The 144,179-nt window shown below is 37.6% G+C and overlaps 1 protein-coding gene and 3 long non-coding RNA genes across 7 annotated transcripts in view; 3 read left to right on the forward strand and 1 right to left on the reverse strand.

Annotated features, from left to right (window-relative positions):
- LOC114065660 overlaps positions 1-2,483 on the forward strand; it is a 9,355-nt gene extending 6,872 nt beyond the window's left edge. The window contains exon 3 of the long non-coding RNA XR_003573019.1: positions 2,382-2,483. This is a non-coding gene — a long non-coding RNA (uncharacterized LOC114065660). The remainder of the gene's footprint in view (positions 1-2,381) is intronic.
- Positions 2,484-34,971: 32,488 nt separating this feature from the next.
- On the forward strand, positions 34,972-38,294 carry LOC114065667. The gene is made up of 3 exons (XR_003573024.1): positions 34,972-35,697; positions 37,232-37,301; positions 37,791-38,294. It is a non-coding gene; the product is annotated as an uncharacterized LOC114065667 (long non-coding RNA).
- A 12,600-nt stretch (positions 38,295-50,894) lies between these two features.
- Positions 50,895-52,238, forward strand: LOC114065671. The gene is made up of 4 exons (XR_003573026.1): positions 50,895-51,028; positions 51,154-51,277; positions 51,461-51,536; positions 52,144-52,238. It is a non-coding gene; the product is annotated as an uncharacterized LOC114065671 (long non-coding RNA).
- Positions 52,239-72,385: 20,147 nt separating this feature from the next.
- Positions 72,386-97,139, reverse strand: SLC35B3 (solute carrier family 35 member B3). Of its 4 annotated transcripts, none has more exons than XR_003573021.1 (11): positions 96,907-96,919; positions 92,381-92,659; positions 90,925-91,046; positions 88,886-89,040; positions 87,332-87,439; positions 85,034-85,131; positions 82,207-82,299; positions 81,703-81,814; positions 78,745-78,814; positions 77,374-77,655; positions 72,386-72,464 (listed from the first exon to the last, which is right to left on the reverse strand). XR_003573021.1 is itself a non-coding variant. In XM_027899720.1 (10 exons), the coding sequence occupies exons 2-10, from the start codon at positions 92,579-92,581 to the stop codon at positions 77,505-77,507; spliced, it is 1,110 nt and encodes a 369-aa protein (XP_027755521.1). In that variant the 5' UTR covers positions 92,582-92,659; positions 97,019-97,139; the 3' UTR covers positions 76,597-77,504. The 4 variants fall into 4 exon arrangements, 2 of the variants coding, with proteins under 2 accessions (XP_027755521.1, XP_027755520.1); XR_003573020.1 differs by having other exon boundaries at positions 72,386-75,817; XM_027899720.1 differs by lacking the exons at positions 72,386-72,464; positions 96,907-96,919 and adding an exon at positions 97,019-97,139 and having other exon boundaries at positions 76,597-77,655.
- Between the last annotated feature and the right edge of the window lie 47,040 nt (positions 97,140-144,179).

Here is a 144,179-nt window from a genome sequence, read left to right on the forward strand (position 1 = left end):
GAAGAGGCATCAGTCATGAATAAAAGGTGCTTTCGGTGATTCTTTCCCATTAATTTTCATTTTTATTGTTTTTTGAATCATATTTTTGGAAAAAAGCATGAACAGTTTTGTCCTGTTTTATTTTGGTTATCTGGATATTTCTATTCTAGCATGCTAAATCTGTTTGAGCTTATTCTGTTCTTTCTTGCTGAGATGAAAACATTAATTGTTAATTGATTGATACAAGTGATATAGCAGCAGTCAATAACATTTCTTTCAGGGATAAGTGGTGACATTAATGAGACTGTATTGATGATCTTCAGCGTTTTCCATAACCCAACAGTGTCAACTCGTTCACCTTTGCATCCTGATCCAAGTTTTCCCATGCTTCCCCAGTTTTCTGACTTTGGTCAATATGTCTCTCCCAAAGGCAATACCATTCAACGTGTGCTAATGGGTACACGAGAGCTTTGGAGATATCAATAGAAGTCTGAAGACTGTATAAGGACTGCTGCTCTCCCACCCACCTATGACGTGCCTGATTGCTCAGAAGTAAACACTTAGACAATATGGTATACTGTGAAGATTAAATAACAAGAGCGGGGAGTATTTATTTTTCCCCATAAAAAATATTTCAGATTTCTAAAAGTCACGCATATTGTGGATAGCAAAACTAGCATGTCTTGGAAAAAATATTAAAGATGGTGCTAGGTGCAGAGCCTGCATTTGGCTGATTCATGGGCAGGTGATTCATATCCTGATTTGAAATATGTATTCTTCTTGCCAGATTTAAAGCATATGAGGGTGGAAAACATGAAGATACAGACACAGAAAATGAGATTCAGTTCTCTTCACTGATCAAGAGTCAAACAATCACAAGCTTAAGTAGAATTACCTCCCTGAAGAACAGCCTCTTTCTGATAAATGCAGCCATGTAACCACTAGGGCATAAATCGTGCAAATTGAAGACTATAATTCAAATATAAATCTTTATAATAAATTCAGTGAAATTTGGAATTGTGTATATGAACATTATTCATATCTATGAATCTTCAAGCACAAATCTTGTTGCATTTTATTCATGTAATAGGGATATACATTTTGCAAAAGTTTCATTCAGTGGATATCGACCTTAATGAAATTGTACTCTGGGAAGTCTATAAAAATTGTTTCATCTCCTTCATATTGGAAAAACCTTAGTAGACCTATTTCTAGTTTTATCTGTTCATGTACACACACAGAGTTCAAGTATCTTATAAATGAAAGGCACAACTACATTACCTTATTAAACTGGCAGAGTAAGGAATAGGCTTGGCTAGTACATATTGGAAGGACAGAGAGGTTACAATGCTGAAAAAAAAAGTCACGGAAGAAATATTGTCCCTTCTAGAAAAGTGTATAACTCTTCTCTCACATCAGCCTACACTGCTTCTGCCATCAGGGAGTTTGTGAAGTAGTGAAGCAGGACAGAAAGCACAGGAAAAGCCTTCCTCTGGGAAGCTTGTACTCAAATCAAATGTGTTGAAAGGACACAGACAGGGATGTCATTCAGGCTGAATAGCCTGACAGAGTTATTTCCAGGCTTATCAGATCATGTTCCACTTGTCTGAATACTCTTGTTTTGCTTCTGTGCATCAACATGAACTCAGCCCCCAGCACCAAAACGAGATTCATTTCCACAGCACAAAGGGTTCAACTGTGCTTTTCAGCCAATTTCCCTCCTACTTCTCTGCCCATCTTTCTCCTGGAATGGATTGGTTCTTCTGCATTCATACTCTGAGTTTATGGTGGTGTAACTATTTTCTGGTCATGGTTTAGGCCACAGAGGCACACACAGTATTACGCAGATATGCAGGAATTTTAATAACAGTATGCAAGGTTGCAGAGACTCCATAGATGTAATAGAAGTTGCTGGCAACGTTTGTAAATAGATTTTACAGATTATTATGTAGTCCCATTCCCTGATCTATTTCTCTGGGACCAGGACTGAAATTCCATGCTTCTGCACATTTTCAAGCACATAATATCAAATATATTGAGGAGAAAAGAGAATCCTGCCAATAAAATATTTCTTTTCCCTCCTTCAGACTGCAGCATGTTGAAGGATTAGCATAGGCCAGGCTTAGATGGGCAGTCGGTTTCTGATTAGGAAAATTTCTGATTAGTTTTCGTGTTAGGGAACAGGAGTACTGAGAGCACTTGGGGGTCAAATTACTGCATTGACAGAGAACACACATTTAGCCCTCACAAAACCTGCAGTGTTTCTCAGCATGGATTAACATGATCTTTGCAATATCATGCCAGTAAAACCCCCAAAATACTGGATTATGCTCTGTCTCATCCCATTTGTGTTCTTTGAATATATATGGTGCTTCAAGGAATCTTCCTTTTGATTTCCCAAGGGATATCCACTGAAGGTTTGATCCTGCAATGCACTGAATACACTGAACATTTAAAGAAGACAGAGGAATTTGAGAGCATAAAGGTATCTCCTGGCTACAGACATGAAGAAATATGTTGCACCAGCTATGTCTTGTGCACTGCTGTGCAAAATCTTTTCAGGACAGCAAGACGAAACAGTGTCACTTCAAAAAAAAAAAAAAAAAAAAAGAAAAAAATCTAGCAAGAAACACACTTCCTGGAGACCTGGAGGGAAATCTTTCCAGATACACCACATTCCTGAATCTGCAAGGAGGATTTGGTTTCACGGCAAGGACTCGCTCAAATCAGAAAACCTTCTGCATTATCACTAGCTGCACCACTCACACCTATTAAGTCCAACAGGAAACATATTTTGCAGATTGGCTCGTAAACTAAGATAACAGAACATATTTAAAATACAGATGTATAGATTTGAGACTACATTTATTGATTCTTGAAGCTTTCAAAACAACATTAATCATGCAAAGAGGCAAAAATATGACATGCCAGTTAAGGAATGGAAGGAAAGGGAAGAGTCTTTTTCACAGAAGAGTCTGTGTCAACATATTTCTGATAGTTAATCAACAATCAAGTAAGTCTAGTGATGGATTGACTATTCCAGGAGGGACTACAGGATATAAAACACTTTTTTCCCCCCAGTTTATAGAAAATGTAGCTTGCTGATTAAAAGAATAAGTGGTTTTGTCTTTTTATATTTTAAAAAACCACTCTGTATTTCCAGTAAAAAATAAAAGTGGTTTCAGTGCTGATTGGAAAATGTACATATAATTTAGCAATAGATTGAAATATATCGTTTGGGGGAAAAAAAAAAGTTAAAGTAGTTCATCCCCAGTATTAAAAGCTTGTTCTATTCTGGGTGAAGACTGGAATTGACTTCAGAGAAGGACTTCAGGGGACTCTAGATTTAGCCCTTAGACCTAACATTACTCTGTGACATCTTGCTATGCTTTATACACCACCAAGCACATGGAAATTGCTACATATCAATACATGAATTTGTTTTTTTATAAGTATCTTTAGCAGAAAGGATTTATTCAAAGGAAAATGCATATTTCATGTGTTCACTTTCCAGATTCCTCATTATTGGTAAAGCTTAATCAGGGGATGAGTTAAAATTCTTACTTATGGCATGGTATGCTGTGCAAATATCTCTCAAATACACAATAATTGTATGTGTATAGGTGTGTGTACACACACACACAAGATATGCAAATAAGTATGCAAGTATAATGTACATATATGTAAGCACATGGAAGTGCATACCCTTAGCAGCAACACAAAGAATCAGTGCATACCGCAATTAAATGAAGTATGTAATTTCTGAGTTAAGATCAAGACCTGGGAAAGGAAGTCTGTGTGCTGGGCTGGCAATCCTCTGGGAAAAAGGCCAGGAGAGTTGATACCTAAAAGGTTCATTCACTGCTTCTTTCTTCTGTGGAAATGCTGAATGAGAAACTCAAGTGCAGCATCTACAAAAGCCTGGCCTGAGAGTGCTCCTGCCTATAAAGGAATGTAATGGGAAAACACCTTCAGCTTTCATGCAAACCCTGCTCCTTCAAACAGTCTTCAACTGCTGGGAAGAAAGATGTGGAGGTCCTGGGATGACTATGATATCTGTCAGCAGAATCCTCTTACTAACTGGATGAAAAACATTTTCTTCTAATGAGAAAACCTGGAAAACAGCGGAAATCCCAGAGGTTTTAAATCTCTGTGGTTATCTTCTTATGTGTTTCCACCGAAGAATGTAGTGGGAGCCAGGGCTATCTGTGCGGACATAGTGTTGCTATCTCTTATTAGACATTATCATTTCTTCCAGATTGGAAGCTTTCCCATACCTGATCAGATTTATTAATGTGTGTTTATAGTACTGCAGTTGTATTTTGATGATTTTGAGACGTATGAGACTGAAAGGGAATGAGATGATATTTCTAGTATAATTTGTTCTGCATAAGGCCTGTTTCCTTTAGTACTGAAGTCCATTCTCTATTTGTGCAGCTACTGGACCAAATCGGCTTGTACCAACAGCCACGCTCTGCTGACAGCTCAAGAAGCTTTGCCAGTTGACACCAGCTAAGAATTAGGCTCCACAATTTTAAGGGAGGGACAAAGACAAGAGAAGTGTTATCGTGTCAGACTATATTTTCAGTTCCATCAGACCAAGTCTAGAATAAGTCCATTTAAAGCAAGGATTTTTTTTTTTAGATTTTCTTTGGTGTAACAGAAAAGAGTTTGTCCCTGAGCATTTATGTCTTTCAAAAAATCTCAGTCAAGCAGAAAACACTTTTTACACAGTCTCTGAGATGCTAATGAAACCCAGAGCAACCCACTGATATGCAAAGTACCTCATTTAATGAATTTAAACACACGCATATGTGTATGTGTATATGTATATATACACACGGTGTAATTGGGAAAAAAACCCAACCTAAGCAAAAGAAAAATCCTCAAGACGAGATACAGTACCCTTTAAGTACAGAGCTGTTTAAAATATCAATCTCCTTATTGTAATTTGATGTGTGAAATTCAGGCACGCATTTACAATTCAGATCCCATTCCTTGGGGATTCCCATTTAGGGCCTGTTCTTATGATTTATTTAGTGCCTTTCTTCACTTACTTACGCTTGAGATCGTTAGGTATAATGCACATATATGCACAGGGATAAAATGTTTATCATCATTACTTCAATGAAGTCATTTGCCATCCTTGACACCCTCTAATGTCCCAAGTGCTTCAACCCACTGGCTCATTTGCCCAGCTTTGCTCTCTCTTCAGTTTTTCATCTCAAATTCTCAATGTGTTCCCTTCATCAATCACAGATGTTTAGTTGGTAGCAGGAGAGAAGACAGCAGAATAATTATCCAAATATAACAAAAGAAGGTCCCCTTTGTGATGCAAGAGGGACAGGGAGGAGGGAGAGGGGGAATACGAGTGTGGATTTCATGCTTCTTTGAAAACATTAATGATGTTTAATGGAAGCCAAAGAACCCACTGGAAGCCATCATGGTCTCACAACTGTGTCCCACATAGCTAAGCCAAGGACATGGTTCCCCCCGAAGTGTCCTCTTTCTGCTCTGCCTCTCATTGCCCCAGGTTGCCAGCATTTCACCACCACTGATGTTTGCAGTCAGGAACCACTTTGAATGTACCCTTTTGGGTCCATTTTTCAAAAAACTAGGATCCAAATCACTGTACACTGACTACATTCAGCTAATTGGCCCTTGCCTTCGATGACATCCATGGAGTGGGGATGAACAAATCGAAGATGAAAGGGTGTGCTGGGGTGGGGGCAGGGGGAAGTTAGCATGGCCTGGGGCACAGTGTCGTACACAACTGGGGAGAGGCGAGGAGGGTGCAGGGTCCCCAGGTGGCTGTGCACAAGGTGACTTTTTCACTTTCAAAGAAGATTGGTCTTTCACATTTCTCTGCCCCCCTAGTACAGACACCAGCTGCAAGATGGTATTTCTCTGTGACTTGAAAGCAGGAATATACAAAAAGCCTTGCAGAGTCTAATGCTGACAGACCCTAGAGATGTTCATGCTCAGGAAAATGTTTTTTAGGGGTGCTTCAGAGCTCAGTGAAATGGTGGTGGCTGATGTGTGCTAGATCTGGGAAAAGACAGCACTATTTGGTCAAATGCTATATATACCACTGTGGGTTGGCCTAGTTAGAACTCTAGAAAAATGAGATCGATAAAATGATAGCCCAGAGTCGGGATAAAATTAAAATAGAAAATTCTCATGTAGATCACAAAATCAACACAAAACAAGCAAACAAAAACAAAAACAAGCAATCCTCTTGAAACAGAACCAAACACCACAGGATGGAAATGAACAACAATTCACCTTCTTATTTTTCTCAGTGAGTCCATGCAGGGCTTTGGTCGTTTACTCAATCATTAATATTTGACACACTCAAAATTCAGTCAGAATGACAAATGCCAGAAAGGAAAATCAGGGTTTCTGAACGCTACCTGACGTTTCCAAGCCCCAGCAAAATCTTTGTTTTACTTTCAGTGCACCCTTTTCCCTTTTCCTAAATATGAAGAACTAGTGGAGGGGGCTGACATAATCAGGAAAACACGTTACAGAGAAAATTAATGTGGTCTCCATCAGAAACACAGTATCAGTGGTTGCCTTTGATTAAAACAGGAAATTCTGTCTTTGAATGTATCTACTAAGCCACATGACAGAGGCAGATGTCCTACCAGGGAATTCCCAAGCCTTTTGTTCAGTTTTAGGGAAAGAAATGGAAGATGAACTACTGGTATTAGAATCACAGCTAAAATCTATATCTTTACAGAAAACTAAATGTTCTTGATTTTTGGTTTGTTTGTTTGTTTTTTCTTTCTTTTTTTTTGTGGGGGGGGGGCGGGGTGGGGGGGAGTATAAGCCCATATATAACCTGGGATACCTTAATCTCTTCCAGTTTGAAGTATGTGAGCTAGAGGTCACATCAGGTCATTAATGGACCTTCCCCAGTCTTTTGGGAACGTCCCAGTGGACTTCCTCAATCTTTTTTGAATCCATCTAGCATGCTAGTCTCCACAATATCTGATGGTAATGAGTTTTAGAGCTTAATGAGACATTATATAAAAATAAAATAATGGACTTTTCTAGATCTTTGATAGAGATTGGTTATTTCTGCCCATGGGAAAATGCGAAGACTGCAGTTTTTCTTAGTTATTTTTCATGCCAAATCTTAGCATATCAAAACCAAAGTAGAAGAGCCAGTCTTTCGTGGCTCTTTCTCAGAACTATGTGTTGAGACCTTTTTCTGCTTTTTAAAAATGATCACTTCCAGTTTAAGGAACATTCAACATTCACTCACTCATTTTTCCTGCTAAGTGTTTTGTCTGTTTTCTTCTCCTTTCTGAGCCTTCAGGAGGAGATTAGAAAGACTATGCTTGAAGATTATGAAAGAGACAGCTTATCATGGCTGCTTTGACCCTTGCAGGTGAAAGAGGGTTTGAGCCACAACATTAGCAAAATTACCAACCTTAGCAAAAAACAAACATGGTTTTGTTATTTTTTTTTCTTGTCTGAAATATAAAAAACAGTGCACTGTAGCACAAAAATGAAATATAAAGCTATAGAGAAAAAGCAGAAAGTAAAGTCCTTCAAAGGGAGAATAAATCTCCCTCCAAGGGAAATGGATAGAAATGTAAAAATCATACAGGTAGAGTGTCATCTATGGCATCTATTTTTTGTTAATACTCTTTAAAGCAATATTTGGAATGACTGAAGCACTTATCATTATGTTCACCGCGTAATTTGCTATCCTGCGTGTCAGGACTGGTAAGCACCAAATGAATAAAGACATTTCATCAAAACCCACTCAGAATGCTACACATGTCCTGTAAATAAAAGGAATTTCCAAATGTTGGTTTGGTTTTTATCTGGTGCAAAATGTCCATCCTGCAGCATTACTTTATTTTCAAACTGGGACTCACAGTTCATGGCACCTGCTCTGTATCTTTTACTTTCCTGAATGCTTTTCCAAAATTGGGTAGCATGTGTCCAGTGTACTGAAATCATACAAAACCATGACTCACATTTCTTCCTTGTCAGACCCAGACCTTCAGCGTGAAATATGCTGTGTAAATAAGAGGAAGAGGAATAATAACAATAGCTCAGAGAGCATTCCTTATTTGAAGGCTAGGAGGCTCCATTTAGTTTTTCTAAGTGATTGGCTTCACTCTATCCTATTGGTGTAAAACTAATAAAGTAGCCCTGAAAACAGAGCTATTCGGGATGGTATTCATAGTATTACCTTTAATTATTGGCTTCTCCAGCAACTCTGGCATTCATTTAGCTACCTAATTTATGTAATCAGGAGCAGCTTTAGACATAGGCAAAACAAATATTTGAGGCGCTTGGGAGAATATCAGGAGTAGTAGTTTACCCTTGCAAAGCTGGTTACTGGGCAAAGCCAGAGCCCTGGCAATCCTGCTGTATTTGGCTCTTTCTGAGCCGTGGGAGAGCTGGCAGAACACAGAGAGGTGCTGGTGGAGGTGATGGCAGCTGCATTGCTGATGGGCAGGTGCATGTAGTCTCTGCCCAGAGCAGCAGGCAAGGCTTCTTCTATGCTTAAGGTCTTGGCTGGGACTGTAGCAGTGACTTGGCTTTGCTCCCTGGACCTTTCCTGTCCAGGCAGAAATTTTATGTCCCAGGCCCTTCTGTCTTGAAGGAACACCATTTATTTCTGCCAGTTCCTGCTGGAGGCATCTTGAGTCAGTTCTACCAAGTCTATTTCGTACAAGATGCTCCACACCTCAAAAACTTCACAGTCCAAACACAGGAAGTTAAACAGTCAGAAGCTCCAGACACTCAACTGCAGTCCTGTTTTCCGCACTCCTTCTTGTCATAGTATCTTTGCACTGTCTTAATATCACATTTAGGAAGTACCAGGACATTTTCTTTCCATAAATGGCCCTCCCCTATGGTCAGTGAAATATGATCTCTGTGAAACAAGAGAATCTTGGGATTTAGAAGTTACAGCAATAAAACTCCTCTTTTCTAACATGCCAAAAGAATAAATGCAGGCTTGCAGGGCTCCTGGCTGAATCAGGATGTTAATGAGTAGGGAAACAGCAGTGAAGATGATGGCTAACCAATCAATAATGACTGAATTACAGTTTAAAAACTAGATGTGTTAGATAGTTATTAACAGTGTAATTATTCATAAATGTGCCTAATTATTCATAATTATTCAGAAACCTTATTACTTCCCTGATTGTCATAAGTGATCTCCGAGGCCAATTATTATTTGATTATGGCCACAGGACTCTATGTTAGTATTACCTCTTTTGTCCTAGAAAAGTGCAGAGAAAGCAAGTGAAGTGAAATTTGTGGACGACTATCTACAGTGAGTAATCCGTTAAGAACAAGAAGTCTGTGATTTGAAAGCCTCTGTTGTCTTTTGTCTTAGCTCTTTCTCCAGATTTCTTTGAGTCCTTTATTACAGAAGCTGCTGCTGCTACTGCCTAATTAGAGTTTTCTTGTTGTAATTGCTGCATTTGATATCTTAATAGTGTTACAGTGAGTGTGAGGGAGGAAGGGGGAAAGGGGCAGAGGGACTATCAATGCACATGTTTGTAGAGAAACTGAAAGATCCCCAGGCTGTATGACTGAGCCAAAAAGGCCAGGAGCCAAATCCCAGCTAGTTCAGGTATCTTGTAACTCAGGGGGGAGCTCTGTCAAATGCAGATATTGTAGACACTAGCCCCTGACAATAAGAGTGACAGTGTCTTTCCCTTGAAACAAACAGTTGGGCTCGATTAGTCACTTCCACAAAAGCAGGTGAGAAAATTGTATTTAACATTTGCTTAATACACTGATACTTAACAGGAATGTAAACTCAAACCTAACTGCAAGCTTGGTTAAGTGCTGAACCAGATGTACTCTGGGTGCTGATGCAATCAGACCTTATAACCAGAAAATCTGGGATTTTTATCAGAAGACACTGCACTAATCAAACAGGAGCGTCAGCTTCTTTCCACTCTCTTTCCTCCCCTGAAAACATTAGAGCCATTATATTGTGGGGCGGCATTAGTCATGTTAAATTAGCATATAGATGAGTTCTGGGGGTAGGAAGGAGGGGGAGATAGGTTATGATAACCTGATGCTGTAATGCAGAAATCTTTTGCCTTATATACTAGGCTCCACAGTGCCCTGAGCTTGTTGCACAGGGGAAAATGCAGTTTCCCAACAGGGATATCACCAGCTTCTATTGTGTGATTTTACTGACAGTGTTTAATAAGAAAACACACACCCAAGCACTGAAGAATCATGAACCAAGCTCCACAAAATCATCCAATTGTCTTTAAAAATCATGAGATTCATATGTTTTGGGTTTTTTTCCTTCTGGTTGCTGAATCAGAAGGGATAGAAATTTCTTTGCACTGACAGCCAAGGTTGCCCTGTTAATGACTTGAGGGGTTATAAAGAAAAGCATTAGACACTGCAAGTGCTGTCAGGACCATTAGCAGCTCACAACCACTACGGTGTGAAAAGAAGGACTGCCCGGCTGTGTGGTCATTTGAGCATCTCTTGATCTAGAGTGTAGGTGTCATAGTATTGGGTTCAAATGGAAGTACTGTGGTTCCTCTAACTCTTCCCCAGCCTATTATCACAAAGTCTGTCACCAAATACTATCATGCATGTGTATTCGAGTGTTGTCCTCACTTCAGTAGACAAGGCCAGATCCTGATTGTTGTTACACCCTGGAGCTGTTTCACAGGTGGCAGTGGATTCTGGGAAATGATATCACTGTCCTCTGATGGTACTCTCACAGTTGAAGATATGGCAGAAAACTGTTTCGTACTGAGAGAAGGCTACCAAATGTAAGAAATGTAATAGTTTGGCAGCAGTTGAAATGTGTATATATATAGTTCTGGATTTCTTAAACTCCCAGGGGAAGTTTAACAGTGGCATTCCTTCTTTTCATCAGCATATGCGGTATAAAGTTAGGTACTAGTAACGTCCCTCTTTTGCAACATTCTGTATAATTTCTGTGATAGGGAATAAAAACCTGCAGCAGAAATACATTTACAGGGTGCAATCACTTCTGAGCCTCACTTTTTGAAATTAGTGGTTTTGAAATCAGTGAAATTTGGTCTTTTGTGAAGGCTTCAATACATGACACTAGGTCTCAAACAGCACAAGTTGCTGGGCTCAACAGTAACATGAGAGGAATATACTTGATTTTTCAAGGTATCTCTGTGTAGGAATAAGAGTTTTGTGATATGCATGTTTTTGGTCTCTATTCTTGCAAAAAGTACAAAGAAACAGAGTTTCTGTTTTTCTCTAGAATATATAACCAAAAAAAGAACAATACTAGTCTTGAAAAGAAAAATACTAGTCAGACAAAGACTGAAGACTGCTCCCTCCTTCAGAATTATTTATTTCACTGTGAAAGTGAAATTTCTTTAGTTACATTTGCACACCTTTGGTCTTTCCTCATCACAATTGTGATAGCCATTCAATTTCTACAAGTGCTATGGGGAAACCAGTGCTCAGTCTGCACACTGGGGATATTTCCCGGACATTGCAACACAGCTTGACGTAATAGGACAGAACTCTTCGAAAGCTCTTTGACAAGATCTGGCAGAATGAAAATCGGGAATCTTATTTTGAAACAGTTTAATTCAAATCAGATTCTATCATATTACAGGATCCAAGCTTCAGTGAGTCAGATTAGGATGCAGCTTCAGATTTTGCGAATAGGATGGTGTATCTAATAATTTTGTAACATGGACATAAATTAATCTCTTCTCCTGTTCGGCTAATATTACTGCAGCTAAGATCTGCTGCAGGTCTCTGTGGAAAAACAACTCAGTCTAGGCCTACAGATGCAAAGTTAAACTAGCTGCTAATGCCACGAGGCAGTCCAGATCAGAGATTAAAAATGGATTTAACATATGTAAACAGTCCCGATGAACTTTTTTGTCTACTGAATATGTTATTTATTTCTTATCAACTCAGTGAGGAGGATGAATATGTAAAAAACAATTCACATTCAATAATACAGCATAATTGCTAAAGCAGGGAAGAATATCTTACACATACCTTTTTTATTACAGCTACAGCTTTCTGACTTGCAACACAAGCTACCGTGCTATCTTCTGCCTCCCTGACTTTCAGTGAAGTACATTTCGCTTGCATGCTAAAGGATAAGGCTTTGATTATTCTTAACTCACATAGGATGATAGCCCAGTTTTGCTAAACCCTGGTGCCTGAAAAATTAAGAAGGTTCTTCCTTTCCATGAGTCTGAAAAGCCAAGGCTACTTTTCCACAAAGCACAACAAACAGCCATGATGTATCCTATTAAGCAAAGTTAAGCAAAGCCCTAAGCAAACCCTCACAGGCAGTACGAGCTATAACTTTAAATAAAACCCCACAAGAACAACACAATCAAAAAAACACAAGAGAAGAGGGTTGCAAGTGTGTGTTATTTGTTCCCCCTCCCTTTGTGGTTTCAAAGGGTGAAAATGGAAGAATGTGACTGCAGAGCATAATGGGTCAACACTGCAGCTCTGATCGTTGGAGCATACACTCTAAATTTCACGCTACATTAGGTAGATTTTTAAACCTAATCTGCTGCTACGACTGTTTTATTGGTAATTCTGTGAAGGTACAGAGTTCTTGACAACAAGGGGGACATAAGAGAGGTGCTTGGTAATCCACAACTTTGTGACACCTCAATGACCCAGCAGTCCAGCACATTTAGAGCACCTTGGCTCAAGGGTGCACACCATAACAAGCCTCCTTTCAGGTCTTATTCCCCTCTGTTGTGACAGTGAAGGCCATTCATTTAACCAATTACATTTTTTCCTTGGTGTCTGCATAACTGGAATGTATTGATCTAGTAAGAGTGTATTCTGCGCTGAAAGGTTAGGAGATTGGCATAGTTTTAAAAACAGCTCCTGTGCTCAGCCAAATATTGTTTGAGAGATGGAGAAGGATTTGTCTAACTCTGTCACAGAGCTGTTAAAATGCTGCGGGACAGTACTTCTCTCTTTTTTGTTTTTCCAATTTAAATTTCTCCAGTTTAAAACAAACCTTGGCCAGTGATGTAATTGCTGAGCTAGAGAACTGTGCTTTCTTTTTCTGTGCCCAGCTCCACTAGTCTCTCAATATTCCACTAAAAACAGAGCAGGACAACAAAAGCAACTGAAACAGCAGCACGATGACACCATATGCTGAACCAGATTGGTTCTTTGACTACCCCTTCCTGTATCCTGAGATGCACACCCCCACTGCCACCCTTGAATTGGTACTACTGTGTGTTTGATAAATCCATGAAGGGCTTCAAGGAACTAAACCAGCCAAAAACTCTTTACCTTGGTTTGGTATGGCTGATTTTTGATTGGCGTAGCTCTTTGCACTGGCTTTGCAGGATCTGTGCCAGGACCAGTATAAGAGAGAAGGCAGGAATGCGTGGCTGGCAGGGTGAAGAGAAAGACACCCTTAGAGGTGGTGAGGAGGAATTTGGCCTTTGCAGATCCAGAAAGGCCTTCAGCATGAGCTGTGTGGCTCTGTTATGACTCATGCCCTTCTGGTGTTGCCAGGATACATACCTGTTGGTGGTGAGTAAGGTTTACTGTGAGACTGGAGCTTCTGGGTGCTACAAGGGTCAGTTGGAAGTTTGGCAGGTGGCTTCAGCATCAAATATGATATTAGATATCTGAAGGAATAAAATTGTAACATTCATGACTATGTCCACAGCTAAACCAAGACCCAAACCTACCCACAGCAATTAATTTGTCTTCTTTGAGAAGTTAACTGGTGATTCTTTCTAACAAGAGTGGGGAAGGCTGGATTGTTCAATCTACCTTGTTTGGTAGACCATCCATGCAATTTTTAACACATTTTGCAAATGTTCTCTTTCTGTTCTATGCTCATTGTAACTCCAACTGCCATATAATACCATAATTCTTATGGACAAACTTTGATTTACAGTGCTCTTACTTTCTCCTTTTTATTGCAATAATTGTTTTACAGATGTATTACAAATAATCAGGGTCCTGTACATTCCAAACAGTGACACACCGGCCCAGATTGAATAGTCAGGTTGTAATTCAGTCTCCAGGCTGAGAGGTTTGCTACCATACCCAAACCCTTAAGCTATATTCTTCAGTGTGGGACATTAGCAGGATCCCTCGATTGAATTACAGCATTGTATTCCATCTGGGACTCGGTATTGTAGTGTACTTAACATTGTACTACATAGGGAGGCATGAGAGTAATGGAATTTTACAGTAATAAGATTTTTTTTATTAAATGAGAAGTAGGACTATAAGGGACCCAACTATGTGGCATTAGTGGAGTTAGAAATAAAGATCCTGTAAAACATACCTGAAAAATTGGGGGTTTTTGTTTGATTTTATAGATATTTGTTTGATTTTATAAATATTGTAATGTGCTGTCAATGTACAATAAAACCTCTTAGAGCACTAGGGTTTTTCTCAAAATGTAGAACTTGCTATGAAGTTTTAGATGGATTCTTTTCAGAATAATTACAACATATTTGTAGCTGACTTTTGAAATGAGATGTGTGTTGTCCCCCCGCAGTTCAGTAAAGTATTTTGGTACACGTCTCAATTCATCCTTAGGAGCACTAAGCTCATGTACATGTGCATATTTGAAATACTTTACATCAGATATAAAGTAGATGAAGCATATATAAAATATAGGGTATAAATACTTTATATCAGATACTTTAAGGATTTTTCTGAAATCAGTGCTGAAAGTTATTTTTTATTTTTCATTCTTCTTAACAAATCTATATACCAGAGAGATGATGGTGGTATAGCATTGACAAGCAAGTAAGGCAAGTGCTAACATCAGTTCAAAATCTGCTGCTTCTCTGCACTGACTTGGGTTAAACCATATCAAGTAGTTAATACGAAGCAAACTAGAAAAACTCAGATTTTTAAAGGAAGACAAGAAGTCATTAAAAAAAAGGCAAACACAACAGAAATAACTCCCTATCATATATTTTTCTTTTAAATGAATATTTAATGATAAGTTAACCTGCAGTCTGTTATCTTCCTAATAAAGTAAAGGTATTATAATCAATAAAAAAATATTTATTGCCACATTTTATGTTTTAATCAAGGACAAGACCCTTAACATATTCTTTTTTAGCTCCTTGAGATGGTGAATGATTAAGTAAAAACAATAGCTTTTTATGTTAAAAAGAAAATGCTGCGCACTGGTTAGTTAGTTAACACACCGTCCTTTGGAAGTGCAATAAATCTGGGGAATCAGGAGGAAACAGAGATAAGAATCTGAAAGATACAGTGTGCAACTCAAGTTCTGGTTTCACCGTGCTAATATCAGTTTTGTCACTGGCTTCAGGGGCCAGAGTTTTCCCCTTAGTCCTCATGGCAGAAAAAGAGTGTTACAGGATCTTAGAAATCCCTGTGGAAATGCTGGGACTTGAGGTTTCCAGCAACTCGAACTGAAGAAATTGCACATGCAAGCAATGTGGGCTTTATTGGTCAAAATAAAATCTTAATGAGCCCCTAACAAGCAGTGTGACAAATTTCCAATTACTGGTAGCTGTTAAGTGGGCAAAATTAGGTAAGCAGACTACTTGGTCAGTTCAGATTCAAGTCTGCATCCTGCTCTAAGCTAAAATAGGTAATGATTTTCAAGTGGTCCTTATTTCATTTTTCTCCTTCACTGTTGCCACCTTCCTGGTTACTACTCAACTAACCAGTTTTTATCATTTTCTCAAAACCCAAAAAATTTAACCTCCAGGCATGGATGAGGTGTATTTATTCTTCTACTACTACTGCTGCTGTTGCTACTGCTACTACTACTGTTGTTGCTATTAATCATTATATGAAAACATATTTCTGAAAGCAATAAATCCACTTTGACTAATGTTTTGGCAAAAGTATTTAGAAAAACTTGGACTCTGTTTCAGAGAAATACTTTGGATCGAGTTCCTGATCTTCCAGGAAGGATTTAATTGAGAAGGAGCTTAGATATTGCTCTTTGTGGGACTGAGATGCTAAATACCATGACAGACTAAAGAATAAGACAAAGATAAGTATTAGGCTAAAAAGGAAAATATGAGAGACATGATATTAGACATTTTTTATTTTCCTCAGGGAGATTAACAAGAAAGAGTTTGCAAATCTCGCCATCCTGGTGTGTCAGAGTCGCTAGGTAGTGACATTGAAGTCAACAACCAGTTCAGGGAGAATGATTTTTTTCATTTCTAGCTTGGATAAGACAGAGTTGATAATTCTGACTGGTACAGACAGGTATATCCCCTTTTATTTGCCTCTAACTACTTAGACTCTTTGATCAGAATATATTTTCTTAAAACAAACAAACAAAAATCTCAGGTTTGGTCATATCAAAAATGGGCAGAAAACTCTTTACCTGACCCTATGTCGTGCTCAACAACTCCCAAAAATTCCTATATTTCCCAGTTTCCCAGTGAGTGATACAGTGGGAAAAGGACAAGATGCATTGTACCACAAACCTCTTTTACATATGTCTGCATTGACAATTTGTAAGTTTAATTCCTTAAGATTTGTTGTCAAATGCTAATCTGTCCTGTTGTTTCAGAGGATTTCTCTCCCACATAAAGATTTTAAATCTTTCAGGTTAGTATCTCGTTTAATAGATTCTAGAATTAAAATAATGATAAGGCTGAATGATTAGTTAGGACCAACCCAAAGCCAAAGTCAGATTAAACTGGTTTGTACTGCTGAGGAAGTGAAAGAATTTTCTTCCTTTTTTGGTCACACTTCATGTTATTCTTCCAGATCTAAGAAGTGTAGAAAGGGTTACTAAATTATTTGCAGCTGTTTTAATAAATGAACTACACCAGCCCAATAGCACATAACCAACTACAATTGCACATGCTGATATGCATCTATTGCATACACTGATCATATCTGAAATGAGCTTATAACATCCATTAATTATTTATTAACCTTTATAAACTGCTTAAAAGTGGAATGCTAATATCAAGGGCAATCTAGTGGGAACTGGGAATAATTTTTCCCAGCAGATAAATGGTATTTTCAGACTGATCATGTGATAACTCTTTGTCATGAAGAAAAGTATAGAGAGAACCCATGTATTTTTGTACATTCCAGTCATAGCTTCATTTAAAGGTATGGCTCAGTAAGTGTAGCAATTATGTACTTAGATGTGCTGCTGTAGAATTCAAAATTTTATTCATATAAGACCTTTTATAAAAACAATACTTCTTTTCCAGCATGCTATCATGTTTCTAGGACTCTGAATATTCAACACAAAATCAATATAAAAGCTCTATTTTCTCTGAAAAAGCTGTCATTGACAAAAGTTTTCCTCCCCTCCCATCCTCTAGTTTTAAACACACAACTCCTTGTTCGATGCAGTTCCCCTTTAAATAGAATTTCAAGAAACAAAGACAGAGCACTGAAATGCTTCTGAAAATCCTTCCAAAAATTGCATCAGCAATGCAGGAAATCAACTTTCTTTTCTTTATTTCATATTATCAGTTCACAAGCTACTGTAATCAATGCTAGTGACTGCATTAGTATCATGATAGGCTCTGCCTACCACACTGCTGATCTCAAGAGCTACACTTGTGTGATTAGACCCATAGTTCATCTCAGAAGAAGTAAATCTTTAAAGTGTCATCCGTAATTGTTTTGTTAATAGTACTACAGTGAAATTAGTTCTAGCTGGAATTCACTCTTCTGTAGAAAGCTCATGTATGATGTGCACACTCCTTGCTTTTGCATTCAAGCCTGGTGCCAGCTATCTGTGCAGGACTGACAACATCCTTGTTATCATCTAAAGGACAGTCCTCAGCAGTCAATCAAAACCCCAAGGTTGAAAGAAGCTGACATAATGCCCATCAAAGTCTTCTCATTAAAACTGATTTCAGATTGGAAGTTGACTCTCCTTGACCAGAATGGCTCTGTGGATGTTCGTGTAGTGTATGAAGCATTGCTCAGACAGTTGGTAGCCCCAGCAGCAAATTGTGCAACATTCTGTATGTCCAGAGGGTCAGATGAATTCTAGGATGTTCCTTGCATGCCCTCTGAGGCCAAAGTGTTTGGTCTTCAGTTGTTTGTTTTATTAATGAGGGTGATATTTAAGTGTCTGAGAGATATAATTGATAAGGATGACTTCTGCAATAGCTGAAGGCCTCTCAGATTATAAATTCTCACTGCTACAACCTCTCTCACTGTGTATATTTTTCTTTTTCCTTCTTTTTTCCTGATGTCATTCTCACCTCTTTCAAAAATAAGCCTACATTCTTGAGGTCAGTATGAATTGCCAGAGCAGCTTTCTGAAGACTGTACCACACTGCAATGTACAATACTATTTTTTTAGCACATCATATTTACTTACACATTTTAGCACTATTAATCTGTCAACTCTTTCTGATTATGCTTTTTGTTTGTTTGTTTGTTTGTCATAGAAAAGGCATTGTTTTGGTTTTATTTTTTTTTCACTTCTTATTTTGCAGAATCGTTTTTCTTTTAACGAGGTTGAATCGATTATTATTTTGAAAAACAAAGCAGCCTTTTTTTGTTGTTGTTGTTTTGTTTGTTTGTTTGAGAGAGGAGACATTAATAGCAGAACTACACTAATCCTACAATGTACAGAATGGACTTAAGGAATCTCAACCTTCTAAACATCAGTTTAGGAAGTTTCCTTTACTCTTTGCATTACAATGTCTTATTTATAAAGCTGTAGTTCAGCCCTTCAAAGTGTCCTTTTCCCATCTCAAAACTAGAGAATTTGCTTAAATTAGGCAACTTTTGTGCCACCTAGTGGCCCCTCCTCTCTGAGAAATATGTTCCCTTGTCTAAAACTCTGTATGCCTCCGGTCTTTAAGTATGTAGAAAACCTTCAGTAGCAATAAATTGTGAACTAAGGAGTCAAAACTACACACTTTAACTATGAAGATTATCCTCTGATATATTTTCTTGTATTTTTTATTTGACCATTTACCCCTCATCACTGCAGGCACTTATCAATGCCTGGCCTCAGAATTACCACGAATGTGAATCCCCTTATTGTTGGAGTTTATTTCTGAGATGAGATCTTGTCATTTCCATTCACTTTACACTTAGGTATTTTGATGCTCTCAACAGATGAGTCCTCAGTTCACCCTTATTCTTGGGGTTGTTGAAAATGGAACAAATTGCCACCACTTTGTCACTCAGCAGAGCTAAGTCAGTATATAGTAGGAAAGGTGATGAACCTTTTCAAATAGTTATACTGTTAGCTGTACTAGCTGCATTTTTTTGACCCTTGTTGCTTGAAGTCAGTCACCTCCATCTGTATTTGGGCATTAAAACAGCGGCAGAGCTAGCAAGTTCCCAGAGCCTGCAAAGATGGACAGACCCAATTGGCTTCAGAAGGAATTTGAGATGCTGGCAGTGCTAGTCCATCCCACATCTGATCTGAAGATAATTGTGATCCTAAGAATGCATTGTATCCCTGTGGTTCCACTGATGCACTTTAGACACTAAACCCCAGTATTCAGTCTAGCCAGGCTGGCTCCTATTCCAGTAAACTCTTTAGGTGAGGGATGTTAAATATAAGCCTGAGGCTAAGTGCAGAGTACTTTCATAGGCAGCAATGGGCATGAAACAGGGGCTGCCAAGCAGTGAGAAAATCTGCCTTAAGCTGTGCTTGAAAGGTTGTGCACTTCAGTTACATCATCCCATAATGACACTGAGTTTCACAGACCCACTGAGGACCAACATATATGAGAGATCTATTGCTGGATAGGGGCAGGCTGACACTTGCCCATTTACATCACTAGCCAGATTTTCTCCTGCAGTCTGTGTAACAGTGTGATTTGGATACGACTCAAAAATTCAGTAACACTGATTTATTCAGGAAGAACCAGGTTGTGAGTTCTTTTTGTAACTGTCCTTCTGGCATTCACCTGACTGAGTCTGATGAGTGGGACTGCAATGTTTTTTTGAATTAGAAGATCTAACCCTTTCTTCCCCAATCTCCACTGTACCCTGTGATACTCTATTTGAAAAATGACTTAATTATGATGATATTCATTTGCAAAGACCACTGATTTGAGAAATGGCCCAAATAATAAGTGCTGTCAGAATAATTACAAGACTATGAGGCTGGCAGTAGTGATGTTTGCTCTGCTAATTGTACTTAATTTAGTGTGAAGTTTTTCAGTGGCTCCTGTAGCTTTGAGTGCCCTGAGTTGTGGTGCTGCTTTATATACCAGGGGGAGAAGATTATCAGTGAGGTAGCCCAGTGAGAACCATTACTGAAATGATCCTATGTGGCAGAGTCTCCAGTGCTTTTATTACACACAGCCACTAGTGTGGGTAGTTACACTGCCTCAGGCTGTCACATGAAGTGGGTGCTCTGCCTGGAGCTCCTGGGAATACAGGATACTCATGAGGTGCAATGGGGAAGCCAGCAAGCTCCAAACTGCCATTTAGTGCAAGTGTGAAGACTGTATTCTGTTTACTTCCTTGCTTAAGGCCCTAAATTGGCCTTTCTGATGCTGGAAATTTACAACTGTGTTTGCCAGGGTCAGAACTGGATGTCTGTTTGCAGTGGATGCTGATACACAACAATACTGGGACAGCCACATACCTTTAGGCCACTGTGAATCCAAGAATACATTCTCCATTTGTAACTGGGTTGTATGTTTATCTGCTGCATGAGAAATTCTCTCAGGGGAACTCATGGGAGTTCTTCAAAAGGGAAGACCCCATCTGCCAATGACTGATTTTCAGGCTACTTTCCAAGGAACAAGTTAATGGAATAATTTTCTATCTCTTCATGTGCAAGTGTGTATATCACTCCTGCTTTGGTAAATTTTGAGTCTGTTAACCAATATCAGCAGAATTTCATGCAACAATAGAGATATCTGAGAGATTAAGCAACTTTTATGAGAGCAGGTTGCAGGAGAAAGATCCTCCTGATATTTCAGTCAAGACAAAATGCTTAAATCAGACCTTACACCTTCTCAGACTCCAAAATTAAAAGATACAAGTCTATTAACAGTCAATTGTAATGCTCATGAACTTGTTTAAAAATATACATAACTTGGGAGCTATCCTTTTGTCTTTTAAAAGCAGGGTAGAACCATGGTGAGTGTGGCTGAAGTCAGTTCCATGAAATCACTATTTTGATTTAGATCAGTAGAGCTGACAGCAGCTGAATTATGTTTACCTCTCTGCTTCTTCTCCAGGTAGAACAATGGACCCAAGCTAGCCAGGAGTTCAGCAATGTTAAAAGCTTTTAATGGATGGACTCATGACCATCAAGCTCATCTGACATCTGAGTGTGGGCTGGACAAAATCCAGTGTTGTGACATGTGCCAATTTGAAGGCAGTTGTTAAAGAAGCTCCCCTCAAATCGCAAGGTAGGTGACAGGAGCTATTGCACTGGTTAAACCCTCTCGTTTTTGTGTCTTCTGCCTCTTACCTGTTTTGCATTAGTGAGGCTGACAAGACCCATAATAAGATCACCTGCCTGTTGTTTTTCCCCTTCCTCCCCCCTCTAGATAGAGATCAGTGCAGGCAAGGGGAAGAAAGAGGATTGATTTAGATGGACCTAAGAAAAGCATTCTCATCTGAAACCAGGTGTTCCTAATGCCTGACATGAGATTTATTGCAATCTGCATCAGGCAGCCCACGCTGAGCATTCCTGAGTAATTGGTATTCAGTATCCTACCATCTGATGGGCACTGACCTCTCCTTGCAATCTCTCTTAAGCGTCTGAATCTCTTTATTCCATCTTCCATCCCTCAACCTACCTCTTCTGTCATATCCCAGCAGATACTTTATGACATGTTGCCATGCCAGGAAGCCGGTATGAACAATATTACACTGCACCCAGCCTGGGGCTACTGTGAGAAATGGTCAAGCATGTGAAGTTTAAGCTAAATAATATGATCTTAATGAGATCATGTGGGCTACAGATCAAAAGCATCACCAAAAGGTAAAAAGTTCAATCAGCTTTTTCTGTGAGCGATAAGAATGACCACAGCAACTTTCCATTGAGTTCTTTTGCAAGATTACCAGAGGAAAAAGTGGCTCAAAGGGATTGGGCAGAAGAAAATATTTATCTTAAGCAGTTTTGACCTCAAATTAAAGCAGGGAAAATGTTATTTGTTGCTATATAAAATATAACTAAATGTACCTCTGTCAAAGAATGGCAAAGAAGACAAGGTACTTGCCTTCTTCACCCTTGTCTTTACAGACAAGACTAACCTTGAGGAATCCCAGCTTCATCAGACCAGTATGAAAGTTCCAGAGCAAGGATGACCTACCCTCAGTAAAAGAGGGCTGGGTTAGGGATTACTTAAATAAGTGAACATACACGAGTCCTTGGGGCTGTTGGGATGTGCCTACAAAGTGCATTGAGGTCAGCTTCACCTCAGTCCCTGGGAAGGTAAAGTAGTGAATCCTCCTGCAAACCATTTCTCTTCAGAAAGATGTGGAATCTGCATTTACAAAGCAGAAATCATACTTCACCAGCCCGATAGCTTTTTGTGATGAGAGGACCAGCTTGGTGGATGAGGGGAAAGCAGAGGTTGCTGTTTATATTGGCTCTAGTAAGGCTTTTGACACTGTCTCCTATAACACCTTCCTAGACAAATTGCTGAGGTATAACTTACATGAATGAATAGTGGGTGGGATGTAATCCTTTCCCTCTGCTCATTCCTGACCCCACAGATTTGGAGTGTTGGATGCAGCCTGGGGCTTCTCAGTACAAGACAAATTGGAGCAAGTCCAGCACAGGACCACCAGGATGAGCACAGGATTAGAGCATTGTATGAGGAGAGGCTGGGAGGGTTGGGACTGTTCACATTCAAGAAGAGAAGATGCAATGGAATATTATCCAAGGAGATTTGACTGGCTGATCTCTAGAGGCCCCTTCTAACCTCAGTGATTCTCTGATTCTGTGAAAAACATCAATACAAATACTTCTGGTTCCATCTAACAACAGTGAGAAAAGATTAATACATTCTAGGGAAGGTCTAAACAATTATTTAAACTAAAACTCTAAATGAAGAAAATTCAAAAAGTCTCCTTATTAGTCCGTATTTAACATTAAGTTTAACTGTAACTAATTTTTGTAAGAGGAATGTACTGGCTTTTATTTTACCCTGAATACTTTGTTCACTGGCAGCCATGCAGTTATTTACATTGGTGCTGATTAAACAGAAGCCTCACAACTCAAATTTAAGGTAGGAAAGGATTAGTGTTAAGACACAGTGGAATTCATGGGGTCATTTGTCACTTTTGATGATGATTATTTGGGAATAAACCACGGATTTCATTCCTCTCCAGTAGAAATCTGCAGTGAACATTTGGCTACTCTAATGTACAAAGATTTTGCTTTCTGACAGAGAAGCACTCTTGTTCCATGGCCTTTATGAAAGTTTAAAAGAAGTGTTGACTTTTTCCTGTATTTCATGCTGAGGAGGGAAGAAACAAACTTCTCTCTGAGCTGACCTTTGGGAGATGTTTTGTTGCCTGAAGCCCTGTCATTAAACATAGCAGTGAGCACTGATGTTTATGATAGGATGTTAAAAAAGAATCTAGACAATAGGAGCCCCTCTTTACTTTTCTGCTGCACCCTGCTGTCCTAAAAACATATGTACGTTATCCAGGGTCACTTAGTATTTTGTATATGTGCATATATTTTATGCACATAAAAGAATCATATAAATTATATATAAACATTTATAGACATTCTAAAAATCAAAAGGACTGGTACCAAGAAAGAACATGTGCCTGTGGTTTCGGTACTATTTTGCTGGATATTTGTATCACTAAAACTTCAGACTCTTACTTCCCTTTTGCCTTCTATGCATTACAATCAACAGCACAGGGTAAGAAAACAATAGAAAAAAAGTACTTTCTTCTGCCAAATATCTACTGCCTTCATAAGATCACATCTTCTGATTTTTTCTGAACTGTTTTTTTTTCTTTTTCTTTTTTTTTTGGTGCATTTAAGGCCTGAAAGCAGTGACCCTGTTGCTAAGCAACTGCGATGCTTGGGCCTCAGCCCTGGTGGTTGAGAGGAAAAAAGGTCAATTAATGTGGCAGGCCTGTCCTTATCAATATGCTACTGTAGCACCAACTTTTATTTCTTTACAGTAATATATCATAATAAGTTTTGTAGGTCTTTATACTGTGGCTCTCCTTTTGAATAAAAGCATAACTAAGACTTGAGGGTATGTCTGATATAACAGAAAATGTAACCATAAAAAAAGAAACCCAGAATAGAAATCATCTGACTGCTGACTATCCTGCTGTGCTGCCTGAGGCAGTTACACATTTCCATTGAGTTATTTTATGATCAGGCCAGTATGTTATTGAAATATTATCTCTTTAGCCTTTCTCATTCTGATAAGAAATGACAGGCTCTCAGAACAGTAATACACATGGAGAACAAAATATGGAGCTATGGAGAAAATTCAGTAGGGGCAAGGAACAGCAGCTCAAGTATATTCCTATTAAAACTTCCTCACCAGTCTTGTGTTGGATTTTAAACAACTGTCCTTTTTTTATTTCAAAGTTAGCATCAGAAACCTTTACTACCAGTATTATTACTACTGCTGCTGCTGCTGCTACTACTACTACTACTACCACCACTACTACTACTACTACTACTTTCAGTCTGCATTACTGATCATTCATCTTGTCCAAGTGTTATTAGGGTCATAAGAAAACTTAATTTTCCTTATTTTTGACAGTCTTGTCTGCCCAAATGCTGCACTATCAAGACTGATGGTCAGTGCAGATGTCGATGGACAGGGAGTGCCATTTCTTGCCTGCTCTTTGCCTTCAAGCTTATCCTATTGTGTATGACAGCAAAAAACTGTTCTGAGCAAGGTCCAAGTGCTTAATTATGTATTCATTCCAGCAGTAATCTAGGGTTGCATCTAGTTAATGATTGTGGTTTTTGTGAGTGATCCTAATGGGTAAGAGAGCAGAGAAGAGGCTTGGTGAGGACCTTTCTAATGCCTACTAGCAACTCAGTAAACTATCCTGTTCTGCAGAAAATAGGAATCAAAAGCCAGAAAAGGCATCTGATTCCTAATCCTATAGCTACTCCAGAGAGACATCCTCAGAAGGACCATTTTGTTGCTGTCAGATGAAAGAAACTCAAACTGCAATCACTTCATGATTTCAGGTACATAAACATTATCTGGTTAATTACTGTTTATAGATAAGAATAAAACTAAAGGTCTCACTCCCTGTTTTGAAAGCATGGCTATGCCTTTTCTTCCCCACACCTCATGTCTAAGTTAAATAACTTGCTTTCATGAAATTCCATCTGACTTTACATTGATATGAGACTGGACACAAGGCCTACAGTTGTCACCCTGCTTCAGACAGCAGGATATCATATTCTCTCTGTTCTTATACCCCAGGTACCTAATGGCATAAACTGACCTCCAACTAATTTGGAGTGAGGACTCTCAGCTGTTCAGCCCGTTTTCCCTGCAGTTACAGTGCTCATGTGTGTTTTACTTCCTTGTTTTATAGCATTGATGGAGAAGCAGATGTTACCTTCCTCTCTGCAAATGCTATATATAGTGAATCATCTCAGCCTCTCTGTAGAATTTTAACTTAATGGAGTCCTGGCATTTGTGATGAGCTGAGGAACTTAATTTTATAGAACAACCTATTGAACAAGCTGTTCTTGGACATTCCCATCTCAACTAAATGTTAAAAGTATTAAAATTCACATTAGCGCAAGAGGAAATTTTGCATGGGTAATCCTTTAATACAGTGTTTTATGGCTCTATTAGCTGCACAGCAGCTGGTGACATGATGAATTTAATCCATTAAAAAATTCAGTAAGAGGTTTAAAAGTCAGCTTTTAAAAACATAATCTTGCTGCAAGGAAAGAGAACTTCTCCTCAGGGCCAGAGACATGGTGAGTTCACAGTGTGGCAGGTATACGAAATACACCTGCATGACAAGCTTTCATATGCTTATGGTTTCACACCTAGCAGAGAGCTTATGGTGATGAAAAAGAAGTCAGGAGCACACAGGAATTCCTAAGGAGTGCATTTAAGTATCACATTTGTCCAGCTTTCTCTCCATCTCTCTGTATTTTTTTAAATTAAGGGATTTAAATACCGTAGAGTAAAAAGGTTATCTTTCTGCTTCTTATACATGTATTCCATACAAAGATCGTAGCACAGGTCTTTGTTTTACTTCTGTTTGAAGCTTTACTTCTGTTTACTTCTGTTTGAAGATTTACTACCTGCTGAAGCCTGGTAGAACTAGAAATTCCTGTGTTTGCTACATGAAGAAAAACTACAGATTTCTGAAAAGCCCTTTGTTTGTTTTTTTGTTTGTTTTTTTTTCCACACAAACAAACAAACATATTTGAGTGTCAGGTATTTTTTATAAATGTGGATGAGTACACAGTCTTGCTAACCTGGTATTTAGTAGCCTTCTTGAGCAAACTCCTACAGACACATAGATTTAGTAAAAATCTGAGCTTGCATTCATTAGTTTCTCTTAAAGTTTCTTTGCAGATGCAAAGAACTGCCTGAATACATGAATTAAATTCCTACAGGCTTGTAAGCTACAAAGTAAATAAAAAGTACCTAAAAATTAATTGTTATTATTTTAAGATGTGTCATTTTTAGGACATTTTAATTATTTTAGGAACCCTCTTCTAACACTGTTGGTAGTGTTATTATCCTATCTCCTTGCTCCTTGCCAGTCTTTTGGAATTAGCCCTTTATGAAATTAGACTGACTAAAATTAATTTTTTCTTGACTGTGCTCGTTTCAGTCATGATTTCCCCATACAAATATTTCACCAATATCCACTTTTTACTGGATGACTTATTTTACCAGGCACAAATACCTTCTATCTTCCCTTCCCAAACATTCACCTTTACTAGGTTTCCCTGGGGAAGCACTAAATGTCCTTTAAATCAGGACAAGAACATTTCTTCATGCAATCCCTTTGGTGGATTTTATTTATTTTACATCTGATTATCATCTATGATGTACTGTTGCAGATCATAAAACAGTAAAGGACATTTTAAATAAATAATTAATCAGTTGTTTAGCCAATCCAATTACACCAAGCAAGACTCCACAGAACTTTAGTAACATTGCCCTTTAAATTCTTTATCAAGTTTAAGAAAAAGTCCAGGGACGTAAACTGCTTTTCTTTTGTGTATCCTACTCCCTCTTCTCTTCACAGGGGAAGAAATGGTTTAGCTGTGGGTGAGAAAGAACTGTACAGAGACAGTGAACTCAGATTGATTGAAAACAAAACCAAGAAAAACTTTTTTCATTGTATTTGATAGTTGAACTTGATGATCCCTTGTGGGTCACTTCCAACTTGGCATATTCTGGGATTCTCTGGCACTTTTGACCTAATTTTATTTAATTTTTCCCTTATTAGCTTTCTATTTCTTAGTTTTCATTTGAGTGCATACCTTTATTACAGAATGAAATTGATAGAAAGAAACTCCTGAAGAAATTGCATTTAAGGAAAAAAAAAAGAAGGCCGAATAAGAAAGTGTGTTCTAAGTTGAACTAGATAGTTGAGCATATCAACATACTCTGATGTTGTGCAGTAGCTATGCCTATACTCAAAATAAATACATGACTTGCAGTCTGGAAACATCCATAAATGAAATGTGACTGCTACGTGTAGAAATGCAGAGAGATTTATTCATAGAAAGGATTATAGTATTCAACTCCCTTTTTCCTTGTTTATGGGGAATCTTTCATCATGTGCTTTCTGATCACTTGGAAACTGTATTTCAGTAAATAAAGCTCATGTAGATACTCAAGTTTCAAGTGCTGCAGACATCCACTTCATGAAGTCCAAACTGGGGGGGGGGGGTATAGTGTGTGTGTGCATGGCGGCATTATGTGTGTATTAGATCCCATCCTGTCTCTACACTTGTTTTGCATATACTTTTATGACTTTATTTCTCCATTGCTATTGGCTGTCTTCTACTTACTGTCACACCATTTGAAAAGCTGCCCTCAGTGCAGTGAGTTGGGTGGGTCAGTATGGAGAAGTGTCTTTAGTATTAAACAAGACTAACTTGAGTGTGGAAGCTATTAAGGTGATATGTTTAATAATCACAAAACCTGTACTTGACTGTCCTTAACAAAATCCTGAGATTTTGCAAGGGACAAAGATAAAAAAAAAAAAAAAAAGAGAGTGAGATCAAAATTGCAAGCAAAAACCTGTTTAGAAGCATGCACACTCCTAAAGATCTCTGCCATGCTTTTCCTTAAAATCTGTTTCCAGATAAACTAGTGTGAAGGTTACAATACTAGCTGAGAGAACATATTGTCCTTTGTACCCTCAAATACTCTGGTTGTTTAGAATATATCAATTAACAGGGCTTTTTTGTTTGTTGATTACAGTAGAGTGCAATGCAAGTAACATCTCCAAAAGAATGGAATGAACTTCCTTGAGATGAATGTAATTACCACAGAAGTAAAAAATCTAAACTCAAGCTTTACTAAATCACCACATGCAGTGCAATTAGTAAAGAGAGAAATAACTTATTTGCTCTTCTAGAGTCATGAAACTTGTTATAACACACCCTTAACAATACATTATATTTAAAATTGGATGTCAGAGTACCATTTACTGGCAAACTTGATTCCTTTCTGCTTGTTACAGTGTGTATCACAGATGGCTGATTTATAGAAATTCAAATAGCTGACTGTATTTCATACTTTCAGTACCAATGATTTTTAAAATAAGATTTTGATGCAGAGAGCAAAGAATGAAGAAAGATTTAGAACAGCAAGGTTAAGACATTCAAAGAATGATTTACATATATATATATGTGGATATATAATATATATATGCAGACACGTACATACATAAATGCATTTTGGAACTGTGAAAACTTGATAAAACATCAATTAATAAATGTCTACATCACGTCTCTGAAGTAGTCATTGTTACTACATTCACATAAATAACAGGGAAGAGCTTATCAAATGTAAATGGGTGGTTCTTAATGTTTTTATTATTGAGACACACAGTTTAAAATGTTTACTGTGTAGCATGAAAGTATGTGCCCATAGGCAGTTTTTGAAACCATGAATTCTACTTACAATAATAAAGTATTACAACCTTTATTTTGTAACTGGAAACTGTCTGATATGGAGAAGAACATTTTCAAGACTTCTAATACTTCTTATGTGATAATGTCAGTTAACTTTCTTTTAAGTTTAGCTCGTATATTCTTCTGAATTTTTCATTTGAATCATGTTCTAATTTAGCATGACAGATTGCCTGTTTGGCAACTTCATTTTGTGTAAGAAAACAGTAAGAATATTGTGATATAAATTAATGCTACAGTTTCAGCTATCTCTTGCTGTCTTTTAGCCAGTTATTGAAAAACTTTAAGAATACATACTGTCTCTATAAGCTTTGCATAAAAACAAGGTAATGGATTTGATTTGACAGAAGTCATTGACTGAACAATCTGTGTGGACTGCTTTGTGCTTTCAACTTCTCAAGTGGACCAGGAACAAACAAACAAACAAAATATGACTAAATTTGTAATAAAAATACCAAACTGTCTAGAAAAGACAATTTTATTATTATATGTTCCAAAGCAATCTAGTCTTATACAAGAAAACACCTCAGCAATGGGAAGCCTTTATTATCTGCTTCTCTTTTATGACATTATTTTGATATCAATTTATTGCAAGCTATATTTAAAAATGCAACACAGTGCAAAAAGTCACATATAAGAGGAGAAACAAGGCTTAACAGTCACTTAAATGACTATGCTCCTCTTAATTTCATCACCTCAGGTAAGTAGTTAAGCATGTGCAGACATCATATGCAATTTGGTTCAGCTCTTATTGAACTCTATACTGCAGATGACCAAACATGTGAGTTACAGGACAGGGAATATTTTTTTCATTTTCTGCCTTTACAAGCCCTTGGCAAGCAACCCCTATTCCTTCAACACTTTTGGTTGTTTTCCCTAGAACCACCAACTTTCAATACCACTGAGCAGCTACCAGGGGCACAGCCAGCTGCTTGCCTTCATGAAGGACAGACTGACAAGAATATGTTTCTATAATCTGTTTCCTGCTGTTTCACTTCCACATGAGAGGAGAGGTAGTGATAAACGATTTGAATAGTCTTTTTGTCCACGCCCCATCACAAATAACACTACTTACTCAGAATCCTGCAGTCAAACAGCCTGAGCTAGAGTCTGTGGGAGGTAGATGCCAGTTTTGCCATCTGTAAAAAGAGGATGTTAATATTTATCAATACCACAATTTCATAAGGAAGAAAAAACCAGTATTTCAAATGTTTTTAAAAGAAATAAAGAGGCTATAAAAGTATTCATTGCTGCTACTGAATAAACACTCTGAGGTGAGCGTCTTCCATATGTGTTATGTCAAAAACATTTAGCAACAACTTATCTTGGGTAACTGGAAGAGTATAATTTGTAAAGAAGGCATGGAAATACTTAAAATGGCTAGCTAATAGAGGCCCTAAAAACCTGTTTTTCTCTGTGAAAAAGGGCAAACCATCATTGACAGAAAGGATCTTTTAAGTTGGCAAGAAAGGCTGGAAAGGTATTGCAGGAAAATGGGAACCATCCTGGAAACGGTTCAAAAAACAGGATGTGGAATCTCCCACTTGTGAAGGGACAAACAAAGCAAGCACTGAAAAAATGAGAGCTGACATCTGCATCATATGTGAAGAAGACAGAGTGGATAACAAGAACTGACATGTCAGAAGATGCCTTTGTCAAATTGCCAGAAGTTCCAGAGCTAGGGACACCTTGCTGAAGGCAGATGAGGTTGGGAAAGATGAATGTACCATGCCACCTTTCAAAGGTCAAGACTTTGCAACAGCATTGAAGAAGCACTGCCACTGCTGCCACACAATCTAGGTAGAGAAAGAAAGCTTTCATTCCTTCCTGCAACACAAAAATTGAAGGGAAATCTAATAATTAGCCTATTACAGGATAGTCAATCATTTAACTACTGAAAATCAGGGGAGACATATTCTAATCTCATTTCACTTGAGAAATCCTGTTGCCTTTATTGGCAGAATTTGTGCCACTGATGGGAAATCTCTCATTCTGACTTCAAGAGCAGTTGTTCTCTTGCGGCCTGATTCATTAAGTTAATGGGACACTTTCTCTTGAGTCCTCTGAGAATAAGATCCGTGCACTGATAAATCTCAGTAGTTTCGAAAGTTCATCTAATCAAAGATGATCTGAATGTCTTCCATCCAATTACTGTGCCAGAGACAATCAGTTTCATAATACTTCCAGATACTTCTTTTTCAGCTGGGCCCATCAAGCCAGGAAAACCTGTTCCTTGCACTTTGTTATACGTCTGTGTCCTTGCCTATAACTCCTGCCAACCAGAGAGAAAAAGTGCCCAATGGTGGGGAAGGGGAAGAGTAGAACGGTATCCATTACATTAATACAAAGTGGGTTTAAGAGTTTAGGAAAGGTTTGATGTCATTTTGTTTAAATCACTACAACCATTCCTGGATTTTGAACCGCAAAGCGCATAAACCCTTTCCGTGGAAATTCCATATTTTCTTCTTTTCCATGGTATCTTCCAGCTACCCACTTGTCTTGTGCTTCCTCATCAATCTTTCCTCACAGTTTTCACCTTCCTATCCTTCATGGCCACTTGTTTTTCCTAAGGAACTAGTATACGAGGCAGTTTATTCTGTTTGCTAATTTTCTTTCATTATCAGGGATACTGTCTCTTTTGTACACTACCCATGACTGCCAGATTTAGACAGCTACACTTATCTGAGGCACCCTCTCTTGATTGTATAAATGTCAAAGTGATCTTTGCTCGTAATACACAATAATTCATTGTCCTTACATTCCAAACTGATCAAAACACTGCATTTTGCTATGTATTAGTATGAGGTACTCATGTGATATTCAGGAAAGATCTTGCAAAAAAAAGCAGTAGTCCCCATTTTACCAATAGAATTTAAATCAGGAAAACCCACCTGCTTTGTACTTTTTCACTACTGGTGATTAGATTATATTATGTACATGGAAGTGTAGGGGAAAATAGATTAGTTGAAATTGATATATAAGCAGTTTCACTGTAGGAACTCAGTGCAGACTTCATGGTTCTTTGTCATGCTGCCTCTGATTGCTTGTTTTTTTCTGCAGCACTGTGAAGGTCTGATTTTCTTGAGAAGCATTGGAAACTAGGCATTGCACAAAAACAAAGGGAAGGTGCCTAGCCAGTCAGATTTGGCTATTCTGATTGCAAAGTGTTGGCTGAACAAAAGATAAGATAAAAACTATCATACTGCATTGGTCTCCTTCAGCACTGACTGACTGCTAATCTGTCACATTTCAGTGCACCTAATGGAGATGAGAGATGGAGCAGCTAAGCTAGTCTCAATTACAATGGGTAACCTCACTGGGGTCATGTGTTTGGTCTGAGTAATTGTCAGTGCGTTAACAAGGCCTGCATTTAAAGGAAGAGAGAACAAAAGCCAAAATTTATCTGCCTATACTATCCATTCTTACTAGGGACCAACTAAAACGAATGTACCTAATTCCATCAAGGGCATTTCTTCTGTTTAATGAGCACATAGGAAAGAGAGACATTGTTCAAGTACAAGGGTTCAGTTTGCAGCAAGCCACAAATCACATTTCATTTATCAGGCCTACAGATGACAGGATATCATCAAATCCCTGGAGAGTCATATTCATTAAAAAGAAATCTTAAGTAATTACAACAATTAATTGACTTGAAACAGTTTCGGGTGGAGAAGGTTTACATAATTCATTTGCCAGACAAAACAAGCCTTATGAAGTCAGGGCAACATATTTAGAAGCATCCTCCCCTTCCTGTCCTCTTGAAAAGCACAGGATAACACCAAACACCCGGAGACAACTGAAATGGGCAAACAAACAAATGAAAGACAGGAAAAGCACCTGTAACTTCATAAAAGGAATAATGCATCACTGACCTGCTCACATCATTACTTAGAATCCTGAGAATAAAGCATTCTCCCATTTCTCCTTGTTTATTCTAAATAGGCAGAGGATTTCTAAGGATTAATAATGTAATAGCAAATTTTTGAAAATCGGCAAACTTAACTCAGCCTCTGTACAACTCAAACATCATGTATGTGGTGTGGCAAAATCATCCTGAAGTTTTGTCCCGATTGCAAAGTGTGCAGATTTATTTTGTTACTTCCTGTTGACTGATCCTGAATTTATAGGTATCAGAATGCTATTCTTATGCTTGTACCAGCCATGAAAAGAAATATTTCTCAGATGAATCCTATTATACTGTCCAACATTTTCTTCTATTCCCTAGCTTGTGTATCAGTTTTAATTCTTGCTTTATATTAATTTTACAAATTGTGACAGAGGTTTTTCTGTTTATGGGTGTTTGATCTCTAATGCAATATGGTATTAATCCATGAGTAGAACTTCAAGGAATTACAGAATACAGCTATATCACTGAGATTCTCACAGTAACTCCAACCTCTTGAGCTGAGAAAGTTAGCTCTAAGTGCTCGGACACGTTTTTAGTATGTCACCGTTTCCACTGGTGGCACGAAGTTGTATTCCACTTCTCTATACATATATATCAATATCTTTGGGGAAATAAAGAAAAAGAATAGCCATGCTTCACAAAATGTATTTACCAGAATAACAGGCACAGACAAGTAAGTGCCAGAAATACTCTGGGATGTTTATGAAAGCATTTGGATTCAATGGATAGGTATACAACTCATTTATCATATAGTTTCACTTGAAGAACAAGGCAAATATTATTATGAGACTTAAAAACTAGTTTCCTACATCATTAGCTAAGACAAATCTGCAACTCAACCTAAAAATAAGGAAATGCCCGATTCAAATGATTAATGATACACAGAGTCAGAGAACAGGTTGACAAAAATTAGTACCTATTAGACAAGGAAGAATGACATTTCTTTAAAACTTGACAATTAAAGAACTTCTCTGTTCATGAATTTCTGGCCTCTACTATCTGCCTGCTATGTCCTGTCACTAACAGTGATCCTTATCCCTTTTCAAAGCTCTCCCCATGATGTCTGCAGAAAGAGGAAAAAAAAATTCCTCATTTTTGGTAGTGCCATATAGTGAGAGAATAAATAATGAATTTCCCATGTTTTCTGGCTATCTATAATTTCAGAAGATTAATTTCAGATATATTCTAATTTCCAGATATTCTGCATATTTTTCCAGTCATCTTTGCCTTCCTTTGAAGAGGGTAGTTTGAGCAGCCTGCCACAGTGGAAAAGCCCACTCATTAATGAGTTTTAATATTGCATATTTTTCATATGTACAAAAATATAATCTGAAACCCAGTTTTATGGGAATTCCATTCCTCTGATAAAATGCAAGGAGTGCAAGCTATTTTGCTTTTTTTAGCTTGTCAATCAGTTAGTCTCTCTCCATTAAAATAAGGTAACATAGATGGGTCACATTTGCCTCAAATATTTGTATGCTTTGTAGCTTTAATCTGTAATTCATGAAGACAGAGTACAACTTCAGTTGTACTGATAGGACCAAAGGAGGGTTTTGTATATAATTATTGTGTTTCCCTCTGATTCTGACCATAGTAGACAGTGTAAAAAAAGAATAGAATATATAAAAACATTGTACATGTTATTTCTGAACATTTCATAAAAGACTGAGGCAACCAACCCATCACAAATAAGACATTGTCAGTGCAGCAATGATTAATGAGACACTAAGTGCAAGCAGAAAATATTATTTCCTGCCTAAGCATACAATCAGGTTACTCTGCAAATTTTTTTCAGCAGTGCACAGAGTTCACGTGTGCTTACGTCTACACAGCAGAAGGGATGTATTTAAATAGTATAGATAATCCACGTACTAAGTTTCAGACCATTACAAATGCAGACAATCAAAAAATAAAACCTACTAAGCCTTTGATTAGGCAAGCAAACAATGCAAAAATATTACCAACATGAGAAAAACAGAGCTTGATGGCTGATTGCAGATCCTGACCAGTGTCAGAGCTGATTCCTGCCACCATTCCCACTGAGATAGATGCCAACAGCAGGGTGCACCTCAGCACAGGGCCATGCCCTGGCAGATACTGAACTTTTTCCTACCAGAGCCCACTGTTAAAAACTCTACCATGTACCCTCAAACTTTCTCATTTTGTGAGTCTAAATCCAGATACCCCTTGGAGGGGAGAAAAGGCCCAATACTTGTGTTTCCCACTGACCTCCAGGCCTGGGGCTGTGCCCCCACTGTGAGTCCCAGAGACATTCCCAAGGTGGAGACTCACCGAAGGGGGCTGCTGCATTCCTCACAGATCCCTGGGAGACACCTCTTCCCTCAGGCAGGGAACAGGAGCATGGCTTAAGGAGATGTGATGCACTCAGAATATTTGTTCTTACAGATTTATTTCCCCAAGGCAGCCTAAGCCCCCGTGGCAGTAACCTGCATGCCAGGCCTGGCCCCAGGCTCCAGCCACGCGGTGCCCTCACAGTTCTGAGGGGGCTGTTATAGGGACAGAGTCCTGACGGCACTAGTGCCGAAACCAGGGAACTGCACCACTGCACAGTCACCCTGCCATAATATTCTTTGCCTATTTTCTTGAGAAACAATTTAAGCAGGGGGGCTTCAAGCCCCAAGGTTCCAGCTGCTTTCATCTCTGCCTCTTTCCTTACTCCTCAGAGAGCCACCTCTCCCTGCTGCTGGCTCTCCACAGGCCTCCACCCTTGGGAGTGGCGGCTGTTGACAAGGTTCGTGGCAGCAGCCAGGATTTTGGATGGCTTAGGTGGTGGGACAGGGCTGTTTCTCACAGCTCCCACTATACTTTCCCCCTCACGAACATCTGCTGGAGTCTGGGCAGGCTGCAGCTCTCTGATGGAGGGCACTTCTTCACTCCCTGACCCTCTGCCTCACCACTCTCACCAACACAGCCACGAATGCCTGTTGTTATACATCTCCTTGTGAACTTTTTTTTTTTTTTTTTGCTTTCAAATTTCTCTGCAATACCCATGAGATAAAAGGAACATTATTAAAGAACTACACATATGTTTTAAAATGCAGATTGCTTGGTTTTACAAAATACAGAGGAAGTCTTCTAAATGGTCTGATCCAGCCTATTCAGTCACACAGGTGCAAATCAAATGAAATCCAGAGCAGCAAAGACCTTTGCTTTGTCTAATTGGGTATTGCTGGGTGATGCTGCTGGTATTTGCCTACACTGTCTGTGAAAGGGATAAAATCCATTTTGTGTCTGTATAACTGTGTTCATCGTGTACTGTTTGACCTCAGGAGATGCTCCCTCTATAGCCTTCCCTACTTCTTTTTCTTCTCAGTCACATTTAAGGTTTATGAGATGTTAAGACATTCAGAAATTTAAATGAAGGAAACCAGAACAGCACTCTTCTTTGGAGGCTTTAATTAAAAAAACCCCACAAAACAAACACCAAAAACAAAAACAACAACAACAAAAAAACAACAAACAAAAACAAACAAACAAACAACAACAACAACAACAACAACAAAACACCACAAAAAAACCCCAAAAGAAAGTAAAGGCCTGGAACAGGGACAAATTCCTTTCTTGTTAAGGAGACAAAGAGGTTTTAGAAATGTATGTAAGCCAAATAACACAGAAAATTGAAGTAATACAAAAAGAGAAAGAGGAAAAAAACTCCTTGGTATGATTCACCTTTGCCAAGTGTATAACCCTGACAGAAGGGGCAGCTTTTCAGGTGGTGTAAATCATTGTCACTCCATTGACCTCAGTAAAGTTGTTCTATCAGGGGATATGACCCTCTTAGTATTTCTTTCCCAAGGCACAACAGTGATGACTAAAAATGTAGAAAATTACCTAGAGATTTTCACATTTTTAATATTGTGCTTCATTAATCCACAATCCATTGAACTCAATAGGAGATTTTAATTGAAACCATAGGTTTTGGATTGCCATGTTCAAACTAAGCATGAGTCTACAGCCATGTTACAAAACCTAAAAAAATGGTATTTGTAATGGAATTGCTGACAGATCCTTAACCATAGTGGTGCTAGCGGGAGTCACTATAATATTGTAAATAAGGTGAATAGGCTCTTCTTATCTCATTTCACAGCTGAGCAGTGTATTGCCAGATAAATCAAATCAGGGTAAACGGTTTCATCTAATAAACTGGGTCAACATATAATGTATTTTTCAGGTTTGCACTTTCATTGATTCTCATTTGATTTAAGAAGAGATATTTCAGTTTGTGTTTACAACATTTTAAAATACCTCTTTTGTCCCTTCTCTAGAGAACAAGCAAGCAACAGAAAGACTATGCAAGCTGGTAGCATCACAAAAATGTCAAGTTTTCTGCTTTCTGTAAGTTCTGCTTTCCATTATTATGCATCTGGGAGAGAGTAGGGGTAGGGAATGAGGGAGTTACTATCTCATATCTGCATTTTCTCAATAATGTTTTAGTGATGTTTGCTAATGTATCATTCATTAACCATCAGCCACTATAAAAAACATAATCTATCTCACAAAGTGGACATTATTATCGCATTAAATCATTTCACAATATACCTGAACGGTTCCACATGAGGGGCCTGGCCTGACTGAGCTCAAATGCCTTGGGGGCAAACTCTTCAGTAGTAATGAGATACGAGGTCTGTCTGTGATGAATATGATATTACTCGTGTCAGTGGCTGTGGACTGCACCCAGAATATTTCTTCTTACAGTTTTTTTTTTTTTTCCCTATTGCAAAGGAACTCAGGCAAAGCACTATTAACCCAGTAAATGAAGCTCTAAAGATCACAGAGTGTGCCCATTAGTCGACAAGATTGTGACTAATCCAATTTTTCTTGCAGGGAGCAATTCTAATGCTTCTGTAACATCTGGGGATGGCAGGGCCTGCATTACTGATGAAGCTGGGTATTTTTTCTTCTACCTTTTTCTTCATCGAAGAACAATTATTGCACTCACTTATTTCACTGCTTCTCCTCCCTCCCCCGCGTTTTTCCCCTGACTCCTTCTGCCCTGATGACCTCTTTGAAGATGGTTAAAATAATATTACAGGCTGACAGAAGAACTGGAAAGGGTGAGGACTGTGGAGGCTAAAAAAGATACCCCTCGATTTTACAGAAAATGTACTTGTTCAGTACAGAAAAAGTATTAAGTTCCCCCAAAACAAGAAGCAAAAGGACCCAGAGCATTTTATTATCAGTAACCACTAATGGCATGCTGTCTTAAATTGTCCCAGAGCTGGAAGAGAATGTCATGTTGCTTCTACTTACTCTGGTAAAAACATTGTGTGTTTTTGTTTGTGTGGCAACATTATACATCAGTAGAACAGTAAAATACTGCTTTTCTGATATATTTAATACCAATTATGGGATTTTATTCTAATATAAAGTGCCACTAAGGTCAGTGTGGGGCACTTTCATTTAGATTGAACCTCAAAAACCATTTTGCAATACTAAAATAATCTATTAAATTCTGATGGCTAACATACGTAGATTTTACAGGTTGATTTTTCTGTATTCAGAAGCAAATGTTACATTCACCTGTTCAAAGGCGCAAAAAGATGCTAAATACCAGTAGAATTCTGTTCTTATGGGTAGGAAACAATGTAATAAATTAGAAGAAGAATGGATTAAATACGTTTTACTGCCACTTCACTGGCAGTGTTTCAACACGGGAAGAAGTTTATGGGTAGAAAATAAGTCAGGGAATTCTGCATCCAGTTGCTCAGATTTTTGCATGAAGGAAGTTATTGTTGTTCTCGTAAATCAGCTGCAAGCCCATGGATTTTAGTATATTGGTTTTTCATGTTTAATCTCTCTTGTATATCACTAATGCAAAACCATTTTATTGGGTTCCACACTGAGAATTAAAGTTTGTCCAACATTCAGAGCATCTGAGCTAGAACTCTACCTCTCTCAAAAGCTGCTATTTAACTTTTATTATTTTATTATTTTATTACAGTATCTCACACTGTGAATCTCTGCAGGAAATATTCTCTGTTCAGCATCTCACAGTTAGTCTGGATTCTGGAAGCGGAAACACTTTTTTCACAACATATTTTAGTTGTTTATATTTTCTGTTTATAACTGAAACAAGAATACAGAGTTGTACATGAACAAGATAGAAAGATTTCAGACTGCAGCTTTTCTTCTGTTTTGTGGAGTCAAAGGATACAATGAGGATTCCGATAACTGCTAATAACAGTTCTGAAGTGGCTAACAAATTTGTTATGAAATATCTGGAGAATGTCAGCAGGTGACTCAGCAAGAGTCCTTGAAGATCTGGTGCTAATCAATATGAGGAAAAGTCATAAAACTTGTGATAGACTAAGACCAACACTTGCTAGTATTTGTAACAGTATAAATGTGTCAAGCAGGTAGGAAAAGGGTAGCAGATTTGCAGGTATTTTAACCACCTAGATGTTTGGGCCACTAAAGAGAAACATATGTAAATTTAGAGAAATGGAATAAAGTCAGAGATACAGAGAATCAGAGAGAAAGTCAGAGAATCAGACATAGGAGAATTTATTATGTAGAACAGTCAAGACAAAGGAAAGGTTCAAGGCATGAAATATCTTTGATGCTATCAGTCCAGCTGAAATACTAAAACCTGGCAATCCAGACAGTGGCTTTCATCATCAGGAAATGGAAAGAAAAGCAACACAAAGAGGAAATGCCATTACTGCTTTTAAGAAGCTGTAGTTTAGTTTCACAGGGAACAATCATGTTTAATTTGAGGCACTATTTATCATTCAACAAGAAAGCAAATCATGAACTCTGCAGTGTTTTGTTGTGCAGTTAAGGAAGAATGTAGCAAAAATATGCATTTTGTTGCAAATCTGCCTGTCAGAGCTTAGCCTAAATAAATTGGATATATTTTGAATGCTTCTTTAATTACTAGTGTAGACTGGAAAATCTGCTTCTCTGGTTTGAGATTACAGGGATGTTTAAGCTAGGTACTACTAAGATGCATACATTATGTGTAACAAATACTAATAGCTGGAATTATTGAATGAAACCCTCCAAGTCAGCAAAAAACTGCTATTGGACCCACTGAACCAAGATTTTATAGTCAGATTCATTTTGGCATTTGTAACTGAGTCCACCTAATTCTGTTGCTCTTGGACATTCTCCATAACAACTAAAAGAGAATCCACCCAGTGATGTCAGGGGATGATACGCAGAATCACAGTATTGCCATGCCCTTTTCCAGACCAGATTAGCTAGGAACTTGGCCAAATGTGTTTTACATGCCTTTCCTGACAGATGTATGCATGTAGTATTGAAAAAGAGTCTGCAAGACAGAAAACACTTGTGGTTGTGACTGAAGTGATTAAGTATGCAGGTGTTTGTTAGATTAGGCCTTCAAAGTGGATCTTGCCTAACAGCCGTAACTGTTATGGATGTAAGTCATGAATCAAATGGAATTAGTTGATGTATGATAATGTTACACCTCTGTGAGAAGAGAGGTACTTATTTTTGCCTTTGGAGTGATAACAAACACCGTAAATTTTAATGTCAACTTTTGCTATTATCTCAGCAATTTAATTTTATTTAAATAGTTTCCTCTTCTTTTTGTTATTTGTCAAAAGCCACCTTTGCCTTTCTTTTGAATAGCCGAATCTGATAAGCTGTCAGCTGGCTTGTGTGAAACTGCAGCAAAACTGCTGTTGACTTCAGTGATACCAGGTTTTCACTCACAGCTTCCAGAATGGTTTGGACTGACATGCAAATCCAAATTCAGCTGTAAGATGACAGAAAAAGGATTTTTTTCAGCCCACAGATTGCTAAACTGCCCCAAGCAAGCTACCTTCTTACATACAACATGTCTGTAGAAAGGTTTGAGAACTCCTCATTGTGCCTGGGTAATTCCACCAGTGATAGAATCTGACACTAGTCCTTGCAGAAAGTGTTTGTTACAATACATGTAATTGAAAAATCACAGCCTTGAAAGGTGTTTTGGTGGTGGGCTGTCAAAACTTGCCCAGTGGTACAACTCAATAATTGTGAAATGAATGTTTTTCCTCTGATGTTTACCACCATACTTGATCATTGATACCTGATACACTTTTTCTATATCAAAACCAATTGAGTTTTCTCTCTTAAATTCCAAGAGAACTCTTGCAACTCATTTTAATATTGACTCTTAGCCTAATTTTACATTTTACATGTCCAAGCCTTGAAATATTTTCCTGATAGTGAAATTGGAATCAAAATGCACCCACTGCAGAGTCCTGAACGGAACCTAAGGGATCACTGCACTATTAGTTATGTTCATACCTTGAGCTAGTAGATATTGAACTGTATTGGTAGGAAGTTTACTACTAAGAATGTTATTTTAATGCTTCTACAGAAACCACAGTATTTGGAGATAAACTTTGTCCCATCTGTCTAGGTACAAAAGTATTCTCCCCAGGGAAAGTGGTGGAGTCACCATCCCTGGAAGTGTTCAAAAACTGAGCAGATGTGGCACTTGGCCATGTTGTTTAATTGTCACGGTGGAATTCGGTTGGTGGTTGGACTTGATGATCTCAGAGGTCTTTTCCAACCTTAATGATTGCGTGAGCATTGAAAAGGGGGCAGAATGGATTGAAACTTATTCCCAAAATGGTCCTTGGGCAAACGTGATAGCACGTAGCTGGGAATAAAAGCTGGGCAACGATGCGGCTGACTAATTCCATCTGTCACCTTGTAATTCAACTAATATTTGTCAGGTGACTTTGTTAGGGCACCTGTCCTAGAAATAGAGTGCTGCATGGGCAATTGGAGCATTTTAGTCTTTTTTTGAATTGGGTTGATAAAGCATAGCTACAGTTATTGCTACAGGTAAGTGGATGGGCAGAACTGCTGTGCTTCAGACTCATCAGCTTTAAGCAACCCGTTTCAGAAGCCATATTAAACAAAGTACAAAACTAGGATATTTCTCATTTGGCTGCAGTGGGAATCTTTTTTCCCCCACAAAAAATGACATGTATTTTGTTGCCTAATATCACTTCTTCCTTTTCACTTAGAGGCATTGAAAGTTGGAACAGAAGTGACAGGACAGCAGGTGGAAGGGAACATTTATGAAGGGTGTGATCTGGATTTAAAGGCAAATGGATGGTCATTAGCGTAAAGCAGCAGCCCACTTGAAAATGATCATAAAGAAAGAGTATGTAAGGGTATGTAAGAGGAAAGCAGTCAAACTTATGAGATGCAGTTGTGCTAAACTAATGGGAGCTTCATCCCTTTGTTCAGAAATAGCTACAGTTCTCTCAGTGCCATCTCAAAAAATGATTGAGTGAAGTTTGTGCCTGATTCTGACAGGACTAATGGGAACGGAGGCAAGCAACATATTTTTAAATGATAGTACAGTAAGCGGAAGTGGATCTGCTCATGTGGTAATGCTCTATTAATTAAGATCATCAGGAGGCATTAGGAAGGAGAAGTGGAAGAGACGGAAATGTTTAAAAAAATTATTCAAGATATTATTTATGAGCTCTATTTCTAGGACTGAAGCTAGTGTGGTACCTCTCTCAAAAATAAATGATGGAGACTGATGCTGCATAATGGGACAATTTACAAATAGAAATGAAGGAAATGTTTATAATTTTGACCTTAGTGACTCCAGTAAGATCAGTCCTTTACTGGTTTAATATTGTTTCACAGTTTGTGCTGTTAAATCAAAAGGTTATCTATAATGCATCTGGCAATATTAATGCAAAGGATCAGGGGTATTCAACAGACATTTATTCATTATTAATATAGATAATAAAGGATCATTTATGAGGTTACAGATGAGATTTTTATCATCAAAAGCTTAAAAAGGGAAATGTATTTTTGCTCTAGGACAGAGATGAAAAGAGTCAGTAATGGGAAATGTACGAGTCAACACGAAACTGTCAAATTCATTCTTTTCCTGAAGACAGCTAGAATTTGATAGCAATGAATGAAAACCAAAATAAAATTAAACGTTTTTGCTGTAAAATTGCTTTATTGTCAGGGAGAGGCTTTCAGTTGCAGTGTGGGAGGCTCTGTTTTTCTCCTTTAGCAAGGCAGTTGTCAACGTTTTTCCCTCGCATAGCTGTCCTTTTCAATGTTTTTTTTAAAAGATCTAGAGTGGGTGAAAGTATCTGTGTCTCAAGAACTTTGGGGAGCTGTTTGAAATTGAACTTGACAAAAGTGAAATTCAGCTCTAGGGACCCTTCATTGTTGGGTGCAGACATCAGGCTCATACATTTTGTGTTTTAGGTATGGAACTCTATGTGCCATTGCCATCAGTTAGTAGTAGAAGGATGTGCACATGGGAAACAGATGTAACAGCCAGAGTAAAATTTTGGAATTTTTTCCTGTGTCATAATTGCTTCTATTTACAGAGGGAGAACAAATCCCTAGTGCTACTGAGAGTGCGTATGAAGTGGCAGACCTTGTTTCATCGAGCCAGTGGAGATTTCTTAATATCACATAATATATGTTGTGACTGCCCCCTGCATTCTCAAGACTGCAGTCACCTAGTGCAGTATTACCTGTGTAAATGATGAATGCCAGTATATTCAGAGTTAAAGCTAAAACTCTCTCCTCGTTTCACCTATCAGTCTTATCTAGGGCAGTTGCTTGAATCAGCTTCTAGGGTTCTCAGAACATTCAATTATCTTGTTTCCCATATGATCTGCAATACCCAGGGGTGGATTTGGAATTTGATGAAGTTGTTTCTGATCTGAGGGTATGGACTGACCAGTCTGCTTGAGATGACCTCAAATCCTCACTAGGAACAGCGATAGTAGTAAAATAGAAATAGTTGCACTGGAAAATTAATTTCTTTACTTAGACACGGTCTTTGCATTGTCTAGAGTTTGAGGACAATTCTGATAATCCTCATTTGCAATCCCCTTTTCACTTGTTTTCTTTGACCTTTTTCATGTCAGAAAAAGAGTCCACATTGCCTTTTCTGTTTGTGGGATCTAACAAAAATTTAGTAGCTTTTTCTCAGCCTAGCAAACCTAGCAAATGAAATCTGGCAGGCATTATAGAAATGAGCCAAGAACAAATTTGAGTTATGTGATCTTAAGTGTTGGGGTTTTTTTAAGTTTCTGCCTTTCTGCCCATAATCTGAAAAAAAAAAATTCAAGGAGGTGGAAAACCAGCCTTTTTTGAAACTTGATCTAAGAGAGAAAAACCCACAGGGTCATATCTGGATGTGAAAAACTGAATCCCCTTTCCCTCCCTCCATACTGAATAAGATTTGAATGTATTTGAAACTGTGAATAACACTGGAATATAAAATAAATATTTTATAAGAAATCAAGTTAATTTTCCCTGAAGGTGAAGGGGGGAGAATGGCCCCTGGATGGGTTTGAGAACTCAGAATCTTCATCACATGTCAGAATTTGTTGTAAAATGACGTATCACAGGGTGTCAATGAGAAATGGAGCAGAGCATAATGGGAATTTTTGTCAAACTTTCTTTCATTTGTCATTCCAGCCTCTAACTCAACCATGATAACAGGTATGCCCTGACTAATCTAACTGAGCCTTATAAGCTACCTACCCAGCTTCATTTAAACCTTCTATGGATATTACTGTTATTAAAATGACATAGTAGGATTTAATTTGTATGTGTCTCACTCAGCTGCTTTCCTGCAATATCCACTGAACTAAATTATTGGTCTTTGTGGGAAGGCAATTGTAGGGTGACCACTCTTCTGGCTCAGCTGTGGGACCTGTCATCTCTGGTACAATAACCACCTGGGCATAGCAGCATTTTAAGTCCTTCTAGTTGTCTGCTAAATGAAGCTATGTAAAACCTTGTCTAGTAAATCTCAAGTAACATTAGCCTACGTCCCATCACTCAGGTGGACCACAATATTTGGACAGAATTCTCTTGAAACCAGTGTAAAGAACAACCCACACAGAACCACGTATGAGTTTTAGAACATAATACTAAAAGAAAACAAAACCAAATCTGAAGTAGCCTTGCAGAGGCTAAATTTTTACTCATTGTGTGGATTTTTAATCCTTACATAGCTTCCCTGTAAGATTTGCCAAGTTTGGACTTCCTTCAACATAAGACACAGGAGAAGAAGACTGTAAACAAACATTTGGCTGCAGGACAGCCTTGGTATTGCAGGTGAGTTTTTAATTTTTGGTTATCCATCAGAGTTCATATAGAAAATTGAACATTTTGAATAATAAGTCAATTTAGACAATTTGTCAAGTTTCATAAATTCCTTTGCATTTCTCTCCTTGCATCTCTAATAGGCATAGGTTAATATATTACATAAAGTAGTGTTAGTCCCAGGTGCAGAATATTCTGCCAATGAACAGCTACATATCTAATTAAAGAAATCACCTTAGCAACATCTGGAGTCACTCCTGGATTCTGATGGAGACCTGTGAACATGCAATGATGACCTTCAGGCTGCAGAAGCCTTGAGAGGGCATCAGAAAGACAAAGAAGCAAAGCAGCTGGCAAGCTGGAGAACAACATGGGCTAATGTTTTAGCTGGGAAATGCCCTATATTTCAGTCACAAAAGATTATGCCCTATGTGACATGCATTAGAGATGCCAAGGTCTTTTCTGTCAATGAGGCTTCTTAAAATTCATGACAAGTAATCAGAAAGACTTTATATGTGTAGAAAGTGAGGAGAAAGTGATTGATACATCAGACAAATACATACCTGCCCAAGTCATTAACATGAGGGAGGGAGAAAGGATACCATGGTTAATGCACAGAGAAAATGCAGTATATAGAAATATCTCTGAAAGCATTCAGCTAATTAAAGGCCTGAAACAGGAAAGTATTACTCACATGAGTAGTCAAAATGGTAATCAAACCACCACTGTAAGGACAACTCACGAGTAAAGGTTTGCTGTCAAGACCTGAATGAAGTAAACGCGTGAAAAGCCTGCACTGATGATTAAATCCCGTGCTTGTTAAAATGTAATAATTCCAGTGACAAGGAAGAGATTTGATTAGTGTGCTTGGACAGGAAGGCATTATTATGGAGGAGTGATTTATGGTATAGAGAGGCACAAAATTTGCAGATTTTTTTTGTACATGTTCAAACAGAATCCAAGGGTATTTTTTTCACAGATTAAGATGCTGTGCAATTAAAAGCATTCACTGATTTTACTAAAATGAATAGATATTTCTACTGGTTTTTAGTCAAAAATACTTCTTTAATTTGCAAATGTTGGGTTGGTGGTTTAGTCGATTTATTTTACATATTAAACAAAGAGCAAAAGGACTTGTTCTTGAATAATAGAGACTCCAAGTATATAGGTGGTTTAAGATCTATGTCAGAGTTATTCCTAGTTCTTTAGATTCTAAAGAATAACAGTACCTGTTAATTTAGTGTACATTTCATTAAATAGAAAATATCACTGGAAATCTTTCTGCTGATGTGGTAGACTTTTCTCCAAGTCAATAGATCTCTTAGGTCTTCACAGAATACTTTTCTTCTACATTTAAAAGGAAATTAATAAGGATTTACTCTGTTCTGGGATGACTGATAATAAGCAGTAGAGCTACACTACAAGCCTTCTGTGGCTGGCTATACTATGCTCTTGTGGCTTGTGCAGCATGTCATCTTCTCAGCTAACAAAAATTTGTATGCTTCCATACCCTTGAATGTAGTTCTGATGATTACTACCAGGTGAGACTCAGGGTCTGCTGTATTCTTGGAAATTAGCCTCCACTTACTTCTTCCAATAATCCACTAACTTCTTCCCAGTGCTCTTATTCCATAACTGTTTGTTAACAAGAAGTATGAAGCCTTGTAGGGGGGGTCTAGAGGCCTTGGGACACTGCTTCAAAGTACAAATAATGAACATTATTTATATTTAATAGTAATATTGGTAGTAGTAATAATAGTAATAATAATAATAATAATAACAATGCATGTATATGTATAGCCCTATAATTATCCATGAGACTTTATCTTGAGCACTGTGTCCAGTGTTGGTCTTTCCACTACAGGAAGGACATTGTTATGCTGACATGAGTCCAATGGAGGGCCAGTGTGATGGCTGGAGGTGGAAACACAGGATGCATGAGGAGCAGCTGAGGAATGTAGGTCACTTCCCTTGAAAAGAGGCAGTTTCAGGGAAGATTTTTATTGCTGTCTTCTACCACTCAAGAAAACATAAAGATGGTTCATAATGAAAGGATGGTGGGCAGTGGGCCCAAGCTACAATAAGAAAGACTCTGATTAGATATTAGGAAACAAATTTTCACAATGAGAACAGTCAAATATTGGAACACATTGCCAGAGAGGCTGGACACTCTCCATCTTTGATGATATTCCAAACTCCCCAGGCCAAGGCTCTGAGTAGCCAGTTGGACCTGCTTTATGCTAGGGTTAAACCATTTTACCACAAAGGTCCTTTCTAATGCATTGTTGTATGGTTCTCTGCAAGTCTTCATAATCTCAGAAGCAGAGATTTGTTACAACTGAAATTTTCATGCCACTTCCATATATTGCCATGCATTGAAATAAAAACATATGTTCATCTGGTGGGTTTTCATTAGATTCAAGTTCTGTTTAACTATTCTTTACTGGATTTGCCTCTCAACAGTAGTTGATGTTGTAATTCAGTGTTGCTATACATTTTGTGCTGTGCCATAAGCAATAAAGTTTTCAAAGAGTAAATTATTGAGAGTATAAGTTCTGCTTTGCTAACTGCTGTGTATTTTTCTTGTGTTGAACAAAAGTAATTTAAGCAAAATGTAGCATACATACAAGGCTATGCTCTGTATTATACAAAACAAAGCGATGTTGATGTTAAGGCTACGGCTATGGCTTGCATGGAATGAAAATTGAAACCATAGCCAGGTTTGTTCACTTTATCTTCCAATACAGCAACTACTGGGGTATCAAAGGAATTGGAACAAATTCAAAACAAAGGAAAGAGATGTTTTCATCATAATTCTTGCCATAGAATAGAAGCTTGAGGTTTACATGGAGTCCAGGACTGGACAAGCTCATGGAGGAGAGATCTGGTAATGATTTCATAAACTGAAACTACTTCTAACTCTGGAATTCCTAGGGTTGTAAATTTTCAGAAAACTGAAGGACGTTTAAGACTACTATTGTTTTATACTTTATTCTTATACTTCTCCTTATGTGTCTACTATATATTGCCCTCACAAAAAAGGTATTGGATCAGATCATCTTTTGATCTGACTTAATATAGCTGTTCTTTTGGTCTTTTCTCCTTTTCGGATATGTTGAGATAATTTTTTTCTTCTCCCCTGGAGCTCTTGGCTAAAGAATGTCCAGCCCTCTGGGAGCAGTACACGTGCACCTTGCTCATTGCATAGGGCTGCTTAATGTATTCAGGCTCTTCAGAGACTTCAGCTGTCAAAATCTTTCCAGTTCTTGACAGCAGACTTCACTGAGGGTTTACAGAGATTTGAGATTTGATCGAATTTGTGCTAAAGGCATATATCTACTGTGTTCTTCCCACTTTCAAACTTTTGCACTAGAGCATAAAATGTGGGGCATATAATCAACTGCGAGATTCTTTTATTAGAACCAGAAAATCACATTTTCTTTCAAAAAGGTTTAGCTCTTTTTACTTTATAACAATTACTGAGACACAGATGCTTGCTCTGAAAAAAAATATTTCATAGTAATTATTTAATTAATAATTGAAAAATGTGACGAGCAAATGAAAAGTAAGGTTTCATACTGGAAGGTGTTGGGCAGGTTACTATTATGTGTCACTCACATATACCACCACTTTGAGTTATGCTGGCTTCTAAACCAGATAAGTTAACATGAACTTCCAGTGCTCACAGTGTGTAGAACAGTGCAATTTAAATCCCATTAGGTTTAGTAAGCAAGATGCAGAACTGTACTGAGGCACTGAAGAAGATACAGAGGGAGAAAGAATGAAAATAAGAAAAACAGGCTTATAAGCTTGTGCTGTTCGTGACTATCCAATAACTTGAATCATGGTCAGGTTAAGATACATCATATAGAGGTACACACAGATAAACTCCTCTGTTAGTTCTAAACAGTAATTTCTTGGGGTTGGGTTGAGAGAAGTAGAGGAGACTTCATGAACCATCTGAAGCCATTTTTTGGGATGGCTTATACAGGCTATTGAGAGATTGAACACTTTGTTAGCTAGCCCAGAGCCAGCAAATATATATATGACAAATACATATAACCAACAAATAAATATATAACCAGCTTTGCCATGCAGGGTATCAGGTCCGACCAGACAGTCCACAACCCACAGGTTCACACTCCCCCAGCCCACCAACCATGCAACTGGAGGTAGAACAATAGAAAAATTGTTCTGTCACTACACATGGCACGGTGTCATAGGAAACCAGGCTTCGTTACAGCTGCAAACTGTGAAACTTCTTGCTGCTCACACAACGCAGTGGAGTCCTGTAGTCTATGTTTAAATTCCTGTCTTGTTGAGAGGTATTCTACATATATAGCATGTAAAAATGTTAATAGTAAATTTCTCCTAGACCTTTTCTTTGCATTGCCAACCTAGTTTTTGGTGGGAACTATTTCTTAGTGGATATTAATGCAGTGTAGATCACATTATGATTATGATTTCATGTGAGACCTGTATATATATCTCAGAAATAAAAGTAATCTGGTGACTACATGATGTAAGTGATATTTTCTGGGTAAGTGAGAAGAAAGCAAATAAAATATCCAAATCTGATATTATTTATTCAAACATTTTCCGCTGGGAAATATCTCTTGATGTGCAGTCACTGTGGCCTGATCTAGCCTATTTCTTGTGAAATGCTGTTAAAAGAAATGGTGTTTCAATCAGGTTCATGTAGGAAAATGGGTTGAAGAACCCAGCACATGTGAATTCTAATTGTTTATAACAGGAAAAAAAAGTCAGCCTTGTGGAGATAAGAATAATTTCTCTTATTTTAAATTTGGGGTTTTGATTCTCATAACAGATAAAAAAAGTTATTGGGAAAATGGGAAATTCAATGGGAAAAACAGTCATCCAATTAGTTCGGTTCTCTTTTCTTTCTAACTCCAGATCCCAGTGTCCATTTTCAAAGAACCTCATTTTGGTCCATAAACCAAAAAGAATTTGGACATTATACCACATTGTAATAAGTCTTTGTGACAAAGAGGTATTTAAAGCTCAACGAAACGAGAAGGATGTTAAAACTGGTATACCAAACATGTCTGTGTGCATTCCTGAGATGCATAGCTATATATTTTTTATTATTAATACTAATAAAGGCAGGGCACGGGTGCAGCAGGCCTTAGTTTCCGTCTTTGGGGACTTTCATCTTTAATATAGTCTCTTAAAAATACATGCATTGCTACATTTTTCATTACCCTTAATTTTTTCATCAATCACGTTAATTTATACAGGGGGCACTTAATAATAGCTAATTAACACTTATGACTTTTTAAATTAAAAGACCTTTGGAGAGATTACTGATGATTGCGAAAAGGTTTTTCTTCCTCCCATTAAAAAGAGAAAGAAAGAGAGACTGAAGATCTGGCTCGGGCGTATGAGGGGAACTTCTCTCTTGCTTCACTGATCACACAACAAATGAAAACAGCAAAGGCCTGTGCAAAGGCAATACTGCTATTAGCCTACACTCCTGAAAGGTGCCGTTATTTTAACTGATTATTAAGCCGCATATATATTATTCAGAGTGACCTTTAAATAGCTGAAAATTAAATTATAATTTACCGGGGAGATATCTAAACCCATGTAGCTATTATTACCAAAAAAAAAAAAAGACCATGATCTCATACAATGTTCTGAAAATATATTTTTATTATTATCAAATGAAGTGAAGAGAGAAAAAGCATTGAATTTTGACAGTGAGAAGACTCTCATGGATTGAAATAATATTTTTTAATAACCCCCTCTTAATGTAGTGAGAAATGGCCTATGTTTATTTTTTGACTGCAACCACTGTTGAATATATCAGATAGCTGTTTGGATTCACACCACTTTCCTTGTCTAGTAATGACAGTATGATTCCTTCCTTTTAAAAAGAATGTTTCTCAGAATTAAGTATATGTGGTAAACACTTCCACTGTTCTCTAAATCTCAATTATCTGGCCAGAAAACTTCGTTTTCAAGCATCAGTGAGGGCTTTTTGTTGGTTTTGTGGTTGTTATTGTCATTGCTATAGTAATGATTACTATGATAATAATATTTTAAGATGATGATCATGATCACGATTATCATTATTATTATATACCACCAATAGGTGTCTCCGTTTCCTGACAGAGCCCAGAGAAATTCTCAACATCTGTAATACCTGTAAAATCTTACATCAGTCTGCTGATGACAGGAGGAAATCCAGTCTAGAAGGACAATATTCCACACCTGAGGTAATCTCTAACCAACTCCTTTGCAAGTGGCTTCCCTTCAGCTTCCCAGGGGCCTGAGGGAAGGCTGTCTGAGGTGCCCGGTGCTTCCTCCCACATTCACCCAAGGCCATCATGCTTCTGCTCTTTATTGGTGAGTATATATGGCTACCAGTAGCAAATGTTGTTTACGGATATCTTTCCTAGGTAGTATGAAGGCAGGCTCATGCAGTGTAAAAAGACCAACATCTCTCCTGTTTAAGAGGTGCTCACTTCTTTTTAGGTACAGAGCAATGTGCCACCTTGGCAGCAGAATTTTGTAGTCTGCATCTCATTTTAAGGCCTGTGTTTCACAAGGTCTGCCTATCATGAATTTAAATTGCATGGGATGGTTTTCTGCTACTCATCAGACTCAATAAAAATTGAAGCCACAAACATACTGATGATTAAAAAATCCAAATCCATTAATGAAGCTGACTGAACATAATAGTCTCTTATTACTAACCTCCTATGAATTGACTTTGGTATCATTACAGCAGTTAAATACAACTGCACAAGACTTTGTACTCTCAGAGATCATAGAATCATAGAATGCCCTGTGTTGGAAGAGGCCTTACAGATCATCTAGTTCCAACACTCCTGCAGTGAAGAGGTCATTTTCCACTTAGCTAGGTTGCTCAGTGCTCCTTCCGACCTGGCCATGAACACTTTAAGGAATGGGCATTTCTTTTTAGTATCTAATCTAACTACTTTCTTTCGGTTTACAGCCATTCCCCCTTGAACTGTCACTACATGCCCTTGTAAATAATCTCTCTCCATCTTTCTTGTGGGCTCCCTTCAGGTGCTGTAAAGGCCACAATTAGATTAACCTGAAGCCTTTTCTTTTCCAGACTGAACAATCACAATTCTCTTTGCCTTTCATCATAGGAGAGCTGCTCCACCCTTCTAATCAACTTGGTGGCCCTCATATATTGAAGTCCACATGTGAAGTCAGTATACAGCATTGGTAATCGTAAATTAGGAGGAACAATTAAGAAAATAAAAAAATGCAGCTATATGCATGTATATGCATATATACATGTATTGCTCAGCAAAATCAATAAAATAGTCATCTTTTTTAACTGGAAATGCAAGGACAACTGAATTCCAAACTGAAATTGTTTTTTCAGTCAGGATATACCTACTTTTACATTCAACTGAGTGCATTCTCACCACACATGAGACTTGTCCTCTGAAAGAGCACAGTGGAACTGATGAAACTCTTCCAGTGCCCAACCATTCTCTGAGTGAAGAACCTCCCCTGACACAGCCTCAGGCCATTTTCTCGGGTGCTGTCACTGGTCACCACCGAGAAGAAATCAGTGCCTGTCCCTCCTCTGTCCCTCATGAGGAAGTTGTAACTGCAATGAGGTCTCCCCTCAGTCTCCTTCAGAGTGACCTCAGCCACTCCTTGTATGGCTTCCCCTCTAGACTCTTCACTATCTTCATAGAACTCCTTTGGACCATCCAGAAACTTTATATCTTTCTTATACTGCAGAGCCCAAAACCATCACAATATTCAAGGTGAGGCAGTACCAGCGCAGAGCAGAGAGGGAGGATCCCCTCCCTTGTCTGGCTGGTGATGCTTTGCCTGATGCCCCCAGGACAAGGTTGGCCCTCTGGCTGCCAGAGCACTGCTCATTCATATTCAACTTGCCACGGACCAGGACCCCCAGCTCCCTTTCATCAAGGCTGCTCTCCAGACTCTCATCCCCTAGTCTGTACATACATCCAGGGTTGCTCTGTCCCAGGATGAAGAATCCAGTACTCGTCTAACTTCACTTGGTTGATGATTGCCCAGCCATCTAATTTTTAAAAATCTCTTTGTAGCACCTCTCTGCCTTTGAGGGAGACAACAGCTCCTCCCAAAATATTGTTATCTGCAAACTCACTCAGTATAACTTCAAGTCCTGCATCCAAGCTGTTTATGAAGAGAACTGGAATGAAGATGGAGCCCTGCAGAACTCCACGAGTGACCATGATACACGAGGTGATGTCTCAGCTCTCTGCCAGCTCCAAAATGAAGAAAGAAGCCAGCCCACAGGGGTGACAGTTAGGAACACTGAGAGCCTGTTCTCCCCATTCAGTCAAGTTTTCTGCAGTAAAGAAGTACTGAGCCATCAAAAAACGTGGGGAAATTGGTCTCAGATGTCAAGACAGTCTTGGAGTTGGGGCAGCAGGAGTTAACAGCAGTGTTATCAGAGGCAACACTGTGTTATCAGAGGCATGGCTGCGTGATGGAATTTGAAATCCAGTGCTCACTTCTCATCAGAGGAAGGAGGCCAGCCCTTGTCAGGAATCAAAACAGTGTAATAGAAGAAACTCCTCCAAATGGGTAGCAAGGTAATGCAGTATGGCTCTGAAATTGTCTAACATCTTGATGAACTGGAGTAGGATTTACATAGAAACAATGTCAAATAAGCATATTCCTTAGAATGCTTTGCGAGTCACCACCTCAGCATTATTCATTTTGATATCACTCCATGCTGTGAAAACATGCATGAACCAAAAGGGTTTCACTGTATTCTACAGGGTAGAAATAAAAATTGCAAATAAAAACCAAAAAGGAAATACTCATTCTTATATATTGGCAATTTACTTGATAATGGCCCGCATAGTTACAACAAACATCCCTTATGTTAGAATTTCATGCTACAAGTGCCCTCACAGTTTAATATAGAACTGCTGTGGTGTACTCTGTTGAATTACAAAATAACTAAACAACAATAATTAAAAAGGAATTTGAAAAAGCTAAGCTTTAATTTACAATGATTTGCAATTGAACACTGAAATTTTTAAATCTCTTGGACTCTTTAACCCACATTTCCAGAAGGTTCCTGATTTTTTTTTCTCCATATAAACAGACAAATATTTTTGCATCATTATCAGTAACAGCACCAGTGATTCATACTTACTTTACTCTCAGAAAGATTCAAATGATCTGCAGATAAATGTCTATGAAATTCTTATCCTGCAGATAAACAACAGGCAATGGAAACACCATCCATAAAGATCAGGAAGAGTTTAAACTCTTGATTTTTTACTGCGAGAAAGGTAATAGCAATACCTCACACAACCTGAGACAACAAAAATGTAAGGGAAGCTGGAATTCATGGGAATTGGTAGTGTACTCTCAGAGAAGGGATTTTTTTCTCCATACTATTTTATAGGTGAAGAGCAAAATCACTTTACCAGCTAATTCGTCTCTCTACTTATCTATTCAACAATATAAAATCATCATCCATTGTTTTTTTGTATGACAGCAATAGAAATGGTGAAACCTCTGGTGGATTTTATTAAGTCTTTAGCAAGTCTCTTGTTTTTGGGATTAAGTCTCACCTTTGGTTCTTTTTGGGAATTTAAGACACTTAAGATTTATAGTAAGTAGACAGTTAAGCTTCAAGGACTTCAACTACATGGCTTAAAGTGGAGTTTCTCAGAAGGCTTGGCTGTTTTCCCTGGAGACTTAACATCTGTTTGATCTCTACTGGAAGACTACTGGCTGTGAGATCCCCTTAACTGAAGATGTCCCCAGCATTTACATGCTGCTCCTGGGACTTAGTGAACTGCCTTGTCCCCAGGAAACACTGATATCATGGCAGTGCATAAATCAGAACTGGAACTTTGATGTAAATGGGACTGAATCCATTATTTGCTTTAAAAGTCTTTGTGATGTGTCTTGTCCCAGAGGACATGTAGTTATAGTGATTCAACGGTCATACCATGCTCTGATGTTGCAGGGTTGGATTCATTATTGCCTGAAACCGTAAGAGCAAAGCTTTAGATGGACACTGGAAATTAGCTGGGAGCCAGTGCAGGGATGGGATCCATGCTATTTCCTTCTTCAGCCTTAAAGAGCCTTAGAAGGACCCCAGCACTTTGTTAGTATACAGGAGTTTAGTTTTGACAGGTGGGGACACAACACTCTGGCCAGTTCTTTGCGTGTTGCCTCAGCAGCAACAACCAGCTGCTTCTTCCTGGTTCCTTGGAGATGTTCAGACATGTTATAAATATTGGGCTTGGATATTGCTAGCAGTTCGTGGAAAAATAGCATGTGACCCTTTTACCAGAGCATGTCGCTGCTCCTGTGGTCAAACAGTCTCCCAAACTTCACGAGCACTGCTAGATACTCCAAGTTGTAGAGGTTTATATTAGACTGTGAAGCTTTGTGTCCCACAGGAGAACTGTATGGGACATAGGTCTTGCACTGTTTTGGTTATGATTATGTGTGGCTTTTCTGGGGTTTTGTCAGCCTGGTTTGCAAATTATCAGGATAACAGCCTGTGAATGACTCTGCCTTATTGCACACATAGGGTAGCCTCTCTGTACATATATTAGTTGTCAAAGTCACCATTCAGCTCTACCCTTAGAGTCTCCAAAACCTTTAAAGATATTATTGCTCATGGATAGATCCTTGAACTCCAGAGCTTACATGACATTGTTCAGAAATTGTATTCAGACTTCAGAGCCCAAAGTTGTAGTGTATGTGCAAACTTTAATCTAGGTCTGTGGACCACAAAAACAAGTCTATTACCTTCCTAGAATGAAGAGAGGTCACATACATGTAAGAAGGAAATCAGATTTATTTTGTAGCCTGCACAGAAATAATTGTAAAATATACACATAGACTGGAAAAATGGGCAACATAATAACAGTAATGAAATCAATAATAGTAATAGAAACCAGCAATTTCTTTGCATTTTTTAGACCAGGCAAGGAAGAGTTAAAACAGTTTGTACCAATTATTGACTACAAGATCTGCAAATGATTGCATAAAATTTCCAAAATATGCCTGCAAGCTTCTATTATTGATGTTGTGCCCCAGGACATGCACATATGGATTTAATTGTCTAAAGTGTTTTATTAATTAAATTGCTATGATTTACCTCTCCCATGTTAGCATTTACAGTTTATGAAACAGCTCGTAATTAGGAAATGACTCTACTGATGTTGCTTGTTTACTTTGCAAGCAATACATAATAGTTCCACATTCCTCTTTTTAAACCCACCCTCCCAGGCTACCTTTTTTCTAGCCCGATTAATAGGCAACTGCTGCTGGCGCGTTAAATTGCTTTTTGGGTATGTTTAGGGGGAAGATAACTGCTAGGGTTACTGTTACTGTTGCAGTGCACAGCAGCTTCCTTTTTCCTAGACTGAAAGCTTCACCCAGACCTTGATGAAGTTAACAGACATCTTGCACTGGTGAGTTTTGGATCTGCCCCAATAAGCAAAAATGGGGTATTTTTTTCCCTAAATACAGCATCATGTTTATTGCAGAACACCCAAAATATTCTAACCAGACACATACTACTTTATTCTGATAAACAAGATTTTGAGTTTTCTTTACTGAATCTCAGAAAGATTTTCTAGAATACTTATGAATAAATGCCCTGAAGCTGTGCACAATTGGATTTATTTAAATGAAAGAAAGGCTGTAAGTTTTATGCTTAAGAATATTTGCCAATGAGTAGATCGGTATTACTACATCAAAAGGTTTCTTAGCTGATCTAACTGATAATCCATCTCTGTCTGAAAGTTAGTATTTTTAAATCTATAATTTAATTCTATACTCTCAAATTTTGTACATCTTTTTGCTTATTTAGAGAATGCAGACACCATATAAATGACCTACATGTATATGCAGAGGAAGAAAGAGAAGAGTGTAGTGTTATTACAGTAGGCAGTTGGAATTCAAGATTGTTGTGGGTCCTTTCCAAATGAAAGTATTCTATTCTATTCTATTCTATTCTATTCTATTCTATTCTATTCTATTCTATTCTATTCTATTCTATTCTATTCTATTCTATTCTAATTCTAATTCTAATTCTAATTCTAATTCTTATTCTATTCTAATTCTATTCTATTCTAATTCTAATTCTAATTCTAAAGACCAGAACGTAGGAGAATGATCTCTTGAGTAAAATTTGCCACAAAATATCACTTGTTAATTTAGATAAACATTCTTTCTTTGCTTCTGTTCTGCTACTTTTCACACTGGGATAAGATCTTACATAAGCATGACCTCTTGTGCTCCCCTTAATTCCTAAAAGATTTTACAATCCTTACTAATGCCAAACAACTCAGTACTCTGCTCTCCCCAGCTTCTACTGAGTTCAGTGAGAGTAGGGATAGGCACAGTGCAACTGATGGTATTAAATACCATGTACTGGCTTGTTTACCATGCAAGCTAAAAATATCTGCATCTTTGGTTGAAAGTTGCATTTTAAAAACCCAAGGGAACAGAATTTTGCAAAGGAAAGAAAATATGAGGGATGAGAAACAGGACTTGAGGTGTTCACATGGAAACTGGTGCTTCCTTCTGCAGGTGAATTTAATCCTTCCTGTGAAAGAAAAATCTTGCCCTGCTTAAGACTTCATTTTGTTAGTCTAGCGATGTAGTATATACCTGGGTAGTGTCAAGTCTTGGATTTCCCTGTCAGTGTAATGCTTGATAGGGACCTTTCACTAGAGACCAGAGGATAAAGTGATCTTTCAGCTAACTACTCTAATTCGCCTTGGCAGTCTTGAACTCTTTTAGCCATTTTGTTAAAGTTATCTTAGAAAATATTGCTGCCCCTGTGGCTTGTTGAACGTTTGGTTGTAGCGAGTTATATTTCAAAGTGATAAATTATAAATGGGTCTCTCTACACGTAAAAGTTCTTTGGGGAGAGACCAATAAAAGGGATTTACTGACACTGTTGTATCAACTTTGATTCTGTTTGATCAAGGAGCGAGATCATGTCCATCTTCAGTTTGGTTGATATTTGTTGATAACTTAGTTTCTTCCTCCTTCTTTGCTCTCTGGGTAGTAGGAATGAAAAATTTCTGTGGTGAAGCAGTGCAGTAGAAGAGACCTAAAATCAGATAAAAAGGGAGATTTCAGGCACAGCCTTATTTAATGCTTTTGAACGTGTCTCTAGCATTCAAAAATGTTCATTTGAAGCAGTTCTGCTGAATCCTATGAAACCTGCTAGGTAGGCAGCAACTTTGAAAAATGGCTTCTTACTGCAGATGCAAAAAAATCCAAGAATGCTGACAAAATACCACTATTCCCTCAGAAGCAGAATTTGATGTGACACAAATATTCCTTATTCCAGGACAAGCTTTTCAAACCTTAATAAATTAGGCTCATACTGGTTTACTACTCTTACTAGTACATTCACAGTTATGGAAATAAAGAGTAATTTCGTAGGAGTCAGGATGTTTCCTCCTGCACAAAATGAGTGTGGGGGAAACCCCCCCCCCTACTCTTTTTCTGCCATTTCCAAAGTTGCCGTTGACTAAAAATATGGCACTACCCTAGACTTACCTGTCCTTAGGAAATGTAACATGGTGACTGCTACTCTTCCAATACCCTTGCAGTAGTACCCAAACCATACAAATTAACAATTACGTGTTCAGAGCCTTTTTCCTCTTTGATGGATGGGAAGTGACACAAAGGTAATTTGGAGGAGAAGCCTGATCAGGGTCTAGGTCACTGAAGCTGAGCTCAGGAGGGCTAGCCTGTGTACTGAGCTGTGTACAGGCTGTATTCTGTGTCAGCTTTTAACTGAATTCCGGGTGGAAGTCAGCTGTGCACCTCTACTTGGTGCTCTGGTTTCCTTACACATAGCCACTGCTGCCTTTTGGAGCAATCCCTCTCTTCCCACCGACTGCTGCGGAAGCCTAGAAAGACACGTTGGAAAGCTCAGCTTGCTACTGTTAGGGTGGTAAAATTCATTTTCCCCAGAGCTGAGAAGCTCTGAGTGGACGCTGCCTAAACCATGTCACAGGGCTGTACTCTTTCTGAATGCTAATGCACAAAGTCACCTCCTTTGCCATCACGTTCATGCTTCAGGCATCTTACACCTTTACAAGGTGATTTCATTAGGATTCTAATTAAAAGCCTGTGAAGAAGTATCTCTGTTGCTCTTTTCCTTGTAAATATTGTAACTTTGGTTTGCTGCTGGAATTTTGAAGCTGATATCTGTGCAATTAAAGTACAAATTACACTGTTTTTCAGCTTCATTTTGTCATTCACTTCTTGATAAATTCCCTTACTATAGCTAATAAATTTAAAAAAAAAACTAATCAGAAAAAAAGAAATGCATGAAATCCTAAAGATATGATCTAACCTTTATAAGATTCAGAAAACCACTTAGCACCAGCATTTGTTATAATGTGCAGCTCCATGAGGGCAACAGCAGTATACCTACTTTAGTAATGTTTTTGCCTCTTTATAATATTAATTGTTTGAATTTAAAATGGCAACATCAGTGTCAGCAGGACCTCTTCAAATCCCTGCCACGATTTTCAGTGTGTGTACAGAGCATTTCTGGTTGGAGCAGCATGTGGACAGCCTCTGGCTGGTGCAGAGCTCTGCTTGATCTCTGTGCTTGGCTGATGTAAGCCCTAAAGTGTTTTCCCCTCATGGAACAACTCACCTTTGCTACAGTGGACAATGTAACAAGCAACCAGCTCTGATTATGGGTAATGCTCCTGTGCACTCCTGTACCCTGTTGCAGCTGTTGGCTTCTAAACTAAAAGTGACAGAGGAAAATTGATACAGTATGTATAAAAAGAAGACTGCTTTTAAAGGCACAAATACATATCTCGCTACCAAACAAATTTTTTTTTGCAATAAAATATCATTTTCTAACTGATATTGGTTTGGTCCTAAGCCCAAGAAAAGCAAGGAGAATGGTTTCTACTTCCTTCTTTAGGCTGTGGGTAAAGTCCTCCTTTCTCTCATCCGTAACTCATGTAAGTGATGGGTAGAATCCCTGATAAGTATTCCTTAAATTGTGCTTTGAAGGAAACAAGGAGCAGGAGTTTTTCCTATGCCTTTTCACATCTAAAATATAACCAAAGCTGGGAAGTACTGCATGTTACTGTGGCCATAACTGTAAAGATAGCTCATCTCTTTATATGCGGGGCCAGGTGTTCAGAAATGCTCCTCTTGCACAGAAGGACCAAACTAAGTTTCCAGAGCCATGATACAAGTTGGATCACATCAATCATAACAGTCCTCTGGTGGCCTTAGGGCAGGATGTGATGGTTGTGGATCCATCCAATGGCTTCTACCATCCAACACCACATTAGTCCGTATTGACTTTGGCCTCTCTTCAGTGTCACAGATTAAGGTGATCATTTCAGATGCACAGAAACAGGAGCTGAGCCCTTTCTGTGAGCCTTCACTTGAAAATTTTGCCTCATATATGCCTATGCCAAGTAGCTGTGAATAAATGCTACATTAACAGTGAGATCGCTGTACATGTGGAAGCCACACTTGGCACCCACAAAAAGATAAATCTCTGTCATTTTCCTCTTCCATTTTATCTCTTGCGACAGTATTAATAGGCCCCAAGTGACATATTTTATGATGGCCTTTTTTTATTAAGTGCTAAGCAAAACCTGTATTTCTCCAGAGCACTAAGGGGCCACCAGTGTGAAGCTGTCATTAACATGCTAAAGAGTTCTGCTCCAAGAATAGTGTGACCTGTTCGTTTGTATGTTAATAGAGCTTGTGCCTAGAAAGATTGGAAGGCAGTCTTCCACCAGGCACTGCCTGCTCCTGAGAACAATGCAGAGGCATCCTGTGAAACAACAACAACAATACCGGTGCCTTTCCTCCTCTATAGCACCTTTCATTCAACCAGCTCCAAGCATCCTGAAAATTTATTAGGCTTCACAGCAATTCTAGGACACTGCATTCCCGGCAATCTGTTGTGGGAACTGAGGGAGCATAGCTTGGGAAATAGTGGGATTCACCATAGACTCCAAGGGAAGTCAAAGGGAGAGCTGTGGATAGCAGCGAGAGTCCCAATTCATATTTTCCTCAAGATAGTCTATATAAGGCAAGTTTGCTCTATACAGTGCAAGGAACATAGTGGGTTTAGAAGACTAAGAAAGAAATTTCTCAGCAATAAAATATCTGTATCAGTTATAAATTTTAAGTCTGGGTTCCCAAAATCAGCTTCTGTATAAACATATACATAAAAGTGCCCTTCTTTTCAGTAGCACTGAGCATACACAGCTAAACCTCAGCTTGAATTTAGGCATCTCGGTATGAATTTAGATATCTGGCTGAAAGCATCTGGGAATCAAACTCTTGGCAATTCAGTACCACGGGTAAAGGATATTGGATGTTTGTTAAATATGCAGTTCATCTGTTTGGTTGTGTTGTGGTTAAGCTGCAACATATCTCTGTTAAAATAATAGAATCATCTCATAGGACCAGGTTATGTGGCAAAGGCATACTGCTGACAGGGAGACAGATGGATGAGAGGAGCTCATAATCCCACGCAGCTTCAGAGGTATCACCTGAATACAGGAGTGACAAAGGTCTGTGGAAACACTGGGAAGTTTTCCTCACAGCAACCCAGGAACACAAATCCTTCTGTAAGCACAGACTCCTCCCCACTGTGCGTGGTTAGAAACACCTCTCCTGCAGCTTATCCACTACAGGTATTAAATGAATATATAAGTGCACTCCTAGCAGCCATATTAAATACTTTTGAAATAAATTCAAAAGACTCACTGTGGAGAGTGAAAAAGGTTGTCTCTGCTTCATGCCCCAATTTCCTTATCATCTAGACAGAATTAAATAGAAAGATGCAAAAATCAATTGCTTTTCCTCACTGGGTCCATATTTAAAGACATGCCTCCTCAGGAAAGCTGTGAATTGCACATCCCCAGCTCAGTTGTACTCAGTACTTGTTCTAGGCAGTTTTTTTATATCTCACAAACAGTGTAAACGGGCTGAATTAAATTTAGTAGGGCAGGTCAGCAAAATTCAACTTGCAGTTTTGCTCTCTCCCCAGGTTTGCAGGTTTTGCAACTCTTCAATTCTCCTTGTGTTCATTTGTGCATTTGCTGTTGTGCTCACAGTGGACGCAGAGCAGACCATGAAACAACGTCTTTGTCCTGAATCTGAGGGACAAGGAGAAACAACAAATCATACATATAATTACTTTGCCAGAGGAATAAGTGAGGTTCATCTGGCCAATTACAAGAACATGTATTTAAATGAAGAATTTAGGGGGGGGGAAAAGTAATTGCTTTACAGAAATAATGGCATGTACCTGGGAAGAGATGCATAAAAAGAATAAAAATTATTCATCAGGCAGGAATCAGAAGAGACCTCAAACACACCAAGGATTTTCTTGCTGCATTCAGATGAAGCCAGAAGTTGGCATTATATAATTATAAGATTTTTTTTTTTTTAAAATTCAGATGGAAAGTAAGTGTCTAAAACTCCTGCATATTCTGTGCTTCTGGCTTTCATCCGAGCCATGGTTTAGCCATGCTGTGTAGAAATTCTTCCTGGTTTTCATCAAGAATTTCCTATTTTATGATTAGGATTAATGTTATCTGTCACTCAACAATATATAAAATTATTTAATTTATCCAGCAAGGTAAATTTCAGATAATAAATAGAAATATCACTTGATAAATTAACAGTAGAGTCTAATAACAAGGTGTTCTATCAAACCAAACCAAACCAAACCAAACCAAACCAAACCAAACCAAACCAAACCAAACCAAACCAAAAAACCATAAGTAATTTCTGCTTTATTCCCTTTATGGTTCAAGGAATGGGTTGAAATTTACTTCAGCTGAAGGAGGTAAAATCAAACAAGGCATACTCTGTCTGTGTGGATTTAAATGAATGATGTCTAACAATAGAGGAAAAGTTCTGAAAACCCAAGAGATGTGAAAGAGAAAAGAATCATAAAAGTGAAAAAAAAAAAAAGGGAAAAAAAATAAAAGGAAAAAAAAAATCAAACAGTAAGGAGGAGACGAAAAAAGGAAAACTGGGAGACAACACAATATTTTGGAGAGGGTTTTCTGTAAATTAATGTTTTTGGGGGGTATCTTTACTTCCATACATGGTCATGCGATACAGAGTTCGTTCAGGCTAAGGACCACAGCTAATTCACTCACAGTTGCAGCCCAGCTGTAGCTAATTGAACAGAGAATATTTTTAAAGTTTATGTTGCTAATTACAATATTCAGAGTTCCCCATCAGCCATACAAGGCTAAGTTGCTTTAGGCCATTTGATGTATCGCAGCCTAGTGGTAAAACTAGAAATAAAATTTACTTAACTGAGTTGTACCAAAATCATCAATATACTTCTAATTGCAACAACCCAATTTAGATGTGACAAATCAGCTAAGGAAAAGTCAGCATCAGCTCACAAAAGTACTCATGACCTTCTTCCAAAGGGCAATGACAGAGCATTTTGGTAAAAGAATTAATGTGAGTCAGATTAAGGTTACAAGTGTCTCTGGGAATTACCTGTCATCTAGAAGTGAAAGAGATGATGTCTATCTTACTAAAGTCCAGAGATGCAAATTTTATTGCAGGTTGTGTGAAACCGTCTCCCTAGGTATTTTTTTTTCCCCTGAAAAACAAATACATTTTTACATTATTTAAAAAGCATGTAAGTAAGTAGCCAGGTTCCCATCCTGTTTAAATTGGGAAAAATCTGCAAAACTCCCCTACGTGTCATGCACTCCATTCTTAGAGGGTGTCATAGGAGCATAGTAAGTGCCAGGGAAAAAAAAAAAAAAAAGGACGAAACAGAGAATGTTTAACATTCAGAATTTGTCCACAGCCGATAATTTATTGGAACTCATCTGTAACAAGCCCTGGCACTGATTTATAAGTTGATTTGAAAAATAAATAAAAGTGATAGAAACCTGCATTTGGTTTTAATGATAGACTGTTGCAGCATGAAAAGTAAGGATATGAAACATTGCAAGGAAATTAGATATTATGCCCTGAAGACAACTGCAGCTACCAGCCCATTAATTGTTAGATATTTATTATTAAAAATTTCTTTTCATGAGTGACTGCAGAATATTTGCACTCTTAAAGTTGTTGAGTTCTGACATGAATGAAGCATATGAAGCTCATTTTTTTCTTCCCTCTGTGTGTGTGGAGCTGACAAGGTAGCTGACCCAAGAATGTGATGAATCTTTCCTGCACAAACCAAACACACAAGTGCTGCCTCTGCATTGATACTGAATAGGATAACGAATGTTGGGGAAAAAAAAAAATTGGGAAGTTTGTTACTGTTCTGAATTTCAATAGCAAGGGTCTTGACAGTGCTTCTAAACAAGTCTCTCTGGAAGAACAGAGGGCCCAACACTCTTTCCAGTGAGATGAACAGCATTCCCACGGAGCTCTGACTATTTATGGATCACATATCAACTCCTGTGCATTCCCAGAGCTGAACCGACTATACTCCAAGTGCTGCAGAAAGGAGGTATGTAGCAAAAACCAGCAGCATGTGTTTGACAAATCAAAAGAAAGCAAGTAAAGTATAATTTTTATAAGTGCTCTAAAGCTCTTGGCAAACCGAGGCATTATATCATGTCTTAAAAGTACAGAGGAAATTCAGTCAAAGGAATTATGAAACAAAATAAGTTCACAGAGAGGCAAGACAGTCTAACACACCCAGCTGCTTCTCCACCCTCAACTTAAAAAATAGGCAGCATTGGTGGCCTTTTGGCTAAGCAGTATCCAAGGGAAAGAGCATGCATAGGACTGATGCCCACGAGGCGTGGCACAGGGAGGTGCGTGTGTGCGTGTGTGTGTGTGTTCATTGCCACATGTAATGGCTCAGTAATTGGGGATGCTGACCTGCCCCTAGAAATGCAGACATTATTAACATGCCCTTTCTTTTAAAAGCACTTTGAGCACAACTAAGGAAAATGGGAAAGGGGCAGAGAGAGAGAAACATAATGCTTTATTATTACATGGCTTCTATATTGCAGTAGTATCTAGACACATAAAACATTGCACAAACACACAAAGAGAAAAGGTCCCCGTCTCAATCGACCTATGATTTACCTGTCTCAGAACTGACTATGAATTATTAATAGCAGTTATATTAATTAAATATGATAATAATCTGGCCACACAAACTTAATGGAGAAAGCTCAGATTTAAAGTCATTGTTTCTTGGATTGTCTGGGGCAAATCATGATGACCTTGTACAGTGTTTGGATCATAAGAGGCAACTCTTGACTGTTACAAACAAAGCAATATAGGTGTCCTTGTTCCTCTTTTGCCTTCTAAGTTGTATAAGCCGTTTATCTCCATTTTTCAAGATTTTCAAAGGTAGGGATGTGTTCGACTCATGGTAAAAGATATCTGGTACTTCATCCTTGGGATGTGAATACTTCTTTCTCCATAATGAAATACAGCTTACTTTTCTTTCCTCACAGATACTTCTGAGTTGTTTCTAATGAAGATAAACTCTTGGAGGCCAATACCTCCTTCTCAGAACATGGACTTATAAACAAACGAATATTTTATGTAGTGCAAAAAAGACAGGCAGCTATTAAAGAAGATTCACAGTTACAGGCAAATATATTAGTAGTAGGGTTAGCTCTTGAAATGAGAATTTATAACATGCCTTAACCTAATCCCTCATTAAGATAATTTATTTCCACCCTCAAGGTCTCACATCACAGCTAGCACTAGGCAAATAATTAGTAACAAACAATTCATTTGATCAATTTCAAATCCTTGTTTTTAATGAATTGTCAACCAATGCAGTACAATTTTCTCAAACATATTTGTAATTCAATGTTCTTTTCAAATTTTTGCAGTGCATTTGTAGTCTGTTGTTTATCCAGGAAGAGCTGGGTGCTTGATGATAGCTAGTCGAGGCATTTTGAGTGGATACAGAAGTTGCATGATATAACCATGTTCTCTGTCTGCAAAGTGGGATGAAGGGGTCAATTTTACTTGGTGAATACTCAGGTTTTCAAGATTTTAATATTATTTCCCCTAAATAAAGTTGAGTTCATGAACATTTTAATCCATAGCTCATAGATGATGATGGTAGTTCTTTGCTTGGGGATCACATTGCCCAAGAGACTCACAGGTCCTTTTGTAGAAAGGCGGGAAAGGGACTTACTTCTGTCTTGCTGCTGTGAGAGAGCATCCTGGCAGCAGGATGGTTGCAAGCCTATGTGCTAATTGAGGTAGCCTTAGGAAGTTACTGCATCAGAAGCATTTCTTGATGAACCTCCAGCAAATATCCAAACACTTGCTGAAGTACTGACTAAGCTCCTTGCTCATCTGCCCTTCTTCCTGCTGTGGAGAAACCTGTGGGAGTCTAGTTAGTAAACGTGGCATCCAGAGGACTGAAAGGTTGTGAAATGAATTGAGGTCTCTGACACAGCCCTATCTGGGCCACCACAACAGCCCTGGAAGGAATTTTCAAACTAAATTTTTTCATGTTATCTCAGCCAGAATGAGAGCAGTTATCAAGCTAATGAAATTCTTATATCTCTGTCAGCTGATGGGAATAAAGTCATGCAATACTGTTTCCTAAAACAGCCACATAAAACCACTGACTGTAAATGCAACCTGTAAAACAAAGGAAGAGACATACAGAGGCAGAAGGCAACAGCCTGGGATCCATCAGGCCTGCATTGCAGTCATCCTGCCCAGCAACTCTGTGTCAGCCATCCTCCCTTCCTTTTTCTCTGAAATGGGGGAGAAATGTTTTGTCATTTTTCACATGTGGCTGATTGGGAAGCAGCAAGGTAGAGCTGGTTATGTGTTACCCCAACACAAACAGCAATAGGTGGTTCAAATAATCTCCCTAAATCAAGTACTGTAACTCCAGAAGATTCGATTAAAGTTACATTTATGAGACCACACAGAACAAAACTGAAGCCCCCAGCCTCACCTCAGCCCTGCAGAGACATGAAGCTGAAGCTATTCAGTGACAGACAAGCATTTTAGCTCATCAAATTAAGCACTTTTAAATTAAGCAGATAAAAGGTGTGGGGTCTTTGGAATGTGGGGGTTGGTAGATGAGTAAAGTGACAAACTGTACTGTTCTGACTGGGGATAGTTACATCCCCACAACATTTATATTCTGTACATTACAGTACCAAAATATGACTTAATTTTAATTTCTCAAGACTTTCCCTAAGATAAAGTATTAAAAATCTGTTACAATAATGCCAATTAAGAAACTCTACTAAAAGTACTAGCACTCAATATTCCTAAGGAAGACACCATTAAAAATAAAATAAAAAAATTCCTACACACATACACATCCCTACTCCAAAAAAAAAAAGTCTAGAGAAATCAAAGAAAAACAAGGAAGTATTTTTACAGTTTTCCCCCCATTTACTTGCATGTTTAGAGGAGTTCTAGAGTAGCAAGATCTTGAAAGCATAAGTAAACCAAACCCCAATATTTCTCCACACCAAGAATGCACTCTTGAGCTCCTGCTAAACTGGCATTGCAGTCTGACTTTGGAGGAGTAAAACAAGTGTAAGGAACAGACTCCCAGGTATTGATGTTCCAACTACAGTGCTAGTGAAATATAGAGAACAAAATTCAACAGAATAATTTGTCATGATTGTATTTCATCCTGTAAATTGGTAAGATACAATGCACCATTTATAGAAAACCTACATAGAAGACCTAATTCTTCTATTTCACTTCTCTCCTAGCTACAAAAATGCCCAAGTAAATTGTGTTGCACAATGTGGTAGGATAGTGTCCCTCCACGTTTTCATCCTCATATTTGAACCTACTCTATGAATTAGTGTCATTACAGCCTTCTCAAGATAAAAAGAAGAAAGGTATTCCAGGAGCCAAGATGGATGATCTGGTAACTAGATCACTGGGTAAAGGTGTCCTATTCCAGCACCTCCAGTTGTCACGGTGAAAGCAATACAAAATGATTTAAAAAAATCTTGCTCAGTATAAAACCAGTAACTAGGATTCCAGGTTTTAATCTGTATTCTCCAGTTATGAAGAAATGAAAAGGGTGAGGGTAGAGGAGCAAATATGGCAATAAAGCCATAAGCAATCCAGTGTGGGTTGCTCCTCTGACTAAAAGCAGCAACATTCTCCCAAAGGCTCACATCCCCATGTGGCTACCTTAGCTCTTCTGTTGCTGCCTTACAACATCGATGGGCAGAAAAATTCAGCTTTTTGTGAGAAATAACAGAGGTAATGGATGTACTGCCAGGCCTCCCTGCTGTGGCAATTTGGAGAGGATGATGCATTACACACCATCTTATTTGCTGTTGTGATGAGCTTCAGACATGTACCATTATTTATTACATGATACTGAGAAAATAATGCATGTTACCAATTCTGTTGAAGAGAGATTACAATAATAGAAATGAACATGGAGAAGAAGAGATGCAGACAGTTCTTACTGTGAGTCTCAATAAATAAATGAAACAGAGAAGATAAAAGCTTAACACCAAAAATTACTTATGAAGAATACTCTGCACCACAGAATTTTAATTAGGAAAAATAAAATAAATTTAAAAAGTCAACCTAAACTCCCCAAACCGTGCAAAAAAGAAGTATCCACACTTTCAAAAAACCTCACATTTTAACACTGTAAGTTACTAGCAGAAAGAGAACAGTTAAACTGATCCAACAACCACAGGTCCAGAAGAATAAATCTAGCAGATTGAAGAGACAGAACACAGAATCATATACAGCTCCCTTCAGTCATCTACCCACCAAACATGGCTCACTCATTTTCAATTTGGCACAGATATTCTCAGATTCAAAAGACATGCAATAAAGATGACTGACAGGAGCCATCCTTCCAACCATGAAGTCTCAGCATATCTAAAAAGATGTCTTTGCCCATCAACCAACATGTACATTAAGATTAATCTGTCTCCACAGTGGATCTCCACAGAAGAGAAGCTTTGCACAGAGAGGGGCAGTCTAGTGCTCTTCTGTGGTGATTGAATTTGGTATTTTCAGAATAGTAGTTAAGGCTTTAGTTGTCTTCAGTTCCTTTGAAAAATCCCTGTCCCAAGCCATAGTCTGATTACTGTAACCCGCTTTTTATCTGTTGCATCCAACATTATGTAATGAAAAAATATGACAGCCAAGAACCAAGGCTATTGCTCTCCAACACATCTTGGTTTTCATTTCTTTCCTTATCCTACCACAGTGCACAGTGCAGAAATAAAATCCGGTGAATCATACCACATTGTACCTTTCTGATCCACAGCTACACCTGTTCTCCATACAAATTTAGCTCTCAGTAGGAAGAAAGCTAGCTCTCTTAACATTTCTGTTTAGAAGTCAAACCATGTATCATTTGTACACAATCTATGCTTCAGCTTCACGGAAAAAAAAAAAATCTGTGAAAGAATAGATTATATTCAAGCTGTGTTGTAACGCAAAATTTACCAAGTCTGAGATGGTCTATTCAAACAGCCTTTATCTATGTGACTAGGGATCCAAAAGGCAATGATTGGTCTCATCCCTGGCAAGCACGCAAGCAAGCATGATTGCTTAATCTCAGGCTGCTTTAATCCCAGGAAAGATGAAGTCTGCAAACCAAGCTTGCAGAGACAGGCATGACTTATTTATTGAGGATAAGGAGTCCGGGGAAATCAGGTGTGCTTCATAGTAAGGATGAGCTACTCTTGAATCAGTTCTTATCTACATAGTTACACAGAATTTGTTTTCTTGTATATATTTCCTAACAGCAAGAACACAGTCTTTATTTGAAGAGGCCAAGCGTTCGCACTCAGATTTTGTATATTAGCTGTACTACACAGGATAGTGTAAACTAGGTATACAATACTATCAGCTGTTAACTTGAGCTGCTTATTAAAGGAAATTTTTAGTGTATATCTCACTAAAATGATTTTCCAGTACCAAAATTTGGATAGTACATAAAATAAATAATCCTAACTTTAGGCTACATCAACAAAAGATTAAAGACATGTTAAAGCCTAAGGAGCTTAAATTCTGCTTGTCACAGCCTGAAACCTATATGAACTCCTCTTTATGCATCAAAGCCTTCCAGGGGCCTCAAATCCCTTTTGAGGGCATAGAATCATAGAATAGTTTGGTTTAGAAGGGACCTTTAAAAGCCACCTACTTCAACACCCCCTCCAACGAGCAGGAACATCTTCAATTAGATCAGATTGCTTAGACCCCAGTCAAACATGACCTTGAAAGTTTCTAGAGATGGGGCATCTACCACCTCACTGAGCAACCTGTTCCAGTGCTTTGCCACTCTCACTGCAAAAAATTTATTCCTTATACCTAATCTAAATCTACCCTCTTTTACTTTGAAACCACTACCCCTTTTCCTACCACAACAGTCCACAGTAAACAGTTTTTCCCTGTTTTCTGTGGACTCTTTAGGTACTGACTGTACCTGGCTGTAATCAGGAGCCTTCTTTTCTCCAGGCTCAACAATCCCAACTCACTCAGCTTTCCCATGTAGGAGAGGTGCTCCAGCCCTCTGATCCTCTTTGTGCCCTTCCTCTGGACTTGCTCCAGCAAGTCCATGTCCTTCCTGTGCTGGGAGCATCCTGAGCTGGATGCAGTACTCCATGTCCACCATTGTCCAAATCCTGTGGCTGCAATGTCTATCTCAAAATGAAATATCCATCAAGTTCAAAATAAATTGGTATACCTTTACCAGTTTGTAAGAATATGCATTACTGGATTAGGAAAGGGAATATTTAATATAGAGTCTACATTTAAAGACACGATGAGTAGAGAAGCCATATTGATCTTTAAACAGCACCATTCATCACTGGGCTTCTCTCTCCTCAACCACAGATGTCAGAGACCCATTTCCCTCTCATGAGATTTTTGCATAGATATGCTTATCTTAATGGCTCTTACTACAGAACCGTAATTTATACTGGGGTTCTGAACAAGTAGGAAGGCATCTACCGCAGTTGTCCATGTTCATGCCAAATGCTGACCACTAACAGGCAGAAAGCAGTGCAGCAACACTTCTAGCAGATACCTGCAGATGTTGCACTAAAAGACTAAGCAGCACTGCAAGATCTGAATGCAGAAAATAAAAAACGACTTTGAGCCCTCCTTCACGAACACCTTCAAATAGTTCTGTACTGACAGTATCAATTTCATCTACAAGTTTCTTGCATTTGCTCTTAGAAGCTCACATACTTTTGTCTTGCATTGAGCAGCAGTTACCAAATGAAGGTGTCTCTCCAAGGGAATGTGCTCTGATAGTCATAGTTCAGCCAGAATCACACTGAGGTGGTGTCAGCATGGCTTTGCCAGCTTCAGCAGTTACTGTAGCCAAACCAGTGATGCCTTAAGATTTTTAGCTTTTTGTAGATTTTAATGGAGCTGTACAGTCTCTCACACTTTAGAGTAGTAAACACTTACCAAACTCTATTCCTCCATTTCATATAGAATTTTCTAAATTCTTTAGGCTTGTTTAGGCTGAAGACTGAAGACTTTCAAGGCAGGACTACAGTAAATACATTCTGTTTAAGAACATATGCACCCCAGACCTGAACAACAAGATACTATCATGGTCAAAGCAACCTTCAAGCCCGGAATCTTGGAGAAGCTCCAAAGACAGTACATGCTGTGAAGAAGAGGACGATGAGGAAGAAAGGGGTATTGGGACTTCCAACTCAATTTCCAGGGAGGCATACCAGGGGGTAGATCATAAATTGTGGAACCCCTGGAGACAGGGGCATGCACCCTTTCTTACTCCTTGAGCCAGAGGGCCTTTGTTAAAGACCTGTTCTCTTTCTTATCTCTACTAAATTAGCCTGGTGAGTTTTTTTGCTCCCAATTTTTAAACAACACCAGAGATGCTTGGTTTATGATTTAGGTACATTTATTAACACTTTGTAAACAGGAGAAAAAGTGGAAGATACACATTGATATTAAGATTTGTGATCATAGAATGACTGAGGTTGGAAGGCACCTCTGGAGGCCATATGGTACAACCTCCCCTGCTCAAGCAAAGCCACCTACAGCCAGTTGCCCAGGACCATGCCCAGAGTTTTTGAATATATCCAATGGTGGAGAGTCCACAACCTCTCTGGCCAACCTCTTGTCAGTGCTCAGTCATCCTAAGAGTAAGACAGTGGTTCCTGATGTTCAGAGGAAAGCTCTTGTCTTTCTGTTTGTATACATTGCCTTCATCCTGTCACTAGGCATCACTGAAAAGACCCTGGTTCCATCTTCTTTGCACACTCCCTTCAGTGTTTATACACATTGATGAGACTCCTCTGAGCTGCTTCTTCCCCAGGATGAACAGACCCAGCTCTCTCAGCGTTTCCTCACAGGAGAGATGCTCCAGTTCATCATCTTCATGTCCCTTTCCTGTAGCCCCATCCATTTCTTGTGGTGGGGAGCCCAGAAGTGGACACAACACTACTGGTGTAATGCAAATTACAAGGTAAAACTTTACACTTAAAATACAAGTAAGGGAAAAAAAACACAAGGAAGCACAAAATCGAGAAATCTAGGAAAGAAAACATCTAAATAACCAAAAGTGTAGAGAAGCAATACATTGCTATCAAACCTCAAAACCCCAGCAAACCAGCAGAATCCAGATGTAGAAATGTGTTAAGTTAGCATTATATTCTGGGTATTTGTCCATGAATGTTCTTTATTTCATTAGTCTTTGCTTTTCTACAAGTGAATGGTGAAAAGATACACACCTGGCATGACACCATTATGCTCAATTCCTCATGTGATGACAGTTCCTCACAGTGCTCCAACGGCAGCAGCTTTTGACCAGCAGCAAGATGCACCAGTCAACTTAAAGTGAAGGATATTACCCTTCTCCTACAACTGCTAATCTCTCTGATTTGCTTCCACAGTAGTGTTCACAGAAAATAGAACAAATCAACAAGAACATAACAATGCAAAGAAGCATCAAACAAAATGCAGGGAATCTATTTTATGGCTGTCTTAATTTCCCTTTAAATTATGCTAGTATAGGACAAGGAACAGAAACAATTTAACATCTCTGTAACTGGAGTGAAAGAAAACTGAGCTTACATTGGTATTGCTTTGTTTAAGGTACAGAAGAGCTCTGTTGGACTTGGGGCATAGAAGAACTGAGGGTGTAAACCTTAGCTCACTGCAGACTTACTAAGCCAACTTTGGGCAAGTTACCATTTCTACATCAGTGAAATGGAGACAGGACTTCTCTGCCTTATAGGCAAGACTGAAATTAATCTCTATAAACTGCCTGAACAGTCAGGAGTTTTATATTAAATATTAAAATTAATATAAAGATTTTTAAGTAGGTAAAATGTAAAAGAAAAAAAAAACCCCTTCCACTAACAAATTCCGAGCTATTACCTAAACCATATATAAAATCCCTCCAGAAAAAAGTATTAATCCATTTAATTACTTCCTTAACTTGTGAAGTTTACTTATTATTTCCTGCCCTCCAGAGTATACATGCAATTTTATACCTCTTTTCAGAACAGTAAACAACTCAAAAAGTTTCCATGACTGAACAAGCAGCGGTCAAACATGAGACAAGGGCTTGTTTCTGCCTGGGAGCATGGGAGGCAGAAAAAAAAAAAGAAACAATTAAAGACACACCAGGTTAGTATGGAAGGCACTTATTAAAGAAAAAAAGAGCACTTGCAATAATTTATTTCCTCTTCCCTTAGTACTCAAAGGCAAGCAAGGGAGAAGAGAGATTTTCTTGGAAGATGGAATGAGGTCAAGGAGTTAACTCATACGTGTACTCATCAAGACCTTTCCAAAAATAACGGAATGTATGAAAGGAAAGATTTTTTTCATGGAGAAAAGAGGATTTAAAAGAATCATCCAGATGGTTATGACTGATATGAAATAGAAAGTATGGAATGTGACCAACCTGCAATAATATGATGCAAGCCCTTAAATGCAGGGATATAAACCTGAAACAATGCACAGTGCATAAACACAGCATGCTAAAAAGGGAGTTAAAGTAAGAAAGACAAGCAAGGAAGTAAGGAAGACAAGTAGGAATGATGTATGCCTAAGTTTAACTTAAAATGTCTGGTAAGTTCAAAGCACAGGAGTGTTAACACAAGATTACAAAAACCAGTTTAATGCAGTATCAGAAAATGGTGTAGTTTTGGGGAGCAGGGGTGCAGGCTCAGGGCATTAGTCCTCTCACACATGTATTCAGGTACCTGAATAATTAGCAGTTCTAGTGATACTGACATACTGAATGAAGAAATAATGAAGAAATCTACTGCACAGTCAATTACCTTGTTACTGAAGTGTGCTAAATAAATGCAAAAATGTAATGTGAAAGCAACTGCAAATGCATGCTAATTTAAGAAAAGAGGCAGAAGTAGAGGGTGTCACAGAGGTAGATTGCTGACATCAATGGAGACCCTGGTCAGACTTAAATTTTACTGTGAATTTCAATGCCATTATAACTAATTTTTACATTGTACATTTTTTTGTAGAGAGGAGAAAGTTGTGTAGCATAAGAATAAGCAGCAACTATTTCACATTATATTTACTTAATAAATCTTCTGGTAAGAGAAATGAATGTATTTTTCTGTGGTTTCATCATGCTTACTGTAAAGAGTCCAAGAGCCAATGAGTATAAAATGGAATAGTTATTGTTACCAGGAAGGGTTAAACAACACCTCAATATAACTGCTCTTACACAAAAAATAAAGACTTAACAGTTATTTTGTGGACAAGCCCTTATTCATATTTCACAGACACAAAACCAACATACATATACAGTACAGAAGAGTCTAAACCAAAATTTTGTAATAAGAACACTTGTAGTTTTGTAAGGTTCTCTTCCTTGCATGCACTATGAAGCCTGTTAAAAAAACCCCACAAACAGCATTTCACTGAAATGAAGGTTTTCTTAATAAAAGCATGAAACTGCACAGACCATGACAGGTGGCAAATTATGAACTATTCTCACTTGTGTCTGCATTTTCTTTATCACACATATTGTTGATTTGCAAGTACTAGACTCACACCTATGAAAATAAAGAGCTGACTCTTAAATTGACTATTAACAGTAAACTTACAATATTCATTTGTGTATAAAAATAATTTTTAAAGTACACCTGTAAAACAAAACATACATTTCTACAGTTAAGAAAATTAATAAAAAAATAAATCAAAACTTCCCCTAACGTGAGCTTCATTAACTCAATCTCGTATACAATGGAGAATAAGTTAAAAGGTGAATTATTGTGAAAGCTGTGTTCTCCAGGGAGAGAAAATGGAGACAAAACTGGATTATATAAACTGCTTGGAAACTTACATATGGCATTTGATTTCTGGTCAGAAACTTTGTGACTTCTCACCTATTTAAATAAAACAGATGCCAAATGAATTATATTTTCTATGACTTTCTGCATGTATGGTAGCTTTCACATAGTTTGTTTTCCTGAAGTTCAATAAAGTTTAGCGACAGAGTTTACAGATGGCAGAACTGAGACTGTAAAATTACCTTACCCTCACTGGAAAGAGCAACTTCATGTCGTGAAAAGAATACAAGGGAATGTAAGAGTTCATAAATATTACGCAGAAAGAAGTGTATCAATCCACTTGACCTGGTCAAATGCACTCTTACACCAAATCTGAAATTGTAAAACTTTATCGTACCTTACCATAAAACTTTGGCTGTAACATGAAAATGGAAGGTCACAGCAGGCCATCCTTCTCTTTCAAGGTGTATCTGTTCATCAAATTCGCACCTCTCTACCTTATCCAGGACACAATCAATCATGCAGCAGCTGGGATTTCAAGAAACAATATTGTCACGTGCAATAAATTCTCCCAACTTGGCAACAGTGGGTTTGCACGCATCGAAGGGCTTTGCCGACACACTGGAGTAGCTTGAGTGCTGGAGACAGTGCAGTGATGTTAGCACAGCGCTTCACTTGTTCATTCCACGTGCTAAGATGGCTAAGATGTTATTCCATGTTCGACTCCATAACATACTCAATATGGCACATGCTAGCTACCAACTTAATAAGCAAAATTTAAGGCACATTTTGTGTCTGTGCTTTGATTACAAGCTCCTTGGAAGAGAAATTCTTCCTAAGTGTCTGAAAAACATTTTGCTCATTTTGAATACTGTCATCAACTAGTAGTTTGATAGAAGGCAATCCTGTGAGATATTTCAATTCTTTGTATGTTCTTTCTGACTTTATGTTTCTATTATCCAATTTCCTTCTGTCTAAGTTGAAAGAACATACACCAAGATGCATTTAAGGGACACTGCAACAAAAAAACCCATGACCACATAAGAACAATGATTTGTAAGGTGATTAGTATTTTTAAAGTGCTTTGTTAAATATATAAAATGAAAGATGGCAAATGATTCTAAAGCAAGTTGAATATGAAAGTAAGAGAGATAAATGGACTTATTCTTCCTAAATTCATTATGAAGAAGACAGACTGGTAGTACACTGTCTCCTCCTGTCATTAAAGAAAGAAAACTGTAATCTGTACCCTAATCCTCTTAACTTCATCAGAAGACCACATAAACACAATACATATTCCAAACACATTAGCAGATGCTGATACTTTTTACTCCAATATTGAAATTGAAGTATTTCAATTTGATTATACTAATTTAAAGAGAACTTCCATGTCTCTTTACACCACTACGATACAGAGGGCCATAGGCCACTAAAATTTTTGTATTTCACCACAGAATAAGCAAATAACAGTTTCTTACACCACTGTTTCAATCACATTTTTTTTCATTCTTTGTTCTCATCCTATTCAGGCCTAAAAGTCCTTTCCCCCCTTACCAAAGTGTGGGTGTTGACTAAACAAACTCTGTCTCAGTTTTGTTACTTGCAAGCAATAGTCAAACGGACTGACACTAAGATTTCCATAAAAATTTCAATTATTACAATAAATACCAAGTTCTGTGATGATCTAAACAATAAATTAAAAAAAAAAAAACACCAACATTTTTATTTAAAATGTAAAAGAGTGACAACATACCATGTTCTAAACCTTCCACCTTTAAAATCGCAATTTGGTCGACCAGTTGGTGATTAGGTTCCATTAAAATGGCTCCATTTAAATTACATTTAAATTACTCCACCTAGACAATTAACAAAGAACCACTAATCTCAGATCAGCCACATGGCCAATATTATTAAAATGCCCAGACTAGTCTTCTACAGTGTCCCACTTGAGTGCAGCTTCTCAGCAGTTTGCCAGGAGCTGCTGTCCTTCATTGCCTGATAAAGCCATCTGACCATGGCCTACAACACCTTTTACGATGAATTCAAGTGCTCTGAAGAAAGGGCTCACAAAAGTGTGCATTTACAGCAATCTGTAAGGAGACAATATGCCTTCAGCTCCTTTGGTTTTAATAATGTTCCCTTTGGAAAGTGAATCAGTTGAAGACTGTTCCAATAAAATAGGAAGTCAAAGTCTAGACAAGGCATAAACCGCTGTCTATACAGTTTGTGACAACGTCCTTGTTTTTCTCTCTTCCACAGTTTTTTTCCAAAGACCATGCAGTGAAGGCAGTTTGATTTTATCCATATTCTTACTGTAAACATTAAGAAATATACCAAGGACAACAAGTAAGCCTGACCACACGTACCTAAAGGAGAGGGAGAGGACGGAAAAAAGTTACCATTAGCACTTATCTGTAGCAATTACATATCAATATATGTGGATTAAATAAATCCCCTACATTAGGGAGAGGAGAGTTGAAGAAAAAAAACCCTACAAATCAGTGGGCTGTGAATATCCTTGAATCTTTATTATTACTATCCTTCCACCCTTCTTTTTTCCTGTCCTGGCTGGAGAGCTTATTAAGGTGCATTTATAGTTAAACAGTAACTAAACAGTATCTGTTATTTCTCACATGAATAAAATAATCCTGAGGATTTTAGTATGTTTTTCCATCCTATGGTTATGAGAGCTATAGTATCCATTACTGGCCAAAAATGTGTTTTCACTCAGTGCCTTCTAAACCTGCTTCCCAATGTAGGTACATTTTTGTTTCAGCTCTCCATTATTTTAAGCCTCATGATTTTTAGTTGGAGTAAACTTCACTTGGGTGTTTGGGTGTAAACTTCGTTCTTAAATCTCAAATAAATATATATATATAGAAATAAAATATAATATTACTTTGTTTCAAACCAGAAGCAATTAGGATCAAAGTAGCAAGTTAGCTGCATTTTTCAATGTAAGCTCTTCCTTGAAATTAAAAACAGGGAATAAACGCAAGCTAAAAAGTCTTGTCACTTAATATCTCAAGATAATAGAAACTTGCAGTTATTTAAAAAGGCTAGCTAAGAACTCAAATCTGAGCTCATAAAAGCAGAAACAATACCGTAATGGAGAAAATCCCTTTCTTTAGCCAAATCTTCCTCCGCAGAGAAAGTACTCAAACAATTAAGTATCATAAGCATTAGAAATATGTAAAGTTTTTTTTAAAAAAACAAACAACAACAAAAAATGCCAACACATGGAATAGCTTTTTAGAAAATTTACTTTTAGAAAAATGGAAACTATTTTCTCTAGTATAATTAGTATCAACAAGCCCATCAATATTTACAGCAAATTGCCAACATTCATAGAAGATATGAAATGACAAGCATTAAGCCCTGATTAATTACTGTTGATATATTTCTGTGATCAAGACACAATTTCTTATGAAACATTTAAAACTATAAATACTTACTGTAATGTAAATGGCTTTGCAAAGAACAAAAAAGAAAGCACAATTGTCATTGCTTTTCTTCCTGTTGTTACTGCAAAGGAAAACAAATATTTAAGAATTCAGTTGCAGCAACAGAACACAATATACGCTTCAGTATTAGCAGGTAACCTTGTTACATAATTGTCTGGTTAAAACAACGATCACCCTTGGTGCATACACTGCAAACGCAGTGCTAGAACCCTACACTGTTTGAAAACAAGGACAGTGTGACAGCAGTATCACCCCAGCCACACAGTCTGCAGCAAAAAAACTTCCAAAACGAGATTTGCTCTTGAATAACTTCATGCTAATCAATTCACAGTCTCTCAAAGCAACAAACAACCCTTGCAACTATCTGATGGTATAAACTAATCTGTTAAAGCTTAGATACAACAATTCTCTTGCCATTTCTGCCTCACGTTATCAAAGTTCAGCAGTGTTTTGGGCCCTGTTTTTAAGTGGAATGAGATTATCATCTCATCGTTCCTTTGAAATTACTATAAATTTACCTAACAGTGCAGGGAAATACAATTTTAGTTAGAAACCTAAAAAGAAAAGGATGTGTGACTTCAAGGACTGCATTTTCCTCAAAACCATTAAAAGATCCTCTTCTACATGTAACCTGATCACTAGAAAAAAAACCCAAAGTAGTAAGAAGAGTGAAGAACATAATCCTGTTTCCAAAATGGCAGTAAACTCTTCAGTTACTCTCAAATTAATGCCAGTTCCAACAATTATTTGAACAATTTCCATGCTATCTGCTACGAAAAAGGATACACCAAATTGAGCACTGGGTAGCATATACAGTTTATCAAAAAATTTATAGAAAATGTTTTAAAACAAAGTAGCAATGCAGCCAGGCACACAAGTTTAGCTGTGGAGCTAAAGGGCCTGAGAAGGTGTTATTCTATATGATAGCACAGGATTCTCATGTGAGAAAGATCCCAGTAGGCCTGCACCTAAAGTGTATGATTTTTACTAACAGAAAATATTGTGCTTACCATGAGATACTTTTCACTATAACATACTGGAAAGTCTTACCTGTATAAGTAAGACTTGTATAACATCCAAGTTAGTCATACTGCAACATAGTGGCAAAAGGTACCAATGACTACTGAGGTATATTTCATGCTGCTATGGCTGGTAAAGCAAGTTTCATTCTTCCCAACTCTCCCCCACAAACAAATATTTACTTAATAGTATGTTTTGTAGGTGAAAAAACAGACTTCACTACTGCTTCATCTGCTCCAATCTCAACTTTTTTGGTAATTTTAGTAATTTTTAGTAATTTTCTTTACATTTTAAGAAATTTATGCACATCAAATAAAATGATTTCCTATTACATAAAATATTAAAGGAGAATGAAAAAGAAAATTGAGTTTTAATTAGAAAACAGTTTACAGATGAATAATTTAAAAAATGGTTAAATTACTTCAGTTTTTCTAATTACAATTATTTCTGTTCTTTCAAATCAGTTATTAATTAAAATATTTATGTAACCATTTCCTTCTAATTTAAGTGCCTTTTCTTCTTTTTCCCAATTAAGTCTGATAATTTCTCATTCTGCTAATAGAAATACAATTTTCATTAAACTCTTTCACCCCACTCCCCCCAAGAAGGGGGAGAGTGGATGGGGGAGGTGGGAGGGACAGTAATGAATGTAGCGTTCATTGTGGCACAATAAACATTTTCACATTGCTACAGGCAAGACAGAAAGGGCTCAAGTGTTAGAATTGTCAAGGTCAGGCATAGGAAAACCTGGGAAAGGTTTGCTATTCCACAGCATCTTTAACATTTTTTAGTACCGTGAGATCTTTTTTTTCTTTTTTTTTTTAAAAGCTATTTTAATACATGAACCAACCCTCTCATCTAGGTCAATTTCCAGTCAGGAGACCTACTGAACATTGTTAAAAACAAATGTGAGACAGGCATGCTGCAGAGGAAATAACTGATAGGAAATCAGAGCATGCAATCCTCAGGTCAGAAAACAATGTTTTCAACTCCACTACTGTGAGCGAATTAGAGCATCACCTGACAGAAACCAGGGGTTTCTCTTAGGGGTAGGAGGAAGAAAAGAAAGTAGCTACATGGCATCTTGCTACACCTTACCCCCATAAGTGACTAATGTTTGTAGCTTCATGCACTTAGAAACAATGTCACTGCCTACTGTGCCTTTCTGGGATATCCTTACTTTTCCTTCCAGGTTTCAAATGATACATGTCTTTTCCTTACACTCTGCTACATTTTCCCATGAAGGCAGGTTGAGAGAGTTGGGGTTGTTCAGTCTGGAGAAGAGAAGGCTCTGGGAAGACCTTATAGCAGCCTTCCAATACCTAAGGGAGGCTTGAAGGAGAGCTGGAGAAGGACTTTTTACAAGGGCATGTAGTGATAGGACAAGGGGGAATGGTTTTAAACCGAAGGAGAATAGGTTTGGATCAGATATTAGGAAAAATTCTTTACTGTCAGAATGGTGAGACACAGGTTGCCCACAGAAACTGTGTCTGCCTCATCCCTGAAAGTGTTAAGGGCCAGGTTGGATGGGCCTTTTGAGCAAACTGGTCTAGTGGAAGGTACCCTTGCCCATGGCAGAAGTTTTGGACCTAGATGTCCTTTGAAGTTCCTTCCAGTGTAAGCCATTCTGTGATTCTATTTCAGTTTTTTGGTTTAGAACAGTGTTGTTTATTTCTGCACTAAAACAAAGCACAGGCTATATGCACAAGTTTACCACAAGGCTCTTCAAGGTTGAGACTGTGGCACAAAAAGAACCAGGGAGCTCTCAAACACATTCTGCTAGTGAAGATCCATGCTACAGAAATCAGCCAGCACAAAGAACAGACAAAAAGCCAGAGAAAGAACAATTCTCAAAAGCTCTGTCCTAAATAATAGAATAGGATTACTCTGTTTTTATACAAAAGCAGAAAAGATATCATTTGTTCATACCTGTTACAGCGAGAAGGGCACCAAAGATTTTAATCAAAGCTAGAACAAAGGATATGCCAAAATACCCAGTCAGGGAGAAAAGGAATGCATAACCGTAAGTCTGAACTAGATGCTGCAACAATAAAAAAAGCCGGTTAGGAAAATATAAAACAAACCCTGAGGTATTGCCAAATGACATAAAACTACAGACTTTAATCAACTGCTTGAGCAATAATAAGCTGTTTAACAATGCATTCATGCAAAAATCCTTATTTAATTTTTGTTAAATAATGGAATAATAATAATGAAATTAAAAGCTCATAAGTCTGACCCTGTGATTTTGTTGCTTTTTAAAACATTACCCTATCTTATACATCAAAGACTGGAAAAACTTCCTTAACATATGAATTATACAAGTTAACCAGTTTACATGATGAAAATAAGACGTTAGGGAGAGAAGTGGTGGGATTTTCCAAACCATACAGAAGAAGGTTTTCTTAGAGAAAAAGAAATCTTTACACCTACCTTTGAGCAAAATGTTACTGCAGGGCTTAATCCACTAGTGCATGTTAATCCAAATAAAATATACACAAAACCTATTGAATAGGAATACAAAACCTAGAACAGTGTAAGAGAAAATAATTACCAGGTGATACTATACAAAAGGATAAAATTAAATGCTTTCAAATGCTTGGCCCTGCTAATATGCTCAGCTTCTCAGAGCTGAATTTGCAGCCTTTGAAGATATTTTTACTAGGATTTCTATAATAGTTGATGTACAGTGAAAAGTCAATAATAATAACATTCTTCCTACCCACAACAACATAAAAGAAGTTTGGAAAGCTAGTCAGTTAATAATATCCTGAGGTCAGTGTCAACTGTGGTAAATCCTTCAAGTTCAGGATTTCACAGCCTAAATAAAACTTCACACAACTATTTAGTTTAATAGTCTGAATAACACGTTAAACTTATTTCATTTTCCACTACTTATCCGGCACAGTAAAGATCCGTATTCCCTTAAAAGTGCAAAGGGTAGCACAGAATCACCATGAGCTGCCAGAAGTGTCACATTAGTTTCAGCTGTGTCACTTCTGTTCACATACATACCACACGTCTCATGGTTATAGGGCATAGGATTTTCAAATGTGACCAGCTCTGGCCCAGTTCAGCACTTGGAATCCTCAGCAAACAGGTAGGCTCTTTATTTTGTCTGCATCCTTATTTAATTCATAGTTTCACAGACCAACAAAAGAATCTTCACCCTATCCTTTCCCACACTGAGTCAACAGAATTAGACGCTGGAACTGCTCATCCACACATTCTCTCATGCAGCGGGAGGCATTGAAGCTGTTTGTGCAACATTTAGTAGCCTTTTGTTATGAAAACAGAAGACAGCAAACAGAACTGTTCTACACAGTATTACCTAGAATATGGTGATTGTGCTTTCAAGACTCATTGTCAAGAACAGGCCTACTTCTTTTGACATAGGTTTCATCAATTGTTTTCTTGTTACAATATTCTCAATTATTTGGAAAATAAATCTATTAACAGTTGTTAGCAATGTCACGAGACAACAGAACACTTATCACTGCTTTACAATAAAGGAGGATGAATATATGTTTAAAGAGCAGACCTGCTTTTATTTGACACTGTTTATACACACAGAAGTCAGTCCCTAGTTCTTCACTTGCCTCTGCATTCAACTTTTCTCCCAAACTGCTGTAAGACCTCCCTTTCCACAACCAGGAATGAGCCCCACATTGCTATCTCCTCGTTAGACAGGGTGACATAAAACACACAAGACAAAAATCAGGTATAATCTTTGAGAACAGCAGTTACAATTTCAGCCACAAGATATCTTTTCTCTTTTCATAACTGCTTAAATCCAGGGCAATTTCCAAATTTGACAATGAAACAGAGATCCTGTGAATGACAGGTTTCTTTACCATTCAATTTTATTTCCAGATCACTGTCCATTAAACATGATCTCTGATTCAGATGCAGTTTTTACCCCTAGTCTCAAGTACAGAGTATGACTTCTAAAATTCTGCTTGTACTTCTGCACTGAATTCTCTAAACAAAATCCTGTAGTGTAATCTCTAAGCCTCAAACAAACAAAACCTTTACATCCTTAATCATTACACTCATCCTCTACAAGTAGTATAAAATACCAGGACCAACATTTGTTAGACTAATGCAGAGTAAAAGTAAAGTCCTGGAGGTATCAGGAGTTTCATAGGTAAGGCAGCAATAACTGTCAGACAACTGCTGGGGAAGATGCAAAGTGGGCAAGAAAAGGGGGCAGATTGTACTTTAGTTGGGATTTTGGTTTGACAGCTACAGGAAGCTGCACTGGGCAGTAAAGGTCCATGTAGCTAAAATCTCTGCCTTCAGCAGCAGTCAACAGTGAATACTAAGAAAAAGTACAAAGAAAAAAACAAGAATACAGTGACACTTCTAGGTATATATTCTTCCATTTTTCAGACACTTGTAGCTCAAATGTCTTGAGCCATCCCAAATCACTTTCAGCCCTAAACAAAGATTTCTTTTATCTAACTTTTTCTCCATTTATGAAGCTATGTTCATAATGAGAAACTAGATCTTCTAGTTAAATGTCAAATAATGTGCCAAATATGGAAAATAAATTCCAGTAACTTTTTACTTGTGGCATATTCAAATCGTGCCTATTATAATAAAAGATTTACTGGACTTCACAGGAAAATATGACAAATTCAAACGTAAGTTTTGTCAAAAAAGAAAAATAACCTCAGATCATATGAAAAGATAATCCATATTCCAAGTAAGTATATAAAAAATGCTGAGCAAGACTTTTGCAAAATTATGTATTTCACTGAGTCAGGAACACACATACTCACCCATTCTAAAAGTCAGAGTTTTACAGATTTCAAAAGATTCAGAAAAGGCTAGCACACTCTAGAATTGGAAGTCTGGTAAGTGAGAAAAGTGACATGTTCCATATAACACATGCTCAACTATACCAGAAGTACAGTATATATTTTTCAGAGATTAAGCACATGATCATAGAGAAAACACTCCGTTGATTTCAGGCCTGCAGGGTAGACAAAGGAATTGTTGCCAGAAATGAGTGTTTCTGTAGCTGCAAGATACATTTGAAGTTGCACACAGAAAGCAGCACTCTTGAAAGGTTGAAAAACGAAACAAAAAAACACCTAAAGTCCCCAAAGAAACAAGTAGAGAACCCCAAGAATAGTACACCAAGAGCTTTTTCTTTCATAAGCAAGAGAAAAGCATATCAAGTTTCATATTTTGTCATTGTAGGCCTTGTCTATGATAGATCATATTCTTTTAAAATTGCAAATCTGGTATTTACCATTTCTGAATTAGAACCATTGTGCAACTTCATAGCTTTTTCCTGTACATTTCCTATAACTGCATCTGCGCAGAGGGCAAGGGATATTAGGACCACACCTAATACAAGAAAACAAACAAAAACCTGTTCAGAATATTTATCATCAGAGTAGCGACAAAAACCACTCTGTACTCATCCTGAAAAAAAAAAATCTCAGGAATAGAAAAATAATGATACCCCCCCCTCTATAACTTATTCTAAATGTCAGCAAAAATATTTCATTATACCAGTACAAAACAGTGCCCACCTCCACTCCCTCCACTAGTTAACTCCTGAGCACTGTGTGTCTCTAAGCTTCATGGGAACATCTGGACACTGCTATAAAGAAGTCAGCTGTAGTTTTTGTAGTAACAAGAGTGAAAGAGTGTCCATTGCATTTAGTTAGGTATTTTCAATGAAGATAAATAACCAGAGAACATATTCTTTTTCAGTAGTTAATCCCCTATTATTTTTCTTCCTGACAAAGGCAAATAGAAACTTTAGATGTAATGGTAAAACAAATACAGGAGGATTCATAGTGGAAATCTCTAATTACTGAAATATTAGTTTAAAAAACACACTCTTTGGGTACAAACCCCATGGTTTTAGGTTACCATTTGTTTTTTGCTCAAAACAAAGTCACTACACAGTCAATAATGTAATCAGCTTTCCAATAACAAAAATAACCCTTTATCCATGTCAATCACAATTCATTTCCCAACCTCCAAACTCTGATTCTTTCATGACTGTTGTATTTAATGATCCACACAGGTTGAAATACCACTTTTCTAACTATCCATTACAAAAGATAATAATCATCAAAATCACATTTACTGTCTGCTCTAGCTTTGGTTCCTTAAAAGATCATGTCAGGCAAGGATCAGAAGTGGAAGACTACAAACAGGCAGTGTTACATTTTCTTAATGTGATGTTCTTACAATCAGAGGTCTCAAAAGAGGCATTCAGAAGAAGTATAAGCTCCTGATAGAGGAAAAAAAAAAATCCTAGTTCCTAGGATTTTCAGAAATGGAAGATTTAACATCTTTAAGACACATGAAGCATTTCCTTGGCAAACTTCTTAAGATATGAGAACTTCTAAACCCATCATTTTTGTTTTGGGAACCATTTCCTTTCCATGCTAGACTTTTTAGGTCTCTTCATCACTCAAAGTCATCAGGCCTTGAAAAAGGTGTGACTCAATGGAAAACCCACGATAGCATGAATAATATTGGTTATGCTAAAGATATAGATATCTCATCTGCATGGATTCAGGCCTGATCCAAAGATATAATAACACCTGCAGATCACTTCTGTAAAGTGACAGAGCATGTCTAATCTGTGTTTTCCATCATGCTTGTTCCAGCAGTGTTTAAGGGCCCGGCACACCACTGGACAAATGTATGGGTTCAGTACTGGACCAAGATGAAAAGGTTACCTGGAATCTGAAGCACAGGCGTGCACAGGGAGGAAAAATGTGGGGACAAGACAAATGTTAGTCTTATGTCCTTACACAGGCTGGAGAGTAAGGGGAGCTGTTCCATTCACTGTGGTAGTGCTGCACCTGCTGAGCAGCAGCAGCAGCAGCAGCAGCAGCAAAACCACGAACGAGATCAGCAGTGTTATCCAGCATGTAAAGCATGAGTAAAGATAACTGGAAAACCTGGTCCTAAATCAGTTCTGACAGAAACCCACATGGAAACAGTTCTAAATAAATCACTGGAATGATGAACTCAGGAATTGCCATTTTAGAAAGAAATTCAACTAAGCTTTTAAACCCAAGCAGGTTAAAATCTTCACTTTGCTTCTTTTAGACAGTGTAAAAAACTCGGAATGTGGGCACTCCACCTAAAAACTAGAGCAAAACTGAGTGAGATCTTCAATTAACATAAAGTAAATGGTTCTGAAATGGAAGAAGACTTAAAAGTTTAACTAGAAAAGACAATTAATCATTTGAAGTTTTAAAATAGTCCAACTGAATTTTATCATAATCATTTTAATATTATTTACTGGGGTAATTATTTCTTGAGAACATTCATGAGACATTTCAAACAAAAGTGTGGGATTTCTAGAAATTTTAGGAACCTAAAAACTTAACGCTTGGAATAAAGGTCTCTTCTGCCACAGATAGGAGTTCTGCTAGTGCAAAGTTACAATGAAACTTGCAATTTCTGTACAATATCCGAAGGCACTCCACCAAGAACTCACAGAACTTCTATGGAATGTTTATTGCAGGAAAAAAACAAGCACTTTCCTAAACTCTAAAATATAATACATCTTTACCTGTCAAGTTGAAGTTTGGTGCAACTGTGCTGTCAGCTAAAGTAAACCATATTAATCCAAGACTCATACATAGGGCAGCAGACACATCTACAATGTTATAACGTTTTCCTACAAAAGCAATATAAACAGCAAGAAAGGACTGTTAGCACTCTCAGAATTTCATGTTTATCCTGTTTAACAGACTAAAAGGCAAAGGAAACACTGTTCCAACTCTTTTACTTGAACAGAGGACTTAATGCTCTGGTCTTTCATGAATGGAATTAGTTTCTGCTGCAACAGCAGTTCCTAACATGGAGGAGGATCCTAACAGGTAGCATCGGATGCTTTTGGTCAGTTTTGGTTTGACTCCTAACGACATAACGCATGCCCTCCCCAAAAGCATTCTTATTAGCAACTTCAGGACAGCTTAGATGTTTTCTTCATACTTTCCCCTCATGCAAGACATTTCAGCTGTCTTTACTGATCAGAAAGAAGCCAAATCCAGACACTAACAGATGACTGGTACTTCTAGAACCCTAATGTCTTTTAGTTTGGGAAAGATGAGATGTGGAGGGGAACAGAAAAACAGAGTAAGGAAATAAAAGGCAGGAGTTAGTGTATCTTGTTGAAATAATATATTCCTTTTGCAGAAGCTGTACTTTCAGTATGAGCTTCCAAGGGAGTTTTTTTGAACTAATTTCTTTTTTTTTATAATAATATTAAAAAAATAAAATCACAGTTTCTGATACTACTACAACACAATATAAAGTTTCCAAAAGCTTTAAGAGAACACCAGTCATTTTGCATTAAAATGATACAAAATTCCTCCTAATAAAAGGTAAATACTGTATCTGCATATGCATATGTAAAGTTCTAACCTTCTCTGAAAATTTAGCTTTCTTTTGCAACCAGAAGGCCAGAATTAATTACAGAAACAGAAATACAGCATTCTAGATTTTGCTCCATAATACTCGCCCATGTGGAGCTTTACTCATTGAATCTTTGTGCACTGAACAAACAAACTTTTATATTTGTCCTCTAAATCCAGAAATACCGAGGTATATTTTTTCACTTAACTATAACCTTTATCTGTTTTTCTCCAGATCCCTTTTTCTCTTCTTGGAATATGAACTATGACTTTAGGACTAGCCAAACATTCAATCAAAATTTAGGAATTTTTATCAGGAATTTAGGGATTAAGATCTGCAAACAAGAAGAGTAAGGGATTTCTTCACAAGTCATGGCTAGATTTTTTTCCATTTCAAGTTTTCCATTTCAGTATTGAAGGTGTTTCATATATGATGTGATTTGGCTTATAAAACAAAGTAACATTTCTTAAAAATTAAGAAAGCTTGCGTAAAAGTGAAGTTTTGTAAGCGACCCGTAGAACAGTTTTCTCCCACATTTTCTGTTCATCCAATTATATTTTCTGAGAAGATGCTTCAGAAATTCTCATTTTTTTCTCTCCATAGAAAAAACAGTACCGGTGGAATTTAATGAAGTACAGGTTTCCATATATAATTGCCTCCAAAGAAACAATAAAAAAATTAATCTAAAAGCAAGACTAACACTTACCTTGTATAAAAACCCCGCCTATCATTACTGGAATGAGTTTACAGCACTTGAAGATGACTTGAGTAGGGTAATTCAGATATCCTAAAGAGGTATTTGACAAACCCATAGTTCCCACTGTCAAAAACGCTATAATCATGTAGGTTTTGCCAGGAATTCTATAAAATATAAACACAGGAATCTTGGTGTTGCAGACTCATCTGGAGGAGATTTAGCTTGGAAAATTTAGATAAAGAAATACATTTGTAATACAGCTTCAACATCTTTCTCACTGAATTTCAATTCATAACAGAAATTTTGAGATGTACATAAATGTCTGATTTCATATTTCATTTCTTACAATTACTGCAAATAAACAGCAATCAAATACAAGACAATAAAAACTTCATGGCTCATGGAATATTCAAGCGGTAATTCTTTAACCTTCTTTAGAGAAGGTATATTGTTTACACATGAATCAAGACAAGGGCTTCAGGTTATTTGTCAAGGGGAACACAGAAGATTTGTATACCAAGATATCCTAAATCTCAGTCCTGTCAGGTCACTGTGCCAATTTTTCTGGTGACGTTTTCACATGAACCTTGACACTTTTAAAATGAAGAAAGTTGAAAAAAGTTCCATTGCTTTATGAAACTCAGCAAAACTAAGAGAGCAGTGATTCAGTTACTGTGAACAGAGGGGTTTGTTGAACATTTTCAGATGTTTTGTTCACAATTTTATGAAATTATCACCTGACAGCAGATGATCCAACAGTAATTTTTAGCAATCGCTGTGCTCACTTTGTGATTTTTTACAGTTACTGATGTACATATGTTCAGCGTTTTTTAATGCATACTCAGAGACACATTAAGCAATATAAGGAGCTGTATTGCTGGAATCCTGTTTTATCCGTAACTCATTACGTGATGCAGACATACTGTGAGGCATGCAAGAAAAATTTAAAATTTAACAGACTTCTGCATGTCTACAAGAAGATGGCTAGGTGATAAAAAATAAAATGTAAAATATATTTAAAATCTATATTTCCAACACAACTTACTTAAAGGGTCATGCTCTGTAAGCATTATCAATTATTTGGTAATAAAAACCTAAATAATAGTAACAGAACACCCAAAAGGGAACTATGCAATATTATCTGATGCATCTGAGAAAGTCAGATAACCTGAAATATAAGCTGTCAGTGTTTAAAATAAAAGGAATAGCTTATCAAGATTATGTTATTTGGATACAATGGAATTCTATAAGCTAAAATCCGTTTTTGCAAAATAATCCAAGGTTGACTATGGGTAAGGAAAACTACTTATGCTCAACTAGGATATAAGGCAATCTTAAAATTTATGTACATCAGGTCGAGCAGCCTCTGTTCAACCCTCCAGAGGGCCTCAATATACAGTTTTCAGAGGCTGTAGTGGGTAGGAAGCCACAGAATGGCCACACTGAGGCAGAACAGCCTATCCCTTACCCATAGGAGTCAAACCAACAAAAATGTCCCTGGTCGACTGCAGTGCAAACACAAGAGAGTTTTGTGGCAGGGTGTTATGAGTGCTATCTTAAATGAAAAACACAAAACCTCAGCACATCCTTTGATGCAAACCTACCCAGCCACACAGTGAACAGACAGCAGAGCTCTGATACTCTCCAAGATGCACAGCATGCTGGAGGAACCTTTTGGTGAGGAGGTGCGAATATTTGAGGAGAACATATTCAATGACAGATGGCTTCAAATGCATTGGCTCTATTCTACACGTGATGATCCCAAGCAACACATACATGAGTCAGTCTCTATCAGATACCTTAAGGATTCAATATGCTCTGTAAGTGGGACAGAGTGTCAGGAGAGTCAACAAAAATACCTGCAGGTCTGAAATCTAAGTGGGTGCTTATAAAACATTTTCTAACATTGTCCAGCAAATTCACTTTTATGGAACTGCTACCGATGCCTCACAGTACTCATATTCAAACAACAGAAGTTAAATTTACTATGAATGTAAAATGATTCTAACTTGATGGACAGTGGGTAGAATGCCTGGAAAAACACATACCTTCTCCTTTTGTCCTGAATCAACTGCAATTCTATTAGTCCAAAAATGGAATAAAATCCAAATTGCACTAAAGTGAGGTACCAACCAAAAGGTTTAAAACCTTCCACTGAAAATATCAATTCCTATAAAAACAAAAACCCATCAAGGTCATGTACATACATCAAAATATTGAATTGATAAAAAAATCAACAGAGCTTTTTCCTTCACATACATGCAAATCTAGTCTTTGCACCTGCCACACATAACTTGCAAGTAGTGAAAAAGATAATTTAGGTTTCCAAAATGCAAGAAGAAAATTTACTGCTGGTGTAAATACACTGAAATTAATGGATCAATTCATTGGGGGAATACATCTGATCCATTCATATTTATATCAAATTACAGAGGGCTTCCTGTCTCCTTTTCTCTCACTTTTTCTCAGTGCATTTTCATCAGTAGAAGATTTTACTTGTTTTTATCTTTTTTATTTTATTTATAAATATCTTGTAATAAGTTAAATACAAACTTTCTCTAACAAAAATACTGATGTAATTTTCAACTCCTAGGAGTGCATACCTAATATTCTGAGTGTCTACATTAAATAGCACTTGTGAGTGTATAAATTTGCAGGTTGCAGGAATATTTTAAACCAGAATAATTTGTTATGGAAAAATACATGCAATGCATAAAGATTTTTGCAGATGTGTCAGCTAGAGAAACAAAAGGCTACCTAATATTTTCCTTTTTGAGATTCTGCTTTCAATTACTGATAATGTTGTCTAACTCTTTCAAATTAACTTTATATTAAAAATATAAAACTTTATTATATTTACTGATATATGTTTTATATATATTATATTTTTATATATTATATATTATATATTTAAAGATTTATATTTAGCTGCTTTTGAAAACTGCATTGGAAACAGGGTGATTTTTAATTATCAACCTTTAAAATCACTGTTTTACTGAGAATGCTCGATAAACTCAAACATAACTAAAAAAAGGGAACCGAAATGTAGCTGTTCAAGATAAAAGAGAAAAGGTTAACAGAAAGTTAAATGTTTAACTAAAATTACATAAACATTATGCTTCCGCTAAAGAAACTACCACAGTACATTTCAGCTCTGTTCTGAGACTAGAGAGAGAAAAATAAGAGAACTATGACTCTACAGCACTCATGGAACTTTGAGAGCTCTAAAGGTTTCAAGACCAATGAAGACTTAAGTTTATCTTGCACAAGGGAGTAAAAGACCAAGTTAAGAAAGTCCAAGTGATCTAAAACTTGCAGGCACATGAACTATAAGGAAACTCACATTATACAATTACTTGATGCTCTTGAATACTGAAAGCTTGACTTGGCAATAATATCTAGTTTAAACATCTATACATATTAAAATACATACTATATTATTATGGTATTGAAAAAAAAAGGAGTAGGAGGAATTTGCCTAAGACATGAGTACACAGCATTTACCTGTAAATATCCATAGATTAGATAAAACATAAAAACTCCAGAAACACAGATGAAAAATTGAGTAGGTTTGTTAAATCTGCTGAGATTCATGCCAAGAACTACGACATCATCCACTGATTTGATATGAGGAGACATAGTTTGAGATTTGGAAGGTACACTGATGGAAATGTATTTTCTTGATGAAGCGAATTTCAGATCCATGGTTCCTGGCTCGCTGCATTCGATGCTACTGTTATTCTCTTTCTGCTTTTCTCTTTCTGTGTGTCTTCTGTCTGAAAGCTGAAAGAAATGCTAAAGTCAGATAAGACATAAAATACAGCCCATCAACAACAGTAAATGAATGTGACATTTTCAGAGTAAATATAAAGATTTCAGAATTTTGCTGGATTGTTTCTATTAATAAATATGATGTCCAAAGTTAACGCCAGTCACTCTGTTAACACCAAAGTTAACACTTTACAAAAGAACTTTTGCTTCATGTGGGGAAGTCGTATTCTTGCACTCTAAGAAGCAACCAAACCAACGAACCAACCCCAAAATATCAGCAACAGAAAACCAGTTTCAGTTTCACAGCAGCTTTAAGTAGTCCTTTTATGCCAGTGTCACTCACAGGAGTGACTGCTTGGGAGAGAAGTGATCCCTATGACCAACTCACAATGGAAGAACTCATTTGAAGCACTATGGTTCTGCCTACTATGCTTCATTTTCACAGCAAAACATACCAGACTAGACCACCACATTGGAAACCTTGCTAAAAACTACAGATTTGAGCCTAAGAATGATTAAAAGTGTTGAAGTCGAAGAAGTTATCTTGCCCCGCATTCTCACATTTATTCACTATTTCTCGCAACTTCTGCAGAAAAGAATGTGGAGATGAAAACAATCAGACTGAAAAGTCAGTCTCAGAAATACCACTGTTTATTTGATGAGGTCTGTGGTATGGCAATCCCTTTAATATTTACCACATACAGCTCTTGTCGTGTGTAACAGAAAACAAAAGTGGATCACAGAATCCCAGACAAGGAATTTAGCAGCTTAGTAAACTGAGATGCAAATAATTCTGTTCTCCAGACAGTATGATGTTTGAGGCTTTTTTCCTTTTGACCCTTAAGATGAACACAACGGTCAGTTAATTGTTCCAAGACTTTTAAGTGTTGGTCAGCATCCAGCACAGTGAGCAGTCAGTAATTAAGCTCTGTTTGTCTCAACTATTAAGTGGACTGTTTTCCCCAGCTCAAGAATAATTCTCATCACACATGTATAAACAATGCTTTTTCCATTGTTTTTAAACAGAAAATGTTCTAGCATATTAACACTAGATCATGCAATAAACGTAGTCTGCAGGGATGTTGCCAATTTATTATACAATATATTATACAAGAAATTACAATCTTAGCTGAAAAGTTAAGGACTAACATAAAACTTGCAATGTGCTTATGTTTTCCTTTTTTTCAGACAATCTACTATCAGGTTGGAACAAGACTCCTACTGGAGTTCTGAAAGAACAGGTTGGGGAGTATAACAGGGGTTTAGGAACCATAATAATTATTTGTGCTTAAATTCATAGCTCTTCAGTCGAAGATCAAAAGTGAGAGGTAGAAAGTTTACCCTTGTGGATTGTTAGCTTATCCTAAAATGAGGTGGCCATAAAAAAAAAAAAAAGGAAAAAAGTTTAAGTAGGTTATTTTTAATAAAAACAGAAAAGTATCAACGTCAGGCAATAAGGTATGAATGAGCCTTCATGTATAATATCACGGAGTTCTGATCACCCTCAAAGACACTGAAAGAACAACTAGAAAAAAAGGTTATCAGGATGGAAGAACAGATTGCCTGTCTTAGGAACTGAAATTAGATGATAGTGTTACTTGTCTAGCCTAGCAAAAGCCTGATGAAAAGAAAACAGACTTTCTTTCAATAAAATTATCAAGCGATTACCACGAAGGAAAAAAAAAATAATTCTAATTTTAAGGACAGTAGAATGAGAGCAAGTGGGCATACAGTGATCATGAACAAACTTACCTAAAACTACCTTTCCATCTCTAGACTATCTGCATTATAGAACAGCCTAAAAATGGAAGAAGGAACAACTGAACTGTTAAGGTGAAGCTTAAGAAAGCAATTATATAGAGCTGTTGAGAATGGGCATGATGACTGAGCCAGTGCCCTTTAATCTCGTGTTTATGGCATCCCAACACTATGGAAAGCAGAGTAGTAAAGGTGCCTGTAGAAGGTACTGGGCAATCCTATTTGATCACTAAACCCAGGACATGAAATACTACTCTCCCCAAACAATTGCAGGCAAAGTTAGGACTTCCAAGTTCAAGCCCAAAGAGCAATTTTCCATGAAGGAAATTAATATAGTTAAAAACCTATCCACTGTTGGCATCTCACCTCAACTTGTATTTTTGCTGATGCCTGTTCAGATCTTTCCTGTCCAGTGTACACTTCCTTTTGACAGTCACACTTTCTCAGCAGGAATAAGAGCTGTACAAGTAATATGAGCCTCATTTTTCACCTAAATTAAAACTGAGTATGACATATGCCCAGGAGAAGACACAGCCATGTACTGTCATGGGTGCTTCATGAATCCAAAAATTGAGTGAATTGTGTAATGCATTATTTTTATACCTACATTTTTCACTTTGACTACTAATCTAAATATTATTTGTGTTACCTGAGTTATCATCAGAAGAAGTAGAAACAGAGGGAAGAAGAAATAACAAGTGTATTTATGTGTTGTGTCTGGCTGAGATGGAGTCAATTTTCCTCAGAGCTGCTTGCATGATGCTGTGTTTCAGAACTGTGACCAAAATGATGCTGATAACACAGCAATGTTTTGGCAAGCAGGAGAGGGGGTACAACCAGACAGATGACCTGAACTAACCAGAGATATTCCAGGCTATAAATCCTCATGCCTGGCAATGAAAAGCAAGAGGAGGGGGTTCAGGGAGAGTGGCCAGCTTTTGCTCAGGAACTGAATGGGTGTTGATCTATCTATGGGAGAAGGGATTGCCTTTACCTGTTTTGGTTTGTGTCTCTTTGTCCATTTTTCCTCCATTTCTCAAACAATTTTTTTCTCAAACCATAAATTTTCTTTTTTACCCTTCCTTTCCTCTTCCCCCATCCCTCTGGGGTTAGTGAGGAAAGTAAGCAAGTGGCTGTGTACTGCTTAGCTGCCTAGTGGCACTAAACCACACAATTAACACAATCTTTTCAATTTTCAACTATTTATATTCAACATATTTCCTCAGGAATGCCATCAGATTTTACAATCTGTTCACTTAATTTCTTGCAGATGACTGAGTGTATCATCAAAGTAGTAAGAAACAATACTGATCACTCTAGTCACGCCCACGGCCATCCATAAAACAATGATACATAGTAATTGTTTTTCTCTACATCCTGCAAAAAACATTTCAAGGAACATTATTTAACAGCTGAAGAAACTGTAAATGTATGTATCCATTTGAAACACCCTCCACCAAGTAATTTCATTATCAACAGTGATAGAACTCTTCTGAAGTTCACTGTGACTTCTCAAACTGTTACTGTTCTAAATATGAAAAATGTTATCATCCTCCTCTCACCAAAATCCCTCAAGCAACTAATTCACCTCTTGAGCAAACAGGCAGCAAAAAGCTGTTGTATGAAGAGTCAAGTGGCGTAAGAGCTGTCCTGATGTGTGTAAAATACCAAATTCCCTCTTTTGTTTTCTTCCTCCTGTGTGTAAAATATGTAAACAACACATTCTTAAAATCAAAGACTTTGTTTCTTCCCCTCTAAAAAAAAGTCCCCTGCAGAGTAATATTGCAACAAAAAAAGAAACAAATGAACAAGTGACTAGACAAGAAAGGTTTCTCAAGAAAGGTGCCTCCAAAAGTTAACTTTTACCAAACATGGAAAAAACACTACGGAGGGGCTGGGGCTTTTTTTTTTTTTTTTTTCCACCTTGAAAAAGATAAATTGAAAACATAATGTTGGCAGAATCTAGCATCTCAGCACACTCAGAAAAACGCCCTTTCTGGGCCACGCAAGGCAAGTTCCACGTTGGCCCTGGCCATGATCCATTTCCTCTGGAAACACCGCCAGAAGCGCCCGGTGGCAGGACAGCAGCTGGCACAGCAACAGGGATGCTCCCGGGTAACAGGGACGAAAAGGCACATCTGTGTGGGAACCCGAAGGGCTACTTTGCTCCACGGCACCCGCCTCCTGCCCCGGAGGCAGAAGAGAGAAGGGAGACAAGGTCCATCACGATCCCTGACGCTTCCTCCTCCCGCCCGCCGAGCTGCCGGGGGCTGTCCCACGCCAGGTGCAGCCCTGCCCGAGCACCTGCCAGCTGTCCCGGGCAGGGCTGCCACCGAGGCTCTCCAGCCGCCACAGGCCGCCATTCCCAGCCCTTTCCCCCGGGAAAGGAACCGTCCCGCTGCCCGCGGAAGCCGCCGCCTCGGACCGGCCGCATCCCTCCCGCCGGCCACAGCCAGACTCCTGCCCCTCCGGTTCCTGCCCCAACCCCCGACACCCCTCACCGTCGCGCCCATGGCGCCCCGACACCAGGTGACGCTTCCCAGGAAGCGACCCCGCCTCCTTCCCGCTCGCCCCCCGTCCCTGAGGAAGGGAGGAACGGCCCCGCCCCCGTACCTGTCCGGCAGGCGAGGAGGGGCAGGGCGGCCCCGGCCAGCCGCCCCCCGCCGCCGCCGCCAGCCCGTGGCGCCCTCCCTGCCTGCCTCCCTCCCGCCGGGATCGCTCCCTGCTCCAGCGCCCCGCGCCGCAGGAAGTGGCCCCGGGAATGCGCCAGGCGCCGCCGCGAGCGGCGAGCACATCGAGGCAGAGCGGTTCGCTCGCTCGGCGTTCTGCTACCCGGCCTGGGGAGGGGCGGTGGCGGCGCCCCCGGCTCCCGCCCCCGTGTGGGCGGGGCCTTTGCAGGGACCGCCCACCGAGCCGGAGGGGCGGGGCCGGGCGGGGCTGCCGATCCCGGCTGGAATCGGCTGATTATGGGTGGTTTTTTTGGCGTACCCCTCGGGGCCGGCGAGGATCACAGGATCACAGAGTGGTTAGGGCTGGAAGGGACCTCCGAAAGTCATCCTGTCCAGTCCCCCCACCAGGCAAGGTCACCTAGAGCGGGTTATACAGGAATGTGTCCAGGTGGCTTTGGAATGTCTCCAGAGAGGGAGACTCACGACCTCCATGGGCAGCCTGTTCCAGCGCTCTGACACCCTCAGCGTAAAGAAGTTCTTCCTCATCTTGAGGTGGAGCTTCTCGTGTTTCAGTTTATGGCCGTTGCTCCTTGTCCTGTTGCTGGGCACCACTGAAAAGAGTCTGGCAACATCCTCTTGGCACCTGCCTGTGAGATACTTACATTTATATGCATTGGTGAGATCCCCTCAGTCTTCCACAGGCCCAGCTCCCAGTCTCTCCTCATAAGAGAGATGCTCCAGACCGCTCATCATCTTTGTGTCCCCCACTGGATCCTGTCCAGTATCTCCTTGTCTTTCTTGTACTGAGGAGCCAGATGTGACCTCACCAGGGCTGAGCAGAGGGGGAGGATCATCTCCCCTGACCTGCTGGTCACACTTCCCAGTGAACCCCAGGATGCCATCGGCCAATAACTTCACCATGTGCCCTGTCCCACCACAGCACAACAGGATGTGGAAAGGAGCCTGGGGCAGTGGGAAACCGGGAGGGCCTGAGGGGCTCCTTGCCTGCCTGCACCCCCTGTGGCCACCTGGACGGGGCACCGCAGTGACAGGGGCACGTGTGAAGGTGTCACTGGGCAGGTGTGAAGGTGTCACCTCCCTGCCCAGGTGTTGTTTGGTCAGCGCTGCTTCACGTCAGCCATGAGCAGGATCACCTTAATGCTCTGGAAAATGGGGGAAAGTAGCTCTGTGGAAATGGACCTGGGGGTCCTGGTGGACAACAAACTGTCCATGAGCCAGTGTGTCCTTGTGGCCAAGAAGGCCATTGGAATCCTGGGATCTATTAGGAAGAGCGTTGCCAGCAGGACAAGGGAGGTAGGTGATCGTGCCCCTCTATTCAGCCCTGGTGAGGACACATCTGGAGTGCTGTGTCCACTTCTGGGCTCCTTAGTAAAAGAGAGACATGGAGCAGGTCCAGTGGAGAGCAACAAGGGTAATTGGGGGACTGAAGCATCTTTCGTGATGAAAGGCTGCAGGAGTTGGGCTTGTTCAGCCTTGAGAAGAGATGACAGAGAGGGGACCTCATTAATATGTGTAAATATCTAAAGGGTGGGTGCCAAGAAGATGGAACCAGGCTCTTCTTGGTGGTGCTAACCTCTAGGACAAGAGGCAGTGGGCAGAAACTGATGCACAGGAATCAGTATGAAGAAGAAATTCATATGAATATGAAGAAGAAATTCTTTGCTGTGCAGATGACCACACACTGGAACAGACGGCTCAGAGATGTTGTGAAGTCTCCATCACTGGAAATACCCAAGAACCATCTGGATGCAATCCTGTGTCATGTGCTCTAGCATGACCCTTCCTAAACAGGGAGGTTGGACCAGATGACCCCACTTTGGTGTCTTCCAACCTGACTGATCCTGTGATTCTGTTAAAAGCCCCAGGAGAAGGTGATTGTTTCATGCTGCAGTGAAATCAAGACTGTTTAGAATCCTTGACAGGTTTTGTTCTGGGGTTTGGTTGATGCTCTGCTGCTCTGATCTGTGTGGTGGAGCACCCATGCAAAGCTACTGCCTTAATAAAAAATGGCAAAAATGTATTGCCGGGGAGGCCTTCTTGTGATCCATATGTGTGAGGCTGCAGGTAGGAAATAATAAAGGTATTTAATAATGACAAGCAAAAAGGTAAATGAGAGCAATAACAGCAGAATGCAGAGAGAGCATAATGGCCAAAGGAATCAGACAAAGAGCTGGGAAGAAAGGTAGATAAAGGCCTTTTTTTGAAAGTGTGCAAATGAGATGTAACTTGAAGATACATAAAATCTAGTTACTGTTAATCATGTCAGGGTATTAAATGGCAGTGCTGTGTTTTCTGTAACAATACGCAGAACTATTTAACTTTATACATAAGCACTACAGGACAACAGATATGTGTTTAGGGAATTCAAGCTTTTATGTTTTTACAGTGTTTTAAAAGTTTTCCTTTACCTTTTCCAGTGCCAGCACAGTGAATCAGTATGTATTCTAGATACTAGCAACAAGTGCACCAGCATTTAAAATAATATTTTTAAGGATATCTGTTAAATGACAAGCATCAAAATGTGTAGTTTGGGTTGACTTAAAAAAAACTCAAAAAAAAAAAAAAAAACAAACAAAAACAAATAAAAATTTGAACACCCTCTAACCTTTCATCAAAATAGCTGTTTCTGAAAAAGGGAATTGTTGAGAAAAATACTTGGTGGCATCTTCTTGAGAAGTTCTTGGTTTGGATTTCCTTTACCTGGGTTGAGGAATTTCAGACTTAGCAAACATTGTGGTTTTTTGCAACAATACAGATGGTGCTTTTGTCTGTCTCAGTGATAGAAGTAATGACCCCAGTCATTCAAGTAAATATATTCAAGCTTGCACGTGACCAGCTGGCATCTCCTAGCTTCCTTTAAGTTCTCTAGATACATCATTGGTAATAAATCTTACTGTTATGGATGTAAGTGGAGCAATTACACAGGAAATTCCTCCTGAACATGAGGAAGAACTTCTTTACTGTGCAGGTGACCAAGCACTGGAACAGATTGCCCAGAGAGGTTGTGGAGTCTCCCTCACTGCAGATATTCAAACGTTGTCTGGACACAATCCTGAGTAACATGTTCTAGGGGACTCTGCTTGAGCAGAGAGGTTGGACCAGATGACCTCCGGTGGTCCCTTCCAACCTTACCCGTTTTGTGACTCTGTGATTGTGCCTTGATGACTCAGAAGCAGGCAGAAAGCAGGAAAAAGCAAACTACACCACTAAATTGAATTGACTAAGTAACCTTTAACTGGATAGCAGGAACCTGGCTTTGTGAGGCTCTTGACTAATAAGAGTGCTGAGGAGAGACCCCCTGGCAGAAGTGGTCCGATATTGCCTAATGTCTGAGACTTGTGCATATCTTGTAATTTTTTTTTTTTAATTCAGAAAATTAGAAATTCTTCTATTTCTATTATCCATATTCCATCATTCAAACTGGAGAAAGTGTAGAGTGGGGTGTATGCTGGAGAATGTTCTCTTTAAATAAAGCAGAAGAGTAAATGATGAGTAGGATGTTTACTATTGATCTCACAGATGCTTTTGCAGTCTGCAATATGAACACGTATGGATTACTGGTAAAGCTGGAAAGCAAATTACATTTTCTTTTATCGCTTGTAAAAATGAAGTTAGGGCTTATGAAAGGTACTGGATTCAGGCTCTGGGGACTTAACTTCTCTGTTTATCCAGGAAATAGATATTGTACATCACAAGCAGAGGCAGTAGAAGTATTAAAGATCTCAAAGTTCTCACACTGTCTGTCTGTACTTCTCCTTCTTGACCAACTCAAGGTACCAGTGGGGAAGCTCAGTCTGTGCACAAACTTAATCCTATGCTTTAATTATGGAATATGTAAGTGAAGGTACACAATAATGCTGTTGGCTGAAGTTTTATTGACAAGAGCTTTTGTTCACTACAGTCCAATTTAGAAATGCCAACTTCGTAATAGGCTTTGTTGCCTTTTGTGTCTAGCTTAGATTGCTTTCCTGCTTCTTTGACTATGAGCATTTCTAATTTTCAGCGGTGAAATGGTACCCACGTACCCATGCCCTATATAGCAGGTTGAGAATTAACCAGAACAAAGGTGTTAGGCATTTCTTGTTAGTGGAAGGGTGCACAAATAAGGAATATTTATAACAGGTGGGCATTTTGCATTTTGCTGATGGGTTATGGACAGTAATATCTTTGTGGCATAGTGTGTATTCCTATTAAGAATTTAAAGGAGTAAAAAATATTTCCTGTGTGTGCAAATATTACCCAATCAGGTATGTTTCCCCATGAAACATGTGCATAGGTGTGACATGTGCGTTAATGACACAAGTATCCACAAATATATAACCTGGGTGATAAGTAAATGAAGTTAATGAAGCAGAACAATGAGGGGTTTTGTTATAGTTCAGCATGAAAGGCAAATTAATACCATTTTCAGATGCTTGAAGCCACCCTCTCAGATCTGCATCTTATTGGTATAAATAATTTTAGAATCTGCTATGTTGAATAAATCATGACATATGCAAATGAGGATGCAGTTTGCGAGTCTTGAAACAGCTAAAACCAATGTAATTTACTGGTTTAATGACTTTACCAAAAATGGGAATTGCATGCAAAGCAGCCAATTTTTTTCTGTGAAGATGTTTTTGGGATTTACATTTGAGACAAATAAGTATCACATGTAATGTGTGAAAGTGCATTTTGGATTCATAACCAGTCATCCACTGAGTTAGTGGGAGTTAAATGAACCTAGAAACTTGGTTGACAAAAAGAAGAGCATCTGTTTACCTCTGTAGCATGGGGAAGAGGGGGAAAAACAATAGTTCTCCTCTGTTGACAAATATAATGATGTAAGTGATAATTTAATACTGTGTGTTTCATAGTAAGATTTTTCTACCAGCTTTATACAGGTTTTTATTGCTGTTGCTCTGAGACACAGTGGAATGAGAACAAAATAAATAAGACACATGAAGAAGAAAGACTTGATGGGCTTTATTTGAGGATTATTTTTAAAATTAGGAATAAGTGCCCATCCAAGCTGGGGAGAGCTACTTAAGTATCCCAATATCAGTGCAATTAAAAATCCATATATTTTAATGTATATGTTATTAAAACGTATGTGTTATTTAGGCTTCTCTAATAAATGTTTTCTGAATACTTTCCTTTAATTTTCTGTACTTAAATTCCAGCTGCAATCATTTTTCTTAGCCTGATTTAAAAAACCATTTCTAATGTATTCCTTGTACTACTGCATTTTACAGCCTCAGAAACTAAATTGTGGTTTTAACATTAACAAAAAGCTCTATGATTATAGAATACTCTGTTTGAAATGTGCGATACATCACTTCATATTCAAAGGAAAGCTATTGTATCTGGAATTATAAAGTAAAATTAAGGTTCTGCCGTCTGACATTACAAAGTACTGTAATACTGATTTTTAAATTTTTAAATTGCACTTAAAACATGGAACATAGGGCCAGACAGATAATCTATCAAGTGTTGATAACAGTCTAGATACAACTTCATTATTTCTATCTCGTCACTAGTGTATATAAATGCTAGTACTTAGAAATGCAAACAGTGAGTAATGTTTTTCAGAAAGAGTGGATGTGCAGATGTATATTCTACAACTTGTTTGGAATAACAACATATGGAATTTTGCAGTCATAACTGGTTCATATCAGCAAAATTATGCTTAAGCCAGGATGCATTCAAATTGTTTTGTACTGTGTGATCTGAGGTTGTTAAAGTAACTTTACCGGTCAGTTGAGGTCACAAGCAGCCTTTTTTGGAATAACTTCCTTTTATTCATACGCAGTTCTGAACAGGCTTATGACTTGAAATTGACAACATTACACTGATGACACTCCAGAGCATGGGAGTAAAAGCTGTCTCGCTTGTGCCTGCAGGTCATTTGTTCCGCTGGAGACAATGGCAGAGTAAGTACTAGTGAGGAAGGTTGATTGATAGAATGTTTTCTATAAAAAAATTTCTCACCATCCTATTGCATGATTTTTGTAATAGTTTAGAGCCTTTTAGACTGTAAATGATAGAATGTGTTGTGGCTGTGCAAAGTTTGAAGTCAAGTTCTGCTTCTGAGAAGTGAAGATGTGATGGATGTTTTTTCTTGAAATGTAAAATTTGGGAGGTTTGCTGAGTAAGGATGTAGCTCTTTATACATCCTGGAGAGATGCAATGTCTACTTTGATAAATGTTGAGGGATTTCTGCTCTTGGAAGGTAACCTAAGAACAAGTATTAGGTCCCATCAAAGGTCTGTTTAGTCATTCTCTGTGATGGAGTCTAAGGAGCTGAAGATAGCTAAATATTTCTCCTACTAGCCTAGCCCCCTGGTTTCTATTAGTAACTTGTGGGGATGTTGTGTATAGATTGTTTAGTGGCCTCTAGTAGACGTCTCCAAGACTTTGTCTGTCTTATTTTGAAGCCATTCAAGTTTTTGTCTTTTATAATGTTCAGTTAGGGACCTTTAATGGATTGATGCAGAGGACAAATGAAAGAAGCAAGAGGACTACAAGAAATGGTGTGCGATACACGAAAAATACTAAAAGGACTCTTACCTAATAACACAGACGTTTGCAGGCAGTTTAGGCCTGATTCTTAGATGAATGGAGTGTTCTCTAGTCATTTGACTGATGGTTATGATGTTTACTGTTAATGCATGCTTTTCAATGTTTGTACCCCAGTTATATTTGTTATATTCTATTTGGACATGTATGAACATGTCCGTCCCCTCATGAATTTTCTCCTCCCTGATTGGTCAAGGTTTCCCTCTCCCTCATTGGCCAGGATTTGCCACAGTGTGGGCGGTCCTGCCATTTCCCTCCTTCCATGTTATTGGCTCCTAGTTAATTTATGCATGTTGCTGAATCCCCATTGGTTGTTTAGTCCCATGCTCCTCCCAGTTTCCAGATCCTTCCACCCTGAACCCTATATAAGGGTTAGCTCTCCCCTCACTTGGGGACAGTGCCCTTGACTCTGTGCCTGCACGTGTCCCTGCGTTAATAAACACCTACGACAGAGCAAGAACCCCTTGAGCTGTCGTCGCCTCTCCTTTCACCGGGCTGCAGCAGATTACCAACCTGGATGTATCTGGGACTGAAGAGTACTGTAAAGGTAATAGAATTGGTAAGTGAAAATGCCATGGAATGGTTTGGGTTGGAAGAGACCTTAAAGATCATCTAGTTCCAACCCCCTGCCACGGGCAGGGACACAAACCTTCCATTAAACTAGGTTGCTGAAAGCCCCATCCAGTTTGCTCTTGAGCACTTCCAGGGCTGGGGTATCCACACAGCTTCTCTGGGCAACAGGTTCTAGTGCCTCATCATAGTAAATAATTTCTTCCTAATGTCAAATCTAAACCTAACCTCCTTCCCTGTAAAGCCATTGCCTCTTGTGCTGTCCCTCTCTGACTTTACTGCAGGCCCCCTTTAGGCACTGCAAGGTTGCTCTAAGGTCTCTCCAGAGCTTTCTCTTCTTCAGGCTGAATAATTCCAACTCTCTCAGCCTGTCTTAATAGGAGAGGTGCTCCAGGCCTCTGATGATGTTCATGGCCCTCCTCTGGACTTGCTACAGCAGGTCCAAGTTCTTCTTATGTTGAGGGCCCAAAAGCTGGATGCAGCAGTTCATATGTGGTCACATGAGAATGAAGTAGAGGGGGAGAATCACTTCCCTCGACCTGCTGGTCACATTTCTTTTGATGGAGTCCAGAATATGATTGGATTTCTGGCCAACTTGCTGAGAGTGTGCTCAATCCCACGGTTCATGTCACCAGTGAAAATGTTAAACACTGATAGTTCCAGTACTGACTCCTGAGGAATGCTACTTGTCACTGGTCTCCACAGAAGCCATTGGCCACAACTTTTTGAGTGCAACCATCCAGCCAATTCCTTATCCACCAAGCAGTCTACCCATCAAATCTCTTGTCAATCCAGTTTAGAGACGCTGACATAGTGTGGGACAGTGTCAAATGCTTTGCACAAATCCAGGGAGATTACTTCAGTTGCTTTTCCCTCATTTACCACCACTGTAACCCCATCACAGATGGGCCACTAGGTTTTTCAGGCTATCACAAGTTTCCTCTTTATTTTCCATGTGGCTTAGCGTAGTTTCCAGAAGGATCTGCTCCATGATCTTGCCAGGCACAGAGGTGATAGTGATGGGCTTGTACTTCCCCGGATCTTCCTTTTCTCCCTTTTTAAAAATTGGTTTTATATTTCCTCTTTTCCAATAAGTGGGAACCTCAATATACTGCCACGAATGCTCAAATGTGTTGGGTAGTGGCTTAGCCACTTCCTCCACCATTATAGATATACATATGCATTCTAGAATATTCTGAAGTACATAAACTTGGAAGGTCATGTTTTAAAAGCAAGATATGTTTCTGGAAGAGGAAGCAAGCAGGTTTTTGGTGTCAAGTGGGTGTTGGAAAGGAAAGATTGATAGTTTTTGGAAGAAGGAAAGGAGACTACAAGATCTATTTTATACTTCTGATTGGTAGCTTTTGGGAGAGAATAAGTTTGGACAGGCTGAGCTGAAGAATGATAATTTTAGATAAGCATCAAAATATTTTATATTGTGTTGAAATAAATTTGAAGCAAAATTTCTGAGTTCCCAAACATCATTCATCATTACATCTTAATTCCTCCTAAAAGGGGATTGAAGTAATTTTTACACTACATTATTTTCTTCTTCTGAATTAATTCATAATATTAGTTAATAATTTGAGTCAAAAAACTCTGTGTATTTTGCTGATGTGCTAGAAAAACAAAGTCAGCTGGGAATTAGCCACAATTGCAGTTAAAAGCAATATACTGTATTTATTGCTAAGAACCTGCTATAATAAATAATGGATTTTACATGAATTCTCAAATTTTCTGAAGGCAAGACTCTGAAAAACTCCATAACATAATGTAATCTGAAGAAACTAACATGCTATGCATGGGAAAGTATTGAAATGAATTTTCACATCGCTTGTTTTGTACTCATGGGTGTTTTTATGATATTTTATAGTGTCTTATGAGTGTCTTTCAGACTAAAGAAGCACTCCTGTGAAGCAGTTTCATCACTGCTTTATGGGCATCAAAACTGATATGTTTATATGGACTTCATATGAATGGTGTCTAAGGTAAGAAGGGAATGCAGATCTCTCTCCTGTGTTAATTCTTGCTTATGTTTTAGAAGGGCTGAGAACTTGTTCTCTGTGTGCTGAACCATTTTTATTATAAATTCTGTTAAACTGTCCTAATCTCTACCCTGCAGTTGTCTGAGAATGGATCCATATGACAGCTAAGACTACCTACTGAAACTGTTTAAAATTAAGTCTATTTCTCCCTGCCCTAAATCAACATAAAATTGTATCTTTCATGTGTGAAAAGACTATAGAGAATTTACAGGGATCATGGCCAAATTTGTGCTGAACTCATTACACAAACGTTCAGGAGAGGGCAGTGTAAAAAGTTCTAGAAGACAGCAGGAAATTAGAAAAAAAAAAAAAAAAAAAAGAGTCCAAAATAGTTTGGATATTATTTCTATTAATTTTTGAATGTTCTTTTTTACAATTTTATTTGCATAATTTTTATAGCAACTGAGTCACTCCTGTAGGCATTAAGTTATTAAAAAAGCACTACATTTCTTTGAGTGCCTATTGAGTTATTACAAGTACTTCATTTTTTATTTCCTTTTTATTAACAATTCATGCAGTCAACAGAAAGGAAAAGTTTACTGATTTTGCATGAAATTGCTAATTCCACACACTGTGAGTACCCATTACACCGTGAAGCAAAAAATACAATTCTTTTCAACCTGCTACAAAAAAGAATAGCTTTTTTTTAAAAAAAAGGCACCACAATTTTTGCCCCTTAATTTTTTGCTGTAGATAGTAATTGCAATAAAATAGCACAACATCTCTGAATATGCTGAAACGTCAGACTATTTACTGCTGTAGTATAGATGCATAAACTAGTTTTACTTTTCTGAATAAACAATCAAGAATATTTTGATTATGAATATGTAAGCGTCATTTATATATGGGGTGACTGACTTTTTCTTATCTGTCAAATTTACACAGATTAAGAGTCTGATGTAAATGTCAATATAAATCCTAGTATGACAGCTCTGTTTATTTCTAAACATGATGTACAGTGTGGTGCCTGTTTCTGTAACCAAGTACGCCTGAAAATTAAGTGTGTCATATGCATTCATTTAAAGAAACAGCCTACAGTCTGCTAAAGACATCATATAAAGAAAAATATCCTTTTCAAGAAGGGAATTTGTTACTTGACTGTTTTAATGTGAATTGTTTCTTCTTTGCAGCATGTCTACTATGTCGTTGGTAGCCAACCAGATTACCCCATATCATAAAAATTTAGTACCTTTCTACTGCAGTAGTTACTGGGTTATTGTTCATTTTGAAGGTATAATCAAGTCCATAAATTGCTAACTCTGCTGCTGAACTTAGGCCAATAATCTAAAATCTTTTTTTCCCTTGTGGTCCATCTTGCAAGCTTTTTTCCTTTGCTAAGCAGTTTAGACTGATATTTACAAATAAGTTAAGTAGCATTATAACATGCTTATTATTCTCAGTTTATTACAGTTGTATCCTGATTGCTTGGTTATGTTGAAGGTAGTGTATTTCTGTCTTTTTTTTTTTTTTTCCTTTTTCTGAACCTACACAGCATTATTATTTGGGATAATCTGGCCAATTCTGCCAAGGCCTTCAGCATGTTCTTTATAGACCCAAATCACATTGCAGCATGGCTAGGTTGCAGTGTACTTAGGCTCCATTAATTATATTGTTTAGTGATACCTGGAGCAGTAGCATTATTAATGGTGTGTGAGAAAGAAGAAAATTACTTGGGGCACAAAAGCTGGTGGCAGAGAATCCTTCTATGAGAAAGAATCAGCAGGGTTTGCTGTAAGGATTAAAGGTAGTGTTAAGCAATTTTTATTTGGGTAGAAACTAGTGGCCTTGAGTTCCAGTGTACTCACTACCTTTATATTTTGAAGATTAATCCATTCTTTTAAAGAAAGAGAAGCATAAATTTTGTATATTTACTAAAACAAAGAACTGTTCTTTTATGGTGATGGCTGTTGCAAATACCTTGACTAGTAAGATGGTTAGAATGATTTTATTTGTTTGTGTGAGCAATGATGGCAGTCAGCCATTCTGAAAATCTGCTATTCTACAGTTGTATTAGAAGAGCACCTGCTTTGTGAAAATATTAATTTCATGTTCCTTTGCTTGTAAGATATTGCACTTCATCTATCTTAAAGGCCATTTCTATGGGAAGTAGCTAGAACTCTGCTAGTTTGGAACCTCTCTGTTAGGAGCACTTTGATTCACTTCCCAGCCCAATTGTTACAGGATGCGCTAACAAGAATCATTGCTTTTTTTTTTCTGAGGTGTTTGGACATCTTTCAGTGACTCTTCCAAAACCAACAGATATATAGTCTTTTAGATTGAAGCAAAGTTCCTTTATGTAATTTTCCACGGGGTTTTTCAGTCTCCTAATGCTCAGTCTTTTACATACTGGAGTATCCATGCAGGTGTTTGAATTGCATGACTACAAAACTAAACATCTACTCAGCTCAGTTTAAAGGGAGTGTAGTGACAGACATGACCTTGAGCAGGGAACACTGATGTTTCATGACAAACACTGCCCATTTATAACATTTTTCATTATGAAAGAATGAAAATCATTCTGTTTCCTTGTTTCCTGAAGTGCAAAGTCAGCTACATAAAAATGTGGACTTTTGGTCTAATCATTTATCTGTAATACTTTGATCTAGTACAGTGTCTGATAATTTCTGAAGTTGATGTAAGCTCTCAGAAATAGTCTACCAACACCATGCTGTTTTTATTCCAGCTCCTGTTTGCAGGTGAGAAAACTGAAGAAGTGAGTGAAGCATTTATAACACAGTGGGCAGTAGTACTTGTACTGTTAGAGCTCATTAATTCCCTTCACAGCCCAGTGATCATTGTCCCAGAATGCTTCAGCTTTAAGGAGAGTTTGACTTTACTTTGCCATCTAAAATATAGTTTGATTCTTATATAACTCCTTTTTGAATTTTTTGTTGAAGACAGGCAGATTTGCCTTCATTCTCAAAATTTTGCTGGCTCTGTGCCTTTGTCACTTTTTTTTTTTTTTAGTTTACTCATATGCATGTTTCTGTTCTGTGATTTATTTTTTTGTTTAGAAATATTTGTGCATGTAGGATAGTCAAAGAAAAAGTTTCATCCAAACTGATATTAGTTGGATGAAATGCAAGAGTTAGTCAGCATCTCTATTCATGAATATGAATAGTATTATGGGATAAGTAAATTTTCCTTGTAGTAGTTTGTGCCCATTTCATTACTGGAAGATGAAGCCTGTGGATTAAGTCATAAGTTTTAAGGAACAAAAAAGCAATTGAATTACTAAAAAAGCTTTTCCTATAGATTTCAATTTCTCTAATTTTTTTTTTTTTAGAGAGTAAAGGGTTTGTTTCCCACCAAACTGAGAGTCTGAAACATTGGTCTTGCTACTTTTGTGGCCATGTGCTCCAATGCTATTAGGCTCAGCAAATGTTGCCTGAATGTAATATTCTTTGGCAAAACTATTTTTCATTTCAAGCAATTGGACTATCAGTGTGAGGTTACTGAAAATGATGAGGTGTTTTCACCTAATACTGAACTGGAAGTCTAGTAGAAGGACGAATAGTTTTCCTGCTGCACACAGTACTTGGCAGCTTATGCCTGGACTTCTGCTAGATTTAATTTTGCTGGTTTTGAACCTTGCTTGGTGCTCACTGCTTCTCTGTAGATCTGGAGAAAGACTATTTCATTCATCTGTTTTGTTATAAATACTGTTAGTTGGTTGGGTTTTTTTAAGTGAAAGTGCTTTTTAATCTGCTCAGTGCTGCAGCTTGATTCCACGTTTTCCTGGGTAATGGATTCAGGTGCATTTGGTGTTGTTCTTCAGAGTCAGAAGTGACTAACCTAATTTCAGCTTTGAATGTATTCTCCAAAATTGCTTTGAATATTTGGCTGGTTGAATGAAAGGAACAGAAATATTAAGGATGCATTTTTCCATGCCCTGGAGGGATGTTCCTAGAGGCAACCTTTGTATCGTTTCTGGTGATAACTAGGAGTGGATATAATACTGACAGACAACAAGGTATTTTGCTATATGTTTGTCATGAATGTATAAGAGTGTGGACAACCTTGAAGGAGCAGAGAAGAGTAACTTAGTGGTTGTATTCAGAATGCAATCTGTTATATAAACATGTCCAAAACTTTCCAAACTCATTCAGCTCCTGCTATTTTTGACCTGGTGAATAGAATTTGAGGAAGATAACACAATCACCACAAGCGAAAATACTTTGTTTATTAATTTTTAATATTTTATATACCTTTCTAATGTAAGTAAATCCTCTGCATAAATATAAACACTGTCTCACAAAAACTTGTCCAAGAAGGGATATTTGCAGAAATGCCAGTTGCAAAATTTTTTTTCTTCGTGCCAATTTGTTAGGGGAAAGGATAGAGTGCAGTAGTACTCAATCTACGACCCAACAAAAATTAGATACAACAGTAGTTCTTAATAAACCACCTTGGTTAAACTAAAACTGTGTCTGAGAGTCGCAGAGTCAGAAGTTAGAAGAGCTGTGGGCTGGACTGGGGAGATCTGCAAGCCAAAAGCAATCACCAGCAGCACCACCCCAGGATAGTGGCTGAACATGAGCTATTAGGAGAGATGACTTACACTAGAAGTCCTGTGCCTTTCCTCACAGGGCAATGGCTGGCCAGGAAACAAACTCCTTTTGGAAAATTCTGTTGGCAGCAGCAAGGAGACTTTGCATTCTTGCATTTCTGAGACTGATTTTGATTGCTAGATGCAGGATTAGATGATAGCTAAATTTTTCTCACAAAGTAAGAATTCTTGGAAAACCACAGTACCTTTAAAAATCTTTGTTAAACTGGCACACTGGTTTTGTAATTCTGGTTATTTCCCATAGTCAAAATAAGGATTTGTGAGACCTTCTCTAAAGGATGCTTTTCTAGTACTCAGTTTATATAGTGATGCTGCAAGTACATGGTTTTTAGTTCCCATTGCACTGTTATATGTTCTCCTTTGAGATAATGGTGAACAGTTTTTTTATGTGTAAGGCAGCCTTAATAATAAAAAATGCTTTTAAACATGCAGAACATCAGGTGTGAGCCCAGTCTGTTTGTCATTTATCTAGGCTTGTGGGTGTCCATACAAGATTTTTCCTACACTAAAATTTATTGGTGTCACATCTGATTGTGAATTTTGTATATGCAAGAGGTTTGGGCCAAGTAGACATGATCTACTCCTAGATTGGACCCATCATTTCTATAATGAGTGATACAAGGAAAATTTTTGTCTTGTGTAAGGAGAAGAAAAAAAATTGCATCCTCCTACATGACAGAAGTATACTGTATGACTTTCACTGTCTCTTGCTTAACTAGTGGGTCACTAAAGACATCTAGGTCGAAGCAACCTTGTTAGATGGTATGGATTATTTCCTCCTTGGTATAGTCCTCCCACATGGTTGCTTCATTTCCAGCAGTGCAAATTTCTGCAACCTGTTATTTACTAGAAATGCCAGCATAGCTTCATGGGGAATTGACACCAAGGCAACTAGATTAGAAGAGTATGGTGTGATATAGACATACATATAAATATAACATGGTATATGAGTCTTCCATGCCTTTTTGGGTATTAATTGCCCCAGAAGACCATCCATGTTCTATCACAAGGATGGAAACAGAGAACATTTATAGAAATTAATGTTGTGTGGTTAGCCAGCACCAGGACCCTAAGAACTTTGAAAGTATGAATAAATGTATTCCAATTACTGACTAATGCAGGTAATGGGTTTGTGGTACTTAGAGGTCTGAATCTGTTCCCTGACAGCCTGCAGACATTAGGGGCCCCTCATGACCAACCTGCAATGTAGGCATTATGGAGTGATTTTTACTTTACTGACTTTTCCATCAGATCATCCCCTTTCTTTCACACACAAGGTTAATTCACTTCTTGATCACATTATTTCCTCGCTGCTCTTTGACAATATAAAAATTCTGAGTGGACAGCTCAATCCCTCTTCCATCTCAGATTTGATTGTTATGGTATTGCCTGGCGTCCCTCAGAGGCCTCCAGCAGCCTTTGCTGCACTTTATGACACTTAAATGGCTGGGCTACAATTTCTCCATCTATTCACGAAATGCTGTTAATAACTCATTTTCAAAGAGGCCCTTCTTTATGTCTTGGCATTAAAGGATTTTTTATTAGGTGCCAGGATAGGTGACACACAGCCCCAGTAACCAAAGAGTTAATTAATCTGTTGAAATTTATTGCCTTTTATACTGCACTCAGTGTGACAGTCCCTAAGAGAAACAGATACTATATTTACAACCAAGCTGAAATATTCAGTAATATAGTCTGCATACTGACCCACTCCATCAGTGTATGCCTTTTGCTGGAGTACCCATTAATCAACTGAGATGGATTTGTGTAATCTGTCTTCTTTCTTATTCTGAGATTCCAATAAATATTGAAATAATAATTTATTGATTACTCTGCAATATAAATGTGTAGTAAAGGCACCCAAGATATTTGCATAGTAATGCATTTCAAAGCTCTTGGCGTTCTGTAGGTGTGAGGAAGAGAACGATTGTAAAAGGGGTTAAGAGTGATAGAATTCTTTTGGAATACAGAAAACCAAGTTCAGTGTTAGCAGGATGTGGTGGTCCTCTAAGGTCATTTTTGAGATTGGAGAAGTATAAGCTGTAACAGGGTTATAGTCATTCTCTAAAATCTGTATACAGAGGGTAAACCTAAGTTGTGTTACTGGCCTTTCATTTGGGTGACAATAAACACAGGGGTATTTGACTACTTTATTTTGTAAACAAAACTGTTTCCATTCTTTTCAAGTGAGGTGTTTATCAGAAGATACTGGCTTTGTTCTTTCTAAAAATAACAGTGTGGGCTGCCCACTGTATTGAAATCCTGCCATGAAGGATGTGCATTCCTATAATATGCATGACTCAGTGGGGCAGATTATTTGATGCAACTCTCCTGAGAGGTGAAATAGGGAAGATTCTGTCAAGGGAGGGATTATGACGGCTTCTGGCATAAATTTGAGATTTATGTGGAGAGCTGTAATTCATAGCAGACTTTCTTTAGCAGTGGGATGCAGTATACCATGTATTTGCTGTAGCACTGGAATCCAAGATTTCCACATACCTAACCATACTCTGTGCTGGGGCCTGCAATGGACTGTAAGGCAGTTTTGTTTACTCTGTGCTGCGTTCCTGTGGTAATTTCTTGTTACCTGCTTGTGGTTTGCTCCTTTTTTTAATCACGTTAGTAATAGGTAAACCAAACATCCCTGCATAACTACTGAAATGTCTTGTACAAGTAGAAGAGTTTGCATTCATTTGCAGAACAAATTTCTTTATTCATGATGTTGTGTGTTACATAGTACTAAATAGGACTAAAGCAGTGATAAATTTTAATTCTGTTTTAGAAAAACTACTGCATCAAAAAGTTAAGGATGGACATTCTAATTGGAATATCACCTGATAAATACTGAATTACTTTTGTGGGGTAGTCATAATGTACCTCTTTATGCTTTCTCTTCTCTTCCTCATTTCTTTCTGATTATAAGAACTAGAAGTAGCCTTGCAGTAGACATAGAGACTGTGGTATTTTTACCAGAGAAACTTGCAAGAGAAAAGATGAGCAAGGCTTTTGGATTATTCTTGGAGATGCATTATCCTATCAGCTCCAATTGGAAGTTTTGCATTTACTTCATAAAGGCTTCTGCTTTTGCAGGCAATGGAGCAATGATTAGGCAACAGTTTCCTGTCTGCCATTTAGGAAAACCAGATCACTGTCCTTTCTTTGAGAATGCCTACAAGAAACAGCCTGCTCTGGCAAATCTTTTTCCCTAGTTAGAAGAATTAGAATTAGAAGAACCAGTCGGTATGCCTGATGACTTCCACTTCGCTTTCTAGCATGGCCTAAAATTGTTTTAAAGTTTCAGTGATCTGTTTAGGAGACTCTACTGGCTCAAATACTGAGAAAGATAAATTTTCTAGAATTAACACAGAAATACATCCCTCTAATAAAGTAGCTTTCTAATTAAGAGTATACTTATGATTATCAGCATGACTCTGTCGTGTGGTGTATAAGATGTTTAGTTCTGCTTATTTCTCATGCAGTAAATTCAAGAGTTTTCTCTTTCATATGTATATGGATAACCACTGTGTGAGACTTTCAAAGTAACTGTTGTTCTGTAGGATAACTATGTCTATTTTTCCCTGAAGATTCAAATGCAAAATTTAATTGCTGCTTATCTTTTCTAAATTCCAAATAAGTTACCAAGGCAGGAATATTTACATGTTTTGTTTATGAAGACCTTTAATCTGCTTCTAGTGCTCTGTTCTCCTAATTCTTTGGTACCAATCAATATTATCTACTTCTCTAGTATTGAACGTAACATATTCTCACTCATGAAAGCCATGATCATGAGTGGAGTTTTGGAGGATAATCTTTTTCCTTGAAAAGTGTAGGAGCCCTTAGTTGAATTCAGTCACAAGTGGTTTATGCAGCACATTTCAAGTCTCCATAACAATTTTTCATAGTTTTGGGTAACTGCTTCTGATCAGAATAACACTGCACAGGATTTGTTTTCTAGTGTCTTGTTGATAAGGTTAACCAGATGGTAAAGTATAATCACCTGGGCGGTACCATAGATCATCACACACACACACACAAATAGATAAAAATGGAGGATGATAAATTTTCTGTTAGTTTTATGTGTACATGAATAAAAAAAAACCCCTTGAAGCCTACAGAAAGCCAACCTTTTGAAACTAAAGAAAACCAGCGCCATTCCATATTTCTATCTATAGCACAACATTCTAAGGAACTCTAAACCTTTCAGTCACACTTTTTTCTTAAAAGAGATTTCACCTATTGTGAATTTTATGTCAACTTTCAGGAATGCATATTCTCTTTCATAATTCATAATGTTAAGTATCAGATAATAGCAAACACAAAGGGTTAAAAAATAAACTACTTAATATGGTTTTCTTTTTTTATGCCACGTTGCTTTAAGCAATCTGAAGTCAGCTCTTATAGGATGATCACAGAATTAAGCTGCTTTGCACCATGATCTGACTGTTAACCCACAATCGTATAATGTTATAAATGATTTTTAAATTTTTTTTCCTAATTATTTGATCCCTGTTCTCAGGAACAAGGACTTCAGTGACAGAAATTCCAGTGATAACAAAAATATAACATCATGGTCCTAGGGTATCTAGTGAGAACGTGCATTTTGAATATTAAGTTCTCAGTTGTTTCTTTAGTCAATAGCCTTCCCCAGGGCGGTCTGGAGATTACATGGGCTTGATATAAAAATGATTGCAGGACACAGCATTGCAAGATGCACGACTTAATAACTGTGCTTCTTTAGTCACAAATTAAGTTGTATTGAGATTGACCATACTGATTGGATATGATAGACTTAGGGTGTCAGGAGATACGCTGCTGCTTTCTGCTCAGCATACTGGGAATTTTGGCTCACTGAAACCCTTTTTGGAATGCAAGATCAGGTCTAGTATCAAATATTTGTAATTATATTAAATAATAGGGGACAAGCTTTTCAGGAATGTATGAATTTAATTTTTACTGTAAATTTATATGTGAATTAAAACACACTGACTGCTGTTTCAGTGTAAATGATGAACAAAGGGAATGAAACAAACTATAGCAAAGTATTGCTTGTGGAAGAAGTTATGTGAGTTGACTGTTAGGAATGTGCTAGAATTTGACTAGAGAGCAGTCCGAACAGAGGTTTGTTGCATGGGTAGGTGTGAGAATCGTGCAGCTACATATTGTCTTCCTTTGGAAGTACTGATTTATGTACTGCTGTTTCATGGTGGTTTCTAGGAGGAGACCATTTATTGCAGTTTTATAGATGCTTGTATTTCTGGAAATGCTTCTCCAGTTTATGTAGAACTTTTTTCATTGTTTTCCCTACTGAGATTAAAAATATTATCCTTTATAAGTTCAGGAGTTTATATTTCTTCTATTATTTTCAGAAGTTGCTATCCATTATTCAACTTGGGACTGAAGAATCATTTTCTATCCAACTCTTTTTGCAGAAAATTTACTATTTCTATTTCCAGATGTGTCTCTATGTGTGACATTTTTATTTTTATTTACCTTTAGAGAAATTACAGTGTAGTAAGAACTGTTGCGGGTGAGCGAAGCCATCATTTAGGCACTGAAACAGCATATGTGTTCTAAGTGAGTATATTCAGGGAGAAGCCATTCAACGGCTTAAAGGTGATTTCTGCTTCACTCTGCTTCTATTGCTTTCATAATAACCCTGAAAGTAATGAAGGTTGTATATATATATGTGTGTGTGTGTATGTATATGTCTTTACTGTTATGCCTGTGATTAACACCAAAATGACATTTCTTTAAATTGAAAGTCACTTGGGACCGTGTACAGCTGTGGTGTAAGGAAGTGTTACACCATCCCAAGTCAATGGCAGTTGTGCCCTTATATGCCAGGCCTGCCTGTGGCCTCTGTCTGTTTAGCCATCATGTATTAATATCATTTGGATATTCCCAGAGGTTATGTTTTCTTACAAGCTACGTATTACGGTTGGCAACTTGTGACAGGTGCGTCCTGGTTCCCATATGTCTCACGCAAAACTGCAGGAAAATATATCCATGTTTTTCATATCAATATGCCAAAATGTCAAGAGTCACCTCCCAGCATAAAGACCCTCAGAAATACAAAAGGAAAGTGCTTGGCATCATCCCTTGTAAATTCAGGCCTGTCTGGGAAGCTGTCTGTAGAAATTCATCCATCAGTCATTGCGGAGTCTTGTGTCTGAGGAATCTCAATGCAGCGCTGTTGCAGCTTGAGCACTGAACCTGCCTCCCATGTAGTGGTGCGTGAATGCCAGCTGACCACAGAACTGAATGACACTCAAGGTCAGCCTGTCATTCGATGTTGGCTTTTATTAAACCAGCTTCTAAAAGTGTGGAATCAAAGCTGGACAGATTGTAATGGATCATCTATGAGCCTATAGATGCTTATCTCCACAGGCCTTCACCTTGGTTAACTTTGCCTCTTTGAAATTTTTTAGAGTTTTGATGTGTGTACCTGTTTAAGATACAACCTTAATTTGGTGTCATGTAAAGTTTTATTAGACCCACCTTGGAAAAAAGAAAACACCTAAGTGTGTGGAAGTTCATCGCTGTATCTTACCCAACTCTGAGTTGTTTTCTTTTATGTTTCTCTGTCATTGCTACCAATTAGGAATACTTTATAGAACATTAAGTTTCGAAAGCAAACTTGAAAGGCAATATGAGAATATATGTAATATTTAATTTACATCTGAGTCAAACAAAATTAAACTAGTGGGATTAAACTATAGTCTACATTCATATAATTGAGAATTAAAAGTTGAATTATACCAAACTAAGACACACATGAACTTGACAGAAAGGAGAACTTCTGTCATTTAAAAGGCAGGAAAAACCTCTTAATTCTATTTATAGGTCCGTTTTTAGGTGTGGGGGTTTTGGTGGGTTTTTTGTTTGTTTGTTTGTTTTGGAGTTTTTGTTTATTAAATTAATTTTTTCTTGAAAACTATGAGACATTGACATGTGAAACATTTGTCTCAAGCCTTCTGCTCGTGAAATCTTCAAACAATGCTAAAATCCTCACATACTAAAACTTGATACTTGTTTAGAAAAAATTAAAAGCAAAAAAATGGAAATAGAGCTTGAGGGTTGCATGTGAAAATTTCAGATTGCATAAGTGTGAAATTTTATCTTTTGGATTTTTTTGTCTTCTTTCAGTTATGTTCATAAAATTCTGTGTTTATTTGGGCAAATGGCAGTATCAAATTTAATACATTCTGCATGACTATTTTTCCTGCCCCAAGAATCTAGGTACAGAACAGTATAAAACACTTGATGCTTTATATAGCGTTCCTTATACATTTAGAGATTTAGAAACTAGGGATTCAGTTTGCTCATACTCACTTTTGTTGATTATCACCTTCTTGCCTTTGTTTTTTGTCAAGTAAAGTTTGTCATAATTGAAGCTGGCAAAAATTTTCTTTAATTCCTCTTTGTTCAGCTGGACTTTGTGTGTGGGGAAAGATTGTATTTTACCTACTGATGTTAGCATTGTTGGGGAAGTTAAGACTCCATAACAAAATTATCTGACAAAGGAAATTTACAAGCGTTTGTTTTAATATTCAAAACATTCTGATTCTCTGTGCTCTATAAAAACATCCTCTGTCATTCTCTCATATAACAATAACAAGTGATGAAGTTATGATTGCACAAAAAGTAACTAGTTTTTTTTGTTTGTTTGTAGATTTTTTTCTAAAAAGTCATATTTTGAAGAGCCTGCCGTTATAAGAAAATTTTGGTGCTGTATCAAAATGCATGTCTAAGGAAAACCTTTTAATATTAGATAATTCTACCCATAAAATTCATTTTAATTCAGTGCAAAAGAAACGTGAAAGTAAGGATCATTTAAGCCCCATTTTGGCCTACATCGTAAATGTCACCTGCAAAAATATTTTTTCTTTCTGATGTTTCCAAATATTTCATAACTTTTTCAATGAAAAATAATTTTGTTTTTATGAAATTACTGATTGCCTTGAACTTCCACAATATTGTTAGAGGAAGCCATGTGGTTTCACTTTTTCCTCCTGAATTGATTTTTTTCCTAAGGAAAAAAATAGTGATGTATAAGCTACAGTTCATATTGCGTGACACAGTACTTTAATATTCCAGAAACCATTTTAACTAAGGATCTTTTAAATAATTTGCTGATATAAACATTTATAAATTAGCATTTCACAGAACCCCTGTAAGTGCTGTGGCAGAATGGGTTAGAAAAACTGCAACTGAACACTTTTATGTTAGAAAATTAATCTCTTTTAAGATAAATCTGCTTCATGAAATGATATGTTTTCATGAAAACATATTTTGAAAAACAAGATACTTGAATACTGGCAACATCCTGCTCTGGTAGGAAACATTTTTACTCCCTTTCATTTTAGAAAAACTTGTGGATGGTGGGTGAGAGTTCAACAACATCAAACACTAAGAAAGACCCACCAGGCTGATGCCTGCCTAGCTGGCAAATGCTTATCATTGCTGACATGTTTTACTAAGAATGGTGATGATATAATACTTTGGTGTAGTAACTTAACTGTATTAGCTCTTTAGTATGTTAGCCAAAAAAAAAACCCAAAACCCAAACCACAAAAAAAACCCCTGAAAAAAAACCAACTAGGATACAGATCAGTTAGTATCTGAACAATAAATGAAGGAGTTAAAGAAAAGAAGTTAAAGAAAAAGGAGAGGTATTAAAGGGATTCTGTGTGGCTATATCCAGTCGGTGGAGGGGGAAAGGATCCTCTCGTGAAGAAATTTGTTATTGTGAGTTCATACAGAAATCTAACAGAGCATAAATCTTAAAGCACAAGAGAACAGAAAAATATTTGTTTGTGTCCTTCCCCAGTTTGTCATCATTAACCAGGGAACTCTTCAGCTTGAGTGACGGGGGCTGCACAGTGAAACCTCTCTGTTGTTTTTTATTGTAGCAGTTACGGTTGACAGGATTTTCAGCAAATGAGCAGCTGCAAGTCTCCTAGGAGAGGCACTATAATGTCCCAGAAAAGTATCAGTTTGGAGAGTACATTGTTTCAGCTACAAAACTTGATGTTGGCTTTTGTCAGGAATGTATTACAGTAATTGGGATTGTGAAAAAAATTGAATTTCGTGAAGTTTCTCCAGAGTACAATTCAAAAAGAGGGATGAATGTAGAAGAAATGGTACCCAGAGAAAAATAGAAGGTGATCAAACTAGGCAAATGGCTGAACTTGATCTGCTTTTAACAAACTAGCATGGAATAGCAAACACACAGTTCTATGTCAATCCTTATTCTGTGTGTATTTCAAAGGAAGAACTTGACTGTTGGCATCATCCCCAAATTCATCGTTGTTTTTTTTTTAGACCTTTAGAATCACAATAAAACTTCAGGCCCTTTGGATGTCCCATCATTTCTATTTTCCTTTCTTTTCATGGGAGTTAACAAGGAAGTTTTTGTTGCTGCTTTTCAGCCATTTCTTTGTTGTTTCTTTGTTACTTTGTCTAGCTATATATTTGTAGATGTACTTGTATATCCTGTCCCTGTGGATAAATGTTACTGATTATCTCTCAAGCATCTTTAACACTTTGTTAAAATATTATGGTGATTCTTGGGATGAGTTTCTTTCTTTGGCATTTTGTAAAGAAATGACAATCAATAGTTTTTTCATCTTCTCTTTTTTTCTCCATTGTTTATTTGGCTGATCTAATTTCCTTAGATGAGGTCCAAAATAACTTCTGAACATATCAGACCAGACAATTATGTATTCAAGTCTAAAATTATGTTATCAATTACAATAATTTTTACTGATTGCCCAAGGAGTCATTCTTTCCGTTCAGCTTAGGATTTCCTGGCTTCTTGGTACAAATCCATATATTAAGTTGTTTTTTATTTACCTTTTTGTAAAAACAGGATATGTATTCTTATATGAGCACTGGCACTGTTAGTGGTGTGGTTTGGTTCTTGGGTGTAATATGTAGAAAGGAGATATTCTGGTTTGGAGGCCTTTGTTAAAAAACAAAACAAAAAAGCAAAACCCCAAAACGTTATTGAGCTTGCATTGCCACAGGTACCAGCAGGTATTTGGATTGCATTGCAACACTGTTGGAAATTACCAGGTTAGCCAGGGCCAACTGGGGAATGCCTTTATTTTATTTTTTTTTTTTAAATATGCTATTAAATAATCTTTCAGTTTAGTTTTACCAGTTTGTTTTTGTTGTTTTTTTTTTTTTTTTTTTTTACAGTTTCTTTATTTTGAAGAATGCACATTCATTACAAGAACAGTGAGTTGGGCACCTGTTTCTGAGACCTGTGCTAATATTTGCTTATGAGTAAGGCAATCTATACATGAAGTTCAAGAGAGCATATATAAGACCTTCACTAAAGAGTTTTTGGAAAATTATATCTCATCTGTGGACTAATTTCTGAAAATATATTAAAAAATGTTTAGATGAATTTGATGTAAACTAAAATTAGACTGATATTTTAATTTTATATCCTACTGATTATCTGATTTCAATTAAAAAAGTAAAATCAGAGTTTAGCTTCCTCCAGCTTTGGCCAGAAGAGGGAACCATCTCACTGTATCATCCACTTCTCAGACTGCCCTTAAAAACTTTTTTGCTTTTGGTTTTATTCCTGCATTGCAATTACATACAAATTCAGGGCTGCCAAAGCTGTCCCATCTTGGGCCTCCCTCAGAATAGTGAAGATATTTATATAGTTTAGGATTTATTATCAGTTTATAATCACAGTGAGTGTATTATGTTCTGCATTGCCTACTGGCGGGGGGAAAGGAAAAAAAAGTCACTTAATTTGATTGCTTTGCATGTTAATTTGATTGCTTTGCATGCTAAGAACTTAAATCTACGTTGCTGATGCACCACTAAAACAACATAATTTTCAATAGGAGTGCCTTTGAGAAGTACAGTGAATAGAAAAAAAAAAGGTAAATATGAGAGTTTGAGGCATTTACAGCGTATATCAGTGCAGCTTTTGTTATACTATATTTTAGTCTACACATCTGGAAGATTTCCAGATTGCAGAAAATGTAAAGTACTCAGGAATGACTGGTGGAGTTAGGGGCTTTAAGCATGGGGATGTTGCTGCCAGAAACAAATAATTCCTCTTCGCTGCATACAAATCTCCCTGTAGATAATTGCAGATACCGGGTTTTATTGATTGGAAAGGGACAAGAATTGTGTTTTCCCTCAACACACAAACATTATTTTAAAAAATATATTGAAATCTCATTTACTTTGCTTGGATTTTGGCACACGGGACCATTGTCCCATTCCTGAAGTTGTTATGAGAATGGCAGATAGAACAACACCAGGTATAATTCTCAGGCGTTCTTCAGCTACCTGAGGTTGTTATAGCTCCTTTTGTGCAAGTAAATGAGTGGAAGGAAAATGAATTCACAAGTCAGTTTTCCCCATGTTGAGGGAGGATGATCTTCCTTGCAGATAGGCAGAGGGGAACAATACTCTTTTTCCATACTCTTTTTCCTAGTAGAGCAAAGACTCTCTGCCAGAGGTTCTGGCACCTGGGAAGCAAAACATGCCATGGTATTTTTCAAGCTTTCTAGCTTTAATCCCCAGCATAGGTAATGCTAGTGCCTAAATACCAAGGTAACTGTTAAAAAAAAAAAAAAAAGTCAATCAGCTTTGAACTGGTCTTTACTTGTTAAGTTTCATTGTTTTCCTGAGATTATTTACTTGTCAGGATGCCACTTTGGTCTGAGATGAGTTGCAGAAGCCCTTGTACATTGTGCCCTCAGGGCAGCAAAGCTTTACGTATTGGATGACACTGGAATGCATTAGTGTGTTATATCAAGGTATCTTTTGGTTTTAGTTTTGGTTTTTAGCTTCTGTTTACTACTTTGCCTTGGTTAATTTAAAACTTCTGGTAATGATAAGAGGTGATCAACACTCAAATGTATATTTGATCTACTGTTTCTTAGCGTTAATGGCTGTGAACAGAAAGCAGATAGAGCAGGCTATTTATTTTCTGATAAACTTTTTTGTAGTCTTTGTACTGAGATTTTGCCATTCAATAACAGATATTGTTCGTTGTGTCCCAGAATTATTGAACTTATTTTAAGAGAGATGTAATTTTTTAGCTGTAGTGACTAGATTTCCCATGTACATTTACTAAAGTCAGCTGGAGCTGTAATGACTCAGATTTAGGGGAATAAAATTACTCTTGAGTTCTTAAATGTGACTGTAAAAGTATAGCTTCAAGTACCTAGTTGTAAAAATGTTTAAAATACTGATAGACATAACATTATAAAGTGACACTGAAACACTCTTAGGAGAACCATCCACTTTAAGAAAATGGAGTCAAGAAAAGGTTATGACCAATTGAAAATGCTGCACTGAGCATAAACGGGAGAAAATTTAATTGTCCAAGATGTACATTTCCTAGGGCACACGATTAATTGTAGTGGAAATGTTCAATTGCTTGTAATTTTGGAGAAAATTCCCTCCTGGGCTCTGAAACTTTACATGCTTAGTCATAGCCTAATGGAGCATTTTCTTAGAAAGTTTAGTTAATTGTTTTTAGTTATACATATGGGAATAAAAACAATTTGGGGGGACTTAGTTAAAAATGGCTCAAACTGACAATAAAAACTTTAGATTTACATGAGGCTAGTAGTGATCAAAATTAAACCTTTTGTGTACTTTTTTTTTAATTTTGTTTTTAATAAATGCATGTTTTTGATGCATTTTTGAGGAAAAAGAGACGTAATAGATTTGTCTAAATAAAAACACGGTATGTACTGTAAAAGTTTATAGCTACTGCTACTTACAGCATTAATATGGCAGACGCTCACCTGCATGTTGAAATATGTACTGACGTCTCATAGACCATCTTAAAATATTTAGAACATCTAAGTAAGATAAGCAGTATCAGCATGTAGCGTTCACAAAATGTTCCTTAATTTAAGAAAATCTTGTGAATCTTTGCTTGAATCAAAGTACCGGCTACACCAGCACACCTTGAGTGGAGTAGGTAGCTCACCAGACAGTTCAAGAGGTGGTATTTGTGTATGAGAATACCCTGATGGTGACTTTGCACTGAGGTACGGTCTCTGCCTGACCCTTCACTGACCTGTGTTCCATTTTCTGTTCATATCACATTCATCAGCGCGCTTGTAGCAAGCGTGGGTAGAGCCCCTCTCAAATCTTCGTTCGCGAAGCCTAGCCATGATATCACATTGGAATTAAAGTTGTGGTTATTTCATGATTAATCTTATTTTGCAGTTATTCTCTTTTGCTGGAGATTTGCACACTTAATAAACATTCATTTCTAGCATTTCTTTCTCATAGAACCATACAATCTTCTAAAAAGTATTAAGACTGTGTGAGTGATGGTAAGAAAACTGATCAATTTGAGGTGTATGTGTAAGCATGTTATGTTTGGATTTTGCAGGATATTTTCAGCATCTAAACTGAAATGTTTCTTCTAATGGTATATTTAATTAATATTTTTACTCTTCTATTACATTTATAACACTTTATGATGTTTTTGGTTGTGCATTGAGGTAGGCTTTTAGATGAGTTGGGTACTTTTAATGGTGAACTAACGTTTTCTTAGCTGGATATTTTGAAACTAGAGACCATGATAGTATTTAAAAGTCCCTCTATTTGTGGTGTATTATATCAGAGTTTATTATTTGGTATTATATAATTCTTCCCCAGAGAGTGTGCCCTTATGGAATAATTTTTATTATCTACTTTGGAAGTTTTCACAGTAATTTTGCTACACTTTAGTTAAAAGTGACCTTAGATGAAGCTAGTGGATTTTTTTGGTCCTCCTGTGGTTACCTAAGGCAAGTTTCATTGTGTATCCTGCATCAAATCTTGGTGGTAAATCTCTAGTTAATGGAAGAGAAATTTTTGCTTTAAATGCCTGTAATTGTAGTTGTTAAATACACATATGATAATATATAGTTTTGTGTTTCTCCTCCATGGTTATAGAACTGTTGTTGCAACTCTTTAATTAGACATTTTTGAGAATTTAGGTAATGGAGGATGTAGACTCAGAGTTCCCAGTATTTATTGAAGAAGTTAAAAGTGGCTGGATTTGCACAGACCTAAAGGGTGGAGAGAATAGCTATGCTCCCAGTGGGGGTTATTTTGCCTCTGTCTTTGAAGTTGCACTCTTCTCAAGTGAGGGGCTGTAGAATAAATTTTGACCCGATGAGATGCTGTGATTCATGAAGCCTACGTAACCATCACCTCCCTTGATCATCCTGTTTGTGCCTTTGTAGCACATATAGCCATAAATACTCAGTAACACACTGGCTTAAAATAATATTTGCTCAGGTTTCTGAAAATGCAGGAAACATTCTTCAACTATGGCTAGCATTTGTGGAAGTAAAATATTATATGGTTAGGATAATTTTTTTCCTGAACTTTGCAAAGCTGGTTTTGCTGATTAAAAAGAAGACTCACCACCTAGATGTATATAAAACTGTCTACGCTCTACTTCATCTGGGTTTAAATAGCTATTAAAAGTGTCATTAGCACAAAACCAACTTATATGCACAGAAAAAAAAAAAAGAGGCAGCTAGTAAACTGGAGTGTTTATGGTTGTGTGAGTTTTGCTTTTCTGTTCAAAATAAGGAACTGTGATTAATAATGGAGTTGGAAACTAATGTACATAAGTAGTTGTGCAATATGCAGATATATGATTTACATTCTCAGCTGTAGTATTTGCTTCCCTTTCAATGCTGTTAATTAGAGTGGTTATCATTTTTTTGCTATTATTATAAGCCAGGATTTCAGGAAAATATGTTCAGAAGGGCCCACTATTTTGTGTGCTCTGCTTCTTGTGTGCCTGCATTGAAAAGTCTTCAGTGTGAATTTTCACAGGAGAAGAATGATCTTAGCTTCTGTGGAGCTCAGAGCACTGGGTACTGATTACCTTTCAAAGTTATGCTTTGGGAGTCCCAAAATGAGAATCCAGATACTGAATTACTGAAATTTAGCAAATGGTTTTAAAGGCATAGACTGTGATATCTGTCTTTCAGTTCCTTCATTTACAAGGAAGCAGAACAGCAATTCCCCTGTCTCATTAGGGTGTTAAAAGGTTTAGTTGAAAGTCTCTAGGATACTTAGAAAATGTGGAACATCATCAACGAACAATTTAATATAAGCCAGAATCAATTGTGTCCTGCTTGTTGGCGACAGAGAATTGAGGGTCTTTCTCTTCGTGTAAGAGGTAGTAGTTTTGCAAGCTCCAAGGAGAACAGGAGTGTGTAAAAGTGTGACTCAATATAGCCACTGAATGAATGAAAATCTCTGCAATGAGTTCTGGTTTGCTTCTCCCCTTTCTAGGAGACACTGTTACCTCCAATTATTCTGTATAACAAACTCGTTCTATACCTCCTATATTCTTTATGATTTTACATTAAGATTGAATTAAAGAAAGTATTGACTAAGGAGCTCGGGGTTGAATTCATCTTGTCTTTAGACTACAGTGTAGGACTCTAAACCTGATCCTGTAGATTCTGCTCTTAGTCAATGCTAAGAAATGGGGGCACCCCTGGCATATAATTCACCCTGACCATCTTAAATAAGAGCTAGGCTGAACCTAGAGCTACCATTGCCTGGCTCATGAGCAGACATCCACCTTATGAATGTTTAAAGTTAGAAAAGATGCATCCTATCATTGCTTTCTGGAAATCCCCTGGGGTTGGTAACTGGAGAGCTGCCAGAAACACACACCTCATCTGTGCTCAGGTACAACATGTAAGTTGCCTTGCTCAAACTGACTCATCCTTCTGCAGAGGGAGAACTACAGTTATCTGAGGAACTTCAAAGCCAAACAGGATGACTTTACTGGGTTTAGCTAATTAGGTGGTTGAGTGGGAAGTTATTTCAACTTAAGTTTTCTTACAGGAATATCTTTGCTCTGTCTGAATTTTGTGACAGCCACCTGCATCTTGTACTGGCTTTAGACTACTTTGCCTTTCTTTCATGTTTTACAAGTAGTCCGCCTAATACTAGTCAATATTGTGAGTCCCCATACAATATTGCATCCTGCTGGTCTACTTAAGGACTAGATCCTCTTACCTTTGTATGCCTTGCCAAGAATGATGGAATCTACTGCTCACAACCAGGTCATAGTGGCACTTTCTACCTCAGCAGAAGTCTGTTCCTGTAAGAGGACCCACATTCCACATCCCTTTTATTTCAATGCAGAAATCTTTGAATATGTTGTTGTTTAGTGCCACAGAGAAAGACTGAATCTCATACCTTGAAGGGTGAAACGAAAGTATTTTTGATAAATCAGATGAGAGTTGATGACAATGACCAGTGAAATGTAAAGATAGCGGTTCAATGCTTAAATTAAATCAAAAGAGAGGAGTAAAAAAGTTTAAAATCATAAAGAATTTTTTTACACTCCTCTGATACCTTATGTTGAATAGCCAGATCATTTTATTATTGAAAATACTGTGGCAGTAATCTTTTACTGCTTGCAGTATAGGCCTACAGCATTAAGTTAGTATAAAATTACATATAGTTTAATATATCTGTACACCTTTAAACAAGCTTCTCTAGGCAGGAAGGTTATCCGTCTTATAAATCTATTATTTCATTGTACATCTTGATAGCCTAGCATTGCTCCTAGCCATGTTTAAGCATTAAATAGTGCATTATTATTTCACATAAATCAACCAGAGATGTGTGAATTCATAAATTTTGCATTCGCACAGACAGTATTTTAAACGTTTTATGGCTTCGTGGGAACTCGGTATAAGAGCCTGTACACAAATCAGTGCCCAAGAAATTTAAGTAAAGTTTAATATCACAATTATTGCTTTTCAAAGTCATTGCTTGCATATTTTAGAGATGTTTTACAGGGTCTAAAAATAAAAATCAAAACCTGAAAACAAGGTCTTCAGTCAGATTTTGCTGGAGAGCTCCTTTGCTGCAATGGAGTGGATGATTGTTTTTTCTGATGTTTGCTCTGTTATCACTTGTGGTGTTTTTTCTGCTTTATTTGTACTTTGTCCAATGCTCCAACTTTTTGCTGCTTCTTATCTTTCATCTCAATCCTTCTAGGCCCCTAGACTGTAAAGAATCATGTGCAGATCTGATGTTTCAAAGAAACTCCACTGATGGAAACTCTAAATATATATGTGAGATTTTTAAGGTTTGTATTATTTTGATTAAAAGCCTTGGAAATAACCTTCTCAAGAGATTTTATTTTCAGAAAATATGCAAATATTCCGTTTCTAAAAATTATAATGTCAGGAAAGGGCAAAAATAAGGTAAGAGCTACGTATCAGGTATTACACCATTGTATCACATGGTAAGGTAGCATTAGGTTTTATAGGGAAAAAACAAGCATATTGAGGCAAGATGTCCACTAAACAGCTGAAATATTGTTGCTTCTAGTGTCTATTATGTTTCCTATGTCAGATTTTCAAAATTTGGCCATTGCTTTATTTATCTGTAGTAAAACTTTGTTTTTTGAGTTATCCATTGCAGTACCATTGCAAGGTAATTTGGTATCCCTTGCAAATGGGAAACAGAGGCAGGAAGGTTAGAAGCTGTGTGTTCCCATGCCCATTCTGCCACAGGAATTACCTTTACATCTTTTGGACAACCCAAAAAGCATCAGGAAGTACTTTGCAGGGAATGAAGTCCAGCTGTATTGGATCTCCAAATGAATGGAGATGGGAGGAACATGGAAAATTACAGCTCTTTTGCACTTTGCAAATATGTATCTCTGTTTCTTGCATTCAGCCTTGTCCTCCTCACATGTGTACGTGCATAAAAAGGGAATTCATTATAGACTTCAATTCCAGATAAGGCACTAGCGAGCTGAATCAGGCTCTGAGTATTTTACTTACAAGTTCATAGATAATCTGTTGCAGAGACAGCTGTGCACCTGCATTTAGAAGGACTGAATTTTGTTTTCTCTTCTTTTTTACTTTCTAAACACTGTCCTATGTTAAGCGAATTGGAATTTTACCATAAAATTTAGTGTTGATAGAGTAATATCCCATTATTATCGTTTGTGTCTATGCAGGAATTGTCTCTATTTAAGTAGAGAACTAGAGCAGTTTTGTTTTTTGTTGTTTTGTTTTGTTTGTTTTTCTTTTGCACTCTTCCTTATGGCTTGGAATTCTTTGTGTTCCTTGGAAATTGTTGTAAATGAGGTGGAAATACCTATTCATATTTAAATCATACTTCCATAAGGTTTGTTTCAACATTCTAAGCTTCAGTCATTTTAGCTGCGGTCAAAAATCTGGGTAGATTTTCTCTTACCAATTTGGAATTCTTTTTATCTTACCTTCCCACAAATAATAAGTATCTGAAGGGAATTTAATGAAACCTTAAAATATTTCAGCATTGGATGAAGACTTAAGATGGAAACTTTTACCCTAAAAGATAGATGATTGGCATGGGGAGCTGTTTTTTGGTGTTCATTAGGGCAGACATTACTGAATATCTGGTAGAATATTGACTTGTCTTGGAGCTACATATATAGTGCAGAATTAGCTCTCTACAGGATGGAGATTGTGGGGCAAATTTGGTACAGATTCTGCTCTTGGATAACTCTGGGCAACCCTACTATGTTATAGTGATCAAATGTGCAAAAGGAGTGACAAAGAGAAGACCTTGTTCCAAGATTTTATCTTAGCTGCCTATTCTGCCTTCATTTGTGATGCTGCCAAAAAAAAAAGTCAACTGTGTCTCCTATAAATACTCTCTTTTAAGCACATTGCTCTTTCCTTTTCACTTTTCCATAGGAGATGTGTGGTTACTGATGAGGAGAGAAGGAAAAAAGTCATCTGCATACATGCATTTGAATAGGATTGACTACTCACAAGAAAAAGCATGTAATAGCTGTATGGGTGGCACAGTATGAGAACTTACCTGAATGCAAAAGAGTAGATCCAACCAGGAAATTATAAAGAGAAATGGACACTGTTTGGGGAGAGGGTTTGTGAAGGGTGTTCTGAAATTTAAGGGTGAAAATGGAAATGCTTTCCCCAGCCACAGGTTTTGAAAATTTTGTTTTTGAAAGTTTTGTCGTCTTAGTATCTTTATATTTTTTTTTTTAATATTTATTATATTGAATGTACTGAAGGTGATATGAGCTTATCTGACATACATATTAATAAATTCAGTTCTCCATTGCTTGGAACTCTAAGGAGCCAAGATGTATTGAATAAAAGAAAAACACAGGTAAGAGTTTATCCATGCACCAGCTTAAATGAATTAACAGTGTCTCAGCAACAGTTCCAAGGAGGAGTACTACCCTAAGTCGTGGAAAAAGCTTGGATTTGGAAGAAATATAGTTGGTTTTGATACATGTGAATAGTCCCCTGCTAGACCTGGGTTGACTGTGGTGGAACAGTGTTGCTGTGTGGGAAACTGGATTTTCCAGTGGATTTTGGTGTTAATGAAAAAATGTTCTTTATGAAACAAACAAACAAAAAAAAGAGCACTTGAAAATGAAAGTTTTCAACTTTTAGGGCATTTAAATTTATGCTAAAAATAAGATTGTCTTTCTTGGAAGTTGCGGATGAAAATTACTTGTTAATATTTCTGGAGCAGGGAGTATTTTTTCCTATTTCTAGCAAAAATTATTTAAAAACAAGTTAAATGAAAATGTATGAGTGACAAGTTTCATAGAGAGGTGAGTTCTGGGGTTTTTACTGAGGGGTAAATATGTGAACAGCTGAACATTAGGGTAGTGATTCTAGAAAAACCTGTTACTCCTTGCCAGAGAAAGATTCTCTCTGTAATACAAAGATGAATACATTTTTGGTACAATATTGGAGCCATCTGTGTCATGGAGTGCATGTGAAACTCTGGCACTGTGGTTTTCTACTTGGGCAGCAGCTACAATTGTATTAATATAAATGGAGTTGGCTTGGTATGAAAATGGGGCAGTGATGTAGAGAATAAGACTGTCTCACCTAGGTTGCCATTTTACATCTATATTGTGCTGCAGTGAAAGATTACCTGAAGTGCAGAGTCCCAACAAATCAGGTCCCTGTTGTTTTTGAAGGCAAGGCATTTTTTGTGTTACTGTTCATTACCGGGCAAGAACAACAAAGAAGTTCAAGACTAAGATTAATGATATGAGCAGATCATTGTCTAAAGATTAATCTTTTTAAAATGATGAGAAAGGGATAGACACAGCGAGCCTCTGGCTGCCTACAGCTACAAAGAGTAATAATAAACATTAGTATGGCAGGGCTGGCTCTGGAACAGGAGCGGATCTAGTTATCATCAGTAAACACTAATGGTGGATTAGTGTTGTTTTTTGGCTACTGATGACTACTGAAAATGGTGTGGCTGTTTCCCCCTCCTTCCTAAAGAAACAATTGTTCTTTTGATGCCTGGCTATTTAATAATCATTTGTTTGGGATCAATTCTCTCTTCCATGGTATTGCCCCTGTACTACTTTTTCTTACAAAAACTTTTACCTTATTGCCTGGGTCTAAAATTACCAGGGATTAAAAAAAAAGGTTCATTATAGAAATTACATTTGCTCAGTAAACCCAGGAGGCATTGTCTTTGTTAGCTCCTGTATCACTGATCCTTACTGCATGTATATTTTTGTGCATGCCTCCTGTTTTTACATTTAGCACAATATCTATTTATACCACACAAGAAGTCTATGTAGCAATTGCATAAATCTGTTTGTTTTTCAAAGGCTATATGTCAGCAACTGATAGATTAGGAATAGTCTGTACAAGCTAAAATGGATTAATATTCTTTCTTTTTAATGTCAGCACAATTTATGCATCTCCTGTCAATATTATAAACTTTGTGGTTTGAAAAGGAATTACAAATTTGTGTTCAGAATAGTCAGACCTGAGAAGTCTGCAAATTTTGGAATTCATTTATGCCAAATGGTCCTTAGTTCTCATAAGCTTAAAAAATCAAAAAGTGATAGAAGCAGCCCAATTTCATATGCGACAGTGGCAATCATAGTGATGATCTGAATGTCTGTGAGGATCAGATTCTACCACTCTCACCCAAGCTGAGCAGTGTGAGCAGCTCCACTGACTTCAGCCAAGCTCTTGGGGTAGTAAAATGTTAGTATAATTGCAGTTGGAGTCTATATAATACTGTGACATGACCAAGTGTAGAGGTTATTTGGATAATTTGCTTCCATGAAAGAAGGCTTCTCTTCTTGCATTACAACACCATTTTGATTCAGGTTTAAAATGAGATGTTGATGTATTGTGAAGTTTGAGTTTTACCTACCTAATGTCCTGAGGGCTGAGTAGTGAGGGGGGGGGGGGGGGGGGGGGGGGGGGGGAAGTAATCCCAAAACTCACTCAGAAAAAGGCAGTTTATATTTACACAGAGAAGGAAAGAAAAAAACTAAAACTAAAAGCACCTACAAATACAGTAAAGAGAACCGACAGTACATTTTACTTCCCCACATGAAACAGAGCATACCCTACTCCAAGAAACAGCTGTCCTCCTGGCTAGCTATCCTGGAAGAAGAAGAAGGAACTCCCTCCTCCTCACTCTCTTTTATATCTGAGCTGACATAACATGGTGTGGAATATCTCCTTGGTCAATTAGAATCAGGTGACCTATGTTCACTCCCAGAAAAAGGAAATGCTTTTTGGCTAAACAGATGCACTACACAACCCCAGCTCCCTCAGCCACTCCTCACTAGACTTATTTCACCAGCTGTGTTGACCTTCTTTGGACACACTCTAGCACCTCAATGTTTTTCTTGAAGTGAGGGGCCCGTGTATCATTGTGTGTTATTTATCAGAGCTTGCGGTGTTTCCCAAGAGCAGGAGCACTGCTGATAAGGATGACAAAGTAGGAAAATTTCAATACTTGGTTTTACAACACTTTCCCTCTGGACCATTTCCTTTCCTCAGGACTGGATGAAGGCTGTTGCTCCCTTTGAAATAACCTGAAGGCTAATTGCTCTGTTTTTGAACAAGGAAAGCTTAAATTTGAATTGTTACAGCATGCTGAATGCTTAGGAATACATGACTAAGTCAAAGGAGGTACCTGATATGAAACTTTATTTAATTTTAAAAGTCTGTAAACTTATTTATGATGAAGTTTATGCAATGTATTCCTCTTGTGGCTAAAATTCAATTCAGCATTTTATTATTGGTTTGTGTGACAGTGGATTCAGTATAGGAAATCATTTCAATAAGGAATTGACTTGGGGGTCTTATTTACCTTTATTGCAGGTAGTCTTAAAACTGAAATGCATTATCCATTTTGTTGTCCTTGATGCAGAGTTAGGCAAATTAGGTATGCAGTTTGTATCCTGTGATCTACATTTTTAAAAAAGGCATCAGGGTGGAGATAGTAGCTGGAATAAAGGTAATATTGGGAATATCCAGATCATTCAAAAAAAATTTACCAGGACGCACAAAAATGTTTGTAGAACTTGTATCAGTTTTGCTTGCCTTCTGTCACAGCTGGTTCATAACTTTTTACTTCGCTACCCTGGTTCAAATTCCTATAGTCCACTACATCTCTATGAAGAGCTCAGTTAAAATATGTCATGGGCTTAATGACGGCAGTGTAACGTTTCCATAATTTTTGTCCTGTGATGAAAATTGGACAGTCTTAAATTGTCAAGCAATTTCCTTGTAGTAAAACCTTGTCAAAGTTTAGGATTAGGAGGTAGTCTTTGGGTTAGAAGTTCTTTGGATGATCCCACTATCAATTGTAAAAGTCACTGTGTAAGTGTGCATTGCCTGACACATTGTATATCACTTTTTAAAAATACCAAGCATTTATATTTGGAAAATATCTCTCTAATTGTATATATTGTTCTGGGTCATTATTTTCTCATTGTTTAAATTGCAGCTCATTTATTTAAAAGAATACTTGTCAAAGGAAAGCTTTAAGTACTGATTTAAGAAAGCAGTGTTAAATAATTAAAATGACTGTGATAAAATTGCCTTAGTTTAAACAGACCAGTTTTATCAGTCTGTTTAATGAATTGTGCTTTTATAGGGTGAGATAAATCTAATGTGAATTCAAGTGGTTGCACTAGAAATACAGCTCTAGGTGTGATCTCTTGGTGGATTTGGCTAGCAGAATTAGAGAACACTTCATGTACAAATAGGAATGCTGATATGTTACAGAGTTTTCTAATATATGTAGATGTAATGGCTGGGTATTTACATACAGATTGTACAAATTGTCTTGGTCATTACTTGAAAAATATTTATGCCTCTGGATGTAGAAATAAACTGAGAGTTTCATCCAGTCCCAAAATCATTAATTTTCATGCACTAGAACAGTGACACAATCAATTTCTTTCTAGACTGAGGGGACTTGGCAGGCAGGTCTTGCTACTTACTAATAATTTAGAAGGACTTTTCTCTTCTTCCAAGAAAACTGGCATATTCACTTTGGAGCCAGACTGGTCAGTGCCTGACATGTAAAAGTCCTGGGAGATTATAGATTTTGTTGTTTATGCTTCTGTACATTGTTAGAACACATCTTTCATACTTGAAAAGATCATTAAAAATATGCACTAAGTCTGTTTCATTAGAATGAAAGGACATAGTGCATCATCAGCTCTTCTCTAAGCTAATCCACTTAAATAACTTACACAGCAGAATTTGTACCTAATTTGAGGGGATAAATAAGGGTTTCTTCATTGCAGTTGAAGGACACTCCTTATATATCTTCCCATATTGAACTAGTATGTATGATGCCACGAATTTCAAAGGAAGTTCTAGGAAGGTAGCATTCAGTGTGCGAGACAATGCCACATTCTGGTCCCAAAATGATGGTGAAATTACTGTCTAGTAAGTGAAAGAATATGCAGTTGGTGTTGCATATCGCAAAGGAGATCACTGAACCAGTGACTAGCATTTTTTATTGCTGGACTTACCCACATTAAGTGTTTCTTAAATGCCGTTAAGCTGACTTGAGGCACAGTTTACTCTGTCAGCAATCATTTCTAAGTGATGTCTCAAGATACAAGGCAGTGCTCTGAGTGAGGCATACAGATGTTCCTTCAACAGATGTTCCTTTCAGTCCTTGATAGTTTGTCTAGAGAAAGAAATACAAACACTGACTTCCCAGGAAGTTTTACTCACACTGCAGCTGAATCCATTCAGATATTTCTTAATCCAAACAAGGCCTTCACCACCAGTCTCTGGAAATAGTCTTTACTGTCAACTCTGCAACCTCTCTTGCAGCACTAGAAATGATAATGATTACTCATGGAAAAAAAAAAAAAAAAGAAGTTGGAGTCTCACTGGTTTATACAAAACACTTCCCAGTAGAAAAATGTGTCACAAGACACTTCGGTGTGATGTCACTTTGCTCTAAGTAGATTTCAAAATTATGCCCATCTTCATGCCTTATATTTTTAGTTAGATTAACTATTCCTACCCAGATTGCTTTTTGTAACAAGGCTGTGTGTACTGACTGATACCAGGGTGTGGGTAAAAGGCTCAGTGTACTTTTCTCCTGGAGGAGATTTATGGAGATTTCAATTATTTTTCTGTTATGAAAGGCAAGGGGAGATGCTCTTTCTTGCAGAAGCTGTGAAAAAGGATATTTCATAAATTAAGCTGGCTATTGATCCTCACCTTCTTTCTCCCCAAAGCAGTCTATCTCCAAAATGTATGCTTTCTTCTGTGTCTGCTGCTGGCTGAAACTGGTCTTGCAGTTTTTATTACAAACTATCAGCCGGTCCATCTGACTTGAGTCTTGTATCACTTAGCAGCTGTCTAGGGAATTCAGCCTAAATTTTAAGTTTGTTGAAATCCAGCTGTTTTTAAGAACAGCTTGATTCTGATGGATTCAAATTAGGGAAAAATAGAGGTCAACATAGCTGTCTTTCACTGTGGGTTTATGATATGAGAATGAATCAAAAAACAAGAAAAAGTGAGTCTGTAAAATGGGGAAGGCATTTGAAGTAGAAGAGGTTAACATTTTTACTGTTCAGAAAGTACTTATATTTTTGATAGACAGTAGACTTTTCTGTCTTTGTTTTCTAGCTATTTCACCTTTCTAATACAAATTTTTAAACAGTGGAAGGATATATTAAATACCAAGGAAAATTATTTTTAAAAGCTATTTAAAAAATTAATTTAAATGTAGACAGACATAGTATTATGGCATTAAAACACCCCAGGGTCTTTTTTATTGGTCCATTAATACTTGCCTAGAGTGGTAGAACACACCTGAGGCAAGATTTAATGAACCAATAAAACATGCCCTAGAGTGCCCTAATGCAGTATTGCTAACCATTCCTATTACATAAATGCACTGTTTGCATACATCCTTCATACCGTTCAGAAAAATCTTCAATTAAGTGAAGGCCATATGACAATTCTTATCCAGAGTTCCCATCAGCATATTTTGTAGTGATTAAAATGATTATAAGAGACATTCTCAGTCAATGCAATATATTGTGCCTCGAACTTTATGGACTGCCCAGGTGGTGAATCCTTTAAGTGTGGTTATATGTTAAGTCAGTATGCTTCTTTTCAATTACTGAGAATTTTTTAAGGCCTTTCTAAAGAATCTGAATGTAGTAGTGTTATATTTCTGTTCTTATCTTGAAGATATCTTACTCCACTTGTTGGATAGAATCCACCCCAAACTACTTGTAACTTCAGTCCCATTAAAATCCTCAAGGATGTTACTAAAATGATGTTGTACAAAAGCTTTACCATTGTTTAGTCAAAGAATTATTTTAGTCCTTTTGAAGGAGGTAGATTTTTAGTGTTATAAGTAAACTTTAATGGAGTTAAGCTGATTTACATCAGCTGATAGTCCAGCTCTTTACTTTCCAGCACATTCAGAAGAATTAGAAATGTCATACTTGTATTAAAACAGACAACATAGATGGAATAAAATATGAAGGACTATTATTTATTTTGCAATTGTTAATTTAAAGCCTTTGACTGAAGTTAGCTTTTGCCCTAATGATTTATAATGTTCATAACCATGAGCAAAATTTATAAACACACCTAAGTTGATCTGTACTTAGAAACAGGAAAAAGAAACAGTGGATTGGTTTTGAACGTCATTACATGAAGAATAATAACCCTTCCTTCAGAGAACGGGAGTGATTGAGCTTTGCAAATTACTAGTTATGCTTTCCAGCATTTTTTTGAGGCAGGATGATATTCCCTTAAAGAAAGGAGACTAAGATTTATAGATTTGAATTGTAAAAATGGCTCATGAGTTTTATATAATTGATAATCTAACATGTAATAATTTTCACGTTAATGTGACTTCATGATAGTCAGAGGCAAAGTACATTATGACTTAAGAGATATACATTTAGCAGAATCCTCACTGGAAAACTTAGAAGAGGAGAAATAGAATCCCATGTTGTTAAACTGATACATAAGGATTGAAGAAATTATGACAGGTATTTTTGTAGGGAGAGGTGGGGCAGGAAGGGGTGGGGGAAGCTTTTTAGGCCAGGCTTGATTTTTGCAAGAATATTTGACAAGTTGAACATACATGAGGATATGAACCACATATACTTGATAGGACTAAAGTAACTTTACTTACTTTTAAGTCCAGATCCTCAGCTCTCATAAGCTGGCATACTTCCATGAAAGGCAGTGAAATTATACCAGCTTATACCAGAGGAAGATCTGGCCCCTAATCTTCCAAGTAACAAGCTCATTAAATGCTTAGGGCCAAATTCTTTCTTGGCATGACTCCATTGCACTTAATGGAATTAAGCCAGCAAAGCATTTGGCCATTATTTAATACAGATAAAAATCTAAGGGGAACCAGGTTTTTGTATTTGTTTTTCTTTTGGTATGTAGCATTAGCAAACCGTATGTGATTTTTATAAGACATAATATATGAAATACTGGCTAAAAGAGTCTACACTGAGATTTTGCTGGCAAAACCCCAGATGTTCTTGATGTGCTACCTTATTTTGAACAAACAATATTGACTTGATCACAGGTTTAAACCATTTACTGTCTTCTGTAAATGCACTGCCCAAACAGTCACCTCTAGTCCCTATTTCTCCTTTTCTCATCATTTTGCAGTACAGTCATCTCAAAACTTAAGCAGAGTCAAGCTTATTGTGGAAGTTAAGACCATCTGAAAAATGACGCTGTTTTCATCCTAGGACTGAATAACTGATGTAAGTTTTCAAGAGTCATTACTGGTGCGATTTTTTTCCTTTCAAAGAGCATACTGGGCACATCCTGTTTAAAAATTTTCATTTCATCATCTGGCAGCTAAAAGGCTTAAATGAGTAGGTATAGCATTACTATTATCAGAAGTTGTTTCCTAGAGCCAATTTAGTTTTTTAAAAGCTTGAGGTATTTGTCTAAGTTTTACTTCAATTTCATTTCTACAGCCTTGTCACAGTTTAGCTAGGCCTTATCCTTTCGGCTCAGTGTGTGGATGACTTACTTGAGCATGTTAGTTCCTTATATGAAATGAGGCTGAGTGTCTGCCATGAGCACTCAAAAGTGGTCTGTTTTGGCTTTTTCCTTTTTTTTTTTTTTTTTTTTAAATCCCAGTTACCTCAAACTCTTTTGGCCTTCTTTATTGTTGTGACATCTTTTTTCATGTCTTGTTTGAGATGTTAGGTACTGCTCTCAGCAGCAGTTACGTCTAGACTTTTGAAGGGAAAAAGCTCTTTGCTATATTTCTGGAGAAGTTTGGAAAGGTAAGGTATGTGGCTGCACGCCCTATTGCATAATTGATATTTACTAAGGAAGAAAACCTTTTTTGAAATAAATTTTTACCATTCAAGGGCTTGAGGCCTTGATAGAGTGCTTTGCAGCTGAAATTAGACATATTTCAGGAAAGATGAACTTCCCATATAAAGGTTATAAATCCACTTTAGCAGTCGTTTTGTGACCCGCATGCAGTTTTATAGAAATGTGAGTAACCCAAACACTAAAATCCAAACCAGAATCACCAGCCCTTTCTACAGCATTCGTATTAAAGCTGGGCCAAGAGAGATCACTGCAAACTATTTGCAGTTGTGAGTGATGTAACACAGCTCAAGGGCATTCAGTACCTGGCAAGCAGAACTGTCTTTGAATGGACTCAGATGAAGGACCACCACGAAAACACAGAATGAAAAGCAGTGGAAGGGAAATTCATTGCCAATTAGTACCCAAAACATTCAGATGAACAAGAAGAGCTCCTTAAGCAAATGAAGTGGGGGATGAAGAGTCTGGAAACCAGGTGGTAGGATAAAATGACTCATTTGAAGTTACGCATGAAAACATAATTGGATGTCAAGGAGTCAGTATAACTTCTGGCTTGCATAAGCAGGGCTAATGTTTTCACATATCTTTCATGTTTTGGAACTTGACCTAGAGCGTGTAAAAGAAGCAGTTATCTTTCAATGGAAAGGGAAGGGCACTATTACTGTTCCAAATAATACCTTAGCAGCCTTGTTTAATGGAAGTCCCTGCCTGCTCTCTCTGCTCCCCTGTCCCAGTTTGGATTTCTCTAAATCAAAATCTAACTTAATAATTTATGACAAGTAAATGTAATAGAAGGAGAAGAAGCTGTGTGACTGTTCTGATAACACCAGCCTGCAGAGTTGTTTCCTTGTAAAAATGAGACTTCCCCAAATCTCTGATGAAGTGATACAGTGGAAGCTACAGAGCAGAAAAGCACCAGGAGTTCTTGCTGGGGCTGGTGAGTGGCTTTATGGCACAGTCAGAATCTGTTTATTTGATTTTTCTTTTGTTTTAAAGAGAGCATCTGCATGTGAGCATGTTTTCAGTTATATTGAGCAGCTGAGTTGCAATCTTGCAGTAACTGTCAGTGCATGTGAAGGGATGTGTGTTCACAAAGAATCCTTTTTTTTCCTGAAAGAAAGCACGTGTGGAGATGTGTACCAAGTTTAAATTAATGGCTGTGCTTTAACACTGATTTTTTTTCTCTCTATGTGGCTGAGTTGAGGGTTATGTTTCTATTCTTAAACATAACTTATGAGAAAAATATTTGTGTGAGATCACCCAAGTAATTAGCTAGTTTACTCATGCAAATAAATATTTTTTTATTCAACTTCGAACGTCTTTTTGGCAGCATTGTCTTTAATTACAGAAACATTTAAAGGATGACAAGGATGTAGTGCATACTAAAAATGTTCTGTGCAAATAGTGAGAGGATTTAGGTGAGCAGCAGAAGCTCTGTAATTACCTTGCAGCCAGAAAGACCCTCACGTTGTTTGAAGGCTGTTAAAAATAAGGAAAGAAATAATTTTCTTCTCATGGGAAAGGAGTTAATTAGCAGTGCGCTGAGGGCCTTGGGATTGGTTCTCATCCGAAGTAGATAAATAAACCAAGCACTACTTCAGACTACTCAGTGTGAGCAACTGATACACTGGGAGTGCTTCTTTGTAGGGTTGAACAGCAAATCTGGCCCATGAGTAAAAAGGCTAAGGGAATTTTAAACCAGCTCTGCACCTTTCCAGCATGGCTTTTTCCAGAGGTTGCTAAGACAGTTTACTAGAGACAGCCCTGAAGGCCTGTCTGAGTAACTCCAGCCCCTTGGCTGACCTGCTAATTGACCTGCTCTTCTCTTACTATCTGTTTTATGTTAGCTTGGGCTTGCATTGAGATTGGGAGAAGGCAGCTTCAAAAATAGGTCTGTGAGACATTTGCATCGAAGGAGACAGTCCTTAGCCACATCATTAGCTCTAGAATTTGATTATGTTCCAGTGTTTTCAACTGACCTCAGAAGTCTAGATCCTAGGATCATTGACCTAGTCCTAAATAGCAATGTAAGTACTTTTCTTTGTAAATGATCTGAGATTTATTAATGAAATAAAACTGCAAAACCTTTGCCTGCTATAGGTTAGCATGGCTTCAGAAGGAAGTAAGACTAATCTCTGCAATTATCTGTTCTCCAGCACTGACTCTTTACTATTACCCTAATTTCAACTATGGTATTGGAAAAAAAGGTAGAGGCATCAAAGATGACAATTTTGTGCACAATTCTCCCAAAACATAGAGAAAAAACCCTCTATTATATGTCTCTGCTGAAGAGACTTTATGTTGGGAGCATGTTTATTACCAAAAGTGAGAGAATCTATGCAGAAGGGACACAGTACAATTGCCCCAACTATTAGAAAAACTGCAGTTGGAAGTCATAACTTGTTAGACACTAGAAAACCCCAGTCATAAGACACATACTCCTGTGAGGCCAGTCATTCTTTATTGCCCTGCTCATAGAACTTGAATTTGTGTGTTTGTATATATATACATATATTTCCCCTTCTATATACTGGAGCCTTACCTTTAGGACTGCTTGCCTCTGCTAAAGAAAAGGAAATTCATTCTTACGATTTTTTTCTAGCACGTTATTTTGTCTAGTGTTGGAGTTCTCAGGGGATTAGACCATGGATAAAATTTAATATGTAAGTAGTGGTTTATATTTGTTATCATTCATTGCTATTTGATTCTGGTACTGTAATAGCTAATAGAGGAAATTATAGTGCCACTTTGTTAGATCCTGTGAAAACACAGCACAAGAGTGTCAGATTTTCTGTGTTTAAGGTTCACCTTTTGTGAAGTAACTTCTATATAATAATTTACTATCAAATTTCCAACAGTCCCTTTTTAGCAGTAAGATTACTCAGGTAGGCATTTGAATAAAGACTTATTCTATCTCTTTGGCTATCCAGTTCTACAAAAAGCAAAAGTTGGTGACATTTTACAAAACTGGTTTTGATTACTTTCAGTTTTCTTCAGTAGTGACTGCATTTTTAGGAACTCATATGTAGCTCTGTGCTGCCTTCATTGCTGTCTAATTTGTATAAATTGAGTTAATTTTGTATTTTGTTTAATGCAAAAGAAACGCTGCATTTGTAACAGCGAACAGGAAACAGTTTTCAATGTCAGTTCATAGAAAATGAGTGTCTGGAATTCTTGGAAAGACTTTTGACCAATTCTCATGAAATATCAGTGCTAAGATGCTGAACTACTCATACCATGCTCTTTGTCAATATTGTCTCTCTAATATGCATTTCATGAGAATTTTTACTATTAGGACTAGAAGATGCATTTAGTATTCCTGCTATGAAATATGCTTACAAGTATTTTGCAAAACAAATGAATTATTGACTTTCCCTATTATTATTTTTCTGCTCTGTTTATTTAAATTTTTTGTATGTGGAAGTTTGAGTATCTGATATCTATGCCTAGTCAATATTTAAGCTTACACTGTATCAGAGAAAACACCAAGACAGAAGGAAAATAATATATTGAGGATAACTGGCTTTCTTTTTGTTGAGAAACAATATGATTACTTGAAAACTTTGACCAATGGAAAAAAAAAAGCTATTTCTGTATAAATATATGGAAATATATGAAAGTGTGAAAATATTAAGTATGGAGAAGAGATTATAAAGTTCATTAGGCGTGTTAGCAGAAGATGAGATTTGTATAAATGCATTATGATGGATTTTAAAGGATTTTTCAGCCATTAGGGTAATTTAGGTTTGGAGCAGTAGGGACAAGAAGTTTACTTATTTCTTTATAAAATCCACAAAAATATGTATAGAAATGAGTTACTGAACCCCAAAGGGATTGATTTTGGTGAAGAGATCTCTGTCATTCATTTATTCTTAATTGTGTAGAATAAAAAATGTTTCCAACAGTGTTTTGGTCAAATAGGTGATTACAAATATTTGTCCAATGCTTTTTACTGGTTTTATTCCTGTTATGACAGTTTTCAAATACTTTGAGTCCTATTAAGCTGCTTAGTGTCTTGAGAGTTTAGGGTGGAATATACTCAAAATGTCCTAGTTATTTTGATGGAGCCAGATATTTTCACTATGGTAGATTTTTTTTTTTTTTTTTATTTACTATTCTCTGAACCTTTTAAAATTATTTTCATTTTTTCACATGAACAGATTCCTAGCCAACCTGATCCAAAGTCCACCAGGACTTCTGGTTAATTTTTGGACAGGATCAAACAAAAGAAATTGGTGGTTTTTTGCTGTCTTTGCAGAGGAAGGGTTACATTCGGGTAAAAGAGCCATCTCTCTTGTCTAATATTGTTCTGTCCTGTTCTTCTCTTTGTTCATATATATTCCTGCTACTAGAAACTAAATGCTTGTTTGAAACAAAAATTCAAGGCCCCTCTTACTAACTTGCATTGTTTATTGTACCTCCAGGCTATAACTACTGTGCACAACAGAATTGATGCAGAACTATGAATCCAGAAGATCTATCACAGTGATGTGATTTTGGAAGCATCTTTGCACCGAATTACTTGGTATGCATTTTCAGAGGCCCGGGAACCTCATATTCTCTCAGACTTCAGCTTATTGGGTAAAGCTTCAACATATAAGAACAAAACATATTTACTGTATGGGTGTACGTATGTAAATGTGTAAATCTCACTTCACTGAAGGCAATGGTGTTTTACCACTGACTGCAGTGGGACCAAGGTTTTGTTTGTATGCTTATACTGTGTGACAGCAAAAAATACACTCAGACAAATCTCTCTACATATATAAATAGATAATGTCTTTCAGTTATTCGTTATATTCACCATATTAAACAACAATTGCAAATCCATACGCCCACAATTATATACTTAATTATTTTCTGTAACTGCAAGTCTGTGGTACGTAGTATAATTACCAGGTGTCTGCAATCTTCATCTCTTTGTCTAAATGGGAAAGCAAGAACCTGTTAAATATTTTAAAATTGTTTCTCCGATTGATATTAGTAACATCTTGCATTTTTAAGGCTTTTGTTTCTCCAGGACTTAAATTTTTAACACAATATAGCTCACAGCATTTTCTTTGCTTTGTAGATGACATTAAAAATGGTTTTTCCTTCTCTCTGCTTTCCTAAGATGCACACAGTATCTAATTTCACTGAAAACTAATTTTTTAACCTTAAGTTAAAAAGTGATTGGAGAATGGCTGGGGGGCTTCAGCAATAACATACAGTTCCTTTTGCCACTGAGATGATTCCAAACTGAGGAATGTAAATTAGTAGCAGGAATTGTGATGAGATTAGATGAAAAAGGCAGGCTTAGGTAACTCTCTTGTGGAAGATATTGCCACACCTTAAAATGACCATGTTATGTGCAGCCCAGTTACAGGCAGAACTGCCCCTGGTTGACAAAAATAGGAAGGAGCATCGATCTTCTATATGTTGCAGACAGCTGAGCAGGATCTTCTTTTGATACTTTGCGTGAGATCTAACCACATATTTCTGCACTGCTGGCTTGTTGTTCTGGGACTATTTGCCCTTCTTTGTGCTTTTCACAGTGCATTATTGCTAGTTATAGGTAATTGGAAGGCATATACATGTTCTGGAAGATCAGGGAAAGCAGTTTCAGAATTTCTTTCAAGCCCTCTGGCGCCCTCCTAGCTTTCTCATGGAAAGTGTTCTCTCGCTTCCCTGGTGAGGGCA

The sequence above is a fragment of the Empidonax traillii genome, unplaced genomic scaffold (genome assembly GCF_003031625.1).
Source record: "Empidonax traillii isolate 1590-97213 ecotype Southwest subspecies unplaced genomic scaffold, ASM303162v1 scaffold686:size905440, whole genome shotgun sequence".
Lineage (NCBI taxonomy): Eukaryota > Metazoa > Chordata > Aves > Passeriformes > Tyrannidae > Empidonax > Empidonax traillii.

What these genes read in the sequence shown, in the direction of transcription:
- SLC35B3 (XM_027899719.1), bottom strand. An exon ending in AGGCGGGGTTTTTATACAAG is followed by an intron (nt 87,440 to 88,885) that starts GTAAGTGTTAGT and finishes TTGCTTTTGTAG; the next exon opens with GAAAACGTTATAACATTGTA. An exon ending in ATGGTTCTAATTCAGAAATG is followed by an intron (nt 82,300 to 85,033) that starts GTAAATACCAGA and finishes ACACTGTTCTAG; the next exon opens with GTTTTGTATTCCTATTCAAT.